Raw genomic sequence first — 144,179 nt, 5'->3', positions numbered from 1 at the left:
AGGTGTCACTGTCAAGGAACAGAATGTACTTAATGTAGTGTGTAATGAGTTAAAATAGGGGAGCCTATTTAAAACCGTGCACAAAAAGACGTAATTAAGAGTTGTGAAGGCAGCTACTTGGAAGCTAGACACAGTATTCACTGGATGCACCGCGCACCAGTTGCGTGGTCTCTAGTTGAACCTGTCTCAGTTAAAGTGGGTGTGCTTGGCACGTACCCAGATGTTCCTGCTTATCACTTCTCACTGCAGTGCACAAGAGACGTACACCTATATATAACATCTCCTATGGTACCACTGTGAGAGAAAGAGATGAGGAGGGCCCATAAGCTAAATAAGAGATGAATGGTAAGTATTTCCCTTCTAAAAACAAAAGGTATTACGTTGAAGTGCCACTTTTATTCATCAAATCATTAACACAGCAGAGAATATATTCTTCAGTTTGTTAGCTCCAGAAAGACTATTCAAAACTACAATTGTAATCAGCCAAAAATAATAACACAAGAATAGATGTTCATGACGCTCAAGTATCTAGAAGGCAAATCCTTAAATGAAAAAAGTAATCGTGCAAGAATTTACAATTTCAAAATACATTTAAATGCAATGAAAGGGTGAAATTTCATGGTCCTGGGGCACTGCACCAAGGCAGCCTAATTTGAGGGGGTGCTTCGGCAAAAGTATGACAGCATGGTCCTGTAAACGATAGGGAAAAATAGCTGTCTGATTTATATGAAAGAAGAACCCATTTCATTAAAAAAAGTCAATATATATAGCCTGGAAGTCTTAGCAAAGTCTTGGCATTTAAAGACACATTTCTGGAGCGAAGAACAAACTCATGTAATGCAAATATATTTTAAGTCAATGGAAATACTTTTAAAATGCAACATACACTTTACTGCAATGCTAGGAATGCACACGTTAAGTTTAGGAGGGACAACCATTAGTGCTTTGCAATAATGTTTTAGAATAAGAGCAATGCAGAGGAGAGAGAAAAAGACCATTTCAAATTACAATAAGAAATTAGAGCTTCAGCCAAAGATGCTTAGATAGAGGGTTGAAGGAGACCACACAGGCGTCAGTGACCCAAGGGGTCACTGCAGCGGGGTAGTCCGTCAAATGGATTAAGAGGCAGATTTTTATATTCTTTTAATGATAAACTATTGACCGCAAAATGACAACATTATCAAGTGCCTCTGACCTATAGGACATGACGCATTGTGGTCACTTCTGGGCCATATTTAAGAAAATAGAAGTGCCACCCACGCTACAAAAAAAATTCTCAAAGGTCACAGGATTCTTGACCATGAATCATAATGAAATTGAGCATCTATTGAACAGAATTTGCGTCACTTCAGGGAAAAAGGCCTATAAGCCAGGTAAGAGAGGGAGAGACGCTAAATTGCAAATCGAGAGAAGGTGACAGACATTATATCTATTAAAGTACACCGCATGTAGCTGAAAAAGGAGTAGAACAGAGGGCATCCATTACAATATGGCGAGAGAAGTCGAAAGGCGTTGGCTACTGCCAGGCCTAAGAGAGGAAACCACAATGCAATGTGATGAAGAAAAGTAGCTCCCCTTTTGGAAGCACGCAGTTTGCAAAAAAGGATACTGTTAAACTCAATGCGATAAGATGCCTCCCATTCATTGCAGAATTAAACATTCAACCAATACAATTTACACCAAATAAGTCATCAAAATTCAAAACAAATGTGAGCTGCCAAACGCAGTTCCATAAACATGTATTTGTGGCACAAAGCGAGAGACGCCAGACACAACCTCCTGTCATCAAGTACATGCTTCAAAATATAAATGTGAGGAAATAGTTAAACAATTCGGGGTATATTGTTGTGCACTACGTGGTCAGTTATCTGAAAGCGACCTGTGCTAATTAAATGTGGTGCTGCGCCACATGGGTCAGTCAGGGCCTGGGGGGGCAAGGAGTAACTATATAATACTATTTATTCACAAAAAGGCAACAACTTTGATATAAAAAACAATAACAATCCTAGTTATTATTGGTCTTACTAAATACATGAAAGGTCGGTGCGCCAGGCACAGATGCTTAAAAAAAAAAGACAACCACAATGCATGCTAAAAAAGGCCACAATAAAAAAGACATTTGACCGAAAGATATTCGCACTTCAATTATACAAAATGTGAAGCATATTATGTACACGTCTACTTATATATATAAACCCACAGCGCTATTTGCGCATTCTCCTCTTCTGGCCTAAATACGTACAGAAGGGCGTCTTAAAATAACATAGCAAAAAATAAACGTCTTTATATTTCACTTTATCATTTCAACACAGGACGAGAACAGGAAGGTGTTCTGTTCACAAACCATAATCACACAATACTCATGTTGACTGTCTTTGGAAAAAAAACATATACTGACAGTCCCTCGCAAAAGCAGAGGAAGTCTGATAACTGCTTATCATAAATCCTCATGTGCCAGTCACAAGACGTAGAGTGGCACATCTTATCTGGGACTCGGAACCGCTCCTGAGCCCGCAAAAAGCTGAGATTTGCATCATGCAAACTCCTTGTCTTCCTGCACTGGCGTAAACTCTTACATAATATCTAATAAATCATCCCAGGGAAACCACTTGTAATCCACAAATAGGAGATATCCCTCAGCTCGATAGCTATGCGAGCCGGGGTAGTCTGCCTCCTCCCTATTAGTAATGAAATAGGGGTCCCCACTGAATTAACAGAGGAGCACCAGAAATAAAAACACGTACATAATCACTGAAAGATTGTAAATTCTAAATTCAACCCTTCCTTCTCTGTCAGATGGTCCCTTTTGACCTCCTGGGACAGAGGCCCTCTCTCATGTACTATATAAAGAAAGGCACCATAACATGCTCATTACAATAATAATAAAGATGAGCACCACTGAAAGACGCCAGACGCAGTCTTTCCCTTGGCTATATTTCCCTTCTGTTTTTTTTTCTTTTTGTTTCTTTCTTCTTAAAAAAAAAAGGGAGCGGTAACAAGTTATAACATCAATGAAGCAAAGTGAGCCCTTGAAAGACGCCAGACGCAGTCTTTCCTTTGGCTCTACGAGAGGCACAACAATAGCATACGTCTATGTATAGCAAGAAAAACACATAAATCACCTAACTTCCTAACTTCACTCTCTGGCTCAGAATTCCATGTCGCACACAAGCTTCCCCAGCCTCAGAATGTCCTTTAGCGAGACCAGCCAGACAGGGAAGAAAAAACTGAAAGGGAGAAGGAACGCAGAGGTCTCACAAGGGCTCCTCTCAAAAACTGTCACCAAAAGACCCACGTCAGGCAGCACTCACTTACCTGAGTGTTGTTCTCTGAGGTTTCAGTCAGAAAGGAGTCACGAGGGGTTAGTCTGCGTCCTCTCGGTCCCAGCTGTCTCAGCTGCCTGGTCTGCTGGTACTGCCAATCCGAGTCACGGCACCAAAATGTTGGAGGGAAGATTTATTAAGGGTCAAGGGGGCAGGGGGCTGAGCACAGAGCTCTTGGAGTCTTCACAGAGTGAGCGAGGGAGTGAGCTAGGGACTAAAGGGGCACCTTAATTTGAGCCGGGGTGCCTAGGAACACTTGCTCTAAAAAATGAAGGAAACAGACATGTGAGCCATGGAATTTGAAGCAAAGAAGATTTGCAGTTTATTGAGAAGGTGCAACTTCATAAAAACTGCAAGACAAAGGCATAAAATACAAAATACAGGATTCAGATGGTCACATGGATTTAGATGGTATTTCCGTTTCTAAACTGTTGTACTGTCAGAGAGAGAGAGAGACTAGATCTAAAGAACACATTTATAAATGCACCATGAAAACAGCATAAATGAAGTAAAATATGTCTCAGCATACATTACACTTTTACCTAGGAACACTCAAGTTTACCCAAGAGTGAGCAATCCTGCAATTACAATACAAAACATTTTAAATGCAAAAGTGAAGAGAACAATAGTTAACATAGCATAACATTTCATATAGGTAAAATAGAACAAGATACTTTAAGCAAAGCAGAACAAGACACTTTAAGCAAGACAAGACAAGAGCTTCTCAGCTCTTGGGGAAAAACCTACACAGCCTGTTACCTACATACAGACAGCGAGGTAGTCCACTGAGGATTGTGTGAGCTCCCCTTTTATTTGATTTTTAGGCTATGAGAAGCGCCTACAATAACGTCATCTCATGCCACTTCTACCTCGTCACTTACGGTATGGTTCTAATATTTTACCATACATGGTGACGCCCTTTCCAGTAACTGTGGTACGTGAGCTAGGTGAAAAGGTCAGTTTCTCAGGCCAAGCGCTTGCCGTAAATTGGAAGCAGAAAAATAGGTATTGTACGGGAATTCTATATATCCATGTATAAATCTCCCGTGTTCTTTAGCTTGACACATCTGCGGTGGCCACTTCCTTAAAAGTATGTACCAGCCCAGGAAGCAGCCCACTGTATGTCGAAAGAACAGGGGGATGTTGAACTTTGCGCTAGTGCACTTGGCACACGGGTAGGGTGGGGGCTCTTAGTTTGGAGCAGGAGGCCTCACAGAAAGAGGTGCTGGATACGATTTGGATCAGACCTGCCTTCAGCCTGCTATACAGTAAAATGGCAGAACTATGGTCAATTATGCTCAGGCAGAGGCACCCCCTCACATTGTAAACCAAGCACCCTGCCCTCAGGATTGATAGGGCCTGCCTTAGGGGTGACTGTTAGGTTTATATGTGTGTGTATGGTGAGATATAGGAACCTATACCTCTGTGAGGAGTGCTAACACTACCTCACCCAGGCTGCAGTAGCAGGCCTGAGGTGTCAGATTTAGTCTGCTTCCCAAGGGTGGCATAATACATGCTTCAGCCCCTGGTAGGCCGGTAAAGTACCTATGCCCTTGGTACCTAAGGTACCATATACTAGGGGCTCATAAGGCACCGCAGTAACCAATCACTAGTGCATCTAATATGCACTCCAAGTCGTTTAGAGAGAACAGAGAGACTGGGGCCCTGATTAGCAGGGACCCAGCCAGACTATAGCCAGAAACCAGTGTTAACATCAGAAAAAAAGTGGGGGCAACATAAGTGCAGATCCTACTCTCCTACACTGTGGCTGGCAGCATCCATTTTGTGATGCAAGGGCTGGTACTGGGTGTACCGGTGCGGTCATATAGCTCCCTCTAGTAGGGTGGAATCATACCTCCCACACCAGTTACTGGTGTGGAGGTATGATTTCAAGGTGTTTGACACCAAACACAACATGTTTCCATGCTGCCGTTTTAAAGTTAGCATTTACCGCGAGGTTATAATGGTAGGCTGCATCACAAACAAACCTGGAATAGAGGTTCCGAAGGCTGCAGAGCGGCTCTGCTCCTGCAGTTGCACCCTCTTACATAAAACCCAGCACCCTGCCTTCAGGATTGATAAGGCCTGCCATAGGGATGACTGATAGGTTTATATGTGCAGTGATATGGATAGAAATAGTGAACCTATATCTAAGTAAGGGGTGCATGCACCACCTTACACAGGCTGCTGTAGCAGACCTGTTGTGTCATTTTGAATGGTCTCCCAGGGGCATAATACATGCTGCAGTCCCTGAGAGGCCTCTGGGGTACCTATGCCCTAGGTACATAGTATACCATATACTAGGGACTTATAACGGTACCCCAAAATCCAATCTGAAGTGTACCTAAAGTACATGCAATCAATTCAGAGAGAAAGCAGCTAGGCTGAGGTCCTGGATAGCATGATCCCAGCCAGACTAAGTCGAAACAGTGAAACATCAGCAAAAAATTGGGGGTAACTATAAGAAGCAGATCCTACTCTCCTACACAACCCCCCCCCCCCCACAAACATAAGGATATTAAACTAACCTTAACCAGTTGAATCTTCATGTTCTAAGTGGAAATATCTGGAGAGTGCATCTGCATTTGCTTGGTTACTCCCAGGTCTATGTTCCACTGTATAGTCCATCTACTGTAGGGAAATTGACCACCTCAAAAGTTTGGGGTTTTCACCCTTCATCTGTTTTAGCCATAAGAGGGGCTTATGGTCTGTCTGAACAATGAAGTGAGTGCCAAACAAGTATGGCCTCAGCTTCTTCAGAGCCCAAACAACAGCAAAGGCCTCCCTCTCAATAGCTGACCAACGTTTCTCTAGGGGGGTCAGCCTTCTGCTAATAAAAGCTACTGGCTGATCCTGACCCGCATCATTCAATTGTGATAACACAGCCCCTACCCCCAACTCAGATGCATCTGTTTGGACAATGAATTGTTTGGAGTAGTCAGGACTTTGCAGAATGGGAGCAGTGCACATGGCCTGCTTCAGGTCATCAAATGCCTTTTGACAGCTGACTGTCCTCTGAACTTTCTTTGGCATTTTGTTAGAAGTTAAGTCATTCAAAGGGGTCACTATGGATCCATAACCTTTGACAAATCTTCTATAGTACCCAGTCAGGCCCAAAAAGCTCTGACCTGAGTCTGGGTGGTTGGAGCAACCCAGTCCATGATGGTCTGGATTTTGCTCTGCAATGGTTGAACCTGGACACCACCCACAAGGTGGCCCAGGTACACAACCTGACTCTGCCCTATCTGGCACTTGGTGGCCTTGATAGTTAGGCCTGCTTTCTGCAGGGCCTCCAAAACATTTCTCAGGTGGACCAGGTGATCCTCCCAGGTGGAGCTAAAGACAGCAATATCATCTAGATATGCTGTACTATAGGCTTCCAGGCCTGTAAGGACTTTGTTCACCAACCTTTGAAAAGTGGCAGGTGCATTCTTCAAACCAAAGGGCATCACCACAAATTGGTAGTGCCCACTAGGGGTAGAAAATGCTGTCTTTGGCTTTGCATCATCAGCTAGTATGATCTGCCAGTAGCCAGCTGTTAGGTCAAATGTGCTCTGAAACTTGGCTGAAGCCAAAGTATCCATAAGCTCATCTGCCCTAGGGATTGGATGGGCATCAGTCCTAGTGACTGCATTGAGACCGCTGTAGTCTACACAAAGCCTCATCTCTCTCTCACCATCTTTGGTGTGAGGTTTGGGTACCAAGACAACTGGATTATACCAAGGGCTATCTGAGGGTTCAATCACACCAAAATCCAACATCTTCTGGACTTCAGTCCTGATACAGTCCCTGACGTGGTCAGGTTGCCTGTACATTTTATTTTTAACAGGTAGACTGTCCCCAGTGTCCACTTCATGAGTGCACCAGGAAGTCGGACTTCGGGTCAGTAAAAACATATGTCTAAACTGATTGAGAACTTTTCTGCAATCAGTTTGTTGCTGGACAGTGAGGCTGCCTGCCAAGGCTACATAATCTACTGAACCATCATCAGGGTTCTGTGAGAGAAGGTCAGGGAGTGGATCACTCTCTTCCTCCTGTCGCTCATCAGTAGCCATGAGCAAGCCCATGTTAGCCCTGTCAACATATGGTTTGAGCCTGTTGATTTGGAGCACCCTATGTGGGCTCCTGTGAGTTCCAAGGTCCACCAGGTAGGTAACCTCTGCCTTTTGCTCAGTTATGGTATGGGGGCCACTCCACTTGTCTTGGAGGGCTGCTGGGGCCACAGGCTCGAACACCCATACTTTCTGCCCTGGCTGGTAAACAGTCAGCACAGCCTTTTGGTCATGCCAGACCTTTTGCAATTCCTGGCTAGCCTCAAGGTTTTTATTAGCCTTCTTCATGTACTCAGCCATCCTGGAGCGGAGACCAAGTACTTAGTCCACAATATCCTGTTTAGGGGGTTTGAGAGGTAACTCCCATCCCTCCTTCACTAGACACAATGGACCCCTAACTGGATGTCCAAACAGAAGTTCAAATGGGCTGTAACCAACCCCCTTCTGTGGAACCTCTCTGTAGGCAAAGAGAAGGCAGGGCAACAGTATGTCCCATATGAGCCTAAGCTTTTCTGGGAGACCTTTAATCATGCCCTTGAGGGTTTTGTTGAACCTTTGAACTAACCCATTGCATTGTGGATGATAAGGGGTGGAGAATTTGTAATTCACTCCTCACTCCTTCCACATAGCAGTCAAGTAACTAGATATGAAGTTTGCATCTCTGTCTGATACTAGCTCCGTAGGGAAACCCACTCTGGAAAAGATTCCCAGGAGGGCTCTTGCCACCACAGGTGCTGTGGTGATTCTAAGGGGAATAGCTTCTGGATACCTACTGGCATGGTCCACCACCACCAGTATAAATCTGTGCCCAGATGCTGTTTGAGGATCCATGGGTCCAACTATATCAATCCCAACCCTCTCAAAGTGAACCCCACCACAGGTAGTGGTATCAGGGGGGCCTTTGTTATACCACCTGCCTTACCACTGGCTTGACAGGGGACACAGGAGCGATAAAACTCCTTGGTGTCTTCAGACATGTGAGGTCAATGAAAGTGAGGGATAATTCTGTCCCAAGTCTTGTTTTTGCCTAGGTGACCTGCTAAAGGGATATCATGTGCTAGTGTCAATAGGAAGCTCCTAAACTTCAGAGGTATTACCAACCTCCTGGTGGCACCAGGCTTGGGGTCTCTACTCTCTGAGTAAAGGAGTCCATCATCCCAGTAGATCCTATGGGACCCACTAGTACTCCCAGCAGTCTCAGCAGCAGTTTGTTGTCTGAGGGGTTCAAGAGAAGGGCAGCTCGGCTGCTCCTGGCTCAGATCTGCCCTGGAAGGGCCCCCTGTCCCCAAGAACTCAACCTGATCAGGTTCAAGCTCATCTGGGACAGTTCCTTCTTCAGGACTAAGATCATCTCCCTCAATTCACCGATCTGCTTTCTGAGTCAGGGGGAAGACACTGCCTTACCCCTACTGCTCCTTTTCTTGGAAGGCGCCTGGTCCATTTTTCCAGGATCAAGGGCCTGTTTTGTGTTAGACATTTTTGCCTGTGACTTGGTCATAGCAAACACATCTGCAGGGATTCCCAACATTTCTGCATGAGTCCTGAGCTCCACTTCAGCCCAAGCTGAAATTTCTAAATCATTGCCCAACAAGCATTCAACAGGGAGGTCTGCACTTACCACAACCTTCTCAGGGCCAGTTACCCCTCCCTAGGTGAAATTAACAACTGCCAAGGAATGGTCTGTCCTGACATTGCTAGCATTGGTCAGTTGGTACATCTCACGAAGTATGATTTGCTCAGGAGCCACAAGATCTTTTTTCACCATTGTGACACTTGCTCCTGTGTCCCAGAATGCCAAGGCCTCTTTTCCATGAATCAAAGGCTGCTGTCTGTATTTGCCCAGATTACTGGGACTGACAAATAGGGAGGCCATATCCATGTCTCTATCACAGATCTGCACAGCCTGAGTAGAAACTCTGACTAGGCCAGAGTCCATCTCAGATCCCAGGGTTAACCCTACTACACTCTTATTCTGAGTACCACTACTTGGAGCTGAACTAGGGGGAACAGTTGCCTTAGGGGCAATGGTGGCTGGAGTTGAGTCCTTGGACTTGGTACAATCACTTGTCCAATGGGTCTTCTGTTTACAGATTTGACACCATGGTTTCTTCTTGCCTTTTTCCTTGTTGGATTGTGACTCCCCACCAGATGCAGATTTTTGGGGCCCTTGAGAAGACTTCTGGTCTTTACCCTTCTCCCCACCCTTATCAGAGTTTTTAGAATCCTGCTTCTTGGAGTCACCACCTTGGTTCTGAACCTTCTGCCTCACCCTGGTTCTGACCCATTTGTCTGCCTTCTGTCCCAATTCTTGGGGAGAGGTCAGATCAGAGTCCACCAGGTACCGATGCAACAACTGATTTTGACAATTATTAAGGATCTGTTCCCTCATAATTATATTGTACAATCCTTTAAAATCACACACGTTACTGCCAAGTCACCAGCCTTCCAGAGCCTTAGTAGCAAAATCTACAAAGTCAACCCAGTCTTGAGTCTGTGCCTTTTGGGTGTCTCTGAACTTAATCCTGTATTGTTCAGTGGTTAAACCAAACCCATCAATCAGAGCACTCTTCAAGACTGTAAAAGTATTAGCATCCTCTTATCTAATAGTGAGGAGCTTGTCTCTACCTTTGTCTGCAAAGGAGAGCCACAACATTGCTGCCCACTGCTCCTGAGGGACCCTCTGTTCTTTACAGGCCCTCTCCAGTGCAGTTATCCATTTGTGGATGTCATCCCTACTCTGGTAGGGAGGGACAATCTTGTTCAGGTTCCTATGGTCATGAGTATGTTCTCTACCTCTAGGGACACTGTTGCTGCCACCATGGGGCACTAGCCCTAACTTTTTAGAAGCTCTATGAAGCCCCAGGGATTCCCTATCTAAGGCCAATTGCTCTCTCTTGATTCTGAGCTTTGCTCTCTCAAACTCAAGCAGTTGCCACTTCTTCTCATAAGAGGACTCCCTTCTATGAGAAGAAGTCCTATGAGAAATAGAGGTCCCTACAGAAGTACCAGAATGATTAGATTCCTGAGGAGATCTGGATCTTCTTGGTAAACTGTTAACCTTTCCAGGTGGGGTAAAGAGAGGGCCACTGAGGCCTTCTCCCTCACCTTCAGGAAAAATTGGATTGTCCAGGTTATAATCCTCTTGATCCTCCTGCTCAGCATCAGAGTCTAGGTCCTGGATGTTTTCACTTTCTGCCTTTCCTCTTCTGCTGCCTCCCACCAACCTGCCTGCCTCATCAGACCCTGGGGTCTTTCTGAGGTCATCTAAAAGCAAAGTCTGTATGAGGCATTGAGTTCTAGGGTTTTTCCCTGTCTTCAATTTTCTTGATGCACACATATTTCTCAGTTCCTGAAATGAGAGATGGTCATACTTATTCAGCAAGGAGCCACTGGCTTCTGCTCTTGAATAGATACTAGTGTTGAGTGGTGTTGCACCTACCTAACCTAGTGGGAACTACTAAACTCTCTTGAGTTGGAGAAAGGGTGTGCTAGACCCTTGGCTTACCCAACTCTAAGTTCAGTAGAACTTCCTTTATTCTAGTCTTGATTATATGTACCTATGTACCTTTAGTGGTTTTCAGTTAGTCACTCAATGAGATTATCTGGTAAAGCAATAGCAAGCTTGAATCCCAACCACTGCACACCGATGTGAGAAGTTGGTCTGGTATATGCTGTCCACTAATTAAAGTGGGCACCTTGTACCAGTCCAAACAACCCTTATTGATGATTAGGTTAACGACAACCTTTATTGAATTCTATCCTAGTGGTAGCTATGGAGAGCAGCCTTCAGGCTAAGTGTTGAAGGAATGTAAAGCAGCTTGGTTTACCAGATTATAACCTCTTGAATAACCAAATTAAAGGAGAACCACACAAGGTATATATATATATAAAATATATGTAATTATTACTAAACACTCTCTACTAACCTCTTTATGAGATTAGAGAACAAGATACACAATATTAAAGCACTAGAACGACAGTAAATAGCACAATACACAGTGGGCCACAGGAGGAGACCAAACCATATATTAAGAAAGTGGTATAACAACCACAATTTCACTAGACACAGTGCCTAGAGCACATAGAATCGCTGGGACCCCAAGGAACCACCCAAGGTAGTGACACAGGGGACCCACAGGGGACACGTGCAGTGTGAGAACACAGCCGTGAGCTCTGTACAATCCTATGGGAAAGTCGCAGTTGGAATTTTAAAGCTTAAGGACCCTTAGGAGAGGACTTGGAGCAAACCCTTTCAAACTTAGAAGGTTCTAAGGCCAGCACCCATTTGAGCACCGGAGTACTCGTGTTACCTAACCCAGGGAAGCCGGGTGTATAGGTGTCAAATGGTGTCGGGAATCTTTGTCGTTTTCAATAACGTGATGCTGCAGAGTGCTGCTGCCGTGAAGAGGAAAAGTGTCCGGTGTGATCGGAGCTGAGAAGAACCTGAAAGCAGAGGGGACAGAGTCTGGGTCACTTGCCAGTGACCAGGAGCACGATAGAAGAATGCCCACCGATGTCGGGTGTTTCAGGTGCGAAGAGGTGAAGAGGTGAAGCTTGACTCTGCAGCTACGGGGACCAGGAGATGTCGATAACAACCAAAGTCCGCAGGTGAGCTGTCCCACGAAGGATGTCGAGTGCTGGGGGGTCAGTGTCCGGATTGGAGACCAAGAAGCCTTGGCAACTGCAACCCACGCAGTCAGAGAAAAGATGCTTCGGTGTGGACCAGCAAGGTCCTGTGGACTCCTCAAGTGATGGAGAGTCAGGGCACGTCTGGAGCAACCAGGAAAGCCCACTGAAAGTTGAAGCACCCTTCTCAGGGATCCACAGGTCGACAGACCAGGGATCGCAAAGGGACCTCGAGAGGAATCACAAAATACCAGCCCACGGAACACTCGTGGAGTGTAGGCCAGTAATCTTCGGTGGAGTCACTGCTCGGGGGCTGGACTAAAAGTAGCCCAAAGCACAGTCTCAGGGATCGCCAAAAAGCATATGCTGCTGCAAATGTGCACGGTCCCCACGAGGGCTGCGGGTCTCAGGTTTGCTGAGAGGACTGGTTGGCCTCGGGGAAGTTTAGGAACCCACCTCCTGTATTGCTACATCTTCAGAGTCCGTCAGGAGCTGCATAGATGCAAACCGGTCAGATGCGTCTTTGGTGCCTGCCTTGCAGGGGAGTCGCTCCTTTACTCCAAGGGAGATTCTTCAGTCATCCAACGTAGTGTAGATAGTTGAAGTACTTGGTTTCTGTAGCAGAGTTTCATCCAGGTAAATCTAAAGTCCTGTAGTCAGGGGTTCCTACTTTATACCCAAGGAAGAGGTGGGACAAACTCTGGGGACCCACCTATGGGAGGGTCAGGACAGAGGGGTGGCTACACCCATGTCCTTTGTCCAGTTTTGCACCAGAGCAGGGGTTGATAGCCCCTGCAACCAGTTTGAGCTGGACTATGCACAGGGACACCAAATGTGCCCCCAGTGCAGACATCAAAGCACTCTGAGTGCACCCACCCAGCCCCAATACACTAAAGCCTGTCTGGGAGGTGGCCACAGCTCCCTGTGACAGGAAGCCTATTGTCCAGCCATCCGCTGCCGGAGTTTCGTCCAGCAGCAGGAGGACAGACTCGTGTCTGTGGCTGGCAGCATCCATTTTGTGATGCCAGGGCTTGTAAAGCTGGTACCGGGTGTACCAGTGCTGTCATATTTATCCCTCTAGTAGGGTGGAATCAAACCTCCCACACCAGTTACTGGTGTGGAGGTATGATTCCAAGGTGTTTGACACCAAACACGACAGGTTTCCATGCAGCCGTTTTAAAGTTAGCATTTACCGCAAGGTTATAATGCACTTAAGAGTATATGGTAGGCTGCATCACAAACAGCCCCGGACTAGAGGTTCTGAAGGCTGCAGAGGGGCTCTGCTCATGCAGTTGCACCCTCTCACATAAAACCCAGCACCCTGCCTTCAGGATTGATAAGGCCTGCCATAGGGATGACTGATAGGTTTATATGTGCAGTGATATGGATAGAAATAGTGAACCTATATCTAAGTAAGGGGTGCATGCACCACCTTACACAGGCTGCTGTAGCAGACCTGTTGTGTCATTTTGAATGGTCTCCCAAGGGTGGCATAATACATGCTGCAGCCCCTGAGAGGCCTCTGAGCTACCTATGCCATAGGTACATAGTATATCATATACTAGGGACTTATAAGGGTACCCCAGAATCCAATCTGAAGTGTACCTAAAGTACATGCAATCAATTTTGAGAGAAAGCAGCCAGGCTTGGGTCCTGGATAGCAGGATCCCAGCCAGACTAAGTCGAAAACAGTGAAACATCAGCAAAAAAGTGGGGGTAACTATAAGAAGCAGATCCTACTCTCCTACACACATGATTGCAGGCACCGCCGCACATGGCATCGGCTTCGTGGCGGGGTGAGAGGCGCCGCCCTGGCAGAGACGTTGGGCATTCCGCAAGAGAACCACGCCCAGGGCTATGTGCTTTTTATTCACACCCCTGCGCTAGCCTGGCGTACGCTGGGCAAGCCCACTATGCACACGCTTACAGGTGGGGACATAACAAGCTACTTTTCCGAGATCTTCCCTACTGGCTGGGGTGACATGGTTAAGTCCACTGTCCACAACACTACCACCACCAGCAGTATTTGTTGGCATGGATATGTCTGCGATCTGCATACTGCTGTCTGTCCAGCACATCCACGCCACAATTGGCAATGCGTGCATTCTCATTCATGGGTCACTCGCCTCCTTCACACATGCCTGGTTACCACCTACCTTCACATTCCGCTGGTGTGTGGCTGATGTGCCATGCTGTTGGTAGGTCATGTACATGGCTAGACCAGGTTGCCACAGTAAGTTGTGCTGTCGGGTCTGGTGGGTGGGCATGTTGTTTGGCATGTTGTTTGTGGGTTTGTGATGTGTGTATTGCCAGAGTTGTGGGTTGCGTGATTGGGGAGTTGAGGGGTGTGGTGTGTCCATTTGGTACTTACTAACGAGCCCTGCATTTCCGTAGGTGCCATCCTGGAAGTGCCGGTTGATGATGGACTGTCGGAAGATGTATGAGTCGTGCACACTACCTGGGTAGTTGGCGACGACAATGGTGAAGAGTCCCCGGTGGTCCACTATTGCCTGCACATTGATTGAATGCGTGTGCTTTCTGTTGCGGTAATTGTGTTGTTTGTCGGCAGGGGGTACAAGTAGGACATGTGTGCAGTTGATTGACCCCAAGACGTGTGGAAATCCAGCTATGGCATAGAATCCTTGCTTGGTCTCCAGCTGTTCCTGTGCAGTGTGGGGGAAGTATATGTACTGGGGTACCAAGCTGATGATGGCATCCAGGACAGGTATGAGGAACTTGGATAGGGCTGGCTGTGAGACTCCTCCCACAATGGCAGTTGTTGGTTGGAATGTCCCAGAGGCCAACAGGTGCAACACAGCCAGCAGCTTTGTCTGCGGAGGGATGTTGGTTCTCCGCTGTGTTGGTACTGTCAGCCTGTGGGCAATGATGTTCAGGATGCGGAGGGTGGTTGTCCTTTTGAGCCTGTAGTGGGCAATGACATTCTCTGGTGTTACGTCTGTGAGGCTGGTGCATTTCCTGACGGTCCGCTGTCTTTGCGCTGCCTCTGTGGTGATCCGAGGGGACGGGGGCGGTGGTGATCCGGGGGGGTGGCGGTCCTGGGGGTGGTGACGGTGGGTGTTGTGGCCCTGTTGGGACTCTGAGCTGCGTGATGAGTAGCTCCATGGCATATGTTGATCTTCAGGTGTGGCTCTGGGCTTGGTTACCTTTCTGTTGCCGGTTGTCGTCCGACTTTGCACCAGGTCGGAGCTGGTGTTAATTTCCTGCTACTAACGCACCTCTTTTGGGATCTTTTCGCCGTTGTGGCTGGTCAATAAGAATGTTGTGGAGTGGTGTTATTGCAGCTTTTTGCTTGGGAACGCCTACTCTGCATCTCATTAGCGATAGTTGCCAGGGTCATCTGTGGCGATGTGTTTTGAGGATGCTATCACCGGAAATGGTGATATGGGCTGTTAGCACCGGCTTGTCAATGGGGCGGTAACTTTATCGCGAATTTGGCTGTGATAAAGTGCCGTTAAGCTCCTTGAGAATATGCCCCATAGTGTCTTAATACTGTTCCACAACTCTTTATGTATTCAATTGTTGAGCGAGGTCAAAGATAATGCTGTAAGATGGCTTTTACTGAATATTACGGTTAATGATACCCAGTTTTCCTTATGTAAATTCTATGGCCCAAATGGAATAAATGTGTTATTTCGAAATCACTTTGCCATACTCTTTTCCTCATGCAGGTCAGAACATCTTATAGTGGGTGGCAATTGTAATCAATGAATAGATCCCTTTCTGGATCGTAGGTCTCAGACTAGGTTTATCCCCAATAAAATGCAAAAAACCTTTCAGAAAGCCATTTCCTCCAGAGGGTTAGTTGATGCTTGGAGAGCCTCTTATCCTGATATATTAGAATTTATTTTTTTCTCCCTTGTTTACAATTCACATTCTACTATAGATCATATTTTTTTTACTCAGACTGTCCTCCACTTTATGACACATGTTGAGATAGGTTCTATACTTATTTCCGATCATGCTCCTGTCATAGTAGATTTGGATACTCCTACTCCTACATTCCATTCTCGCAGGTGAAGATTCAATAATGCCCTTGTATTTAATAAACAATTTATGGAACAGTTTACGCATTTTTTTCATCAATTTTTTTTCAAGATTAACCTATCCTCTGAAACTAAGATTATTTTCATCTGGGATGCATTTAAAGCTACTGCTAGGGGCTTTATAATAGATTATGTCGCAAAAATGAAAGACTAAGAGCATCTCTTAAAACAAATTACATCTTTAGAACATGAATACTGTTTTTCTAATCAATCAGACACTTTGTCTAAACTTATTCAAGCTAAATTGCAATATAACAAACAATCCTGGAATAATGCTTGTGGTACCCTGTTTAAATGCAATGCTAACGTGTATGGAGGTCACAACAAAGCAGGGAAGTCATTGGTTAATTATCTTAAAATAAAGAAACAAAAATCTAAGATAGTAGCCATAAAAGACAAATTTGGGGTCAGACAAGTAAATGGTTCTAACTTATTATAATGTTTTACAGACTATTAAGATGAACTGTATACTCCAGAGTCCTCTACTATCATCGAACAATTGGATGCATTTTTCCAATCTATTCCTAAATTGCCAGACAATAAAGTGGATTTGCCCTCACTTGATAGTGCAATTTCTGAACAAGAAGTATTGACAGTGATCAATTACCTTTCAAAGGACAAAGCTCCTGGGCCTGATGGCTTTTCTGTTCAGTTTTAACCCCATTTTAGGCATCTATTAATTCCAAAGTTATTAGCCCTTATTACCTATTTTTTTAAATGAAGGACATGCACAAGCCTCATTTTCCCAGGCAATGCTTTGTTTGCTTCCAAAGAAGGGAAAATGACTTATCTCAATGCATTAGTTATAGACCTATCTCACTCATTGATACAGATTGCAAGACTTTAGCTAAAACATTGGCTTTACGTATTAGTAAAGTGATCCCTGATTTAGTGGATGTTCATGAGTCTGGGTTTGTGAAGGGACGTTATATCTTAGATAACCCCAGAACTTTCCTTAAAATCATACATTTGGCTCTTCTTTAGCGGCCCTAACTCTAGATGGTGAAAAAGCGATTGATCGGTGTTGGGATTTTATGTTTGGTGCACTAAAAGCTCATGGTTTCAGTCCCCATATTCTTTAATATATCCGTCTGTTATATTCTGAGCCTTCTACTTCCATTTGGATTAACGGCAATGGCTCCTGTTATTTCTCTCTTTTATAGAGGGACTAGACAGGGTTGACCTTTATCCACTCATTTATTTACTTTATCCTTAGAACCCATTCTGGAAAAAATTCTTAGAGCCCCTAATTTCACAGGTTTTCACTTAAAGCACATGGATATAAAACTCAAGGCTTATGCAGGTAATATTTTGTTATATGTTTCTAATCTTAACACCACTCTACCTGAGTTTTTTTCACTCTCGAGTGAATATTCTGCAGGATCCAGATACAAATTTAATATAGGAAAATCAGAGATTTTACCCCTGAATAAATATTGCCTTTCAGATATATTTGAAGATACTGGTTTCACATGGAATTCTAAGTACATTAAATCACCTGGTATTCTATACCCTAATAGTATTAAAGAAACCATTAAAATTAATCTAAATGAAATTTAAAAATGTCAAATATGGCTGAGGGTTGGTCCCTTTTATATTTATCCTGGTGGTGAAGGCAAGCCACGATAAAGATGATGATGTTACCAATAATTAACTTTTGTTGAGCCATGCTACTGATTACATCTTCACTTTCATTTTTTTAAACTATTACTTGTTCTTTGATCAGATTCCTATGGATCAAGCATAAGCTGTGAATTTCACTAGCTAGATTGCAGGAATCTAAGGATAATGGCGGGGTTAATTTCCATAATCTTAGGTTATATAACTCAGTTTTCACACTTAAGCTCATTTGGACTACCCTTTCGGCTACTCCTCGTGACTTGCCCACTGTCTGGGTCAATTAGAGCAGGCTCAGTTTACACCATTTTCATTCAGGGTACCATTTTATATGTCTCAACCCCCGAAGGCCTTTATCTCACCCATACTTACTCACTCTATCTCTATTGCTACACCTCTTATTACTAATTTTTATACACATTTAGAAAATATTGCACAAACTCCTATCTGGTACAACAAGCATATTAAATTAAAAAATAGAATTCCTTCTTGGAAAGAATGGCTACACAAAGGAATTACAACCTTAGGTTGCATATTATCTAACGGATTCCTCTTAGACTTCCATGAAATTCAGCAAAAATATGGAATTTCCTCTTATTATGCCAATCAATTTCAATTTCTTAAGATTTCTCTCCTTCAATTTCTCTCTTGATCAGCACCTTCTGTATCCCATACACACTTTTCTTCTTTCACATTGGATTTTTCCTCACGCATGAACGCATCGTGCATATATAAGATTCTGATTAGTTCTTCTACACAAGAGCAAAATCTCCAAGAACTTTCACCTCAAACTTGGAGATCTGTATGGGCTAAGATACATACTACTTCCTGTTCAGCAAGTAGAACTCAAACATTATATTATTTCTACAATTCATTGTACTTGACATGGTTTATGTTTAGGGAATTTGTTGAGCGCACGTACACCGAAAGGTCTCTTGGCGCTACTGGAGGTTGGAAGCCATCCTGAGGTCCGATCTAGCGGTTGGCTTGGGTGAACAGCCAGGTTTCCAGTTTTTTCCTGAACCCCATGTAGTCCGGCGTTAATCTAATAGCGCTCGGAAGGGAGTTCCAAAGTTTGGGGCCTAGCATGGAAAAGCATGAGCCACCCATTCTCTTGCGCTTGAATCTAGGAATGGTCAGCAGATTCATTGAAGCTGATCTTAGATTCCGATTGGGGTGGTATGGTGAGATCTTAGAGGAGATGAATTTAGGGCCCCTGCTGTGGAGTGCATTCAAAATTATGCAGCCTGTCTTGAATATAGGCCGGGAGCCAGTGCAGCTGCTTCATCAATGGCTTTGTGTGGCAGTGTCTTGGTTGCACGAATATTAATCTGGCAGCTTGGTTCTGTATCAGCTGAAGTCTGTGAGTTTGGTTAGCTGATAGGCCCAGATAGATGGCATTGGAGTAATCCAGCCTGGACATGATCATGGCTGGCATGATCACTGTACTTGCCTCCCTAGTGAAGAATCTCCAAATTTTCTTGAAATTTCTTAGCTGATAAATACATGAAGATGTTACCAGGTTAATCTTTGCGTGCATAGATAGGTTAGCGTCAATTTGGATGCCCAGGCTCTTTACAGAGGTCTTAGGCGTGGGTGGAGTGCCCATAGTAGCTGGCCAGTGGCCTGACGTCCAATGGTGGAGTCTGTTGTTGGAGATGATTATCTCTGTTTTATCAGAGTTCAACTTGAGGTGATTATGACATATCCAGTCTTTAATAAATAGCATGGTGCTATGAAAAAACACTTTAGAGTCCTCAGTCTCGTCTATTGGGAAAATCAACTGCATGTCGTCTGCGTAATTATAAACCTTAACCCTCATGCGTTGGAGGGAGTGGATCAGGGGGCTGATATAGAGGTTGAACAAATGGGGGGATAGGGACTAGCCCTGAGGTACACCGCAGGTAGTATTGACCCTGGCCGAATTAAAGGGTGTTAGCCTTACAGACTGGGTGCGATCCCCCAAAAATGAGATCATCCAGTCCAGGGCCATTCCTCTCAGGCCTGCCGCTGCCAATCTATCTGCTAATATGGTGTGATCCATAGTATCGAATGCAGCCGACGGGTCGAGCAGGACCAATGCTTGCGTGCATCCCTAGTCTGCTCCCTCCTTTAGGTCATCTACTACACTTAGGATGACTACTTCGGTTGAGTGTAGTGGCCAAACACCTGCCTGGTGGGGGTCCAGGAATTTAGGAGCTCATTATGATGGTGGAAGGACCGCCACTGCTTGGCCAGCGGTGGCGGTCCTTCTGCCATCACACATGAAATTCTCACCACCAAATTAGGATGGTGGTGGGAATCCCAATGTGTCCGCGGTGGATGGAAAGTTCGACCGCAAAGGCGGGCGGAAAAGGACCACCTTGCGTAACCAGGACACAGGGCTGCATTGTGGTGCCTTGGATTATGGAATCCCTTTCCGCCTGTCTTTTTGCGGTGGTCATCCCACCGCATAAAGACAGGCGGAGGCTGGATTCGGGGGCCCATTGCGGGCCCCCTCTGTGTGGGGGTTGCGGGGGTGCACTGGGTGGGTATCCATGGTACCCCCCAGCATTTCCATGCACCAAGTGGCAGGCACCGCGTGGTGCCTGCCACGTGGTGCAGGGAAATGCAGTGCATGCTCTTTTAACATTGGGTACGGTGCTGCAGTCAGCAGCACCGTCTGCAATGTTAAAAGCCCAGGATGCGCCCCCCAGTATGGCGGGCACATCCTAATATGTGTGGTGGGACCTCTACACGTCTGGTGGGCGGTCCCCAGCGCGCAACGATGATGGGCACCCGCCATCGTAATGAGCCCCTTAGTCTGTTCAATGTAGGCACTTAGGAGTTTCGCTACGTGTGTTTCGAGAATTTTTGCAGGGTATGGGAGGAGCAATATGGGTCTATATATTGCTCAGTTGGCTGGGATCTACTCCTGCTTTCTTTTGAAGTGGGACTATCACCACCTCTTTAATAGCCCGTGGAACCATGCCTTCCTCCAGAGATAGATTGAGCAGGGAGAGAACGGTTTCTTTGAAATGAGAAAAGATGTCTTTTTATATAGATGAGGGACAAGGGTCATTGGGTGAGCCAGATTTTACCTTATTACTTAGTTCAGCCAGTCGGTCTAGGGTTATATTCTGAAACGTAGAAAGAATTACTGGATTTGTGAGTTGCTGGTGTACTTTCCAGTCCTGTGAACTGAGGAAGATGGAGTTTTGTATTGCCTTAATTTTGTTCTTTGGATTTATTCTCTGAACTGAGAACTCTGTTCGTATAGGAGGTTTTTTTTGCCTACAAGAGAGCAGCTTTATTGTCAGTGAGAGCTTTTTCATATATCTTCCTTGCTACAGGGGAATAGCTTCTCTGCCATTTCCGTTCCTGCCTGAAAGGTTTTAAGCTTTGCTGCTTTTAGCTTGACTGTAAACCATTTAGCGGCCTCGTGCCGCCTCATGCAACTTTCTTTCCTTTGTAAGGAGGCATGAATTTCGCTTGCTCTTAATTGCCAGTTGGTGATAGCTGTCTCTAACTCGTTGACGTTATCTGCTCCAGGCGGGAGTGTGGATTTCAGGGTGTTATGGAATTCTGGCAACTTGATACGGTTCCAGTTCCTGGTCAGTATTTTTGGACCGGTCGTGGGTTTGGCTAATAATAAACCACCTAAGGTAAAGTATATTAAATGGTGGTCTGACCATCTACAATGCTTGATAGTTAAGTTGTGGATCGAGAGGTTGGTGGTCCACAACTGATCTAATGCATGTCCTTTAATATGTGTGGGCTCTGTTATGTGTCCCTCTAGGTTCAGGTTTTCCAGTAGGTCTATTAAGTCCTTAGAGTCCCCACTCCCCTTTTCTTCATTAAACCAGCAAAACCAGCAATTCAAGTCTCCCACTAGCAATGTTTTTGCATAGTCTATGGTAAGAGGGGCAAGATAGTTTGCTAATTCCTTGGTGAATTCCCCCCATGCAATGTGGGGTCTATAAATCAAAATGCACACCAGTGTAAATGTTGGGGAGATTAATTTTAATGTAAGGCTATCCACCGATGCCACTTCCAGTGGGGCAATAAGGGTAACCATGTGTGGTAAATATTTCGTTACCGGTACTATTTTTTATGCGGTAAAGTCTGTCTAAGAATAACTCAGTAAAATGAGAGGCAGAATCCGTGGTATTAGAGGGTTTAAAAAGGCTTTATTCCTATACAAAGGAACATAATTCGAATTATGGGCCTTCTATTCCATCACCACGAAAGTTCAGGAAGGAAGGAACATATATTATTGACAGATAAGCAGTTTTATAGAAAATACATTACAATGAAACAGATGCAAGAGGCGTAACAGCTGATAAGAGGTGCATACGTAGCTAATAGAGGGCGTAATTTAATAAACGTCATCATACATGATGTAATATGTGGGTGGATCCATAAGAGAATCCTGCAATGTCAGCAGAAATAGTTGGCAGAGATGCGCGCGCAGCCGCATGACGTGTGATTGACGTGCAACTAGAGGGTGAAGGGGACTTGACATTTAGCTCTACATGTGGAGACAGAAGTCTGGGGTTATGTCAACCTAATCCCAAATCATATCTAATATCCTATGTTTAAAGAACAGTGTTATCCAAAAAGAGAGGTCTCTTAGGATAGAATCTTATTCTATACTGACTATACTGACTGTTAGTGCGTGTACAAGCGTCTAAGTGTCTACACTAGATGCGAGGGAGTAGGAATATTCCATGGTAACGGGGCTATGAATTACTTGCATGAGGGCAGCAAGGCCTGGCCCTTTGCACGGTAGCTGGGGGAATGTTTACCTAAACTACTAGACAGGAATGCATCGGATGAGGAGCGAAGGAGATAATCTCGAAGGTGAAATACAGTTTTTGGCAGGCGACAGGCTGGATCAGGCTCCGTTAGCCGCGCAGGGAGTAAGACAAAGTTCATGGTCACAGATGCGGGCTCAGACTGGAGCTTTCAGAGGCAGAAGGCAGAAAAGCTTGATGACAGAATTCGGGCCTACTCGCCTGAATCTGTAGAAATGTGGAAAGTGAACCACATAAAGTCGGTGGCCTTTCATACTTAGGAAAGGAATATCTGACCCATTCATGGCGGATCTAAAAGAGGACATGTTGACGGTGGACGCACATATATTTGCGTCTTCAAAAAGTGGAATAGGAGGGAACATACATGTACTTATAGCATGTACATGGAGCCGTTGGGGTCTACGATAGGGGACATAACTGATCACAAAATTCATATTTCCTCATTCCCTCCTTGTCCCCTTCGGACCCTTAGGAGATATCGATCTTCATCAATCCATCGATCTGTTCATATAACATCATTTGTTCTTCTTTCTTCTTCCGGGATCTCGAACGAATACTTGGATGTGGGATACACGAGGTGGCACACAGACCACAAATCGCTGGCCCACATTGTAGACATAAGCAGCAACTGAATAGTATGAGAAAGCCAATACCTAGGAAGGAGAGGATTCTCCATCCCCAGGCTGACAACACGCCCCAGAACCAACCGGACCAAGTCCAGGTGCCTGGACTCTGGTGTATCTGGCTTACAATCTTATGAAGGCGGGTTATGGCTTTATATACTGACGGTGAATTTTCTGGTATGAAAATGCAACAACTTGAGCCGATGACCCTACAAGCTCCGCCCCTATCGGCCAGGATGACGTCAAGGACAAGACGATTTTGAAGCACAACAATCCGCATAGCAGACTGCTCTTCTGTTAAATTGCCTAAGGCGGAAATAGTTTCGTTCACTACTGCTTCGAGGGTTCTGGTTAATCTACATATCAGCTTACTATTAGTGACTGTACCTATATAGGGAAAGAAACCTTTATTGAAATCTGTGTATTTTTCCCATGCTGTTTCAGTGTAATCGACAATTGGGAGATCTCTCTGCTGTCTATTGTGTACTAAATGGGTATTTCTATGATAATCAGGAGGGGCTAGGAAAACAGGTGGTAGAAGGAATGCTATGTAACAGGTACCATCCCAATCTAAAGGTAGGCGTATATATGCGGTCTGGCCACATATAAAGTAGGAATGACGAGAAGCTCTAAATGTAGACTTGCCTTGATCACTGAATTTTATTACAGTGGTGCATTTACTATGGCCCATGTGTATGGAGCCATTCTTTCTTATACATAGTTCCCCTTTTACTGGGAATACTGACATGGCGGGCAAGATTGGTGTAGCTTCAGATTCAACGTTCAGGATCATGAGGTTAAGTGTAAAATTACCTAATCCATATACTTCATTTTCTAGATCAGTTCCTGTTCTTTTGGGAAGTCCCTCCTTGTTAGGGTAGCAGACTTTAAGCAAAACTAAGTTCAGGTTTCCCCATACCCAGTTGTCTTGATAAACTGCGGAATTTGAATCTAGGGAATTAATCAAACTAAACCATGCTCCACAGGAGCCATTGTGTGTAAACGGATAGGGAAAGAGGGGCAAAACTCCCTTATAGTTCTGATAGGGAGGGAGTCGGCCACATATCCAACAATTTGTGGCATTGCTGGTTTGATGGGAATGATGTAGCATACTAATGAAAGTGTTATTGCGCAGCGCAAATCTATAAGACAATTCATGTGGAGGTAATTCACTAAAAGAATGTTCTGCAGTTATATTATAAGCATGCTTAGAAATAGGGTAATACATGTGCAATAGGATGCTGACAATGATGATCAAAAGACTTAGAAAAAACAAAATTAATAATGTTACTGTACAATGACTACGAAATGATTTACAATACGCTTGCTTCTTGAGCAGCATTTGATTATTTCTTTCTCTATTCCGGTCCAGAGGATACATGTCAAAGACAAATTCAACCGATTCACCTTGGAGAGGACTTAAACAATCAAATCGTCTGACTTACTGGACCTCAATTTTAATTTATATAGTTCTGAGTTCGATTGCTCAACCAAAGGGAGCTTTGAGTCTGTCTGTGAAGGATTACAGGGTTGAGTCTCTATACTGGGTGGTAGTCCATAAAATTTCTTGATATGACTCGAGTGCAACCATCCTTTTCTTCCTTCAATTTTCACGGCTGTCCTTGTGGTGAGCAAAACTAACTTCGGTGACTTCCACCTAGGATCCAGTTGGGTCTTCCGGTCAAAGTTCCTGACCAACACCAAGTCCCCAGGAACCACGTCAGGGGGTTTCACCTCAGTATTGTCGGGAAAAGCTGCGGATACCTGTGAACGACAAGATTGTAGTGCAGACATCAAGGAAGCCAGGTAATCTGTCAGCATATTACAGTCAACGTCAGTTATTTTGCGAGGTATAGGCGTCCCCCACATATTTGGTGGTCTACCGAAGATCACCTCATACGGGGATAGCCCTGTTCGAGAATGTGCTACCATTCTCATGTAAAAGAGCGCAACTGGTAAGGCTACTATCCAATCGACTCCTTTCTCTCTACATATTTTGGACAACCTAATTTTCAGAGTTTGATTATGGCGTTCCACGAGACCTGCTGCCTCGGGATGTCGGACACAGTGAAATTTCCATTGATAACCTAATAGAAGGGAAACGTGTTTCATTAGTTCGGATGAGAACGGCTGGCCGTTATCTGAGTAGACAACACGTGGTAAACCGTACCGTGGGAAGAATTCTCGAACTAACTGTTTGGCAGTAGTCGGGGCAGTGTAATCTGAAACCGGGTATGCTTCTGTCCAACGGGAAAGAGCACAGACAACTACGAGAACATATTTGAATCCTCGACATCGTTCCATCTGGATATAATCCATCTGGAGGACTTCAAAAGCATGATCGGGAGTTTGGAATCCACCCTGTTCTACGGGGATGCTTTTACCTGGATTAAACTGACAACATATCATACAGGTACGAACTTTTTGTTTAGCTGCGGCTCGTAAATGTTTGTTGAACCAAATGTGTTGAATGCTGTCTAGCATAGCTTTTTCTCCTAGGTGCGCTGGACTGTGTATAGTGTTAATGATGACTTGGACCATTGAGTCGGGAAGAAACCATATAGATTTTTCCTTCGTCATCCATCCTTGATCTGTTTGGATCCCTCCTAATTCAGTCCATTTCTTTATTTCTTCTGGTGTAGCGTGTGTCTGTATATCAATTACATCAAGGGCGGGATCCTTCACTGTCATGCAATGTGTTGGTGTCGGAACTATTGTCTTTGTCATGTCAGTTGTGTGAGTCTGATTCTGAGCAGTCTGTTTAGCTGTTCTGTCAGCTAGGTCATTACCCTGAGAAATGATATCGATAACTTTTGTATGGGCTTTGCATTTCATAATCGATATTGCAGTAGGTAGATGAATCGCGTCTAATAGGGCTTGAATGAGGAATCCGTGTTGGATGTGGGCACCGTGAGAAGTTAAATAACCTCTCTCTCGCCACAGTACGCCGAAGTCATGGACGACTCCGAATGCATAACGTGAATCTGTGTATATGTTGACTTTTTTATTTGTGGCTTGAATACAGGCTTGTGTCAGAGCGGTGAGCTCTGCTGCTTGAGCTGACAAAGTGTTAATACAATTTGTTTCAATGACTTCAGTGTCTGTTGTGACTGCGTAGGCGGCCACTAACTCTCCTGTACTTGTTCTCATACATGACCCATCTACATACAATGTCAAGTCTGGATCTGTCAAAGGGATATCTGTCAAGTCTTGTCTGGGTTTCGTCGTGATAGTAATGACTTCGACACAATCATGTGCCAATGGATCTGTTCCGCCTACTGGTAACAGTGTGGCAGGATTTAACGTATTACAACGTCTGATTTCTATATGTGGCTGAAACAGTGTTAATTCGTAACCGGTGAGTCTCGCTATAGTCAAGTGTTGTGTTTGTGTGCGGTTCAAGAGAACCTCTACTGCGTGTGGTACTTGTACTGTCAGTTGATGTCCTAACACTATGGCATCGCTTTGTCGGATTGCTAAAGCTGTTGCTGCCACTGATTTCAGGCACGCTGGAAGTGCCTGGGCTACTGGATCTAATGTACTAGAGAAATAAGCACATGGTTTGTGCGATCCTGCTTGTTCCTGAGTGAGTACTGACAAAGCAGTACCTTCGCGTTCTGTAACGAAGAGTGTAAACTGTTTACTGTAACATGGTGTTGCTAGGACAGGTGCTTGACATAAAGCTTTCTTTAAGCTTTCAAAGGCGTGTGTATGTTCTGGAGTCCAAGGGAGGACAGTCGATGTGGCTGCCTCCTGTGTTGTCAACTGGATGAGTGGTTTTGCTAGAAATGCATATTGAGGGATCCACTGCCTACAGTATGAAGTGAGGCCTATAAAAGCTCGTACCTCCTTTTGTGTCTTGGGTGGTGGCATGTTAGCAATTAACTGGATGCGGTCGGGTGTAAGCTGCCTTCCCTCCTTGGACAGCGAGTGCCCAAGGTAAACAACTCGCTGGACACAGAATTGCAGCTTAGAAGGGGACACCTTGTGCCCCTTGTCAGCCAGAAATTTCAAAACCGTCAGTGATGCTGTTTCGCATTCAAGTTCGCTTCGGGCGGTGATCAGCAGATCATCGACATATTGAAGTAAGGCAGTGTTAACTGGCATGTGGATACTGTCAAGTTCTCGTTTCAGTGCTTGGCTATAGATGCTGGGGCTTTCTGTAAATCCTTGAGGTGCGCGTGTGAATTTAAAACTTCGTCCATTTAAACTAAATCCGAATAAATATTGACTTTCCGGATCAATTGGGACACTAAAGAAGGCATTCTTGAGATCAATTACAGTGAAGAACGTTGCTTCTGAGTCAATAGCTGTGAGTAATGAAGAGATATCTGGGACCACAGGGTATTGTGGTACAATGCATTTATTTAATTCGCGCAGATCAATAACTAATCGATATACTGGTGGAGCTTTTGGATCCGTTCTTTTAAGAATCGGAATTATCGGAGAATTACATACATTGGAGTCTGTTTCGACAACCACTCCTTGTGCAATGAGCTCGTCAATGATTTGCAGTAAAGTCACTACAGCATCTGGTGGTAACTTGTATTGTCGCATTCGTGGTAGTACTATTCCTGATTTCAGTGTAACTCGATATGGTGTAATGTTCATGCAACCAACATCAGTGGGGCCTTGAGCCCATAAATGTGTAGGTAAATTCTGCAGTCGATAATCCATGTCTCTGGATACGTAGTGACCTTTAAAGTCAAGTAAAAATAGTCGTACTCCTTCCGGAGAACAACATATTATGGCTCCTAGAGCTTTCAATGTTTTTATACCTAACAAGTTTTCTGGACATGATTTAGTAAGCAACAAATCTGTTGTACGTGTTAATGGACCTACTGTGAGTGCAAGAGGTTGTGTTACGTCATTAATTATATGTTTTCCTGAGAATCCAAGGGAAATATTTTGTGAGCCTGAGAGGGGTGCCCCTGGAACTTCACTGCGTCTTATAGTTGTTCTGCTTGCCCCTGTATCAAGTAAAAACTTTCTGTCTTCCCCTAATAGTTCACTATGTACCTAAGGTCCCTCTTGGTCTACAGGAACCTCTATAAGGGGTAAGCCAACTTCCCTCTCTAGGCTATCTCATGAGTATCGCTGATAATCGGGATAATCTGTTTGTGCATACCGATACATTTGTTGTGTTGTTGCTTGAGTTGCAGCGACAGGCTGCGCTTGTGGTGGTGCTACGGTCTGTTGTGGAGCTGCCTGTTGCGGAGCTAGTTGTTGCAGAACTAACCTAGGTTGTGCCTGCTGAGGCGTCTGTTGTTGATTCTGATCCTGTCTGGGTGGACGTGGTCTCTCATGTGTTCTACCTGTGGCTATATTATGTTTCAGGACTGGACAATCGTGTATATAATGACCTGGTTGTTTACAATAGTTGCATGTCCCTTTTGCAGGACCTGTGGAATCACCCTTTTGATGACTATCAGCTGGAACTGACTGTGCAACAAGCATTTTCATTTTCGTATCTTTCATACGTCTTTGTTCGTGTTCTTGTTCTTCTCTAATTCTATTGTGATGGTATTGTAACATCTGTAGCATCTGTGATGGGGTATTACCTTGCCAGGTACTTTCGAATTTCAATACTCTATTCTTGACTTGTAGCAGAGAATTTTCAACTAATTTTGTCACAAACAGATGTGGATATGACTCACTACTAGCTTTTATACCACTATTTATACTAAAACATTTTTCAAATCGGGAATAGAAATCACTAGTGTCTTCATCTGGTTTTTGTTTACAAGCTGAGATTGCACCCCAGTCTTCCTTTTTCGTAGTTAATAAACGTGGCAGTACCTGTATTAGTAATCCTGCTAATGCTGTAGTCTTATCCCCAAGCCCTGCTCCTGCAGCTCGGGCCTTTTCTTCGTTTTCTAATGCTGTCCAATCTATCTTTTGGTCTCCTACCTCCCATTCTTTTTCTTTGAGTTTTTCATAAACACCTGCAGGTAATAGTACTTTCAATATTTTCATAATGTCGGGGTAGGTATACTCTCCCATGAGTAACATGTCCTTTATCTCACGGTGGAAACCTGCTGGGTCCTTGTCATGGCTGGGTACTACTTTCTTCATTTCTAATAATTCCAGTTTAGTTATAGGCGTGTATACAAACACGCGTGTAAAATTATCATCGGCACCTCTAATTGGGTGTACTTCGCGTAACGGATTCTGCCTATCTATGTGATACATTTTTCTCCCCATGATGGGAACTGGAACGTGTTCTGGGCATACGAAATTTAAATATTGATTTCGAGATTCTAGAATTTCCTTAATCAAATCAGTACCTGACCCTCTCCATATATTCGTGAGCAGTTCTGTCAATATGTCAGGTAAAGGTCCTGGATCGGAGTGTTGGCTTTTATATAATATAAGGAGGTGTTGAATCATGTATATACTAGCTAAACGCTGTTCATATGGGTCTAGATTCAGAAACGTGTGTGCAAGTACATCATCATTGTATTCGCCAGGACTGTCAGCCCATTGTACTGCTGACCTGACTAATTCTTGTTCGTCCATGGAATCGAGCACGTGGTACCCCCTTCGATCTCGGAGTAATTTATCAGCGGCTTGGAATAAATGTTCAGGGGATTTTGTATTTAGCATAGGGTTTGGAAAATGTCTATTATATTCTGGACGTATTGGACGTATTGGGTCGTTAAAACCTCTGGTATTATTATGGGGTCTTCCTTTACCTACATAAGCTATCGTGTCTACTTGCTCTGATTCTTGCTCCTCCTCCTCTCTGTTTAGATCAGCGGCGTCTACCTCTAATCTTTCTTCGTGTATTCGTTCTACCTCTTTGCGGATCTTTCGGTACATAGCTATTATACATAACTGTTTATCATGTCTTCCTTCTGATATATTCCGGCCCCAAGTGACAAGTGTTTGCATTTCTTCCGGATTTACCCCAGGCCGGTCTTGATTTCTAATTACACAGTTTATGAGGAAACGTAACAGTTGTCCCTGTACCTCCGCTTTCTGGTACTCCATGGCTCTACTAATACTTTCAGGACCTCGTCCTGACTGGACAAAGTGATATATATTTTCTAAATGTGTATCCATTCCTGGTAACTTCGTTAAATATATTGCAGCTCGTCTAATACGTAATGATGACAGCAGCATTTCGTCCCGTTTACCGGGCACAGGATCATATCTACAATCTACTAGAAGTTCCTTAAGCATGTCGGGAGTGGCTAGTTTGGGCGTACGTTGGTGTGCTAATTCTCTAAGGGAAAATTTATTTCCTCTGGGTGGTGTAGAAAGAATGTCTGTCGTACCTCCTGTAGCACCGTCTGGGGTGCTGGACGTGAAAGGATTTGTTGAGGGTGAGACAGCAACCGTCGTTGCTGGAAAAGCTGTAGAAACAGATGTGCTTGTCGGAATGTGTGTCGAAGCTTGTTGTTGCGGAGTTACAGACGAATGTTCCTGGCGATGAGCATCATCGGCAAGCGGTCTATGTGGTGCGGTATTAGCATACTCGGGAGCTGCGTCATCTAAATAGCGGGAAAGGAAAACATCTTGTGCGGTTCTAGGATGCCCCTTGGGATGTGCTTTTATCGGAAACAATGGAGGTGGCAAGTCTTTTGGTATTTCCGGAGTAGCCTTAGGTAACCCTTCGGCCAGAAGTGGATACATACCATTCATAAGAGCGTTTCTTTGTCTATCTACTTGTTCTGATTTTACTCGGGTACCTTCCTCAAGTAATAGATTTTCTCGGACTTTATTTGAATTCTCCTTACTCTTATCTTCCTGTCTAAGTGCTTTTTCTGTACGTCTATAGGATTCTTTACGCCATAATTCAATGGCATCTTTCTGTGACTGTCTGGCTTTCTTTTTCCATAATTCTTCTTCTACTCTCATGATGCAATCTGCATCCCAGGTCCCCGCTGCGGGCCATCTCTGACTCTCTGGTAATTCTTTGGTGTAATCCACCCATAAATCAAGAAATAATACAGCATCTAGGCCATGCTTATGATACATAAAGTACCCTGGAGTGTCCCTCGGTGGGATGGGAACAGCTTCTTCGAGTACACCTTTTCTAGTTTTGATCTGTCTTAGTTTCGAAAAGAGCGGCATTTTTAGATCTTGTTTCTAGAACACACTTTATACGAGAAAACACAATAATGAACAGTCATTCATACCACAATATATAGAACGTATTTAAAACATTTAACGCTTAACAGTTTTTCGAACAATGATAACTAATAAGAAACTAGTTACTGACATTATACTGACACTGGATAATATTTATTTATATGCACAACATACTATATATACTGCTAAACAGTACAGATACACTGCTAAAACAGTGCAGACCGGATTTGTGTACCCAAACCCGTCTTGACCGGCACAGACTATGTGCACGTTAAATGCCTCCCCGGTAATGGTACTCACCGGGTAGCTCGGAACGGAAGGCCTCGGAACGGAACTTGAAACTGGACGGGACTGGACTCGACTCGACCGGACTCGGAACTTCGGAACCTGGCGGGTCTCTGTATACCTCGGATCTTGCTCTCTCAGCTAGGCTCTGGTCGGGATACTTCGCACCTCTCACCGCCTCGTCTGGGTGTTGATCGCAGCCTCAGTCGTCCCCGCTTGGCCGGAAGGAGACACAGGAAATCCTGCAGATACGCGTTTTTTGTTGTCCGTTCAGCTGTGGCAGGAGACCGGGCCTGCAACGCACCGCCGGCGCGTGAGATGGGAAAGTGTCCCTATTCGGGCGCCAATTTATGTGGTAAATATTTCGTTACCGGTACTATTTTTTATGCGGTAAAGTCTGTCTAAGAATAACTCAGTAAAATGAGAGGCAGAATCCGTGGTATTAGAGGGTTTAAAAAGGCTTTATTCCTATACAAAGGAACATAATTCGAATTATGGGCCTTCTATTCCATCACCACGAAAGTTCAGGAAGGAAGGAACATATATTATTGACAGATAAGCAGTTTTATAGAAAATACATTACAATGAAACAGATGCAAGAGGCGTAACAGCTGATAAGAGGTGCATACGTAGCTAATAGAGGGCGTAATTTAATAAACGTCATCATACATGATGTAATATGTGGGTGGATCCATAAGAGAATCCTGCAATGTCAGCAGAAATAGTTGGCAGAGATGCGCGCGCAGCCGCATGACGTGTGATTGACGTGCAACTAGAGGGTGAAGGGGACTTGACATTTAGCTCTACATGTGGAGACAGAAGTCTGGGGTTATGTCAACCTAATCCCAAATCATATCTAATATCCTATGTTTAAAGAACAGTGTTATCCAAAAAGAGAGGTCTCTTAGGATAGAATCTTATTCTATACTGACTATACTGACTGTTAGTGCGTGTACAAGCGTCTAAGTGTCTACACTAGATGCGAGGGAGTAGGAATATTCCATGGTAACGGGGCTATGAATTACTTGCATGAGGGCAGCAAGGCCTGGCCCTTTGCACGGTAGCTGGGGGAATGTTTACCTAAACTACTAGACAGGAATGCATCGGATGAGGAGCGAAGGAGATAATCTCGAAGGTGAAATACAGTTTTTGGCAGGCGACAGGCTGGATCAGGCTCCGTTAGCCGCGCAGGGAGTAAGACAAAGTTCATGGTCACAGATGCGGGCTCAGACTGGAGCTTTCAGAGGCAGAAGGCAGAAAAGGCTTGATGACAGAATTCGGGCCTACTCGCCTGAATCTGTAGAAATGTGGAAAGTGAACCACATAAAGTCGGTGGCCTTTCATACTTAGGAAAGGAATATCTGACCCATTCATGGCGGATCTAAAATAGGACATGTTGACGGTGGACGCACATATATTTGCGTCTTCAAAAAGTGGAATAGGAGGGAACATACATGTACTTATAGCATGTACATGGAGCCGTTGGGGTCTACGATAGGGGACATAACTGATCACAAAATTCATATTTCCTCACATGGGTCTCCATAAATTCAAGCTTTCCAATAATGCTAAATGTTGGTCAAGTCCTTATGAGGGGAGTGACCTTCTACATATATTTTTTGACTGTCCTTTGGTTAAAAAAAATTGGTTACTTATATGGGATGAAGTGAACAAAATTCTGTCTACAAACATACTATTCAATATTTCACATCTTTTTTAGGAGGTTCCTCTCCAATTTGGCATTTACGATCAAACAATCAATCAGGGAATTGTGAAGCGCGCTACTCACCCGTGAGGGTCTCAAGGCGCTGGAGGTGGGGAGGTTTTGGCAGCTCCGATCAGTCTAATAGCCAGGTCTTGAGTGTCTTTCTGAAGATGTTCAGGGAGGGGGCGCGTCTGATGTTGACCGGGAGCTCGTTCCAGGTCTTGGCCGCTATGTGGAAGAAAGTTCTTCCTCCTGTTCTGGCTTTGCGGATGCGCTGGGTTTCGGCGAGAGCGAGGTCGGCGGAGCGGAGGTTTCTCTTGGGTGCATGGAAGGAGTTTTTCTCGTTAAGGTATTGGGGTCCGGTGTTGTGGAGGCATTTGTAGGCATATGTAAGTATCTTGAAAGTGACTCTCTTCTCTACGGGGAGCCAGTGGAGGTGGGGTAGGTGTTGGGTGATGTGTTTCTGTCGGGGGTGCCGAAGACGAGTCTTGCTGCAGTGTTCTGTATGGTCTGTAGTTTGTGGATGAGAGACTTGTTGATCCCGGCGTAGAGGGCGTTTCCGTAGTCCATTCTGCTGGTTATGAATGCGTGGGTGACCATCTTCCTTGACTCGGGGGGGGGGTCCATTTGAAGGTTTTTCAGAGGATGCAAAGGCTGTTGAAGCAGCTAGAGGCGACGGCGTTGACCTCTCGGGTTATGGAGAGGGAGGAGTCGAGGACGATGCCGAGGTTTCAGGCATGGTCCGTGGGTGTCGGAGGGCTGCCGAGGGCAGTAGGCCACCAGGTGTTGTTCCATGCGGAGGGGGAGGGTCCGAGGATGAGGACTTCTGTCTTCTCCAAGTTGAGCTTCAGGCAGCTGTTGCTCATCCATAATGCAACATCCTTTATTGCTTCCTGGAAGTTGAGCCTGGTGGTGACAGGGTCCTTGGTGAGGGAGAGGCTAAGTTGGGTGTCATCGGCATAGGATACTATGCTGAGTCCGTGGTGTCTGACGATGGGGACGAGGGGGGCCATGTAGATATTGAAGAGTGTGGAGCTGAGTGACAATCCTTGGGGTACTCCGCAGTTAATATCAGTGGGTTCGGAGAGGAAGGGTGGTAGTCTGATTCTTTGGGTTCTGCTGGTGAGGAAGGAGCTGATCCATTTGAGGGCTGTTCCCTGTATGCCGACATCGTGCAGTCTGGTGGTGAGTGTGCGGTGGGAGATGGTGTCGAAGTAGGATCAGGGCCGCGGTGTGTCCTTGGTCGAGGAGGGTGCGGATGTCATCTGTGGTGGCGAGTAGGGCGGTCTCTGTGCTGTGGTTGCTTCGGAATTCGGACTGGGAGGGGTCGAGGACGGCATTTTCTTCGATGAATGTTGTTAGCTGGGCATTGACAATCTTCTCTGTGACTTTGGCCGCGAAGGGGAGGAGGGAGATGGGTTGGTAGTTCTTGAGGTCTGTAGGGTCTGCTGACGGTTTCTTGAGCAAGGGTCTGACTTCTGCCCGTTTCCAGTCGTCGGAGAAGGTGCCGGTCTTGAAGGTGGTGTTGATGGTGCGCCATAGTTCGGGAGCGATGCCGGTAGATGTGCGGTGGGCAGGGGTCCATGTGGGATCCTGAGTGGATGCCTTTCATGGTCCAGGTGATGTCCTCAGTGGTGGCTGGGGTCCAGAAGGAGATGGTGTGTCTGTTGGCGTTGCTCGGGAGGGCGGGGGCTTTGATGTCCGGTGTTTGGTCGTTGAAGTGGTCGTAGAGGCCCTTGATTTTCAGATGGAAGCAGGATCCGAGCTTGTTGCAGAGGTCCTGGGAGAGGGTGATGTCTGTGGTTTCACTGGGGGGCTTGGTGGTTTCCTGGATGATGTTGAAAAGTTCTTTTGAGTTGGTGAGGATCTTGTTTTGGATGAAGGTTCTTTTGGTGGAGCTGATGCGTTGGTGGTATTCTGTCATGGCTGTCTTGTAGATGGTGCGCTCTTCTGGGGTTTTGCTGTTTCTCCAGTTTGTCTCGAGACATCTGCAGGTGCGTCTAAATTCTTGGAGGTCGGTGGTGAACCAGGTGGCTTTTCTGGGGCGCTGTCTGTTGGTGTTGCGTAGGGGTGCGAGTTCGTCTGTCCAGTTGGAGATCCATGTGTGGAGTTCTTTGGCTGCGACATTGGCGTCGGTCGAGGAGGTGGGATCATAGCGGTTGAGGGTGGGGTTGAGCTGTTCTTCTGTGATTTTGCTCCAGTTTCTTTGTGGAGGGCGTGTTGCAGGTTTAGGGGCTGTGGGTTTCTCGACGCTGAAGTGTATGTAGTTGTGGTCTGTCCAGGGGGGCTGCATGGTGTGGCTGAAGTGAATGTTGTTGCCTCCTGCAGAGATGGGGTTGAGGGTGAGTCCTGCCTTGGGGGTGGGCATGGTGAGCTGTTTCAGGCCAATGTTGGAGAGGTTGTCCAGGAGGGTGGTGGAGTTGGGGTTGGTGGGGTTGTCAAGGTGGAAGTTCAGGTCTCCGATGAGTATGTAGTCCATGGAGATGGTGGCATGGGGTGCGATGAGGTCAGCGATGGTTGCGGCGAACGAAGTGCGAGGTCTGGGGGTCTGTAGGTGAGGGTGCCACGGAGAGTGTTTCTTGGGCTAGTCTGTAACTGAAAGTGAAGGTGCTCCGTGGTGGAGAGGGGGGGTCATTCGTGGTGGAGCTGCAGATTCGGAGGGAGCGCTTGTGTGCGATGGCGAATCCTCCTTCTGGGCGATTGGGGCAGTCTTTTCTCTGGATCTTGTATCTGTCGAGGATGGCGGTGGCGATGTCAGGTGCGGAGGTGGCATTGGTCCAGGTCTCAGTGAAGAATGCGACGTCCGGTGAGAGGGTGTCGAGGAGGTCCCAGATTTTAATGGCGTGTCTGTGCAGGGAGCGCACGCTGAAATGGATGCACCTTAGGGTTTCCGGGGTGTTGGAGTTTGGTGCGGGGGTGATGATGGTGTTGAAGGTTTTGCGGCAGTGGCTGCAGGAGTACTGCCTGTGAGTGGTGCTAGACATGGACAGTTGACAGTTGTTGTTTCTTCCGAGGTTGAGGGCGAGGAGTGTGGCTGCATCGTAGTGGTGGGTGGGTGGAGATCCAGGGTTCCTGGTGCTGGTTGCGGTCGAGTTGCGGACGGGCGCAGACAGGCTTGCCTTTGGTGCACCAGTGGCGCGCCCGCTGCGTGCGGACGCACAGCGGGCTCCATTAAATAGGGGAGGGGGACATGGGATGGAAAGCGCAGCTGGGAGTTGGGAAAGGCGGGAAGCGGCGAGCGGGAAGTAGGCGAGGTCTACAAGCGCTGAAAACAGTGCAAGTGGAGAGAGAGGCAAAAATCAAATAAGGAAATGAAACTAAAAACTGAACTAAACTAAAACAATGCCAAACCAGACACCAGGGCAGTCAAAACAGGGCAGGCACAGAGAGCGGATCGAGAGTCGTCTCGAACCCTGCTCTATTCAGTCAGCGGCGATGACGGCCAGGCAGAGCTGCGTGGAGGGATTGCAGTTCCCAGGCCAGAAGGTCAGGGCACTTGCTCGATCCTCCGCACAGCGGCCTCCATTAAATAGGGGAGGGAAAGCACAGCTGGGAGGCGGGAAAGGCAGGAAGCGGCGAGCGGGGAGTGGGCAGGGTCTACAAGTGCCGAAAACAGTGCAAGTGGATAGAGAGGCAAAAAACAAATAAGGCAATGAAACTAAAAACTGAACTAAACTAAAACAATGCCAAACCAGACACCAGGGCAGGCACAGAGAGCGGGTCGAGAGCAGTCTCGAACCCTGCTCTACTCAGTCAGCAGCGTTGACGGCCAGGCAGAGCGGTTCCCAGGCCAGAAGGTCAGGGCACTCGCAATCACACGATGTATGGTTGGGAAGTCTATTGATTTGTTATTTGCAATTTCTTTGCAAATAATCACCTCAAATTGGAAAGATACTACTAAGATTACTTTTATTGGCTGGTGGAATCTGCTCTGTCATCATCAAAGACTTGATCGAGCTAATGCCACCTCTCTACCTTTAATGATTAAAAAAAAAGATTTGCTATGGTCGCCACTTAAATCCTTTTTATCCGGAAAAGCTACTTATTCCTCATCTAATGCTACTAATTTGTTTTACCCATGAAGATTATATATGATTCTTAAGCTGTTAAAGTGATTATTACAATGCTGATAATTGTATGCTCAAGTTTCATTTTTAGTTCTTTTTCTTCTCTCTCTCTCTCTTTTTTGCCTGGTCTTTCCTCTTTTTATTTTTCTTATAAAATGTTAAAATGCGTTGGTTTTCTTTTCTTTTGTAATATCTATCTTTTAATTCAAGCATTGGGGTTTCAAGTTTATATGAGAATAGTTTAGTATTAAATTGGTTGTCACATCTTACTTATCCTAATATTGCTCTGATTATTTATAATGGATTTCATTTAATGGATTGTCTTTTGGATTCTCTTTTATAAAGCATTCTTAAATTAAAGAATTGACAATGCAGGGGTACAGAAGGTCATAGAAAAACAAAACCGTGTAAATATCTTTGGGAGATCGGAAAACACTTCGAATAAGGCTGACTTTCAGGCTTTAGCTGCATCACATGCACAGTAACTGGAGAATTATGTGGGCCGGTCTTCTGGACCAGCCGTATTCCCGGTGATGGCACACGACTGGTGTTGGTGTCGACGTTGCACGTCTGATTTATCAGTTGTACAAAAACCTATTCTATTTGATTTAATAGACAAGAAAGTTGTTCTATAATAATCTGGGCCACATAGAGGATTTACATAATACATGTCTTGCCATCTTATTTTACTAATGGTTAATGTTTACAAACCATCACATTTAAGAAGTACTTCTCTGTGCAGTTCTATAATGTGATGTATTAATGTCACAGCTTCGAAATATTAAAGAAATGTTGAATTTTTGAAGAGACGTTATCATATTTTACGTAACGTTTGTTATACGATTTACATAGCACAATTTCAGGATTCGACTTGTGCATGGGTTCTTAAGATCCGAGCGAGACACTTCGCTCTGCTCTCCCTTTTAATTTATTTGCTTGTCCACCTCTAATCGGAGCACTATCCGAGACATAGACCAGAAAGTGTTCTGGCTTGTGAAGATGTGCTATCCAAAGTGTGAAGGGGTATGTTGCTAAGGGGAGTGAGCATTTTAACTTAAATAAGTTGTGAGTGAATGTTTTTGGTGTTTGATGACAACAAAGGGCTAGTTCTGCACCGCTGGCACACAGTTTAGTATGGCACTATTATGAGTACGGCGGTCCCAAGACCACCGTACCCGCTGTGGCGGTCTGACTGCTGTATCCTTGGCAGCCAATTACGAGTGGGGTGGTCGTACTACAACAAGACAGCTGCATCCACCAGGACCTTGGATCATGCGGCGGCGGAAGTTGGGAAAGCGCCGACCTATGGTGGTGGTGCCAATGCCGGCATCTCTGTGGCGATTATGACCTGCCTTTCTGCCGACTGTTTCATGGCGAGAAGGTTGGTGTAAAGGCAGAGAAGGGGGCCCCAAATAGAGCCCCAGAGCAATTTTGTACAGTGGGGACTGTTCATGGGAGCATGTGTTGTGCCCCCCTCTTCTTGCACTGTCGTGTATGCACTGTGTGCCATACACAACATGGTGCATGGCACATACTGCACCAACGTGCAAATGGCAGTGCCACAGCGGTGGCATGTGCGGCAGGCTCTCTATGAGCTGAATCATGCCTCCGCCATTGCACCGCCGATACGGCACTGCCAGCCCGGCTGTGTTGTCATAATATGGCAGTCAGAAAGCTGCCGGCTTTGTGGCATTCTCCAGACCGCTGCAACGGCGGCCCCGCAGTCAAAATGCCAAACATGTAATCGGGCCCTATGTATTTAAGACAGGTGGTGACACACAGCCCTGGAGGGTATTATTGTCTTTTGGAAAGTGCTACTGTGAGCACAATGACATGTAACTACATGGCATATCTATTCTGTGCTGGATGTGTATCCAGATTACCAATACATCCTTCGGCGAATTGGTGTGTTATCTAAAATTTCTGGCAAAGTGAGAATAAAACCGGAGACAATCCAGTTATGGAAAGAGGCAGAGAGCCAGGGTGCAGTGTCTTCAAAAGGGAAGCAGGGAAGGAAAAGTGACGTGTTGTCTTTGTTTTCTACTGTGGTAAGCACACTCAATTAAGTCAGTCATCACCCCTTGGTGAATGAAGAATTGCAGTCCTACTTCTATGTTTGTGGAATGTCCCGGTGTTTGGTGTTCAAGAATTGTTCAATCTAACTAGTTTGAAACATGAGAGACTGCCATTCTGAGATTCTGATAATATGCATATATTGTACCTCCTTCACCATAGATCGACATTTTAATTCGCTCAGCGTGTATACCTTACGCATAGTTCTGTGACTCCGCAGAGTCCCTGCAACATGAACATAGGGCAATTAAGGCATCACATTTTGTCGTAGTGTGCTCTCACCTAATCCACTCTCTTTTGCCTCCCTTCTTTCTCCCTTGCTTTCTTGTGATGTTAGTTTTTTACTGACATCTCTCTGTATCTCCCTTATTGCAAAGCAAATCAATATAGTAAAAATAATAATCAACAGCTATGCACTTACTGGCAGTGACTATACTGTGACAGAGGCAACATTTGTTTGATGTATCATTGATTCTTTATATCATGTTATTCCATGTGTAAATTCATGTGTCAATTCTTATTGCTGGAAAACATATACTTGTCTAACGTTTTAACAGTGCAATAGCAATAAAAAACATACACTTGTCTGACGTTTTAACAATACTGACACTTCTTAGTCTGACATTTTAAAAATACAATAACAATACAAAACATATACTTAACTAATGTTTTAACAATACTAACAGATATAAATTTGGCCATACACTGACATCATTTACACATGCAGTGTCTCTTACATATATACAATGCTAAGACGAACGTTCCCAACATAGAGTTTACAAACAATGAATGGGGGTGGCTAACACTCCCTCACACAGTTGATCCTGAAGATATCAAGTGGCCCTATGAGGTCAGGGACAAATGAATGGTGGGGAGGGCAAATTGTGCTCCCCTATCGTATTTATGAGTTGGATTTTTTCTTTCTTGTTTTATTAGTATGATTTAATCTTTAAGTGAATATATATGTCTTCTGATCACTATATTATAACACGCTGACACGTTTCGACCTTCATGATGGGCCTGCTGGTTTGCTCGAAGGTCTTTCTCAGGGCTAGTTTTATGCTTTAATGAGGACACAGTATGTTTCCTTGGGGAGTTAGAATGAGCTTTTCAATCTGTTCCTCCCTTCATAAAATGCATTGGCCATTGATGGAGCGCGGGTCACCAGCTCTGGTCACTCATACACCTAAATACTCACCTGGGCCCAAACCACATTCACACAGTAAGCTAGTAAACCCTGCTGACATCTGTGTAAAATACCTGTAACTTTGTTATTAACATTTACTAAGTCTTACCAAATTGAAAATAATGTTTCCTTCCCTCAATGAATCAGGTTGCTGAGTTAGTTTATGGTAGAATGACAATTACCTCTTTACTCTGAATAACCACAGACTCAAGAAGTTTTGAAAACCTGTATCTAAATTAATTTGTGAGTCAAAATTCAATTACAGTAACCACCTTCAATTTCAAGAGGCAGAAATACTCTAATAATTTCATAGCAAACTAAATGATCAATTATGACGTTACCTGAAAGGGAAAAAAAAGGGGGGGAAAAAAGATAGCATAGGCAGAAAGGACAGATTTTCTAATTATATTTACCTATTGGTAAAGATGAACCCAACTCCATAATGGAGGGGCCAGAATAGAATCTCCAAACAGGTCACAGGTAGAAGAACATGCAGATTCAGATCTGGAAGGATATCTTCTTCTAAAGTACAACGTACCCCTCTCTGACACTACTCTCCTCGGGTGTCCCTTTTCCGCAATCCCTCTAGATGAATAGATTCATCGATCGGTATCTCAAACTCTCGGACAGAGTTTCGGTCAGCAGCAGGGTCTGAGACAGCGTCTCGGACAAGAACTGGAGCAGCAAACGCGTTGGGTCAGTGACGAGTCGGAATGACAGATCTGACAAGTCGGACCAGGTTTCTAGCTATCTTACCTCAATTATACTGTTCTTGATTCGTGTACCACCCCCCCCCAAGTATCAATTCTTATGTCTTCTCTTATTCTGATTGGTTGGGATGAGGAGGTGAGATCATCACACCACTTAGAATTTTAACATTTTCTCCATGAACCATTGTCTATGTGCCCGCCCCTTCATTTTCTTTTCCCATAGCTTTATTCCCACACGCATTTCACTTTACTCAGTAAATTAAACATTTTATTCGACATTGTTGCTTTCGCTGGGGTCATCAGTTGAATTTCCCATGCGTCTTCATTCAAGTTGAGGCAAGTTGAGTGACACAGGTGCCGTCATTGTTTTCGGCCAATCTTCATGAGCATGCACGTAGTAGGGATTTCAGTCACCCTCCGAGGCCCAAATAAGAACTACTAATAAAGTCAGAAAATGACATGTTAGAACACAGAAACAAATTATTTCACTGTATACCATTTTTCTCTACTCTATCCCCATTTACTTATTTAAATCTTTTGCATTAGTGTTTAATACAACTTACGAGGTTTAGTTTATCAGCAGCAGGTGCATTAGCATGTGAGTTCAAAGCGGCCATTTTTAGTGCCATTGTGCAGTTGCAAAAGTTTCCCACCAAAAGCGACAGAGTCATACTACGTAGATGCAGTAGACGCATGCGCAATACAAATCCCGCGTTTTGTCGGCCATTTTAGGACATTCAAGTTTCGGGTTAGTAATGCACATAGGAAAGCTTCCCCTGGATAAAGGTGTTCATGATATATTGCAGTTTTAGTATTCACAAAACAGATTGATTACATTGTTACATGTGATTTGAGTGGATTGAATCCAAGCAAGTTTCTTTCACGAATCCTTGCTCCATTAATCCCCTCTCTGATGGCATTTATTGCCATCAAAAATGTTCTATTAAAACAGATGCCAACTTTAGCACATCTTAATTTCTTCTTCAACCCTTTCCTTCGCTTTGTTTTCCTTTTTGCATTGTAATCCTCTCATTCTTTTATAAAAATCTCCTTTTAATTCTTCTAGCTGTATTTCTTCAAATTTTCTTTTCTTACCTCTTTCATGCACTTTACATTTCTTTCTTCCTTTACAACACTTGTGCCAACACATTATTGCTAAGACTAATAGGGTTATTCCCATTATGGGTAGTATTATATGACCTAGAATACCTATTCCTCAATTAGAAAACCAACTACTTATGTTGGAAAAACTATTTTCAAATTTATTCCATACATTTTCAACTTCCAGTGGTTTCAACTCTTCTTCCAATTTCGTAATATTTCTAATATATTTTCCAATTTCAACACTTTTATCTGGAATATACGTACAACCATTTTGCGTTTTCAATAATTTACAGACTCCACCCTCTTTTGCCAATAATATGTCAAGGGCAAGTCGATTTTGCATAACCATAGACTAGACCGCAACTAATTCAGTGTTGATAAGCAGAAATCCTCCAGCAGTGTCAGTAGATAACCGATCAACTACTGTAGACAACTGACAAATTTTCCGTGACATCAGAAGAACTCCCACTGAAGGGATCAATGCACTAAAAATGTTACCTACAATCTCTGAAAAACTAGCTCTTTTTGTACGTGTTAGTCTATTTGCGTCTTCATTGTTTCCAGTGAGTCTTTTTACATGATAAACCTTAGGGAATACTATTCCGAAATAGCAACTCCCATACCAATGGTCTGGAAGCCTAAAGTAGGCTTTATTGCCACACACACAATAAATTCGAGGAAATACTGGATCAGTTCCTCCTTTTAGTCCCCAGCCTCCAATTATTAAGAAATTATGTTCGCATTCACTGGAACCAATAAACACATGGTTATATTCTGTTTTAACCTATGGAGACAGATTATCCCTTTCTTTTCAAAATCTAGAGACATGGCAGCATGAGTTTTGCCACTTGTAAAATGCTCTTCTTCCTCAGCCCATTTTGGTATCTGAGGTTTAGGTTCAGAGGCTCTTCGTTGGAAATCCTGTCTTCTTTGTGCTACTAAATTCAAAAATATTTGCTCTTCTTCATGCAATTTACAGGTTAAATTGCTATTATGTGCTTCAGCTATATCTATTGCTTTCATGGTTAAAAGTCTTTTGTACTAAGAACAGGGTTCATGCTTTTTCGCATAGGAACCTCAGAAAAAATCACATCTATGTTAGAATAATAATATTGCAATTTTCCAGTCTTATAAAATAAACTTGCTAAAACACTACAGGATATACCATAGGTTAGGGGGAAATTATGATAAGTCACTCCCTCTGCTACAGATGCAGGTAATTTCATGCAAACATAACAATCACTAACTTCCATAGTTTCTACATATTGTACTAATAAGTTTGTGAAAACATTTAAATCAGTGCCATTTTTATTCACAGTGTGATGTAAATCTGACTTATCTGGTGCTTCTAATTCTACTCTATCTCCTTTGATAGTAGCTACCTTTTCATGTGTGTTAGTGGTATTCTGTACACTTTTGACCATTAAATAAGGTACGGCCACTGCTAATATCAACCATGTTATGAGTATTAGAAATATACTACATATACACATTCTGCAACATTTCTTAAAACAATTTGGTTTTTCAGCAGCTCTATTGTCAGCCATTTTCTAAGGGGATAGAAGATTTCTCTTCTTTATCTGAGTGATTCTTCTTTGGAACAGAGTTGCAGAGGGGAAATTCGTTCAAGGTGGCCTCACCTTTTCATCAATTTGCTCTGCATCAAAATGTTCAATTTCCTCTTCAATTATCTCTAAATTCTCAAAATCTTCGACAATGAACAATTACATATGTCCATTCAGGACCTTTAAATTTGTTATTTACAAATTTCGCTCTGGGGCTTCTTCGTTTTGAACCTTCAGCTGCTTGCCCAGACCAACTGGATACTTCGTCTACCTGCTCTGTTTCTTCGGGTACTGTCTTGAGGTGATATTTCAATCTTTTGATAACACCTGGCCTATTATCACCTTTTCTAATTCGTTTAGCTTGCACTGCACTTGTACCTTCTTCAGATGTTCTTTTGTTTTCGTTGATTTGTGGCACAACGTGATTATTTCTGTCCTCAGATTCTTTCTCTGTCTGATCTTGTGTAGGGCTTACCGATTCACTACTTCCTTCCTGACTGTGTTCTCTTTCACTAGTCTGATCTAGTTCTGGTTCAATTTTTAAAATTGCTTTTTCTGTATCTGCCTGAATTTCTGTAACTTCCCTTATTGGCTCTTGCTCATTTTCCTTTGAATCTTTTTCATAATTTTTCCGTTCACCTGCTTTAGATTCTCTCTGTTCTACCCCAGTTTTAATTTCTGTAAATGTGGTTTGTTCTGTTTGGGTAATTGGTACCTTCCCTACCTGGTCCTTTTCTGTTTCTTTATCACTTTCCTTTCTGTCTATCTGGTCCACACTCTTTTCCTAACTAATTTGTCTAGTTTGACTCCTGGTTCTTACAATTATCTCTGGTATGTCTACTACAGGTGTTCAATCCCATCCTGACTGGTGCTCGGTTGTTCTTCGTCAGCTACTTCAGGACCCATTACTTGAGATCTTTCAGCTAGGCAACCTTCAACCCCCTCAACTGCCTGAGTCAGTTGAGGTTCCTCCTCGTCAGGTGCTGGTACTCTTTTAGTGTGGCTTGCATGAATCCAATTAGGCAATCCTGTACATTTTACAGCTGTTGTTGTGACTAATATAACCTGATGTGGTTTCTCCCACCTTGGTGCTAGGCAAGTCTCTCGTGTGTGATTCTTCAATACAACCCAGTCACCAGGATTCAGATCATGCGCTTGAATTGGCTGCCTGACGTCTGCGTCCTCTCCAACCTGGTGAGAGATAGAACGCACTTGGTCAGCCAATTCTTTGCAGTACTCAGTTATATTCAACAACTTATGTCCTGGTATGCATGCCTGCCTCATTGCTCTTCCCATGATGATTTCATGGGGACTCAATCCAGTATTTTTGTCAGAACAAGAGGTAGGGCATCAGGCCAGTCTAGTGGAGTCGATGCACACACTTTCCCCAACCTTGTCTAAATTGTGCCATTCAATTATTCTACCACTCCAGATGCCTCTGGGCGGTATGTGCAGTTCAACTTCTGTTGAATTTTAAATGCTTCACAAATTAATCAAATTATTTCATTATTAAAATGAGACCCTCTATCTGATTCAATAGTTACTGGAAAACCGAACCGAGGAATGAGCTTTCTCAATAGGAGTCTGGATACTGTTAAACTGTCATTTCTCTTGGTGGGGTATGCCTCCACTCATTTTGAAAATAAACAAAACTTGACAAGTACATATTTTAATCCTCGACAAGCAGGTAACTGAATGAAGTCGATTTGAAGTCTTATGAATGGTCCTTCAGCCTTTCCAATTTTCCCCATGTAGACTACTGTTCTCTTGCCTGGATTCATTTGCTGACATGTCAAACACCTTTAGCAAAGTCTTTCAGCAACATTTCTAAACCTTGGGTTAAACCAATCCTGCCTGAAAAGTCTAATCATTGCATCTCGGCCTATGTCAGTGTCTCCGTGATACATTCTAGCCATAGGTACAAGCATGCTGTCTGGCATCACAGGTCTATTGTCTAAGTAGATCCACACACCATCTTCAGTCCTTTGTGTACAACCAATTTTCACCCACTCCTCCTTCTCTTTTGTTTCTGCTTCGTTTTGTAGATTTTTCACTTCTTTCCATGTTTCTACCCCTGACAATAGCATAAGTTGGCAGCTGTTTTGATAATTTTCAATTTTTCTGTTTACTCCCTTTTGGTATCTGGCACAATGTTGGGCGACCTGGTCAGCGTACCGATTGCCTGCAGTCACACGGTCATTTCCTGACTGGTGTGCGGCACACTTAACCACTGCCACTTTTTTGGGTAATTGTATTGCTTCAAGCAATTCTTTGACAAATTGTCCATCTTTAATGGGAGACCCTGAAGAAGTCAGAAAGTCTTGCTGCATCCAAAGCTGGCCAAAGTCATGCACAACCCTGTAACCATACTGACTGTCAGTGTAAATGGTTACTCTCCAATTGTTCCCCTTTTTGCAGGCTTTAATTAAAGCAATCAATTCGGCTATTTGTGCAGACCTAACTCCTGGTAAATAGGATGCTTCGAGTATTTCAGCCAATGTACACACAGCATAAGCAGCACTTAATCCTCCCTCTTCATGGCGCATACATGAATCATCTACAAAGAATTCATGCTCAGCATCTTTCAACGGCTCATCGCGTATGTCTGGACATGGTTTTGTACTAAGTTGTGTTACATCAAGACAGTCATGTTCTGGGTCATCTTTTACTTCCTCATTGTATGGATCTGGTAACAGAGTAGTTGGATTAAGTACAGTACATCGAACTATGATCACATTTTCTGCACCTAAAATGATCCTTTCATATTTCGTTAATCTGCTTGGAGTAAGGTACTGGGTACAAGTTTGTGTCAAAAGAATAACAACTGCATGGGGGACATATACCTTTACAGGGTGTCCCATCACAATTGTCTCACTTTGCTCCAGACTCACACATGTTGCTGCCACAGCTTTTAGGCATCCTGGCAAAGCGGATGCTACAGGATCTCAGGTAGCAGAAAAATATGCCACTGGGCGTCGCATCAGGCCATGAATCTGAGTTAGAACTGAGAGGGCACAATTATCTCTCTCACAACAAAATAACATGAAATCTTTTGAATAGTCGGGCATACCTAAAGAAGGGACTTCGCTTAAACAATCATGTAATTTCAGAAAAGATTTCGTACTCTCATCATCCCATTCTATCTGTTCTTTTGCTCACTTCTTCGTCACTTGTATCAAAGCTTTCACCAGCATGGCGAATCCCATAATCCACTGACTACAATACCCAACTACCCCTAGGAACATTCTTATTTCCTTCTGGGTTTGTGGCAACTTCATTAGTTTTATTCTTTCTGAGGTCACTCTCCTTTCTCCGCGTTCTATCTGGTGTCCCAGATATTTCACTTCTTTTCTGCAAAACTGTAGCTTCTCAGGGGATACTTTATGTCCACCTTTGGCTAAATGGTTCAGCAAGGCTATGGAATCTGTCACACAGTCACTTTTTGAAGCGACTAAAAGATCATCAATATTCTGTACGAGGACAGATTCTTTGGGCATTACCAAAGTCTCAAGATATTTTTTCAAAATCTGATTGAAAATCGATGGACTTTCTGTGTACCCTTGAGGGACACGATTCCAAATGTAAACATGATCCTCAAATTTAAAAGAAAAGAAAAACTGGCTATCTGGATGCAATGGGATGGAGAAAAAGCATGACATATATCAATCACCGTAAACCACCTCGCATTCCATGGTATTTGGTATAGAATCACTGCAGGGTTGGGCACCACTGGACAACAGGGCACAACAATTTTATTAATCTTTCATATATCTTGAACTACTCTATATTTGCCGTTTGGTTTCTTAATGCAAATTATAGGTGAGTTATAGGGAAAACTTAAAATCTCTTTTAATATGCCTTGTTTGATCATTCTGTTTATTTCTGCTGCAACACCAGCTTTAACTTCAGGACTCATTTTGTATTGCCGGGTGTTTGGAAAAACCGCACCTTCCTTTACAGTCACTTTTACAGGGTCTACATCTGTCATTAATCCTACTTCCAGTAAAATTCCACACATCTGGATTTACTGTCAATTTTACTTCTTCTGGCAAGTCATCCTAGGTTATTATGGAATACAATTAATTTACTTCTGCTCCCTTTTTTTTTTTTTTTGCCGAGTTTTATATAGCGCGAATTTGACCCGAATCCAATCAGGTATCAGAGTGCTTTACATAGCACCAGTTACGTTACAGGAGGACTCACATTCATTTTTTTCTTAGACACTGGAAGATTAAGTGATTTGCCCAGAATCACAGGATGTTTAGCGTCATTGCTGAGACTCGAACCCAGTTCCCCAGGTCCGAGGTCGAGCGCCCTAGCCGTTAGGCCAACTCCTCTCCCCTCTCTGCTCCTTGCTTAGCTAACATGATTTTGTATATTCCATCTTCATCTGGGGTTTGAATGGCAACACCATCCGGTGTGCAGCATATGGTGCAATTCATTTTGCACAACAAATCCCTTCCCAATAAATTTACGGGGCTGGAGTCGCACACTACAAACTTGTGCATCTCTTTGAAGTTTCCAATGCATACTTCCATTGGCTTTGTAATAGGGGTCCTAATTTGCTTATTAGAAACACCCACTACTTGGATCGCTTCTCCCGAGAGGGGTAGGTTTGGAATGTCTGCTGTTCTCACAGTAGAACGGGTAGCGCCAATGTCCAACAAAAAGGTAATGTCATTTCCCTCTACCTTCCCGTCGATATACGGACCTGACTGATCTACCAGTAAGGATGCGCCAAGTACGCAATCCTCATCCCCCCTTCTCAGGCACCGTCATTGATCTTGATCCTCAAAATAAGAATCCTGCAAAAGAAACTGTGATGTTAGGTCATTTTTCTTACCACTTCCTTTTTGCAATCCGGTGTCCGTACTGTACTTGTGTTGACTCACAAATTTTGGCATAGGGGCAGATGGCATTTGATTCTGCAGGTTTACAACCTGTTGTGGTTGACTCATTATCACCTCATTCTGCGTCTGTGGATTTAAATGTGGATTTGGGCTATTATTATTTTGTATATTGTTACACTCGTTCTTCCAATGCCCCAATTTTCCACACCCGTGACAAGGGAATTTCTTCTTTGCCTCTTCTCTACTTAATTGCCCTTTTGGTTTTCCCCCATTATTTTCGCCATTTCCTTGCCCATTTCCTGATTTCCCTGCCATGTTATTTAACTGAATTTCTTGCTGTTCTGCCAATTTAACTTGAGCCCACATTACCTTTTCTTCTAAAATCTTTCGTCTATTGTCAATTTCATCTCCACAGTACTTTGCATATTTTAAAATTTCGTCTATGGGCTTTGCTTGCCAACACAGATTATGTTGCTTAATCATTTCTGAAATGTCCTTCTTTAATCCATTGACAAATCGATACACAAAATAAGTCATATCTTTATTCTCAATGCTTTCTACCCCACTATACTGTTTGAACACCTGTAGAAGGCGCTCATAGTACGCATGGACTGATTCATCTTTTCCTTGAGTTGTTCTATCTATCTTTACCCAATCTGTCTCCTTTGGGGGAATTCTCTCTTTACAGAAAGTTATGACCTGGTTATATTTTCTCATTACTTCTTCAGACGGGGATCCCATTTTCTTGTCTCTTGGGCACTCATGCCTTGGCCAATCAACCGTAATTTTACACTCAGCCCCCAAATCAGCTGGTACCACTATGTCAAACAAACCATCCAAATCTTTCAACAGAACTTTCGAAACCTTCACAATCCTTTCGTCTTGTCTATATAATTCCACAGGCTTCTACCTCAGTTTTGGGAAATCATTTGTAATTGACAAAATATCCTGTCTAGTCCATGGGACATGTACATAACCTCCCCCTGGAACTTCTCTCATTGGGTAAACCCCTTCTGCTTTTTCTGTTTCTTTCATTAAATACTCTGATGTTACTTGAGTGGCCTGTGCTTCTTCCTTTTTCTTTGTCCACCTTGCTTTCCATCTGTCTAGGTCTCCCCATTTTTGCAATATCGTCATTAATTCCTTAACTTGCAACTTTCTCCCAGACACGTTCATATTTTCTAAATCCTTATCAGAAAATTCTGCTCTATAAGATTTTTGCAGAACCTTGGATCTTCCCACGTCGATTCCCATTTCCAAAGCCAGATTCATTAATTTTTCATGAAAGATTTTTGTATTTTGAGTTATACTTCTGAAAATGAACAACAATTCTTCCTCATTGAAGGTATTCAACCTTTCCAACCCAACATTTCCTGCTATCATCTCTTCCAATTCTACTCTTAGTTTGAAAACATCTAGTATTTTTGGTGGGGGATCGTGTTTTTCTAGCTCTCGTGTCCATCTTTCTAACTCTTCTGGTGTTATTAGTGTGGCACTCTTTGTTCCGGTGGATGTCTCAATTCGCACCTCTTTTGAACCACCTGGTGTGACTCTTCTGGGTGTGTCATTTATTTGCCCTCTTATTGGCAAGTCCATTAAGGAAATTACTGACTCACAATCACTAGCTTAGTCGTCGACTATTATTTTTATTTTTCCAGGTTCTATGACTGGTGTGGTCATGACGGGAGTTTTAGGACAGTTTGATTTATCTCCGTACAACAGGACAACAGGACCTATAGTTACAGGTATAGTTAAAGCTTCAGGATGGGTGTTTAACTGTGTTATCTTCTGTACTAATTCTTCTTTATTTTTATTTATTGCCTCTCTTTCCTTTTCTTGGAGTACCCTTTCCACTGTTCTATCAGGTACTACTTGTGGCACCAAGGGTGTCTCTAGGAGTGGAGCGCTCGGGGTAATTCTACTTGGCCCTTCCTGATATGGCAGAGGACTTTTCATTAATATCTCATCTAAATAATTTTCATCAGAGTCTCCTCCACCGTCATTAAGTGTTTTTTCTTCTCTGTACATTTACTTCCGGTCTGTTCATCAGCCATTAATACAGGATATAATCCCTCGGTTAACATGGCTTGTCTCCATCGTTTCATTTGTTTGTCTCGAGTTTGACGTGGACATTTTGGGTCGAAATCACTCAAATTCCTCTTACACCTTGGTCTATCTCGTTCAAATGCCTCAGTTTTCCATTCATCTAATGCCACATACTGAGTCAACCTAGGTCTGTGTTCTAATTCATTCATTCTTGTACGCAGATTATGTAAAATTCTCCCATTAAATGTTCCATATTCTGGGAAAGCCAAAATTCCATCATCCTTTGTATATTCGATCCAATTTTCTAACCATACACAAGTATGAAAACCTCTCTCTACCATCATGTAGGATGTGGGAGTTTTCAGAGGAGGAATGAGAATTCCTTCTCTAGTTTTAATGGGTTTATCTTTTTTGAAATAATTCTTAATTTTCTGCAAAAATGACATTTTTCTTTTCTCACCATGCATTTTCCATGATCTACCTCTTAAGTATTGCTGGTAAGCAAACCCTAAATAGTTTCTATCTGGGCGGCTCCCAGTTAATGTAGGATCGTACATACACAATCCTTTGTCTATTATTATTATTCTTGGGACTTCTATGTTTATAGTTACTCAATCTTTTCGTCCAATACTAACGCGACTCTTATTTTCGTACTCTGTGCGTTTAGCCAATGCTAGCGTGGCTTTAAGTGACGTCAGTATCACTCGTTTCTACTGACCCCTCCTTTACAAAACTTGCGTAAGTCACACACCCGCTGTCCTACCAATCCCAGCGCGGCTTTTTGTGGCGTCAGTGCAGCACCCGCAACTGACCACTCCTTTACAAGGTAATGCGTAACCTAAATTTCTCAGTATTTTGTACGTATTTTGCATAAATCGAAAACATAAAACATTCGCTACTGTGTCAGATTCTCTAAATTCCAAAGAATAGTCAGTCTTCTTTTACTGCGAGTAAAACTTTTCTGCCTACTCTTCACACACTACGTGTAAAACCTTTCCGCTTACTCTTCACTCAAGGATCAGAGAACCTGCTACTCCTTCGGTATTACCCTTTCTAGGTGATATAAGACCAAAGTTTCACCAATGACCTCTTTAGCTACCAATTACTCTCACTTACATACAGAAAATAATCCCTAAAACAGTGCTTCTAGTTTTACCTAACTTTCCGCACTTTTCTTGAATCCTGACAAGTAATCTCACTGCAGTATGGTTTCCATCTGCTATTCAATATTCCCGGGAACTTCAGACAACATGAATAACGATGACGACAACAACAAATGTTAATGCATAAATCAATAATTTCAATAACAATATTCCTTACCTAACTAAATAGAACCTAACCATGCCTCTGCTACCAAGCAAAACTGATGGAGCGCGGGTCACCAGCTCTGGTCACTCATACACCTAAATACTCACCTGGGCCAAAACCACATTCACACAGTAAGCTAGTATACCCCGCTGGCATCAATTTTGTGTAAAATACCTGTAACTTTGTTATTCACCTTTACTAAGTCTTACCAATTTGAATATAATGTTTACTTTCCTCAATGAATCAGGTTGCTGAGTTAGTTTAAGGTAGAATGACAATTACCTCTTTACTCTGAATAACCACAGACTCAAGAAGATTTGAAAACCTGTATCTAAATTAATTTGTCAGTCAAAATTCAATTACAGTAACCACCTAAAATCTCAAGAGGCAGAAATACTCTAATCATTTCATAGCAAACTAAATGATCATTGATGACGGTACCTGAAAGGGAAGAAAAAGGGGGGGAAAAAAAGATAACGAAGGCATAAAGGACAGATTTTCTAATTATATTTACCTATTGGTCAAGATGAACCCAACTCCGTAATGGGGGGGCCAGAATAGAATCTCCAAACACGTCACAGGTAGAGGAACAGGCAGATTCAGATCTGGAAGGATATCTTCTTCTAAAGTACAACGTCAGCGTTGCACCCCTCTCTGACACTACTCTCCTCGGGTGTCCCTTTTCCGCAATCCCTCTAGATAAATATATTCATCGATTGGTATTTCAAACTCTCGGACACAGTTTCTGGCAGCAGCAGGGTCTGAGACAGCGTCTCGGACAAGAACTGGAGCAGCAAACGCGTTGGGTCAGTGACGAGTCGGAATGACAGATCTGACAAGTCGGACCAGGTTTCTAGCTATCTTACCTCAATTATACTGTCCTTGATTCGTGTATCAATTCTTATGTCTTCCCTTATTCTGATTGGTTGGGATAAGGGGGTGAGTTCATCACACCACTTAGAATTTTAACATTTTCTCCATGAACCATTTTCTATGTGCCCACCCCTTAATTTTCTTTTCCCATAGCTTTATTCCCACACACATTTAACTTTACTCAGTAAATTAAACATTTTATTCAACATTGTTGCTTTCATTGGGGTCATCAATTTCCCATGCTTCTTCATTCAAGGTGTCCTTGGCTGAGTGACACGGGTGGCGTCATTGTTTTTGGCCAATCTTTATGTGCATGCGGGTAGTAGGGATTTCAGTCACCCTCCAAGGCCCAAATAAGAACTAATAATAAAGTCAGAAAAAGACAAGTTAGAACACAGAAACAAATAATTTCACTGTATACCACTTATCTCTACTCTATCCCCATTTACTTATTTAAATCTTTTGCATTAGTGTTTAATACAACTTACGAGGTTTCGTTTATCAGCAGCAGGTGCATTAGCGAGTTCGAAGCGGCCATTTTTAGTGCCATTGCTCAGCTACAAAAGTTTCCCACCAAAAGCGACAGAGTCATACTACGTAGATGCAGTAGACGCATGCGCAATGGAAACCCCGCTTTTTGTCAGCCATTTTAGGACATTCAAGTTACGGGTTAGTAATGCACATAGGAAAGCTTCCTCTGGATAAAGGTGTTCGTGATATATTGCAGTTTTAGTATTCACAAAACAGATTGATTACATTGTTACATTTTATTTGAGAGGATTGAATCCAAGCAAGTTTCTTTTACGAATCCTTGCTCCACCACCATCTGCAAGCTAAGTTTAGCTTGGTGCCTTATATTTCTGGGCCAGTTTTCTGTTTCCCTCCTTCGCTTTAGGAAGAAGCTTACATGAGGAAATTATTCCTGAATCCTTTTGTTATCTTGCATCCCGGAAACTGTGGCTTGCCCACTCCACGCAGCACTCTTCCTGGTTGCTGTATCATATGGAGTGTGAGATTCGGAGCGCTAAAGTTACACAACCACATCATACATAAATAATGATTTTGTAATTTTACTAGTCGATTGTATTTTGTGCTTGACTTTTAAGGTTACTGACTGTCTGCTCTATACCAGTACCCACAGCCAGTTTAAACTTGACCACAATTCATAAATGTGCCAGGTTCCTTATTTGCTGACGCAAGTTTACTAACATTGGTTCCACTCGTTTTGCCAACCGTCTTTTATTTTTGTGACGACCTTGCGGATGGTGATGAACAGGATCATTTTTTGCTCCCTTTATGACAATCATCCTGTTTCCCCAGCCCACTTCAATGGGACATTAAAAGAACACCCTTGGATTGGAATACAAGTGTTTTAGTAAACAAAGGCCCGGTCACCACACTCCATGATTTCCATAGACGGATAGGCAGAAAAGAGTGAGAATGACTTGCCTTTGTCCACAAAATAATGATCCCAAAATGTGCCATAGCAAGGTATTTTCCCCTGTGTGGTGTCTGGTTACTGTCATTGCGTCTTAGAAAGTCTACTATTGTTGCATAGTTGGACAGGTGATGAGCTTTGCAAACGTTTCCCAAAGCAAAAAGGTGATGGGTGGAATGCTTGAATTAATCTCGATCCACCATGCCACTCTAGGTAGAGAAGATCCATAGTGAAATGAGTACTAGTCCTGCTCAACTAGGAAAAATCCTGCCTTATCTGTCCACTTACATCCCTTCAGAGGGGAACATAAGCAACCCTAGACCAGTTCCAGCCTTTTGGGCCTTGCCCATGAGGTGCAGATTAAGTCCAGTGACAACGTGAGCAGGAGAACCCCATCTGGGACACACACTAGACCAATCACACTTAGGGTGTCTTAGTTAGAATAACATTGAAGTGGTGAGTGAATGCTTGAATTAATCTGAGCTACTGGTAATTACTGAAGAGGGTAATACAAGTAACTCCAGACCTGTTGCAGCTTTTTGTTAATGAGGTGCGGTTTGAGACTAGTGGCACTGTGAGCATAGGATCCATGTATTGGCATGCATGTGCTCCCTCTGCCACTGGACACAAGCTATACATCCCAAATGAAGCAAAAGTAGGCCTAAAACAATCTGGGGTTGTGTGTGTGCTCATTTGAATGGAACCTAGAGTAGCAGTTCAGGCAGAACTGTTCCTATCGGAATAGGACTAATTTGCATGAGACTCGTCTCCGTCTTTAGTGACACAGTGGCCAAAGGGCAACTGGCTAGAACGTGGCCAGGACGACTGCCAGTGACTGAGATTAAAACAAGCATTCCTTTCATCACTCTGTTGCTTATTAAATTACTTTGTTAGCAGACATAATTTCACTGAGATCTGAGTGGCACCAGTGCTTCCCAGGGAGAAAGGTGCCACAAAGTCACTCACTTGCATGACCATTGAATACTGTCAGGAATGTTCAAAATTGTCATAAGTGTTAGCAGTCTCCATGCATTTAAAGGGAAAGGGAATTAAAAACCAGGTCTCCTTTCTTCAAAAGAGAAAGCAAAAAACAGAAGATTTTTAATATTTATTTCAAAACCCCACACAGCAAACAAAAAGAAGAAATGACCTTAACAAAGTAGGAAAACTATACAATGCAAAGAAGATAAATCTTTCAGTTGACCTTGGTGTGAGATCTAAAGTTCTTAGTACAAGTTAAAAAAGTGTTTGTCCAGCAGTATTTCATTATAAATTTCTAGAGATCAGAAGAAAATCTTGAAGGGTTGATAGTACTTTTAGAAGCACTATCTGTGTGATGTCCTGGAGTCAAGATGATCTGCAGAACTGTGTTGTAGGTAGATGCGTGTATGAAAAATCTCAAAAAATTGAACTGTGACTGTACATTCCTCTTTCGCCTCAGGATAGACAACGACGAACGAAGAGTGTGCTCTTGCTTCTGCATTGAAATCTGCCAATAAATGGTTTATCAACAGTTATTCCTAGACACTCTTGAACTGATAAGGGAAAACCTTCCTATTTGTGGGGGAAGGGCTCTGCACAGACTTCGGCATGCCTCCTATTGAGCACTGGACCCAACCACAACAATGGTGACTTAACCACCCTTTTTATAAACAAAATATTTTTTAATTCACACAGTAAGCTAGTAAATTTAGCAATTTTTCAAAAATTCACAAACTCTGCTAAATGGTGCTTGTTTTCTGAATACAAAATGGCGGTAAAGAGATAAGAGGACATCTGTGCAGTGCATTGATTTGAGATTGTATTTAACTTTTTCCCCATGAATTTCCCACTCACTATCTCTTTGTCAAGGCCAGAGGAAGAATGAAGACATTTCGTTACCCTCTAGCGAAGGTTAATGTGACAATTGCTGATTGAGCTGGAACATCAGCCATTATATTCAAGTTTTTGTCACTGGGAGTAAGTTGTGCGTGGCCAAATTCTTTAAAATGGCAGGCCCAAATGCATTCCAGAGGCCATGTAGTGTAGGGAGAGTCAAGCCTGAGAACATTCATGTGGCAAAGGGCTAAGAAAGGGAATCAAGCCCAAGGTCTGTCCTGCTTTTGACCTTCCAGCATGGAATTGCTTCCGTGATAGGTTTCAGATTCAATGTAAATTTCAGAAGAGCCATTGTCCCTTTCTTTAGCCCTTTTAGCAGGAAAAGTTTGTGGAACGCTGTCCTGATCCACTTGAGGAATCACAGGGGCTGCAACTACCACAGATTGCGGGCTATTTGTTCCTTGTGGTTACGGATGCAACAAATTAGTCTTTATTTGTGCTGTCAACACTTTCAGAAATTATTCTGACAAAATTGACTTTATCAGCGTTTCTGTGACCTTTTTATATATGTGATAACCTATGGATGAAGGGCCTGCAGCAGTAAAATATAGGAGGGTCTAGTGGTGTGGACAGAAACGCTAGGCAAAGGCGGCACAGAAGGCCTAGAAGTCTGGGAACTCTGGCCCAGACTTGAAGCGAGGATGCAATTCTAAACATAAGGAGAAAACACAGTAATAGATACCTCCATTTCCCTACATGGAGCTGTAAATATGTCCCTGGAGATACTGAGAAGAGTGTAAACACTGGTAACGTCTGAACCTGCTTGAGAAGTGCATTCAGAGAGGGAAGAAATGGGAGAACTATGGATGATGCTGAAATAGATCCGTGCTCCTTGTCCACATCCCCTAACCATTCCTCTACTTAAGAAACTGAGACAAGGAGGTCATTCCTTCTCCTATGCAGCATCACAGATGCGGAACGCTCAATGCATCTGCGTGTGACTAATAACCATTTGGCATTCAGGAAAGTAAATTAAAAAAAATACTGTATGAATAAACTGCATTTGAAGCAGTAAATAGTATCAGGACACCTTATTAGTAATCATGGCTGATAAACCATCTTCCAGGGCATAACAAGATACCCCTGGAAGGACCAGAGTTAGCACCAGTGGAATCAAGAATGGTTTGCGTCTGATACAGCGTGGTGTTTCACTTTCTCCACTCTTGTCATGTTTTTGTGGAGATGCGCAGAAGAAGGACAGTCCAAGGTTCTGGAAACAGTTTGGGTTACCAGTTTCTTAGACACACTGCCCTCCTCTTCCTTTGGTGTAATTTATGAGCACTGATAAAGGCAACAGGCTATTTGTGATTTCAGACTCTAGATGGATACCAGCTCGGCCTTCAAAAGAAAAGAATGGATGTGGCCAACAGCTTATTAACCTCCTTTAGCATGTATTGCATTTTCCATTTTACACGTTACACGTGCTAAACTGCATATTGACCTCGATTCCATGTGATACTCTGGTCTTCCATTTTGTTATATTTCATTTCCATTTTGTGCTGCTTTGACCTGTAGCAGTAACAAACATGTTTTTCACGTAAACCAGTACGAGCTGGTGCAAGACATACCTCGTGAGGTTATTTTGTGCCTTGAGCTTGTTTTTGTGCATTCTATGCTTATCTCTAGGACATAGGGAGGATGCGCTGTGCAAGGCTCTCCAAGGCCGGAGATAGGGAAAGGAATGTCTTTTGCCTCGGCGCACCCAAGCAGAATCTGGCCAGGTCTGTATGAGTGGGTCTGACGCAGAGATGCGGCCAGCACCTATGATGGATAGATGGGCGAGAACGCCTGCTAGAGGGTTCTCGAACGTGTTGATTTAACTATAAAAAGCGGTGTCCGTGAGGTGGAGCTCAGGAACTCAGTCTTGGAGTGGACGCAATCGCGGGACGACTTTGGTGCCCGGAGAGATTACTTCCTGTGCCCCAGTCTCTACAGGGTTCCCGACTTGGTGTTTTCGGTGCTTGGCCAGGGATGTTGAAGACTCCGGTGCAGACGCATCTGGTAAGGTGCTTTGTACATTAACTGTTTATATATCTACATTCAGATCTCATATTTGTGTATATATATAGTGTGGTGTATTCATTATTTCATTTGGTGCCTAAGAACTTACTAGCTTCAGTGACTTATTGCCTTTGTCTACGATACTAATAAAGCTCATCTTACCTCCAGAGGAGTGTTGGAGTTTCTGTGTAAGTAAGTGGTGTGCGTAAGTTTAGATTACGCAAGTGGGTAAGGCAATACATTTTGGCGTAGTCGGTGGCAGGATTCGTAAAATACACGGGTAGGAACATGTTTAAAAAGACGAAAGGTGGTTTTGGTTCCTTGGCACCAAGTGAAATTCCTTTTGCCCCCATGCAAATTCCTGGATGGGAGGCGACGCTGTACTCCGCGCTGGCGCGCGAGTATTCTAAAAGCACAGGGTTAAGTGAGAGCTGGTTTGACTGTTTGGGCGAAGCAACGCCAGAAGATGTTTTAAATTGTTTACAGAAGGTCCCTGTTGAGAAAGGTAAAGAATTATATACAGTGAGCCGCCGAGGTTGGGCTTTGTTGCATGCCTACCGTCAAGTTTTTGACAAATGCTTATCTCTGCAGCAGGAACAGTTAAGTTTCGAAAAACAACTCGTTGAAGCTAAGAATATGTCTACGATGCTTTCCTGGCAGAATAAGCTCTTAAAAGACAAATTAGAAACATATCAGACTATAGCAGAACGGGCTGCAGTCGGTGTCGCTGAATACAGATACAAGAAAAGGAGGGGTAGAGTGAGTAAGCGAAAAGTCCATTTAGCGATTGCCAAAGCAGGCTTAGATTTTGATCCATCCACCTGGGACTCTAACATCTGGGAATCATCCGAGTTCTCCTCGGAAGGAGAGCAGCCTTTACAAAGAGAAAAGGAGGAGGAGGTAAATAATAGTAAGAGAGTGGAAGTGCAGCCCATCCTAAGATGGAAACTTCAATCCGGTCCACATAACCCGCAGGGAATTATGTTAAATAGTCTGGAGGATTTTACTCAGCAGGAGATCAGTGATGTTTCAGAGAGATTTAGACAGAAGCCTGGCGAGGCACTATTAACTTGGATGGTGCGCCTCTATTATCAAGGCGCTTCTGGGGTCATGTTAGACAGTGGAGATGCTGCCAAATTTTGCACTCTCAGTACTGATCCTACTGTGCAGGGACATTTTCGGAATTACAATAGTGATGACCAAATTACCCTGTTGCAGCTAGCCGCACAGGGATGTAGTCATAAGTACCCCACAGATTCAGATTGGCCTGGGAATGAAAAGCCATGGTTTACCCTATGAGATGCCTCACAGAGAATTAAGGAGGAGGGAATGAAGCTGGCAATCCTTATAGGTGAGGCGCATGATTTGATGGGTCAGAGAATGACTGTGTCTGTGCGGAACAAAATCATTTGTTTGGCACCCCTGCATACAAAGCGGTAATAATGACTCTAATAATCAATCAAACTGGTAATACCGTAGGAGAAGTGGTCGAGGCAGTCCGTGAGCTGGGAGCGCTTGGGGAATGGAACAAGCCAGACAGGGCTTCGCGCTCAGAGTCCCGCACTGATAACAACCGAGTAACCCGACGTGATATGTTTTTGGCGCTGTTAAAGGATGGGGTGTCGAGGAGTGAAATTGATGGTATCGAGACCAAAAGCATGTGGGACATGTACCGTAAGCGAGGACTGGATAAAAAGGAGGGGAGTAGGCATGTGAATAGAAAAGATAACAAGAAAGTAAGTCGCAGGGAAGCAGAGCTTGAGGAAAAGCATGGCAAGGCAGGTGTGGAGAGAGAGAGGGAATCTCATGTGAGGGTGACAAAAGAGAAAGGTTGGGACCGAGATTGCACAGATTCAGTTGGGGACCGGGAAGAGGAGGAGTTGTTCCCTAAGGATTACCCGACATTGTATTCAGATCTACGCCGGGACCTGCGCCGGGCAGATATAGAGCTGCGCAGGCGAAAGTTAGATTAGGTAATGGGCCAAGCTCCGGTGCAGGGATGGGCTCGCAAGGATAATAGACCACATGTGAGGGTTGAGATCTATTGGAAAAATAGAAACATTCAGGAGGTGCGAGCTTTAGTAGACATCGGAACGGAGGCCACATTGATACATGGCAATCCACGAAAATTTAAAGGACAGTATTTCACTATCACGGGTTTGGGTGGACAGGAGACACCAGCAGTGCAAACGGTAATTCAGATGAAAATAGGCAGACTTCCCAAGAGAGCATACACTGTCTTGATCGTGCCCATTCCAGAGTACATTATTGGTATTGACATTTTGAAAGGTATGACCCTATATTGAGATGACGGATGCTATCAGTTTGGGTCAAAGCAGTACCTCTCTGTGGCTGCTGTGAGGGTGGGGTGCTTGAAGATTCCCCCAGTGAAGGTGCCCCAAGCAACGAAAGTGGTTCACATGAAGCAGTACAGGATCCCAGGGGGACATGATGAGATTACCGCAACCATACAGGACTTGTTGGAGGCGGGGGTGGTGAGACCGGTTACCACGGCGTGGAATAACCCTGTGTGGCCCGTGCGCAAACCGGACAGAAGCTGGCGTATGACTGTTGATTACCGCGAGCTGAATAAGCACACGCCCCCATTGACAGCCGCGGTCCCCAACACCATCACTTTGATTGAGAAAATTCAGAAACACAATGGGACATGGTATGCGGCACTTGATATTGCTAATGCTTTTTTCACGATTCCAATTGCCCCCGAGTCCCAGGAGCAATTCTCCTTCTTGTGGAGTGGTAGACAATTTACATTTCAATCTTTGCCTCAAGGGTACTTACATAGCCCTACAATCTGTCACCGGTTGGTGGCAGAGCATTTGGATGAGGTGTCAGTCATTCCTGGAGTACAGCTTTGTCATTATATTGATGACGTGTTGATTCAAGGAGAGTCCCAAGAACAGGTGCAGGCTCAGCTAGACAAAATTGTAGAGCATTTGCAGAGCAAAGGGTGGGTGATTAACCCAGAGAAGGTGCAGGGACCCTCCCAGAGTGAGAAGTTTTTGGGTATTCAGTGGCATCAGGGGCATAGAGAGGTGCTGCCACAAGTAAGGCAAAAGATCAAGGAGTTTACAGTGCCGCGAAACAGGAAGGAGGCGCAGCGCTTCATTGGATTGTTTGGTTTTTGGAGACAGCACATTCCCCATTTGAGTCAGATCTTGGCCCCTCTGTACAAGGTTACACGGAAGAAGCATGAGTTTGAGTGGGGGGAGGCCCAGCAACAGGCATTTGAGTCAGCGAAGGAGGCTATACAGCGTGCCCTTGATCTATGGCCCATACGAGAGGGAAGCATTGATTTGAATGTAACAGTCCAGGATCAGTATGCGACCTGGAGCCTGTGGCAAAAACAGGGGAGACAGAAGGTGCCCAAAGGGTTTTGGACAAAGAAACTACCTGATGCTGGAGAGCGGTACACTCCTTTCGAAAAGCAGTTGTTGGCATGTTATTGGGCTCTGGTGGATACCGAGCAATTAACCCTGGGGCACAATGTATTTTTGAGACCTGAAATTCCTATCATGCAATGGGTGATGAGCTCACCCAAGACACACAGGATTGGGCATGCACAGGAGGCTAGCGTCATAAAGTGGAAATGGTACATACAAGACAGGGCACGAGTGGGTCCTAAAGGTACCGCAGTGCTGCATGAGCAAGTGACGCAAACTCCAGTAGCAGATGCAGAAATGTTGCAAGATGTACCCAAAGTGCGAGAGTCCCCAGTGAAATGGGGTGGGCCATTCTCAGAGTTGTCCGCGGAGGACAAAAAGCATGTGTGGTTTACAGATGGCTCAGCCAGATATGTGGGGCCAAGAGACATTAGAAAGCGGTGTCATACAATCCTGTGACCAAAAAGTTGCTGTCGACTACTGGAGAGGGAAGAAGTAGTCAGTTTGCATAATTGTACGCAGTTTACCAAGCTTTAAAGCAAGAGCTTCCTGGTACATGTCACATTTATACTGATTCATGGTCCACGGCCAATGGGTTAGCCACTTGGCTTCCCACATGGCATGCTCATAATTGGATGATTCACAATAGGGAGGTTTGGGGAAAGGAGTTGTGGCAGGAGATTTGGGAATTGTTGTCCCAGAGTACAGTCACAGTTTATCATGTTGATGCTCATTGCCCGACTGACTCACTAGAGCGTTGGTGCAATTCCTTTGCAGACCAAGAAGCGAAGATTCGTGAAGCTGAGGTGGCGACGCAGGATTCTGACTTGGTGGGCATGGCTAAATGGGCGCATCAGAAAAGCGGACATTTGGGCGAGCGAGCCTCTAGCAGGTGGGCAGAAAGTAGAGGGATGCATATTCCCCTAGATTTGATTAAAACTGCAATCATTCACTGTCCCGTTTGTCAGCATACCCAACACAGACTGGTTCCACAGGTAGTGAGAGACCAGCTAGGCAGAGGGAAGTTGCCAGGGCAAATATGGCAAATTGATTTCATCGGGCCAATGAGTCGAGGATGTCAGTATGCCTGCACAGTGGTAGATACCTATTCTGGCTATCTCATCGCCTTTCCATGTAAGAGAGCAACCCAGTCTAACACTCTGAAAACTTTGAATTTGTTGATTTTGTATTACGGAATTCCTTTGCAGGTCCAGAGTGACAATGGGTCACACTTTAAAGGAAAGATGGTGCAAGATTTTTGTGTGCAGCATAACATTGAATGGATCTATCACATACCCTACTACCCACAGGCAGCGGGTTTGATTGAGAGAAGGAATGGCTTGTTGAAAGAGCAGTTGAAAAAGTTGTCTGAGGGCTCGTTGAAGGGGTGGAGGGATCACTTGTCTGATGCATTGCAAATTTTGAACAACCGACCCCTTGCTAATGCAGAAAATCCTTTGATGCGCATGTTGACCCCAGCTTTGCAGATCAAGCCTCATGTGGCCACAAACACGATTCTGTACTGGGAGACAGCTCCCGGAGCTTTAGCTCCATATCGTGCCACACCAGAAGCTGCTGGTCTTGATTTACATGCCCTGAAAGTCTATCGACTGCAACCACGAGACATTACCTTGATTGAGACAGGAATTGGAGTTCAAATTCCCCCAGAGCATTTCGGACTGATCGCTCCTCGATCTGGGCTTGCCCTTAAAGGCATCCAGGTTTTGGGAGGGGTGGTCGATGCCGATTACCAGGGGGAGATCAAAGTTATTCTATTGAACAGTGGAGACAATGATCTGATTGTGCAACCCGGTGACCGAGTTGCCCAAATGGTCATCATGCCGGTTTATGGAGGAAATATCATGAAGGGGACGGCCCCAGCCCTTCTAACTGTGCGAGGAAAGGGCGGGTTCAGATCTACTGACAAGAACCCAGGGGCGAAAGTATGGGTAGAGTCCCCAAACAAACCTCCTGAACCTGCAGAATTAATCGCTAAAGGAAAGGATAATATCCTTGTCATCATGAGACCCGGACAGGAAAAGTGGGAAAATGTACCTGCTGAAAAATGTTATTTACGAGAGTGATTATACCAATTTGTTTTCTGTTTCTAGATCACAGTATGGCTTGCCGCTGCGATGCTTGCGCTGTGTGGTCTGTGTTTGGGCGTGTCCGGAGGGGTCCGGGAGGGCCCGGGGATGCCGAAGGGGATCAACCGCCCGAGTCGAATGACAGCATTGTTGCAGCAACCAGATAACATCTAGACCTACTTGGCCGAGAATGTGCTGAACACTTCCCACTTCTGTATGAGAAATCTTCAGAGTACAGCTGATATGATATCCACGTGTCTCGTTGCCGTACCTACCCCTGCACGTGTGCTTCTGCACATCTTCAACCAAACTAACTTTGATGGGGTAGTGGAGGAAACTGATGTTCAAACACATCTGAGTCTTTATGAGTACTGTCGTTTTTGCCCGGAGGTTACAGATAATCTCTGGAGGAACATGACAAGTATTGTTACCTACAACATCACTACTGGAGACGTTTGCTATCAACTAACTTGTGACCCTGCCAAAATTGGCAAGTGTGGCCAATTGAAACTAGAGAAAAGCACACAATTGACCACTGATCAACAAACATTATGTCTGTCACGACATGATAGCTTTTGCAGTAATGTTACCAATCATATGGTCTGTAATCATACAGTATTAGCCGCTAGCCATGTTAACCATGTGAAATTATCTAAGGGATGGCTTTTTTCGTGTGGCAATATTTCATACACTTACATACCAGCTAATATAACTGGAGGACCTTGTGCCTTATCACGATTAAGTCTTATGCTTTTTCCCATGCAGTCTATCACACATATTCGCTCCCCTAGAGCTGCTGTTCAATTACCTGAAGATTGTGATTCCAATATTGACTTGCTTTCTAGGGCAGAGTATACTAGTTTGGCTATTTCCATTGTAGGAGTGCCAGGACTGTCCGTTTATAATTCAAGAACTATTGCTAAGCTTGCCTGTTTAATTGCGAAGAATCTCAATCATACTTCTGCCGCTTTAGCTGATTTGCTATTAGATGTTCAAGGAACGAGAAAAGCTGTTTTGCAGAATAGGGCAGCTGTGGATTATTTGTTGTTGAAACACAACCACGGTTGCAAGGACTTTGATGGACTCTGTTGTTTCAATTTATCTGATCATTCTACATCTATCCATGCACATATTAATGCTTTAAAAGATTTAGTGAAAGGGGTTACCCAAAATGTTGATCAAGGATGGTGGGATTGGTTGTTTGGGTGGCTACCTAATTTTGGACAGCTTCGTTATATCCTGGGTGTTATCGTAGTGATTATTGGTGTTTCTATTTCATTATGCTGTTGTATTCAATGTATTCCTAATCTTCTCTCCCTTCTTCGTCCCAGATCCATAGTATTTAGACCAATGGGATATGATGGGTAAATCGAGGGTCAAGGGGTGGAATGTATTGCATTTGCCATTTTACACGTTGCACGTGCTAAACTGCATATTGACCTCGATTCCATGTGATACTCTGGTCTTCCATTTTGTTGTATTGCATTTCCATTTTGTGCTGCTTTGACCTGTAGTTACACTTCAGCAGTAACAAACATGTTTTTCACGTAAACCAGTACGAGCTAGTGCAAGACATACCTCGTGAGGTTATTTTGTGCCTTGAGCTTGTTTTTGTGCATTCTATGCTTATCTCTAGGACATAGGGAGGATGCGCTGTGCAAGGCTCTCCAAGGCCGGAGATAGGGAAAGGAATGTCTTTTGCCTCGGCGCACCCAAGCAGAATCTGGCCAGGTCTGTATGAGTGGGTCTGACGCAGAGATGCGGCCAGCACCTATGATGGATAGATAGGCGAGAACGCCTGCTAGAGGGTTCTCGAACGTGTTGATTTAACTATAAAAAGCGGTGTCCGTGAGGTGGAGCTCAGGAACTCAGTCTTGGAGTGGACGCACTCGCCGGACGACTTTGGTGCCCGGAGAGATTACTTCCTGTGCCCCAGTCTCTACAGGGTTCCCGACTTGGTGTTTTCGGTGCTTGGCCAGGGATGTTGAAGACTCCGGTGCAGACGCATCTGGTGAGGTGCTTTGTACATTAACTGTTTATATATCTACATTCCAGATCTCATATTTGTGTATATATATAGTGTGGTGTATTCATTATTTCACTTGGTGCCTAAGAACTTACTAGCTTCAGTGACTTATTGCCTTTGTCTATGATACTAATAAAGCTCATCTTACCTCCAGAGGAGTGTTGGAGTTTCTGTGTAAGTAAGTGGTGTGCGTAAGTTTAGATTACGCAAGTGGGCAAGGCAATACACAGCAGTATTCAGAAGCCTGACCAATCCTGAGTGCTCTAAGCCTATCCAGAATTGTACCAAGATTAAAGCAGTCTCCATGTTACCCACACCATCTAAACTGTGGTGAAAAGATTGATGTGCAACATTTTACACCCTGAAATGAAATCAAGAGTCTCCATCACGAACAGATCCTTCAAAGACATCAAGAGGAGATGAATCTTCAGCGACCATCACTGAACACAAGAACAGAAAGCGCAAGAATTGACTGGGCAATACACACGCCTTGGGAAGGTCTGCTGCTAGCAGAAGTAAACATGAGACATTTACACGGGGCCCATCATATTTCTAAAAGTCACAATATTCCCCTGGTGAGGCCTTTCTGGCTCTGGCTGCAACAAGGGCAAACTCCATGTTTGAACCATGTAGGAAGGAAGGAGAACAGGATGAAAGTACTATGGGTGTGTAGAGGTTTGGTGAGGCAAGTGTGGCTGGTGGAGTGGGAAGTTGCAGATGAGGAGTTCTAAGGCTGAGGAGAGAGCTGTGACAATAAGTGTATGGAGGAGTCAGTGACAATGGAGGAGTACGGAGGGTTAACCAAAAGAAGAGAGTGTGAGAGTAGAAGAGACAGGAGGGGCAGTTTAGGAGAGGGAGAGAGAGACTGGAATAGAAAAAAGGGGCAGTTCAGGAGAGCGAGTGAGGATGTTAGTAGAGCTGGCACTGTTTTTTGGGAGGGAATTACTAGCCAACGTGGTAGTATACACTGTGCACTGGATTGCTAAAGAACCCTCGTCAATGATTCAAAATTTAAATCATACAATGAATAGAATAAAACCAATATTTCAGAACAAAAGCATTATTAATTTATATCTTCTTATGCATGATTATACATCATAGTCATGTCAGAAAAATCTTGTAGTTTCACAGATATACATCATATCATTTGGAAATCATAACATGTGGTCATTGCATCATGGATAACACATGAAATAATATACAGAGTGCTTAAAAGAAAGCCCGATGCATTTCGGGACTGGGGTGTCCCTTCGTCAGGGACAACCTGTAAACAAAGACATCTATATTACAATAACAAATAGACTTGCTGACTGATTCATAAAGACAACACGTGGGTGCCATTACATAAATTCATAAGGATGCACGAGTACAAGAGAGTCCATCAGTGGTGAACTAATATATGGTATGTTGGAACATGTCCACCCGTGTGCTAATAATGATATACAGAGAAAGGCAGAACAAGGTACGTGAACGTGAGATGCATGTGACTGCAAAAGTGAATATTATCTAACAAACACACGTGGTGTGCAAGAAAACAAACAAGGTCTGAAAAACGGCAGTGCAAGCTGTGGGCGAATATGTCAAAACATACCTAGCTGAGCACAAAGTGTGCGACTTAAAGAAAGTCCAACTCCGATGCTGCAAAAATAAATAAAACGGTGTGAGAAAAGAAAAAGCTAACAGAATGAGCGAGGAAAAGCTCGTACCAACTGTGGATATCCTGCTGGTAATGAAAGAATGCATGCTCACCTAGGTGGAAACGCAGATTCCCTTCGTTGCAACGGAAGGATGGTGAAAATGAGCTAAAACGAGATAAGCAAAATAAAAGGGTAAACCATTGTTCTCTATGGATAATTAGATGGTAGTAAACACAAGAAAGGGAACGAACACTCACCCCTATCTCAAGGGCACGGGTGCCCAATGCTCAATGACGAGTTTGGATGATGCAGTTGGGTGACCAGTATCTGTAACACAGATAACCATTGTAAGGAAGAGAAAAGGTGGGGTAAAATTAAAACACGATACAGCGTGCTGGGGTAACGCTTACCTTAGAACCTGAGAAACGCGACCGAACGCTATGCCAAACTGCTTACAGCTGAGAGTTACTACATACGGAGTCAATCGCGGACTCCGTGAAAATGTGCGCAGTAGAGCTAGAAAGAGGACTGAACCGCGGAATCCGTGGGGGCCATCTTAGAAGGGAGCTTGAACAAGTAGTTAGAGGTGATGGAAAAATGGGGCTACTGCGTGCGACCGGAAATGGCACAGAAATTCTAGGAAAAGGTAAACATGCAAGTGTGCAAGACACATGCCATACTGCAAAAACTAAATACTGTGTAAAAACGTGAGCACGATATCGAATAGTGGCCAGAGAGGTGGATAAACAATGCCTGATGCTAGTAGATGATCCAAGACGCGTGGAAGTCCCAGGTGTTAGGGAAATCCCTGACCGAAGTATAAAAACACTAAAATGGTACCAAAGTTAAGGATCCTAATTCAAAGGAGTAATCTGAAAGATGTGCTGGAGATGTAAATATATCAAAGGCCAATAATACCAAGAACATAAGAGAAAGGGGAAAGAATGCATATGAAAAACGATGGGATAGAAGAATAATTACCAAATAGGAAGACAGGGGTCAAAGTGATGTGTGAAGTGCAAACTTGGTGAACAATGACAAGTATCCTCCACCACTAGCGTACATCTTGATGGACAACCAAATGCGGTTTATACACAATGTAAGAGAACAGACCTTCATAAAAAACAACTCATGTCAAGTCGGTCATTAAGACCTGTGGGAAACATCGTGTCTAATGTTTTGATCCAAAAGATTTCTCTTTGGAGCAAAATCTTAATAATGTCCATACCTGGTCTAGTATTCACTTGCTCAATGATTTGGAATCTTAATTGGGATATAGTATGTTTAGCTTCATCCCAATTGAGGTTCCGTGAATTCTGAATCTGCGTTATAAATATCATGGTCCCGTTACGATTTTGGTAACAGTGAACCGTAACTAGTGAGTTCGGCTAGTACGCGTGTTTTCGTCACATTACACCAATGGATTCACTGCGTATTTAGGGATTTCGTTCCGAACCCTGGGTTCCATTTTGCGCATGGTAGCCATTTTGTGGTTGCCCTCACATAGGCCGATGACTGTGGTCAAACGAGTCTTTTGGACAGGCGCACCTTAGCTCGAGTTTGTGCTGACTCCTACATGACTTGAGTGAACTGACCTCGTTGCCTGAGGCCGACCCTGCCAAACCAGTTCCTGCCCGCTAGCTGATCTTTATTAAGGGTCAGCGCACGGGACCTCGTAAAGTTTTATTGCACACAAACATGCCTCATCCTACTTCTATCTGTTTTCTGTTTCTTCTTTTATGGTCTATTTACGATATGGGTTGTGGTCTTTTTATTATGGGTTTGTCCGGCTTGTCTAAAGAAGAATGTTGGGATTGTTCGATGATTGATCATGGGCCGGACAACTGAAAAGTGGGTTTTACCGTCATGCGATACTTCTGGTGTGCTTACATGTGATTGGACAATTTGTAAAATAATGGGTGGTTGTCTGGAATGTGATGTTTTTTGCATAAAAAGGGACGACTTGCTTTGTAAAATTGAGCAGTCTCCTGAGAACTCATACCGTGATGACTTCTAGGACTTCTGTTACTGGCTGCAGCCAATAAATTCGATCTCTGACGCCACCAAGAAGTATCCTGTGTCTCTGTATTCTAAGACAGGTGAAGCCGAAGACTTTGGGCGTGCCCCTGGCGCCGCTGGGTTGTAAATACCCGGTTCTTCAGTTGGCGCCCAACGCAGGGCGACATCAAGCGGTACCGGTCCAAGCCCGAGGATCGTGAGGAACTTCGTGAGGAAACTCTGGAGGAGGGCCCCCACTTCAGCGACCCCTGCATGTCAAAAACGTGGACCGAAGGTCTTTTCCACGAGGTTTCCCCCTTCTGACGGCTACGTAAGGACCGCTGCCCTGACTGTCGCCCTGTCTTGGACCACCCCCTTTTGTGAAACTTTGTAAGGCGAGACGATCGACGGATCTTCTGGGTGGCGTGGCAGACAACTTGGTTAAGTATAAGTGGGTCGCCCCCACTAATTTGTTTGATTCTTAGTTTTACTTGGTCCTTAGTTTGATCGGTTCTTGGTTTTGCTTGGTTCTTAGTTTGGTTCTTAGTTTGTTTGGTCCTTAGTTTTGATTTGAAAATTGCAATTTCCAAAGCCGAGGGTCTCGTATATTTACGAGTGTATCGGTAGAGATAGCCCCTTGAAGTTTGAAGCTCGATTAGTGAGCGAAGATGCCTAATCGTAGCAAATTTGGTACTTGGTTTTGTTGTGGTTGTAACAGGAAGTTCCGATTGGAGGACTCGCGTCTGATACCTCCAGTTGGAACTCCGACTTATGAGCTCTATTCTAAACACGGCATGGGCCCCAATACGTTCAATGAAGTATGGGTCCGCTACACTAGGAAAGATGGTGTCTTACGATGGCCCCAACATGGTAGTTTCGATACAGAGATTTTAGATAATTTGGAAGCGAAATTATTTAGGAAGAAAGCCCGGCCGGCAATGTTCGACTCCTTCCGCCTTTGGCGCAAAGAAGCCAAACAACGAGAGATAAAACAAGCTAAAAGAGATAAGAGAGAAAAGGGTGTATCGATAATGCAAGCTGCTAGGCAGTTTAAAGAAGATGAAGAAGATAAAGCGATTGAGGTGTTAAATAGGCAACATCATATGGCTATTGATAAATGTTATCCAGTTTTGTCACCCCCTCCTGTGAATCCTGTTAAGGATCCCGAAAAGTATCCATTAATGTCTTATTTGTTAAAATCACCTCCCCCTTACGTGCAAGGTGCTACTGCACCGATGTTACCCCTTATTGTACAACAGGTTGCTGGTCAGCCTTTAGTTCCTCCGCAACCCCCTGTTCCTGTTCCACAGTTGGTTCAAGTTCCTCCGGCACCCCCTCTTCCTGGGTTGCCTACTTTGCCTTTGCCTACTTTACCTTTGCCTGCCTTGACTCAGACTGCTTTGCCCCTTGCTCCTGTCCCTTCGACTTCCTCCACTTGTGCTTCGTTTTCTTTGCCATCACAAGGTACCTTTTCTCCTGTTCTTATGACTGCTTCCCCTTCTGTTCGTCGGCGAGTAGCTGACACTGTTACTAATTTCTTAACTCCTCTATTTGGGTCGCTAGTCACGACCCCCGTTTCTGATGACAGACAGAGACGTAGTCAGCTCCCTGGTTCTGTGGAGCGTGGAGTGTTGGATTCGTTGGCTCGTAGGTGGGTTACAAACGTTTCTAGGTATGATCCGGGAGTGGTTTTAAATACGTTCCTACAATGGAAAGAGCCGACGCAGCGGTATGTTTTTGATATGATGTGTACTTTGCTTCGGGAACAATGGGAAGATGGTGAATTGGAGTTGGCTCCTGTTGGATTGCTTGATATTCAGAGTGAGTTTGCTAAAGGGACGATAGTGGGAGCTGGTGTCGAAGATGCGGTAGTGACACTTCTTACATATAGGTCTGCACTTCCTCCCCAGCCAGTGTTTGAGCATGATCCCTCAGTTAGGAAGAAGGTACAACAATATCCAATGAGAGAGGTTCCTCCAGTTTGGAGAGAGGGAGACGCAAACGCTAATCCACCTATTTTGTCTCATTTCCAACGAGTTTGGATACATGTCCCTTGGAAGAGAGCTGAGGTTTTGGCTCTTAAGCAAACCTTACCCGACCCCCATAAGAATCCCGCGGGGTATTATAAGGAGTTGTCCCAGACAGTCGATGCATGCATTAAGAATCTAGCGGATGTGGATATGTTATTGGGTAATGTAGTTCCTCAACCGTTGTGGCCGAAGATTCGCCATGAAGATCATACGGTAGAATTAGGTGACACATGGGTGAATATTGCGGCTGCAGATGCTAGACAGGTAGGAGGAGCTAAACCTGAGCCCCTAATTGCGGATTTACCCGGTAGAATTATTAATATGATGAAAACGATGATGCCAGCGTTACGAGTGAATTGGGACAAGTTGACAGCATGTAAGCAGAAGAAGGACGAAAGTGTGTCTGATTTCTTCACTAGGTTTGAAGAGACTTTTATAGATCATAGCGGTCAAGATATGAGTACGGAAGGTGGCCAGAGACTGTTTTTAGATAAGTTTGTCTTTAATTTACTTCCCGAACTGTGTAATAAGTTGAAAGATTCTGAGAGTTCTTGGGCTGTCTCTTCGTCGGCCCAGATATTGGCGACTGCACAGTACTACGAGAATAGGGATAAGGATGAGAAAGATAGATTAGAGAAAAAGACAAAAGACTTAAAAACAAAGGTTCTTCTGCAGCAGGCATATCCGCCTCGCTCGAATCAGCAAGAATCACAGCAACGTCTACAGTTTCAGCAACATCCATCGTTTCAGAGACCGTCACAGAAACCTGAGTATTTTCCTCCAAGACCGCCTTTGGGTCTCAATCAGTGCGCGTATTGTAGAGAGGAAGGTCATTATAAGAATGAGTGCCCTGTTTTACGACAACGTGCGAGCGGTATGTTGGCTCCTAGAGGTCGTGGTGGTTTCCAGCAAGTGTCTAGGGGTAGAGGACGTGGCGCGTTTCCTCAGAACGAACGTTCTTTTCCCCCACAGACGTCTATGAATTATTTTGATCAGCAGAACGTACACACTGGCAGATCTCCGCAATATTATGTTGACGATTACTATGTTGAGAGTGAGAGTACTGGCTATAATGATTGCTAGGACAGCCAAGGACAAAGAGAGGGAGTAGTGTCAGTTCCAGTAGACCAGGATGGACCTTATGTTATAGTGGTTACATCGGGTGTGGTAGAGCCTTTTCTTTTGGATACTGGTGCAGCGAAGAGTTCTATCATGCACTCTAAACTCCCTGGCGCCCCTTTGTCTGGCTTAACGAATGTTTCAGTGGCATTTTCTGGCACCCCAGTTCGTAATCCAGTTTCTAGTCCCTTGTCTCTTTCTATTGGGCCTTGTGAATTGGAAGCACCCCTTATTTTAACGACAGGTTGTGGTGAGAATTTGTTGGGTCTGGATTTGTTAAAGAGACAGCATGCGACATTGTATTGTTCTCCTTCGGGAGTACACCTTACATTGGGTAAGAGAGTGATCTCTCCGATGTATCTGTCTAAAGATCAGCTTCCACTGGAATTGCGTTGTCTCCCTGATACTCTTTGGGCTACTGGTCCTAATGATGTGGGTCTTTTGGGGATTCCACCATATGTTGTGATGCTCAAATCGAATGTTAGATTGCCACGTATTCCCCAATATCGGATTTCGAGTGATGGTGAAAGAGCGCTTTTAGCGATTATCTATGATTTAATTGAGAAAGGTGTGATCGAAGAGACGAGAGGTAACGTGTGTAACAGTCCTGTTCTGCCTGTCTTGAAGCGTACTGATTCTTCTCAGCAGCCTGAGTATCGGTTTGTGATTGACCTTCGAGAGGTTAATAAGATTGTTGTGCCCCAGTTTCCTGTCGTTCCGGACATTACTGCTTTGTTGACTTTGATTCCTGCTTCAGCTGCTGGTTCTCCGTCATAGACTTGAAGAACGCTTTCTTTAGTATTCCAATAGCCGAAGAAAGTAGAGATATTTTTGGCTTCTCTTTAGGAGGACAAAGCTTCCGGTTTAAGCGAGCTCCTCAAGGCTATTGCAAAAGTCCGTCCATCTATAGTCAGGCTTTGAAAACTCAGCTTGATACTTTTGTGTTGCCTGCGGGTGCTGCTCTTATTCAGTATGTTGACGATCTGTTAGTGGCTGCTGATGATAAGGAAACTTGTAAAGAAACTACTCTTTCGTTGTTGCAACATTTGTCTGATTTGCATCATAAAGTGTCACCTTCAAAGTTGCAGTACTGTCGCCAAGAAGTGACCTACTTAGGTCATCTCTTGTCGAAGGAGGGAAGAAGGTTGACCCCAGAACGAATTCAAGCGATTGCTCAAATGACTGTGCCTAGTACGCAGAGAGAGGTACACGCTTTCTTGGGTATCACGTCGTACTGTAGACAGTGGATTCCGAATTTTTCTTTGTTGGCAAAACCTTTGTTGGCTTTGACTTGTAAGGATACACCGAATCCTCTTCCCTGGTCTGACGATTGTCATAAAAGCTTTTCTGAATTGCGTGACGCGTTGTGTTCTGCTCCGGTGTTGGGTACTCCTGACTACAGTAAGCCTTTTACACTCTACGTTCATGAGAGAGAGGGTTGTGCATTGTCAGTTTTGACGCAACAGTTTGGTGAGAAACAGCGTCCATGTGCGTATTTCTCGTCGACTTTGGATCCGGTAGCTAGAGCGTTGCCGAGTTGCTTGAGAGCTACAGCAGCAGCGGCTGTTTCCATCCGACAGTCTGCTGGGTTGGTGATGGATAATACGTTGGTTGTGATGGTTCCACATGCAGTGGATACTTTATTGAACAGAACAAAGACTCAGCATCTTACTAGTGCAAGGTTGTCGGGTTATGAGTTGACGCTTTTGGCCAGTCACGTGCACATTAAACGGTGTAACGTATTAAATCCAGCGACATTGTTGCCGATTTCTGTGGATACGGATGGTCAAGAACAGCATGATTGCTTTCTTAGGACAGAAGAAGAAACGAAGGGTAGAGTTGATCTAAAAGATACTCCTCTTTCAAATCCAGATAGTACGCTATGGGTTGATGGGTCATGCTACAAGCTCCCGAATGGTGATACGACTGCGGCATATGCCGTGATGACATTGTGAACGATTGTTGAAACTGCACGAGTGAGCTATAATTCGGCACAAGCAGCGGAATTGATCGCATTAACGAGAGCGTGTGTTTTGTCTGAAGGAAAGATAGTGAATATATATACCGATAGTCAGTATGCGTTTGGTGTGGCACACAGTTTTGGACGCTTGTGGAAAGAGAGAGGATTTCTTACGTCACATGGGACGAAAATCCAACATGGACAGTTGGTGAATGAGCTTCTTGAGTCACTTACTTTACCGAAACAAGTTGCGATCGTGAAGTGTAGTGCTCACTGGAAGGTTACGGATGATGTTGGTCATGGTAACGCGTTTGCAGACGAAGTTGCGAAAGAAACAGCAAAAAATGTGATGGGTCGAATGTATGTTGCAGGCCCTGCGAGATGGATTGGTGCGGCTGGAATGTGTGAGGATACGATTGAGAATGTGAAATCGATTCAGGCCGAAGCTACGGAGAGTGAAAAAAGCATGTGGAGAGAAACTACGGGTAGATTGGATTCGACTGGTTGTTGGGTTGAGTTGTCGGAACACCAAAGATGGATGTTACCCGATGCGTATGTGCTTGCGGTGGTTACGATGGCACATGGAATGTCTCACATCAGTGCGAAAGGGATTTGTAAGTTGTTGGCTCCAGTGTCGGAGAATGGAGGAATTCCCAAGTGTGCGGAGAATGTGGTCAAGAATTGCATGGTGTCTGATGTATAATCCTGGTAAGGGAACTCCAACTCCAGCTGGCCACTTCGCGCCTCCGACGTATCTGTTGGAGGTTTTGCAATTGGATTTTATCCACATGGAAAGATGCAACAATTTGAAATACGTCCTTGTAGTTGTTTGTGCCTTTTCTACATGGGTAGAGGCAAACCCCCTAAAGGATAATACTGCCTTGTCCACAGCTAAAGTCTTGCTCAAAGAATATTTCCCTAGGTTCGGGTTGCCACGGATGGTGTGGAGTGATAACGGAAGTGAGTTTGTGGGCAGGGTCATGAAGAGAGTGTGTGAGGGTTTGGGCATAAAGCAGAAATTCCACGCTGCGAATCATCCCCAATCAGCTGGTTTAGTAGAATGCTATAATGGCACTCTGAAGCTGAAGTTAGCCAAGATTCAGGCGAGTTCTGGTCTCCAATGGCCCGATGCCTTGCCATTGGCACTTTTGTCAACTAGAACTACAGTGCATTCCCGAATTGGACTTAGTCCATATGAAATTGTTTTTGGTCGACCGGCAAATGTGTGGGGAGTGCCGAGACCAACGAAATTTATTGACATCGATTATCCTGTGTTGGTGGACTATTTGTATGACCTGACGGCTAAATTGCGTGTCTTGCATCAACAGGTTCATGGTAGCTTGCCACCAGCATCTGTGGACCCAGGTCATACTATCAATCCTGGTGATTGGATCCTGGTAAAGAATTTCCAGAGGACTAAGAACGATCAGCCCCGTTGGATCCACGGCGTACACTGTAAGAGGGTACATTTACCTCTGCCGTACGACCAGTGGATCCGCGAAGGCATCGCAGACACCGAAATTGAGAGATTGCCGAAATTCACACCGTTTAGCGACGCTGAGTTGGTATGGACAAGGTCTGAGAAAGGAGATGACGATGTCGCAAGCAGCTGTGCCTTCACCTTTAAGATTGGACACCACTGAACCTGAACTGTTGTTTCGAAGTCAGACAGAGCCTGGTAAAAGTTGTTATAACCTGCGGTCTAGAGACAATGGACTAATAAAGAACAAATAATTCCTTCCGTTTTGAGAACAGCACTCTCTCATCCAAGAAACTGTTTTGATCTATTTTTTTTCTTTTTTTCAAACCACCATCTGGGTTCAGCTGTAAGGTCGCGGTGTAAAGACTTGGGATTGCAGCCGTGTAGACACAAGGTCAATGGTTCTGGTTGGTCCTAGGGCGTTCCCTGGACTGACAGACGCACTCCTTAGCAGAAGAAAACCAACCGCCGCGAACAGCACGGTGAGAGGATGGAGTTTTTTTTTTAGCGATCGAGAGAGCTGTTGAGAAAACGAACTTTAAGATGAAACTATGCAGGATAATGCATCTCAAATGTTTACCGATTACATGTATTCTGATGTTTCTTAGCATGACGTTAGCTTTGGTGGGTTGGATTGTTTTTTCTACCCAATTGACTTCTGCACCCACTTCCCAACCTACGTCTTTTCCTATTACTACTTCTTTGCATTCTTTTCATATCTTACCCGAACACGAGCAGATTAGAAGGTCAGAATTTGTAAATAACTAATTTGTACAGTATGAGAATAAGAAAGTCCTTTGTAATTAACAAGTTTCTTCAAAGGTCACTTTTTATGAACATTTTTAATTTTCATTTAAATAGAACTTCCAAAACACACAAACAATCCATTAATGTGATTTAGTGAACAGTCCAGCCGACGCGTTTCGTCCTGCTCTTGACGCCCATATGTGAGTCATTTCTGGCCTATTTGGCATATATTTATCATAATGTTAGCATTTGTCCTCAACTCCTTTTCTGTTTAATATTCTATATGCATGACTGATTCTAGTCATTCCTCTTTCCCTCTTCCCCCCCCCCCCCTTCACCCCTTTTTCTCTCATCTATATACATTTTTTTTCTCTCATCTATTTTTTCTCTCATCTATTTTTCCGGTAGAGCTGATAAATTCACACACCGGATTCTTATTTATTCTTCAAAAGGATTGAAATAACTCATAAGGACTCTGCCATTTATGAACTACGTCATTACTCTATGGTAGGTGAGGTTTTCTCTCCCGTTGTTCTTTTTCTTGTTCTTTTTGTCTTACCTCATTCTTTTTGTGTGCATCTCTGGTTACTATATCTCTCGCTTTTTAATTATCTGAATTTAAAATGTGTTTCATTGGGTTGACCCTGCAAACTTGTTTGGACAACCATTAAATCCAACACGCTGCTCGGGGTACCTCAAGTGAATGCTCAATGTTGCAATAAAATAAAATGATCAATATGATTGAATATATACCCCATATCTGGAATTATTTTCCATATACTTTAGAAAAATGTCGTTCTGTCTTGTTGATGTTCTTAGGGTGTTTATATTTATGTATTAGTGTTTTTATAAATGTATATGTATTGGTGTATATATGTTATTTATATGTATATATCTCTCTGTTCATTGTTTGACAGCCCTGAAGAAGTCCTGTTTCAGGACGAAACGCGTCGGCTGGACTGTTCACTAAATCACATTAATGGATTGTTTGTGTGTTTTGGAATTTCTATTTAAATGAAAATTAAAAATGTTCATAAAAAGTGACCTTTGAAGAAACTTGTTAATTACAAAGGACTTTCTTATTCTCATATTGTTTATGTGGTGCACCTTTGGTTCATTATTATATACTCTGATTCCCACGGGAATAGGCATTGTTACAGTGGGTGCCACAGAGTGTGCACACGTTTTTCCCTAATATATAGGGCTCTGATAGGGAGAGTAATAGAAGGTTAGGTGCTGGTCAAGTGAAGGTTCCACTGTGAGTGTTTGTCTTCCAACTAATTTGTACAGCTTCTGCATCAACATCAGCTGGTAGTGAACATCACTAATTGTTGGGTGTGTGATCTTATGCCACATACTACGGATAGAGGTATTCCCTATCTGGTTCTGCCGTTTAGTCAGAATAGGTCTTTATGTGCTTTCCAGGCGATGTTCATTTATGCTTTCGAAGTCTATCCCCTGCGTTCCATAAGAGATAACTCGAGTAATAAAGCCTTGGTGAAGGGAATTGCGAATACGAGTAGGGATATCAATACGTATAGGACTATTCCCAAGGACGAGTTACTAGCTTATGTTGGCTGGAACGCGACTGGATACAGTGTTAGCCTGAGTGAAAAGCAGAGACGAAAGAGGTCACCTCCGATTTGGATCGTACCTCACCGAGGTCATTTTTGTCTGCAAGGTATTGGCAGGAATCCGAAAGCTCAGTTAGGGAAGAGTGTTTGTGCTCAGACGTATGTTTTTACGTCTCAGTCTTCCCCACCGTTTTTGGCAGCCAAGGGTACGTATTTTGTTTGTTACAACAGAGCATATACATGGTTGCCCCCTGATTTTTCGGGAACGTGTTATGTTGGATATTTGTTGCCTCCTACGTATACTGCTGCCGCAGATTACCACAAGACGAGAGTTGTTAGGGGTGTCTTCGATCAGGAAGATACCGCTGGACAAGAAGTGGGAGACTTCTTTAAGGGTTTCCTACCGTTTTGGGGACCTATGGTTAACAGTAGGAGCTTGCGGCAATTGACGAGAGTGGTTGAATCCACCATAAACGAAACTGTCGGTGCCCTTAGTAATTTGACAGCTGAGCTTCAAGCGGATCGCCTTATGACATTGCAGAATCGTATGGTTTTAGATGTCATACTTGCAGATCGAGGTGGAGTATGTAAAGTGATCCAATCGAGTTGCTGCGTTTTCATTCCAGATAATGCTCCGACAGTATACGAGGCCATCTCCAGGCTACATAAGATCTCCGAGTCAATACATACGGACGGAGGAGATTGGTCGTTAACTGGATGGTTTTGGGGACTGTTATCCGCTTGGGGATGGAGGATTCTGACGATCATTGGTGTGGCTTTAGCGATTCTTTTCTCGTGTTGTCTCTGTGTACAGTGTGGTCCTGCCATATGCGGCCTTTGTGCTACTACATGCATTAGGAGACCGCCTGTCTTGAGAAAGGTACAGAGAGATATGATGATGCTTCAACAGCACCTTGATGATTTGATGAATATCGACATCGATTCAGATGCAGACTGAGATTGCCTATGTAAGGGCAAAAGGAGGGTCTGAGGTTCCGTGAATTCTGAATCTGCGTTATAAATATCATGGTTCCGTTACGATTTTGGTAACAGCGAACTGTAACTAGTGAGTTCGGCTAGTACGCGTGCTTTCCTCACATTACATCAATGGATTCACTGCGTATTTAGGGATTTCGTTCCGAACCCTGGGTTCCATTTTGCGCATGGTAGCCATTTTGTGGTTGCCCTCACATAGGCCGATGACTGTGGTCAAACGAGTCTTTTGGACAGGCGCACCTTAGCTCGAGTTTGTGCTGACTCCTACATGACTTGAGTGAACTGACCTCGTTGCCTGAGGCCGACCCTGCCAAACCAGTTCCTGCCCGCTAGCTGATCTTGATTAAGGGTCAGCGCACGGGACCTCGTAAAGTTTTATTGCACACAAACATGCCTCATCCTACTTCTATCTGTTTTCTGTTTCTTCTTTTATGGTCTATTTACGATATGGGTTGTGGTCTTTTTATTATGGGTTTGTCCAGCTTGTCTAAAGAAGAATGTTGGGATTGTTCGATGATTGATCATGGGCCGGACAACTGAAAAGTAGGTTTTACAGTCATGCGATACTGGTGTGGTTACATGTGATTGGACAATTTGTAAAATAATGGGTGGTTGTCTGGAATGTGATGTTTTTTGCATAAAAAGGGACGACTTGCTTTGTAAAATTGAGCAGTCTCCTGAGAACTCATACCGTGATGACTTCTAGGACTTCTGTTACTGGCTGCAGCCAATAAATTCGATCTCTGACGCCACCAAGAAGTATCCTGTGTCTCTGTATTCTAAGACAGGTGAACCCGCAGACTATGGGCGTGCCCCTGGCGCCGCTGGGTTCTAAATACCCGGGTCTTCACAATGAGTGGCTATGCTTGATGTGGTACATTTTGTTCTAATTTTGCTTTTATGTTCCGTGATGTGGACTTTGAGTTTACGCTCGGTTTTGCCCACGTAGGCTTTCCCACAGGGGCATTTAAGGCAATAGACTACATTAGAGCTGTTGCAATCACTCATGTGTTTGAGCCTAATCTTTTTGCCTGACAGGGGATGAGTTAGTGTGTTACCGACGATGACATTGTTACAATGGACGCAACTGTTGCATTTTTTAGTGCCACTTAGTTCATCTAGGTTCTGAGTTATTTGTGGAGAGGCTAACAGGGTGCGTAAATTCTTTCCTTTTGTATACGCGAACAGTGGATTTGCTTGAAATAAACCATTGAATTCAGCTTCGCTCTGCAATAATTCCCACCGATTGATGATGATCTTTTTTACAGTCTGTGACACAGTAGAGTATTTAGACACGTATACCATTTTTGTTTCACCCTGTGAGTTTTGCTTTTGTAGTAATTCATTGCGTTGTTTGGTGAGTGCCTTATTCAAACAATCCTGTAGGGTAGCATCCGGGTAACCGCATGCTTGAAAACCTTGTGTGTATTCTTCAAGTTTACTTGCGCTCACATCAGGATCTGAACAAATTCTCCGTATCCTTATAAATTGAGAGTATGGCAAATTTGTAATCAAACTCTTGGGGTGGAAACTGGAGTAAGCCAAAGTGCTATTCCGGTCTGTAGGTTTGTTGTGGACCGCTGTGTCAAATTGATTGAAGGGTGATTTACGGATCTGGACATCCAAAAAATGAATGGTTTCTTTTTGTATATTGTAGGTCAGGCGGATGTGTGAATTTGTTTGATTCAAGGTGTTAATCATTGCTATTAGTGACTGCTCTGTATCATTCCAAAGTAAAAAGATGTCGTCGATGTACCGACAATATAAAGGGATTTTTTGCCACCAAGTAGAATGAGACATGATGTTATCATATTCATATTGAGACATGTAGATATTGGCCTACGAAGGGGCCCCCGAAAAACCCATGGAGGTACCCGTCAGTTGTATGTAAAAGTGTTGTTGCCATTCAAAGTAACTGTTATGGAGACAAAATTTGAGCAGTTGTAGAATGAAGACTTTTTCCATGAGTATGTGTTCTGACAGAAGAAGCGCCCATTCAACAGCTTCCAATCCTGCTGTGTGAGGTATGGATGTGTACAGGGCAGTCACATCAATAGCACATAATAGAATTGTAGAGTGTGAATCAATCTCTAATTCAGAGAGTTTTTCCAAAAAATGGGTGGTGTCTTTAAGGTACGTACTCCAATTCTGGACGAAGTTTTGTAAATAGAAATCCAAAAATTTCCCAACTAGGTCAAAGATGGAGCCACATCCCGAGACGATGGGCCGAAATGGTGGATCTTGGGCATCTTTGTGCATTTTCGGGATCATGTATAGTTTAGGCTTTCACGGATTTTTGGTGGTGAGGAATGACTTGATTTGATCGTTAGTCCAGTTGTTTTCAAATGCTTCGGTCAATAGTTTATTGAGCATATCCTGAAGTTGCATCGATGGGTCATATGTCAGTTTCATGTATGTATTGGTATCTTCAACATGTGCATAAACCTTGGACTGATAACACTGTGTGTCCATGACCACGATTACTCCACCTTTATCCGCAGGTTGTATGGTAATGGTAGAATCATTAGCTAATGATTTGATGATGTTCCACTCATGTTTTGTGAGGTTGTCATGTTTTTTAGTATAGAACGGTAAATTTTGAATATCCTTGTTAACCAGAGCTTCAAACATGTCTAACATCTTGTGTGACACCGGAGGTATGAATGTGCTTTTGGGTTTAAAAATTGTCGTAGTTGAATCCTGGATTTGTTGATCACGAGGTATTACATTGGTGAAAAAATGCCTTAGCCTGAGCAATCTCATGAACTGTTTTTTGGGAACCATAGTTTAATCTTCGGGGTTTTGACCCAGAACAAGAGGGAGCAAAGCAGCAAATGGGAAAATGAAGAGGAGAGAAAAACAGAAAAATAGTGGCAACGGGGAAAAGCAAGGATGACAAAGAACCTACAAGAGTGCGATATGGGGGCTGGGATAGTATATTGGCCGATGAAACAGACATGAAGTTAAATAAAGGCTAGAAAGCCTTGGTATTTGGCAACCCTGTCCTTGGGCAGCGGTGCCAGCGGGCTTCTTACAAAAATATGGGCCCTGGCACTTTTTCTTTTACTAACTAAGCACCGGACAGTAGGGCTAGTTAAGATAATAGAGTGAAAAAGAAAATGTGACAGCCAAGTAGTTATTGATAGTTGGAGTCGGGGAGAAGGAGAGGAATTCAGAGAGAGGGAAAGGAAGAAAGAGAGCCATACGAAAGCAGAGGAGAGGAGACCGTGAGCGAGACACAGATGTAGACAGATATAGCGTATGGAAGCAATATAGTTAAAGAAAGAAAGATACAGTCAGAGAGGAAATGGTCAGGAGCATCCCAACACTGAGGCACATGATTAGAGAAATAGCAGCAAAAATGGAGACAGACTAGTTGAAGTAAATGGGTATAGATTGGGAGTTTAAGGAAGGAGGGAAAAAGAGAGTGAGTGACTGATGTGAGTGACCTACGGCAGGTCTTTATTGGCTGTTTTATTAGATGCAATGATAGCTCAAGTGTCCTTTCTGAGTGATTTGAATCCCACCAGACCACATAACCTACTACCTCCAGGTCGCTTTACAGTTGAACTCAGGACACATTCTTTCAACCCTCTTTGAAGGACGAGATGGGATGAAATATGTGCAAGTACCTGTGTAAGTGATTTGTTTTATGAAAAATCCTCCTTTCTTATTTTTCTCCTCTTCCTGTAAGAGTTGTTAAGTTCCCTGAGTGCTGGAGTCACTGTTTTATGTATTTGGTTTGTTCCTACACCCACATGCCCAGCCCACCACTCATCTGAATGGACAGTGTCTTCTATTACCAGCAAGTTCTCCATGGATCTTGGTGCAATACCTCGCCTCCAGAGTTTGTCCATGCCCTCAGAAATGTGCCCACCCTCTCGTGTCTCCCACCGAGTAGACTCCCATCAGTCCATCACTAGCGTCTCTTCCCCAGAGTGTTGGTCGCCTCGTTGCTTTGCCGCTTGCCATACCGTAGGCCGAATGAGTTCCAGTTGTATGTGGATAGGTCTTTCTCCCGCTCCACCAGGAGTGCCCCTTCTAAAGCTGGAATCACCCGACTGCCTATGGGGTGAGCATCTGGCCATAGAGGTGCTTCGGGCTCTTTACGCTTCCAAAGGAGGGACAGGACAGGCCTCCTCGCCAGGCTGGTTTGTTGCCCGGGGTAGGGCTTGGCACGTTCCCACTTAGCATTTGCAGTGCCCGGCAGCTGCCAGATCCATTCACCTAAAAGAAAAAAGTTACAGGCAGTGAGACTAGGGGCACAGATTTAATTTTTTGACATGGACACTGACTTCACTTGAGGATTCTGTGACATCATACATTCTGCCTACATCATCAGAAGATGAGGGCTGTCCATAGCCTGAACCAGTCTTGATGAGCAAGCCTTCAGATCTGTACTTGAAGAGACCTTTTTAAGTCTAAGTAATAGCACTGCAAAAGAGACAGAAGTCAAGCTGCACCTCAAGGATTTTCTATGTATACAATGGGTCAATAGATCACAAACCACATAATCACAGATTCAGTAATTGTACAGCCCTTAAAAACCTCACGGTGCTGTGGCAGGAGTGTGCCTGAAGGCACTGGGTCCCCACTTAACTGGACAACATCTGAAAGCTCGGTAAAGCAAGAGCTTAAAACACAAGCAACCAATCCCACTCAGGGAATGAGAGTAATGGCCTGGTTAGCTTCTCTGCTGCTGGTAGAGACCCCTCAAGGGAAATAATTGTCCTTCTAGGTGTTTTTAATCATCATATAGGGGTGTTACTGAAGTTAAATAAGAGAGGTATTTGCCCCCCAAACCGGACCACACATTTGTACTTTTCAATTTCTTCTATTAGACATGTCAGCTTCTTGATTTTTCTGCTAGCTCAGTACCTCCATACATGTTTGGTTATGGTTGAAATTATTAGTGTGGTCGTTAATAAATGTATTAATCTGTACTGGAAACTAATGTGATAAACATTTCTTGATGTATAACAGGTTTCTCTTCACCAGGCAGTCAACAATAACTGGTGAATTTCAGTGGTTTGGTTAGTTTAAAATGGTATGTTTTAACTGACTTTCTCTATATTTGAAAAAGAGGGGACCCCTACATAACCAATAGGGAATGTTAATAGGTTTAGGAAAAAATTATAGCAACCTTGAAAGAAGAGTGCCACTCATTACCAGGTGTATATCTATATAGAATGACTAATATCAATTCATAAGTGCAGCTCCAACAAACTGAAAAATTTTAAATCATTTATTGAATATTTTCATAAAATATAATCAATGATAAAGTGTCTATATACAACAATATTATTTTCAAATTAGATCATTAATTCCAACTGATTGAGGATATGATACAACACATATATACACACACACACCGTCCTGATGAAGGCATCTTTGCCGAAACGCGCGTAGTCTCCATCCACCGCTTTGCTTTCATCAATTTTGATTTGAATTTAGTATCATTTTCCTTATGTGTGTATATATGTGTTGTATCATATCCTCAATCAGTTGGAATTAATGATATAATTTGAAAATAATATTGTTGTATATAGACACTTTATCATTGATTATATTAAGTTTTAACGTTCTCTTTTTCTGTGGGCGGGGGCGGCAGATCTTTTGGCCACCTAGAGCTCCAGTCAGGCGTTTCTGTATTACCAAAGAAAACAACTTCAGTTTTGTCAGGATTGCACTTCAGCTGATTGATCTTAAGCAAGTTGAAAACCTTTGTGAGGCAAGACCTAATCATTGCCCCATCAAAGTCGGTTCCTTTTTCACACATAAAAATCAGCTGAGTGCCATCAGCATAGGAAACAATTGTGGTGCCCTCCTCCACTACCAGAAATGCAAGGGGGGATAGATATATTTTAAAAAAGGGTAGGGCTGAGAATGGAGCCCTGAGGGACACCTACATATGGCCGGAACTGGGGATGAGAAAGGGGGGAGCCAGATTTCCTGAGATCTATTTGCCAAGAAGGATGACATCCATGTTAAGGCGGTCCCCCCCCAGGCCGATGTTAGCAAGACTCTTCAGGAGCCTCTCATGTGGGACCGTAACGAAGGCCGCCGACAGATCGAGCAGTATCAGAACAGCCTTGCCTCCCTGGTCCAGCTTACCCTTGAGAAATTCAGTCACTTCCAGCAGAACCGACTCCATACTGTAGTTAGTCATAAAACCGGATTGGGACTCATGAAGGAGCTTCCCATCCTCAATGTGTTTTTGGAGGGCCTTGTTCACATGATTCTCTAATACTTTGGAGAGGGCCGGAAGAAGGAAGATTGGCCTGTAGTTGGCAGGGTCCATCGGTTTGGCGTTAGCCTTTTTTATCAGTGAAAGAATCTTAGCATTCTTCCATCATTTCGGCATGTTGCCCAAGGAGAGGGAAGCATTAAAGAGCTGGTTTACCGTGGGGTTTATGGTGGGAGCTAATAGGTTCAGGATATTTGCTGGACATGGGTCGGTAGAAGGATCAGTGAATCTTCAAGCTGAAATTTAGGGAAAGCTAGTAAAGATGGAGGATCCAAGTGGTGAAATATTCTATTAGAACCAAGGTAGACTGGCCGGTTCTTCCTCTGAGATGTTAGTGAAGGCTTGTTGGATCACGGAGATCTTTTTGTGGAAGAATTGAGCTATTAGCTTAGACCATTCTTCAGTGCATGGCCTTTCCTTTGTGCTGGCTTTCGAGGCGGTTAAGGATTTAACTATGCTAAAGATTTTCTTACTCTTATTTTGGGCACTTTCTATCTTGGTTTGAAAGAAGTTTTTCTTGGCTGCCTTCACGAGAATGTAATGAGCTTTTAAATTGTCTTTTTCCACCTTCCTGTCATCAGGTAGATATGATTTACGCCCTTTCCGTTCCGTTTTTCTACAATTTCTTTTGCTGGATCTGAGGGAATCGTTAAACCATGGAGCTGGTGGGGCCGAACTCTTTGAGGAGCGGGAAACAACCGATACGGTTGCATCAATGTTGGTACGGAGCCATGAATCTATTGAGAGGGCGTCCGAGTCGGGGCAGCCAGACAGCTCCGGTGAGGAATGACCGAGGGCGTCTGCTAACATCGGGATGGATATTTTATGGAACATCCTATAATTAGGGACCCTTTGCCCTGCATTAGCCCGATGGGCTGTGGCAGAGTTGGGAATGACACATTTTAATAGGAGGTGGTTAGACCAGATAATGGGAAGAGGTAGGCTTACTGATATGTCAAAGTTATGAAAGATTTGGTCTAGGGTATGGCCCTTCTCAAGGGTGGTAGAAGAAATAGATGGAAACATGTTACAGGCCTGCAGCGTCTCCAACTAGGAAATTGTTTGAGGGTCTTTTCCATTGTCCAAATGTATATTGAAATTTCCCAGAATAAGGCGGTTGTTGCGTTTTAAGGCCAGGGAGGTGGTGACTGTATTAGGCGTAGTAATAAAATTTCCAATTGCACTGGGAGGTCGGTAAATCTGAAAACCAGCTATGCTATGATGGGGGGGATACGGTACAGCGGAAGCCTAAGGACTCTGAGCCCTCGATGTTTTCCATCGGGATGGGATAGCAGTCTAGTTTTTTATTGAAATTTTGGCGACACTGCCCCTCTTCCCACTTGGTTGGTCCCTCCTAAGGATTTTATAACCCGTAGGGATGGCCGAGGTGATAGAACGGTTGGAGGATTCAGACAGCCAGGGCTTGGTGAGAAATAAAAGATCAGGCTGTTCGTCTAAAAGTAGGCCATTAATGTGTGGTTTGTGCTTTTGCATAGAGCGACAATTTAAATGGGTGGCCTTTAAGTCCTCTATTTTCTTATTTTTTTACACTTATTGTTGCGTGGGAGGATCTTTGGTGTGAGATTCCTGGGCTGGAGGAGACACCAGTTGCACTTATTACATCGAAAGTCTACCTCTAAGCCCGGATCAGCCGCTGTACACTGACATAATGGTAGCCGCCTAAGGCTAAGCAGTTTTTCCCTATTGTAATACAGTGGAAGAAACTCACCGGAGGGGAACTAGGCAGCATGACCAGCGCCGGATGCTTCCTTTTGCATCGGGAATATATAGGCTAATGCCTCTGATGCAAACTGGATCGCTAACGCAGCTGAGAAAGTGGAAACTGCGTGGGCGGAAGTGAGGAGCCCATTAGTAGCCCTAGCCCTCCGCACAATCGGCGTATCAGCCACGGTGGACCAGGACTGGAGGAAAAGCGAGATGCGAATCGAAGCAGCTAAGGAGGTGCAGGCAAGCAGAATCAAGTAAAGTGCAAGTGCGCGTAGGTAGGAGAAATTGTTAAAAAGCACAGAGTAATTCAGCCACACATATACAATTTAAAAAGTATTAAAAACCTAGTAGCAGGGCAGGAAACACTAAATCCTACCGCTATCAGCTGAGCGCATCTATTTATATGGGGAATATATAGGCTAATGCCTATGATGCAAACTGGATCGCTAACGCAGCCGAGGAAGCGGAAACTGCGTGAGAAACAGGGGTTCAAATTGGATCATAAATTCAAAGCTGTTCTGAACAGGGGCCCCCAAATATGTTTGGCCCAGGGCCCCCAAAATCATTAAGATGTCCCTGGGTCAAACCTGCCACAATCTAACTGGAGAGGAAAGCTCTGTATTCACCATTATGTGAAGATTGTGGTCTAGTAAGCACAAAGATCTGCATGTTATTTCTAATTAAAGTTAAAATATTCTGAATATGGGCTTTTGATAACCAGTGATAAATTGTGAACCCTGGTGTATTGGATATAATCAAGAGTGTTAAATACCGCACATTCCTCCATGGCATTTGTAATCAGGCACTTCTGATTGTGCCCTTGATAGTACTGTCTATCATGGTTTACGATTGTTTGCATAATTATGGCTGCTGGGGACAACTGTTTCATTACAAAATGTATGCATTGATTTGCCAGGGATAGTTGATTATTCTTGGTCTCCTGTGGCTGATGTGACGTTTCATTTGCTGCCATGTGTTCATACTCCTGCTTCTGCACAACTGCATAGTTATACCCCTACAAAAGCATGCCAAACCTTCAGTTCAATTAGGCATCTGTCCATCGGGTTTGCCAAAGATAGTCCGTAGTTCCTGGAGGAGACCCAATAATGTGGTTTTCTTCCATAGAACAACAAATGATAGTGTTTACAAGCCCACGCCATAGCCAGACTTTCTTTCTCCGGTTATGACTAATAAGCAGCCAAATGGAAGTACCCTGCAGACGTCTGAGGAAGCAGGTGCATATTCATCACCAAGGTTATTATTTTGTTGAACTCATTATCCTTTAGTCTATAAGGCTGGTTTAGTATGGATCGGAATGCACTTTTATTTATTTGTTTTGATTGTGATTCATTAGCCCTTTTTATGGATATGTTCTACAAAGCACCCACTATGTGTTCAGGAATAATTTCTGATAGAGTGATTGTATAAAGAGAAGATGATGGTCAAGTGATGCAATGTGGTCCAAGATAGTAGATGAAATACATTTACATGTCCATGGAAAATGTGTTATAAAGATTTGCCACTTGCCTCTACAAAACTGTACATATTTCTGTTCTAGTGGAATGTGGGTTCAAAGACGTGGTTGGGTGAGGTGTGCGGTACAGGCACATAGCTATCACTAGTGCAGAAGGTGCAGTGGCACCAGGGCTAGGGAATTTTAAGGGCCCAATGCATCCACATTACAGCTGTATTTTACTGTCGAGCTAGCGGACGGTCCCATTTACCTTGCTTGCTGCAGGGTTCATGGCACAATTGCTACCTACTGGTGCGGGAACAGTAGCAGGCAGTCTGAGAGCAGAGGGAGTTACAGGGAATAAATCTCTATGGACAAAGGCTTTAAAAACAAGAATGAGGATTGAACTATACTCCATTTTGTGCATTTGGGATCAGCTTTTAGATAAGTGGTCCAAGCAGATAGAAGGATCTAAACATTGAGGGGTACATAGAATTTTAGTTATGGTTAGAATGTGAAGAATGGTTGGATGGAAGGGTTGGATTGGAGATGTGCCATGACAACCTACATGAAGTAGAGAGGCGCTTTACCATGCTGGCTTTGAACTCTAGGATGAGCAACATGTATTCTCTCCCGCGTTTTGCAGAAAGCCACCCTCGATGGTGCCAGTGACATAAACCAGTTAATTGTATGGATGTGGGTTTTGTATAGCTTTAACGAAGCCAAAAGGCAGGGGAGCACTGTATGTGGTCAAAGGCAGAGATATAGTCATGAGTGATCAAAGGAGTTGCTGGGTTCTGAGAAAACGAGTGTACTGTTACTATGCCAAGATGTTGTGTTCTTTAAAGAGATATGTTTTCAGCTCTTTCCTAAATTGGAGCTGGGTTAGGAAAGCGCTGATGGATATGGGGATTGCCAGTCAAGCTCCTGGGTGGATAGATGGAGATGATTTAATTAATCAATTAATAATTAATTTGCACTTCTTTGCCTCCAGATTCATGCCTTTCGGTGTTCCCAGAGTCACCAGCGAGCATGGCCTGTTTGAAAGTTAGGACGAGAACCATTCTAATGCTCTGGGCCTGATGACTAGAGAGGTGAGTCACTAGCATGGGGTCTGGTTCAATGTGTCAAAGGATGGAGGGAAGTGTAAAGGAAAATTATAATTGATTGCATTTTGTACGAGGCGAGGTAAGGGTGAGCTTGGTGAAGACCAGTCACTGAAGAGAGTGGAGAAGTTCAGCTGAAATGCTGGGTTGTATGTAGATCGAGGGGGTCAAATGTCAGGGCTTTCCACAAGGCTGGGGCTGAAGGAGATTTAAAGCTTGCGCAATAGACTTTCTAGTGAAGCAAGTGACTAAAGTTATATTGTAAAGTGATATTTCGTCTCAACAGTAATATTCAGTGAACTGAGACTTTGGTGATAGAGCCACGCTCTATAAAGATGCAGGGCACATAAATAAAGAGGGAGTAGGCAAAGATCAAGTTCCTAGATGAAGTGCTGAATGTTCTAAATATTGAGGGATAAAGTGCTCAGGCAGTGTCAGTGACAGGCTCTGATTGATATAACAGGATCAGTTCCATGCTAGACGCCATTTCTAAGGAGTTGACCTAGGAGATGGGAGTGGCCGTGGGATGTAGGGTCTGGAGAGTGCATTGAGACGAGGCTGCTCATTCCAGTGTAGATTTTTAAACAGAAGAAGGATGCTATTGGAAGAGGAGGATTGTGGTGCGGCTTGCAACTAAGAACAAACATTGGCATAGCCAATAGGTATCGCTTTTGGGACCATTCAAGTGTTTAGCTAGAGCTATTGGCTATGCCAATGTGTTAAAGTTATGTTGTAGAAAAGTATGGCTGCTGTCTAGCATATTGAAAAATTTTAATAAATAAAACCAATAAAAATGTGTTGGTTCCTCTGCTCCACTTCGTAAATGGAGACCCTGACATTGTCCTTCTGGCTTCTGCTTATGTTACAGTACACTGGTGTACATTAGTGTAAAAGTTGGTGGTGCAACAGCAAAATGAATTTTTGTCTGTTGAAGCGCACCATTACATTGGATTGTGGCTGTTCTTGCCCTACTCATCCAATTCTGCAGCCAGTGCACATATTTTTAGTCGCCCTCATTGTTTGTTTATTTGATTGATGTATTTTGTTGTTAGAGTTTATTTATGTTTTAAACAGAGTGTGTTGGCAAATTGTTTTACTATTTTTTTTATGTGTGCTTGGATTTTCACGTTTAAATTATGTATTGTGTACTTTGTATTTTTTTTTTAATCTGGTTCCATAGCACAGGCATCAATGCAGGCGCACCACTTTCAGAGAGGTCGAAAGGTCACCACATGGTTACCAGGCCATAAACTGGCCTTTTATGGCCAAGCAATGGGAAAGGAGGGAGGGAGCAGGACGTGGTTAGTCACGGGGGGGAGGGGTTTCAGGAGCATTGGTTCGTTTAAAACTGCAACTACAGTAGGGGTGAGTTACTTACAGTTGTAAATGACGTTCTCTTCGGGAACCATACAGGAGGCTCAGCATTACCAAACGTTCAGGTGCAGTCTCCACTTCCCTCGCAGAAACAAATCCAGCACAGGTAGAAACTCGCACATGGAGCCCTGCAACCGGCCGCTCGAAAGAAAAGTACATTGCGCGCAGGTGGGCAAATGTTTCAGCCATAGAATAGGCATGAGCAATGCAAATGCACACACACGGTAAATGCAAAATGCAGCACCAGCAGCAGGGGTGTCAGTGTGACTAGGGATGTGAGCTACAGATTTCACCACAATCGCGCTGTGACATTTTGTTAAAACACATATGAGAAGAAGGACATGAGGGGGATTGTTGGGGGCACACAATGTACTCAAAACAGAGTGTGTTTTTGTCAGTATGAGCATGTAAAAGTTCCAGGTGAAATCCGACAGACACTGCCCCGATACCTGACTGAAAGCACTTGTACCTAATTATTTGCCACAGAATAAATGTTTTAGTGGGGGTGTAACATCACAAACACCCACTCGAGCTACGGCCCTGGCCCCCAGCACGTGTAGACGGACCGTTGTACATTCTGAGATGTCCTAATATATTGCGGTCCCATCGAGAATATAGAGAAGAGTAGGAACTAAAACAAAGACACTTGCTTCAGTTTCTGACTCGCTTCATACATTCGTAGAAGCTGCTTACAGTTAAAGTACCGCTGAACGCCGCGGCCGTGCCCTTTCATCACCTTCACTTTCGGTTCGAAGGGCTGCAGTGCACTCGCCCAGGCTTGTCCCCATGTCTCCGTGGAGACGTTCAGTCAGCTGGGTGGCTGGTACTTGGGCAAACACTGCAGATTTCACTCAAGGGAGGTGTCGGCAGGACCCGGAAATAAGGATGCCGCAGGCCCCTTTGCCCGCGGCTCATCACACGTTCAGTTCCGCAGCAGGCCCTACCCAGCCGCCAAGTCTTCTCATTCAGGCTTGCAGAGGAAACAGGGTCTGGGGGCCTGGACCACTTAATGGTCGGTACTGTGAGAAGAGCCCAGGGTGCACTCCCACCAACTTAGAATCCAAAAGCCGGCAGCACTGCAGGTCGTGTAAGCCGCCCTGGGAAAGACCTGATTACACAATCCACCGGTGCCGAGATGCAGTGCGGGGCACAGGAATGCATCTGTCGCCCTGCGCGCCCCTGCACCCATGGGAAAGACAAGAAGACCGCGAGTGGTGCGCGCGCATTGCAAGGAATGCAGATACCACCCTGCGCTCCGATGCTCGCTCCTGCAAGCGAGACGCTGTTGGAGTGACCAGTAAACAAAGAGGTGGGACATGCACCCACCTTTGGCCATTTGCGTGCATTCATTATTGAAAGTCACATGCAAAGGCCAATGGAATGTGTGAGAGGAGTCCGACCCACATGCAGAAGTATCTCGGAAGCCTGGAGTGATTCCAAGAGGCCCTCTCCTAGAGCAGCGCATGTGCGCTGCGCTAGGCTCGACCTAAAAAAGAATGGTAGAGCACAGTTTTTGAATGTGAAGTTTGAGAAAGAAAAGGGTAGTGAGCTATTGTGTAGACTTTGGTTAGTGCACTATGTGCCACCAAATGGCTTTTGGAAAAAATGTTTGAGCTGATCATTCTCCAAAACACAAGGCCTTGAATAGACTCTAGTGGATGCAAGACATCTGCAACCTTTCTGCCATATTTAGAGGTGATTTAGAGGCTGCTCTGTGCACTGTAAATATGGCCAATGAAAGATTCAACCCTTTTTGGCTGATATGTTGGCACTCCAAACGCAAAATAAGGCCCTCAGACTTTTCTAATAAAACACTTTGAAAATCAGTGATAAAAGCAGTAATGTATCACACGTTCTTCATGTATTTCAAGCTGGTGATGGCACTTGTTGAGGTCCATCTTCAAAGGTATATTGGCCCCATAGAAGTGACCGATTATGCCATTTATGTATGACCAATTTCATATATAACTAGATTGGCAGGCGACATGTCCACACATATGTAGACATTGCCTTTTGTGCCCTTTGTTGGCATAACTCCTGCCTGTTGACTCTTAATGATGTCAGTTTTTAGGAGTTTCAGCACTTCCTGCTGCATCACTTTCTGGAAACGGAAGGTAACTTTACAGTAATTTTGAATTACAAGCTTATCTGAAACGTCAGTGTGTGGCTTTTAACTGAAATCCCTATATTTTTCTAGTGTTACAAACAATTTTGGAATGTCAGAAATGAGCTGTAGATTGTCATCATAACGAGAGTAGCTTAATTTTTTAAAATTTGACTTGTATTATTGAAGCTTGGCAGGCCACCTTCTGGGGTGCACCTGTCTGTGATCCAAATGCGCGCCTTCATTGCCTTTTTCTTTAACATCAGCATAGTACAAACGTAGGGAGTTTTCATCTTTTGGCAAACTTTGCGCAACTCCATAGATTTGCTTGCAGTAGACTGCAGTGATTTGTCTTTTGTTTTGTTGTATATAGTGACACAATGAAACTTCTCTGATGCAGACACTGTCTAACATGGACGTCGTTGTTCTTTTTCGTTTTTACGGAGGCCTTGAAAAATTCCCATCAGTGTTTCTGACTGACCCTCTGGATGACTTCCATTCAGCCGAGCTTCCCTACTTCAATAAACAGCATATTTTGTCCTTGTCTGTCCTTGTGTGCTGTTACAATGGTTAGTCCTTGTCCGTTTCTCCTGTTGCTGTGGCCTTTCAAACCTGTCAACCTTATAATCAATGCCTTTCCTGCACTTTCAGCATTCTTAACCTGTTGCTAGGCCTTTACTAGCATGTGTATATGGCCGCCCACATCAGTTACGTGTTTTCTGTTTTCTCCCATTTAGATATCTTCTTTCGCTGTCAGTCCAAATATGAGGTATCTTTTCGATCTGATCAGGTCTTCTTAAATCTTCTTTGCTTATGTAATTTCATGTTTTATGGTTATGCAACCAAACCATCGGTTCCCTTTTTCCAGCTATGCAATGTCTGGCCTAGGTTTCCAGCTGATCATTGATTTTGGCCATCTCTTACATTTTTTTAAATGTCATATTTTTCCTCCAAGTCCTCGTCCACAAGGATCCTGCCTGACAACCTTCTGCTATTCTCAGCCATAGGGTTTTCTTATACAAGAATTACAGAACGGAACCATTTTAAGTCCAGCCTGGAAAAAGTCTCTCGCCACCCTCATCTAGTGGGAGAAAAAAAAAAAAAAAGTAAATACCTGTATGTAGCATTCATTAATCTAAAGACTGCTATCGATCTTGTCCCAAGATGGATATTGTGGCATGTATTATTAGAAATGGGGCTGCAGCCGGAGATTTTATCTCTAGTTGTTCACTTGCACGATGCTAATTACGCCAAAGTCCGCTGGGGTGACCAAGACCAGCTTACAGACCCAATTAGTGTTAGCAGGGGAGTGCACCAAGGATGTATTCTGGCTACCACACTTATCTCCCTCTACATCCGTGGTACTTATAGTACGGCCCGCGGGCCGACAGCAGCCCGGCAGGCCTTCCTTGGCGGCCTGCGGACCTGGTAGTTAATGTACCCATGGCCACCCCAGAGAGAGAGAGAGAGAGAGAGAGTGAGTGGAGAGAGAGAGAGAGTGGGGAGAGTCAGTGGAGAGAGAGTGGATAGAGAATGGAAAGAGAGTAGAGAGAGAATGACTGACTGACAGACTTAGATACTGACTGACAGAGAGATAGAGAGAGAGAGAGACTGAGTGACACAGAGAGAGAGAAACTGACTGACTGAGGGAGACAGACTGACTGATTGAGAGAGACTGACTCACAGAGAGAGAGAGAGACTGACTGAGAGAGAGAGACTGACGGAGAGAAAGAGACTGACAGACTGACAGAGAGAGACTGACTGACAGAGAGAGACTGACAGAGAGACTGAATGACTGAGCAAGCGAGAGAGACTGACAGAGAGACTGAATGACTGAGCAAGCGAGAGAGACTGACTGACAGAGAGAGACTGACTGACTGAGAGAGAGAGACTGACAGACGGACTGACAGGGAGAGAGAGACTGGCTGATTGAGAGAGAGACAGAGAGAGAGAGAAGACAGAGAGACTGACTAAGAGCGACTGACTGACAGAGAGAGAGCGAGAGACTCACAGAGAGAGACTGACTGACTGAGAGAGACTGACTGACAGAGAGAGAGAGACTGACTTACTCAGAGAGAGAGAATCTGACAGAGAGAGAGAGAGAGAGAGACTAATGGAGAGAGAGACTGTGATGAAATTGGAGTCAAAGTGCGTACGAAGCTAAGCAATGCCTCTTAAGATTGCTATTGTCTGCTAATAAAATGTTATCAGAATCAGAATACGCTTTATTCGATTTAAGAAGTGTTAAACCATTAAAGCACAATACATTTAAAAACATGAATTACATCAAAGTAATTTAAGTAAAAAAGAAAAATCGCAAACAGTTTAAAAGAGAAAGGTGCCATCCATTGTATTATCAAAATGTGTTCTTTGTAGTTACATCAGCTTTTGAAATACAGCATTGTGGCATTGTCTAATGTTTTGAAACAGGTTTGATTTTTTTAACTCTAGCCCTGCCCCCACCACTGACCCCGCCCCCCACTGACCCCACCCTTACCGGTACAGACCTCGGCCACAACCACACTGTAATTTTGGCCCCCGACAGAAAGTTTGTGAGAACCCATGCTCTACATGAAAATGTTGTACAGGATTTATTGCAGGTACCAGCTGATGCACCCATGCTGAGGGGATAAAAAATAGTGATGCTTCTGTTTGCGGAAGACACACTGCTAGTGTCCAAAACTCCAAGGGGGCTCCAGCTACTCCTCAATCATTTTAATGATTTTTGTGGTGTGCGAGGGCTAGAGATCTATACATCTAAAACTAAATTGTTGATGATCAACCCCCACAAATCATATAGAGGAAGACCAACTCTGGGAGGCATCTCTCTCTCTCTCTCACTTGTTCTCTTTTCTCTTCGACTATTTGCGTATAACGTTATCTGAAGATATGACTTGGAAGCCCCACGTGGCTAAGCTGACCCTGAAGCACATGCAAATATCTGGGGCCTCAAGTAAAGGACACAGCACTTCCTTTAGTAAAGCAGTGGCAGCAGCTCTGCAGATCTATGAGTCTAAAGCTGTAAGCTCAGTCCTATAAGGGGCTAAATTGTGGGGCTTTGACAAGATAGATGGCCTTTCCAGATCTGAAAATAAGTTCCTGAGGAGCTTAGTACTGTTACCTCAGAGTACACCTCTTCTCTCTCTGAGGCTAGACTTGGGTAAGAAATCCATTGTTGATACAGCTAAGCTGCGACTGTTGCTTTTCTGGCAAAGAGTCAGGGCCACCCCTGAACTGTGCTCATGTGCCTCTGCTCTTGAGGAAGTCAGATCTCTATTTAAATTCCATAAAATAAGCTGGCTAAGAAATGTGAAACGCTCATTGGCAGACATAGGGCTAGAGGGCTTTAAGGAAAATAAGGACTCGACATTGCTCCCTACCAAAGATCTTATTAAAGTGCATTATTGGGATTGGGTAGTCCAGTCTGAAAATATCAATCCATCGTGGGGTCGGCTAACCTTGGAGTCTTTGGTCTTTAAGTCAGTTTGCTCCTTGGAAAGCTATCTAGATATCATCCAGGTACCGAACGACAGGAAATTATATATGAATTCCCACAAGCTCCTGGCACAGCCACCAGCGTGATCACAGTTTTACCCTATTTGCACCACTACAATTGAATCTCCTGCTCATGTATTATTTGCTTGCCCAGCATATTTACACACCCGAGAGCCAAGTGTCATACGCCAGGATGCTAGCTGCTAGGGAGACGTAACCACGGAGAAGCTCTGTGAATTCTAAGATCTGACCCAAGGCCCCTGCTTGCTTGTTCTGTTGCTAAGTTTTTGGGTCACATGTGGGGTATCAGAAGGAAACTGGTGAAGTTGAGATAATGATGATCTTAGCTGTTTTTATTTGTTTAACTTATGTGTTTCCAAGATTTTAACTGTGGACGAACCCAAGGATTGTAGCAATTGTGTAATAGGAGATCACTGACAACATCGCAAACCCTGTTAGTATTTTATGGCTTTCGGAGGTTCTTGTTGCCACTGCCCTATCTGGCCTTCAGAGATATCTGTTCACTGTGCTAACTGTAAATCTGCTCCACTTACCTTGGCTTAATGTTATTGTTTTGACATTTATTGTATTTATATTTGAGTTGCATTGCATTCTGCACTTTTATGGTTGGACGACTGAAATAAAGTTTTTGATTGATTGGTAAATACATGCATTTATGTATACATACAAAGAGGGGCTCACTGCCAGCCCTCGTCATCCACTGGTCTGTTAAATTGTCCTTCCCGCTTTGCTACAGCCCACCACTGAAAACAGCATGGGACAATGGGTCAGCCCACTTCAGACACAGGGTCTCTTGTACTGTGACAGCTTTCTCTCTCATCACATGGGAACACCCATCTAAAAAACTACTACATTTCAGTTCGGGGGCTTTCGAGCCAATCTCACCTTACATTTTATTTTTACTAATTCTTTTTTTAACTTTTCATTTAATTGTAATAGCATATTCTCCCAAAGAAACCAACAACAAATATAACATTGCACACTTGCCAAAGCTAGCCCTATTTGCATTGCAAATGCTTGGTTTCAGTCTTGATCTCACAGACTATGAGTAAGTCTAACCTTAGCCCGTCACGGTGGTTTCTTACTGAGCATAAGAACGTAGATATGTATCCATATGATTCGAGTTCATGTTCTCAGATGTCCCCAAATGATGCTTGTATGCACCCTTAAAATATAAACTCAAACTCGGTAAGGAGCCTCAGACTTGGAGGCCAATGAACTCATAACTGTCTGTGGACTGAGGCCTGGATGAACTAAAATCACATCATATTTCTCATACTTGGCTTTCTACCTTCACCATGGGTGTGCCATGAACATTTCTTCTCTGTCTGCGTTATCTGAAGGTTGGACCTGGTTCACCTACCTCCAGAGGTCACCGGCTCCCTTCAGTAGTCCACCACAGGGTATGCGTCCTTCTCCAAGATGCAGCCCCTTTTCTTCTTGGTATCTTTTGTAATATGGCCACCGAGTGCCTCGCAGTTATAGATTCGTTTTCTTTGATATTGAAAGCAGAGCTTAATTTGAGGCAGTGGTTGTCAGTGGGGGGCACTGCCACTTATTTTTGGGACTGGCACTTATTTGTCCACATCAAATATTTACCAAGAGGAAGTAAATGAAAATAAAACCACAAATCAGAAAGACAAAGGAAAAGAAAGACGGAAATCTGCCACAAAGAGAGAATGCAGGAAACTGCAGGAGTGAGACAAAGGGGCAGGGAGTGCCTGGTAGTGGATTGAAGCATACATACCAACATTGTACATTTGAAAAGTGGGAGATTTGGGGGGTAAAAATCGGGGGAATGTATTTTTTTCATTGGCATATATTGAAGCAGAGGCAATTTCAGGTGGGAGACAGCTCAAATAAAGACATTTTTGGCTTCAAACGTCGGTAGTGTCCTGCCTGAATCGGATCTATTGTGGCATGTATGTTAAAGAGGTGGTTTCAAGACTATTCACCCTTGGTATTCAGGTCGTTGACATATAATTGTACCGACAGCCTGATTCTGAGTAGAGCTTCGGACACCGGCACTCTTTCTTTTAAACATTAAATACTGATTGTAAGATGGACGACTCATGGACACAGTCTCTCCCCTTTTTATGTGTCTCACACACCTTCCCAAATAGCAAGAGCCTGACCATTGAGTACTTTCACAAGAGTTACCTTACCCACTATGCAGTGCTTTAAATGGGCAGGTACTCTCCGGTACTGAGTACCTGCAGTTCTTTAATTTGAAAGAGAGAGTACCTGCACTTCTCAGTGCTGCTGCAATACACATGTAATGGGAGAGTACCGGCACTTTTCAGGAGCAAGCAGGTACTCTAAAGAGTGAGTACCTGCACTTCTATGTTTCCATATAAAGCACTGCCACTATGTCTAAAATGAGATCCAGAACTGGTGCGGGAGTGCAGCTGCATTGAATGGACTTGCACTCTTTGAGATTACTCAAAGCCCTTTCTCTTGCAAGTCTATGTTGGCCTGCACTCTTCCGAGATTGCTAGGAATCCTGAGAGGGCACTTGACCCTCTGAGCCCTAGAGATGGAGAGATCATCCATCTGACTACATGAAAAGTGTGACAGGTACAGGTAACAAGCACTATCCCAGAGCTCTTACAAACATGTAGGCCTCTGTTCACATACACACATCCCCCGTAATGTTACACAGTGGTGATAGCGCATTCAGCCTTTCGCTGTGCGGGTAGTTTTCACTTGACAGACAGGCACAAACAAGATTCAGAAGTCCAAGGCTAGCCTAGGGCAGGCCGAAGCGGAGCACAGCTTCAGAGTAAAGTGTTCTGCAACAGTAGGTAGTTCATGTTCACAATGCATCAAACCTCTGGGTACCTGTGAGCTTTGGTCTGTTGCAAGCAGACAGGTTGTCGAGAGACTCCCCCAAGGTTGGTCTCAGGAGTAGGACCAGCAGGAGGAACAAGGCGGCGTGCATGGTGGGGGGGGGGAGTCTCAAAGCGGTCTGTCCTGGAATCTAGAAGGAAGAAGAAAAGGAGAACACTGAAGAGAAGCGAGAATTAGAATAACCTTTCAGGCTTTTTTGTCCAGACGCTTGAGCATGCAGTGCTGGGCAGCACCTGTGTCCGACTCTGTCACTGCGCCAATCCCCCAAGGGCCCTAAACACTGGTGCCTGCACAGTGGCAAAGCAAGGGTGCCACTGGCCCTAATGCAAGCACGAAAAAAGAACCCTCTGAACCCTGATAGAGCAGTAAAACATCATCACAGTCTGGATGCAGAGGGGCCATCACACCATTGTGGCTCGGTGCCACTGCACCGACTGCATCGTTGATAGCTACACCCTGTGCTTGCAATTGGTGGTTGGAGTACTCCTTTGTGTCCATGGATCTATAGTGGTAGCAGTGTTAGAGTCACCCAAGAATAGCTCTTGCACTGTGAGGTGGTTTTCATTCAGATACTGTATGATACATTTACCCACAAACAATGATGGTCACCGCGCAGTCGGTGGAAGTCTGTTTTAGAAAGTGATACCTATTTTTTATGCAGATGTGACATCCCAGGAGCATCATACTGCCTAGAAATCTAAAGTGGGCATGATTTTTTGACCTTAGGGCAATACCTTAAAGATTTACCAGGCATGGCCATCTTTAAAGTCCCCTTTAGCCGGGCGTCAGCCTGACAGCAATTGCAATGTAACCCATTCATTCAGTCAATTGATACAACGATGCAATAGGCGTCCGTCCCGTCTGACACCATAGTGAGATATGGTTTGTGTCAAGGGAGTTCATGGGACTATAGCTTCTACCACTGACCTTGGCGAGCAGTGCTTAGGTCCCCAAACCGAGACAGTCAAAGGAGATAGAGGAATGAAGGCGCTCCCACAAGGTCTATTGTAAATGGAGTGCTCAGGGCCTCATAAGATCATGGTGATGTTAACGGGCTACCAGGAAGTGTCCAGGACCTCTATCTTCAAAGGGGATGGTCGTGGTTATGGTTTGCTGAGTCACTAGAGAACTGGATATTAATGGGCCTGTGCTTCAAAACGGTCTGGTTTTAGCCAAAATAATTAGTTGATCGATGAATCTAGGAATCATGGTTGGAATTGATTAATAGAATCATACCGGCCATTGTGGACACCAGACAATCCATCAGTTGGCTAGAGAAATGTGTAGCGAGGTGGGACCCGGGGTGACGGGGCCTGCACAGTGCTGTAATAAGGGCACACCACACAGTGTGTTCTACGCTGGCGGGAAGACCCCGAGCGGTCTCTCACCATTTATTATATCTCTTCGGGTCGAGCCTGCCCAGAGGAGTGCATGCATGATACATTGTCGGGGAGAACTCGGGTGGCTCTCTACATCCCTCCTTTTCTTTAGTGATTGTCCACCATAGTCCACATGCTTAGGAGGATGTGTACATGAAGTCCTTCAGCTTCTGGCTGGCTGCAGGGTTTGGCCGGAGACCATACCTCTGGCTCCAGGAGTTGGAACTGGCCACTGCATCTGCCTGGGTGCTGGGGGGGGGGGGGGGGGGGGAAGTTTAAGTCACAATGACTTGGCTGGGTTTCTGAGCGGCAGTCACAGTTTCTCCACTTCCTGCCTACGGGTGTCTTGGTGGGGAGGTCACAGACCCTGACGAGCTGACGGGCGCGTGACACGGAGCCTCACCCAGATCTTCCGTCTCCCCTGAGCCGGTGTCCGGCCCGCAGGCCCTCTTGAAACAAGATACATTCCGGGTGACCACTTGCTGTCCTCTTTGCACTGTGACCATGGTTCCTTGCACCTTGACCACAGTTCATTCTTCCGGTTCATACGGTGTTCTGAATTTCCAGCCAGAGTGTCCGTCTTTAATCATGACACTGTCTCCTACTTTCAGCTGTGGTTCTTTTGCTCCTCTGGTGGCACTGGCCTTCTGGTTGGTCACACACCACCTAGCCTGTGTGGCTACGTTGTCTCTTTCCGGAGGTTTCCATGCTGAATCAGTTGGAATGCTGTCCTGCGGGGCTCTTTTGAAAAGCAGGTGGGTGGAGCACACCTGGTGGTGCAGTGGGATGTTTGCCGGTATGCATTTAGAAATTGGTTGAGTGCTGACTAAACATCTTCCCCCTGATCCACTGTGATCCGCAGATCACGGTTGAGGGTTCGCATAAACGTTCCACCTCCCCGTTGGCTTGAGGCCACAGAGGGGTGATCTTCCTGTGGCGAATCGCTTTGTTCTCCAGGTACTCTTGGCACTCGTGGCCTTGGAACGGGGGTCCGTTGTCTGAGTGGATTTCATCCGGCAGGCTTAGAAGGGCGAAGGTCTTGTCCAGGATTTTCCTGACGTGCGTGAAAGCCGTTGATGCTACCACCTCTACCACTGGGAACTTTGAGGATGAGTCAACGATCACCAGCGTGTGGCGCCAGTCGGGGAAACTCCAGAATTCGATGCTGACCTTGGACCATGGAAGATCGCTTGGCTCTTCTGTGATGACGGGCGCTGGTGTCGGGTCACTGCCCGTGATGGTACATGAGTGACATTGTCGCACCATGTCCTGTACTCGGGTATCCATCGCCGGGAACCAGACTTTGTTTCGTAGCCGAGCTTTGGTTTTCGCCATCCCTTGATGCCCCACATGTGCCAGCTGGATGATGCGGTCCTGCAGTGCCTTGGGGATCACAATGACATGCCCTCTCAGGACAACTCCCTGTTCTCCTTCGCTCACCTCATGTCGGATCTGCCAGAGCTGTTGCCGAGCATGGCTATCTTCTGCCCGGAGCGACTGGGCCCCATCAAGGAAGTAGGTCCACCCGTTGTTCAGTAGGGCGTTTTTCACCCTGGCTAGCGTCCCATCCTCGGCCTTTGCTTGGCCAATCTCCTCCAACGTCATGGCTTTTGGGCATGCCTCGTACGAGACCATCTTCACGAACCTCCGAGTATGCTACGTCCATAGGCAGGGCTCGAGCAACCGACGGCTCGGTGTGCCGTGAGATGTAGTCTGCTGGGTTATGAGCCCCTGGACGAAATACGACCTTGAAGTTGTACGTCTGCAACTGAACGGTCTACCTTTCAATTCTGGGAGGCGCTAGATGACACTGCAAAGAGTGGGAGCAGCAGCTTGTGGTCCGTCACTACCTGGAACTCCTATCCATACAGATAGAGGTGAAAATGCTGACACGCCCATTTTATTGCCAGGGCTTCCCTCTCGATCTGGGGGTATCTTGTCTCGGTGTTTGATAGTGCCCGGCTGGCGTAGGCGAATGGTTTCCATGTTTCTCGGTCATGGTCCTGTAGGAGTACTGCTCCTAGGCCTACTGGGCTGGCATCTACCACCAACTCTGTGCGTCGCCCCTGGTGAAAGTAGGCCATTACTGTCTTGTCCATGAGGGCTGTTTTGATGGTATTGAATGCTGTGTTGACAGCTACGGTCCATTCCCACTGACGGTCACTGTGGGTAAGGGCGCGGAGTGGCTCTGACAGAGAGGCCAGGTTCGGAATGAACCTGCCACAGTAGGTGGCCATGTCCAGGAAACTGCGGACTTCTGTGGGGACTTCGGGGTGCTCGCTGTCCGGATGGCCATTGCTTTCTTGGGGTCCACCCTCAACCCGTCTCTGGTAAAGATGTATCCAAATAAGTCGACTGACTCCTGGTAAAAGGAACCCTTGGCCCTGTGGAGGGTCAATCCGCAGTCTTCCATCCACTGGAGGGTGGCTCGGAGGTGGGTGTGGTGCTCTAAGGTGTTCGAGAACACCAGGATGTCGTTGCTCAGATTGATGACGCCCTGCAGGCCGGACAGTGCTTCCTGGATGGCATTCTGGAAGAACTTGGCTGCAGATGACACCCCGAAGCTCAGTCTCTTGTACCTCCTGAGGCCGACTTGGGAAGAGAACGTGGTGATGTACCTGATCTCGGCTCAAGTTACAGTTGGTGGTACCCCGCGTTCAGGTCCAGCTTGGAGAACCATTTGGCTCCGTTTATATACGCCACGATGTCATCCATGGTGGGGGTAAGATGACGTTCCCTTTTGACTGCTACATTCGGGAGCCTCATGTCCACACAAAGCCGTATGGCAACCGGCTGTTTTGGCTTGGGGGCCACAACCAAATGGGCACACCCTCGGGGTGGGGCCTGACACCTTCTCAATGACATTGAGGTCCTCGAGTTTCTTCAGTTCCACCTCTACTTGCGGCCGGAGGTTGAACGGCACTCTCCGGTGTCTCAGGGCCGTAGGCCTCACAGTGGGGTCAATGTGGAGCTTGAACTGCTTCCCAAGCCCTGTGAACAGTGCCGGGAATTCGAGCAAGATGGCGTCAGCGTGGGAGTCGTGGATCTGACAAGCGAAGAAGACCAAACCGAGGTCTTCTGCGGTGTGGCAACTGAGAAGGCTGCCTTTCCTCTCTTCTGTTCTGTGGAATCAGGCCCTTGTGACGTGTTTGTCGCTGGTGACTTCAGCCTCGATGACCCCTCTGACAGGCAGAGGGTGCGCACCTCCATAGGTGTAGATCCGGGCCTTGGTAGGTGCAAGAGGGGGTCGTGGGGACAGCGGTCGTACTGCTTAGAGTCCATGACATTGGCCGATGCGCCCGTATCGATGAGCGCCCATATCGATGAGCGCCTGAACAGCAGACCCTCCTACACGGACATAACACATCGGCGGCGGCATTCGGTGTTTGTCCGACCTGCTGACGAAGGATATGACAAACACCTCATCGTCATCTTCTTTGAGCGCGAGGCAGCGCCCCTGCGTTGAGTCGTCATCCTGCGACTGTGCATCGTCGAGCGACACCTGGCGTAGATGTTGCGTCATTCCTCGAGGCCTGGTGTTGGTCTGTCGAGACCGGCTGCTTCTATACACCTTGGCGAAATGATTCACCTTTCCGCAGCGAGAGCACGTCTTCCCTTTTGCTCCGCACACTGCTGTTGACGGGTGTTTCACGCCACAGTTGCTGCACGCCCCACTCGTAGACGGCCGCGGTGCAGGGTGAGCTGTACTTGGGCGCCGTTGTATGGCCTCGACGCTTTCTTCCTTGATGGGCGCGTACTTCAGTGTCTGTGGTGCTGCGGCGGTTCTATGCAGGGCATCTTCCGTTTCGCCCTCCCGTGCATCGGAGAGTTCGTGGGACCTGGCCTGGATGAGGATCTCGTCAAGAGAGATCCCCGGTTGCCGAAGAATCAGCTTCCTTAGCAGTGTTGAGCGGCATCCCTGGATGACCTGGCCGCGTAGTTATTCCCTTTGGTCCATGAAGGCACACGTGCCTGCCAGCCTGTGCAGCCACGCCTAAAACATGTTCACAGACTCTGTGTCTGACTGTGACGCTTGTCTGAACTTAAAACGCTCAAAGTCAGGGTCAAAGTGCCTGTTGAGCACAGCGACCGCAGCTTCATAGTCATCATCATTCCCTGTGTTGGGCAATTTTTCAAACAGATCGTAGATCTCAGTGTCGCCGTAGTATATGAGCAGCGACCATTTCACGGCGCCGTCTGTCTCCCTGGTACCCCTAACATAGTGGTTCAAACGTCCGATCCAGGCTTTTCATCGTGGGACTGCCATGGCCGGGTCAGCGGTCTCGCTGAAAGGCGGCAGTGGTGAAATGACTGCGTGGCTGTGACCCAGTGGTGGGCCGTCATCACCTCTGCATGGTCCGCTTGCTCCGGCCTGCTTGCCATCTGCACCTGCTGTGGACGGCGTGCTCATGGCGTCGGCACGCTTGGGCGCAGTTTCGGCGGCACGGTGCCTCCACTCGGGGCCCTGGACACACTTGGTGTGAGGTGGGGTGTAGCCACGTGACTTGCAGGCTTGAGGAAGCACGATGCACTGGGCCTTCTTTTCTGGGTGAGGTGGCACTGTAGCCCGGTAGGCCATGTGGCAGAAGGGGGTGTCTCAGTGCGCGGTCTTACCTGGGGCCTGCTGGGCCTGGATGGCTCCCTGGCGGCACAGATTGAAAGACGCCGGCCACGTGGGGCGACCTCCTCTGAATTAATAGGCACCCGAGGCCTGCTGCACTGCAGGCGCCACTACGGCGGTTCCCTCAGGGATAGGACGACTCACCAGAGTGTGCGTGATGCGTCTCTACTCGGGCGGGCACCACCGACTTGAGCACGCTCTCCGTCGTCTTTGGGAAGTGTGCCGGCAGGGTGCCGGACGTGCTGGAATGGCGCCACTCACGGCAGGGTGAGGAGTCACGTGCTGGATTGCAGTGTTGTGCGGCCAATGTTCAATGTGGCCGGGCCAGGGCAAACACCAGGCGTGCCGGCGGCGAGGTGAGGCACAGCGGGGTGGCAGCGCAGGGCACAGGAAACACAGCCCATGCCGCTGACTGCAGGCATGTGAGGGGGCAGTATTCCACCGTCTCTTGGATGAAGAAGTGTCACGGGTGGGCTCTGCACACTTAGCATCTGGCACAGCGTTGCACCGGAGTTCGACCGACCTTGTCGCCAATGTAGTGTGGCGGGGCCCGGGGTGACGGGGGCCTGCGCAGCGCTGGAATAAGGGCACACCACACAGTCTGTTCTACGCTGGCTGGAAGACCCTGAGCAGTCTCTCACCATTTATTATATCTCCTCGGGTCCAGCCCGCCCCAAGGAGTGCATGTCGGGGAGAGCCAAGGTGGCTCTCTACAATAAGGAGGCTTTCTTTTTTAACTAAGACAGCACTTGGGGGCTGTAAAAGTAGGTTAGTTCTGTTGTATTGTGTATTTATCATGTTGGTGTGTGTCCTCTCTCTGTCCAGGCAACCAGGGACTCTGTTATACAAAGTGGTCTGCAGGCACGACTAGATGTGTGCTCGCTTTCTGCTCTCCCCTGGGCCTTTTGGTATTAAGAGAAGGGGCTGCAGATGCGTGTTCAGCGCCTTCAGTAATACATATCCTCCCTTTGCTACATGTGTGCCAGCCAGATCACCAGAAGATGTTCCCTCTTTTGCATGAGGACTAGCCCAATTCAAATGAGGAAACACTTTGCCTCTATGATCGCGCCGCATTACAGGCATGGGAGGAGAGGCATAGGAGCTGTCTACAGGTGCACTGCTTGTGTGCCAAAATGAGCACAAATAATCAGTGTGTCTCCTGAGAGTGACCCTTGAGTGGGGGACATTGAACCCCATAGAGCCCCCAGACATCCCTCCACACGTGGGAGCAGTCACTCACTGCATCTGCCTGCAGGGTGAACTCTCTGCCCTTTTAATAGCAGGCCGCATTGACAAATGCACTCTGCAAGAGAGAATGGCTGTTTTAAACAGGCGTGAGTTCACAGCTGTACTGGGGGCAGCGCATTCACTGTAACAAGGTGCACTGCCGGGTCTGAATCGGCACACCAATTTAAAGACATGCTGTGGTGCAGGCAGGTACAAGGCTCCGACATATAGTGCAGACCCAGGGTGATAGAACAATTCAAGGATGCACATGAACATAATAAATATCAAGTTAAACCTGTTTGCACATTCAATATCACATGTTCTTTATTCTATTGTTGTGTGATACTTGGATCAACAAATGCTAAATCAGTTGGAAGCTTGCGAGGAAGTCATCGGGTGCTCAGATCAGGTAAGAAGCTGCTATAAGAGCCCTGTTCAGGGCTGGACTGGCCGTAGTGGGCATTGGGTGTTTCCCTGGGAGGCTGGAAGGGTGGGGGCTAGTTTTGTTACGAGGGGTAGGTTTTGCAGCAGTCCTGCAATATTGGCCCCCAAAAAATAAAAACATCAGTGCTTCACACTTGCACCCCTGCCCCCAGAACCCTGGGGGGCTGGTCCGATAAAATTGCCAGGGCTGCTTTGGGGTCCCAGTCTGGCCCTGGCCCTGTTGTACCAGAGTGGAAGAGCAGCAGAGGAGAGTACTGACACCAACACTGACTGGGCACTTCATCCCACCAGGGAGGCTGTCCGCATCCCATTATTTCAGTAATTGATGAGCTGTGAAAGAAATGCTTGTCTGTTGTTGGCAGGGAGGAGCACCAGCACAGGAAGGGTCTTGCACAATGCACCTTTAGGGACATGATCACCTTTAGAGACCACCATATGACACTTTGGTGAATCACTTAATCTCCCCGTGCCCTTGTGTAATGTAACCGGTGCTCATGTAAAGCTGTCTAACGTAACTGGTGCTCATGTAAAGCTGTCTAACGTAACTGGTGCTCATGTAAACCCGTCTACACACCCCCTCAAACCCTCCCTCCCCCTGAGCTAACATCCAAACAAGGTTTTATTTTTATCACATACTTGTCAACAGCTTTTACATCAATTCTAAATCCTCCCAATCTTGGTCAAAAGGGGGAACCTGAGGAATAAGTTCAAAAGGTGATTGGACAAAAGCACACAATTTAGCCAAAATAGGATGCTGGAATTAAAAAAACATTTCTCCTATTTCCAGAATTTCTAACTGGCACACTGTACCATAAATGGTATGGCAAAGATTCTAATGAAAAGACCAAGTGATTACCTTCCGAGGGAAATGTCCCTGTATTATGGGGCCTGCCCAGATTTACAATTCATTGTTGTAGGAAAGTAGGGTCTGCTTTCATGGTTACCCCCACTTTTGGCTGATGTTATGCTGTTTTCTGACAAGTCTGCTAATTAGGACCCCAGTCACTGTGATCTCTCCCTAAATTTGGCAATGGTAAGTACTTTGGTACCTCCACAATTGGCTGCTGGTGTCCCTTTGTAAGTCCCTAGTATATGGTACTAAGGTGCCCAGGGCATAGGTAGACCAGGGGTTTCCCATGGGCTACAGCATGTATTATGCCAGCCATGGGAGACCACTCAAACTGTGACAACAGGCCTGCCTTTGCCGCCTGTGTGAGTGGGTGCTTGCACCCTTCAGCAGATATAAATTTCCTTATATCTGAGGTCACTACATGTAAAACCTATAAGTCACCCCTTTGGCAGGCTCTTCAGTCCTGAGGGTCAGGTGCTTGGTTACAAGTGGGAGGGTGCCCCTGCATGAGCAGGGCTCCCCTACACACCCCAGATTTGATTCTCCAGGCTTTGTAAGCGTGGTCAGCCATCTAATACATATAGCGAACCGCAAATCGATTACGAGATGTCTAACTATATATTGGCTGCACCAGAACTGCTCATGTTTGGTATCACACATGTTGGAATCCTACCCCAACACTGATTCCCATGTTGGATGTAGGATCCATATACTGGGGGGCTACCCTAGGGTACCCCCTGTATTCCCAGTACCAGCCTTTCAGGGACAAGCTAGTGCTGCTGCCGACCACAGACACGTTTCTGCCCTCCTGCTGCTGAGCTGAGCTCAAGCAGGGGAAGGCAGAACAATAAGTTACCTGCCATAGGAAGGTGTGACCACCTCCTAGACAGGACTTAGTCTATTGGGCTGTGGTGGGGGAGCTTGCCAGTGCCACCAGACTGCTTTGAAGGACATATTTGGTGCCCTCCTTGCATACTCCAGTTTGAGCCAGTTCAGAGAGCGCTTGGCTCCTGCTCTGGCGCAAAACTGGACAAAAGACATGGGAGTATTCTCTCCTCTGTACAGCCGCTCCTCTGGGAGGGATCTTTGAAATGTCCCAACCCTTTCCCAAGGGTACTTAAGGGCTTACCTGTGGGTGGCTCTTCATATTCATCGTAGGACAAGATTCACACTCGAAGCTACTTCAACTTCGACCATCTGGGCAATTTGGACTGCGCTGGACTTCGCCTGCAACCGAGACTGCACCAAGGAAGACTCCTGCTGCTCCTGGTCTCGCTGTTCTGCCAGTCTTCTTCGTCGTTTGTACCTTTGCTTCATCCAGGTTCCTCTCCAGGCCTGTTGGCATCAAGGATACCCAAGGTAATCTTCCTCAGAGTGAAGGAGTCACTCCCTTGCATCTGCAGGCACCGCACTGAAGCTGACCGGTCTGCTGCTCCTGACGTCCCACAGTCTCTGAAAGGCTCCGCAATACAGGTGGTGGTTCTGCAACTCCTGTGGGACCTGCCCTGCCCAATCAGCAAGTTTGAGGCCAGTATCCCTCATCAAAACAGCTGGAACAGACCCCCTTTGCACCGCTTCGACTTGCCATTGCCTATGCATATTGATTCTGTCCTCCAGAGATCTTCAGGCTACAAGAAGCTCCATCCTCCAGCATCTCTTCCTACCAAGGTCTTCATCCTCATCACATCCTCTGCACTGTGGGCCTGCATCTTTGGTGAGCTCCTCTTGCGACTCCTGTGCCTTCGGCCTGTGGGTCCTCTTGAGGGTCTTCTTTGACTTTAGTGGGCTACTTGCTTGGTTGTTTGGGGCCTGCTTTGACTCTCCTGCACTAGGTGAGTCCCTTGGACCCTGCTGGTCTCAGAGCTGCACCTTTTTCGTTTACCATGTCTGTTGCTGCTGCCAAGGCTTGTTGGTGCTCCCACCGGACACCAGCCCCCTGGTTCTTGACTTCCGACGTGGGACAGCTTGTGAAGAGCTCCTGGTCTTCCACAGCATTGCCCGGTCCTCACAGCTGCAGCGACATGGTCACTGTCATCACTCCTGCATCTTCCATCATCTGTGGTCATTGATCTTCCGTGCCTCCTGGTCACTCCAGAGTGGCATAGACTCTGTCCCCTCTGCCTGCTGGTTCTTTTCTTGAAGAATCCATTCTTGGATTCTACCGGAATCTTTCACCTTCTTCGCCAGCAGCATCTTTTCTGAAGTCCTGCATTGTGGTATACGGCGGTTTCCAACGTCATTTCGCACCTATGTGCCTGGTTTCTCTTGTGTAGGTATTCTGGTTCCTGGGGTATCCATGGGTGGGGTGACTCTCCAACCTTCTGTCTTCCCCGAGGTTTCTTCAGGGTCCACTAGCAAGGGTACTTCTTCTTAAAAACTGCAATTGCGACTTTCCCATTGACAGGCATTGAGTACACGGCTATATTTCCACTCTGCACTCAGCCTCCGTGGGGTTCCTGGGTACTTAACTCGGGTGGTTCCTTGTGTCCCCAGCTCTTCTGATTCTTCTTGTCAAAGTCCTAACTTCGGTCACAATTTGCATTCCACTTCTTTAGTATATGGTTTGGTCTTCCCCTGAAGACCACTGTGTATTTGTGCTTACTTACTGGTTTACATTTGAAGTATTGGGAGTGTGTTGATATCTCCTGGTAGGAGATATACCAATGTGTTAGTAAAGGTGTATAATAAATATGCCTATTTTTATAACTACACCGTGTGGTTCTTTTTCGTTCAACCTACACTATATGATTAGTTCTGGTAAAACAAGCTGCTGAACACTCCTGGACTAAGCCTGGAGGCTGCTCTCCAAAACTACCAATTAGAGAGCTTTCTATGGTTGTCTAAGACCACTAAAATTACCATAATGGTTGTCTGGATTAGTTCAAGGTGCTTCACTTAAATAAGTGTGCATCATATATTAGCCAGCCTCCAACAGTTGTTTAGTTCGATCATGTTTAGGTAAAGTCTAGTGGTGATGCTTGCTCACCACAGTGAATTGGCCACCTAGTTAAGGTCCTGAGGTTTTTTTTTAGTTTATAAAACCCGCTGCCTATTTACAAGCACTCCTTTGATATTTTTAAAGAATGGATGAAAGGCAGAAGTAGATTGTGAGACCTTTTGTTTAGGTCCTAAAGCAGTAGGTGGTTATTGGACAGAGGGATACTACTGTTTGCCATTGGTGTTTTTGGTTTTAGGACTATTTCATTCCAGTTATTCATGTCGTAATGTTTTCTCTTCTTAAGTGAGTTTGGCGAGCAGTCAAGGCTTATTCTAGGAGGTGGTAAATTGGTTTAATTGGCTTAATTTACAAATGTGGGCCACTTTTTTTTTTGATACCCAGTTCATAAATGTGTGCTACTTTTATTTTAGTGTCTGAACCTATTTTCTGGCACAGTCTTAACTTGAACTGAACTGTTGCTCCTTTTAATCTTTTGTGAAAGTGAGGCTCTCTGTAGGCTGAGAGGTGCTTAAGTGGGGGGACTGGCCATAGCTGTCCACATGCATTTGTGGGACCAGGGCTGAGGGTAGAGTGTCTGTTTTACAGACTGCATTACAGAGCATGGCTTAGACAAACATATTATGACAAGTGAGAAGTACTCTTGAAGAGAGGGAGACAAAAGTTTCACCCCTATGTGTGAGATCACCTGCGCCCACATGTGCTGTGCGGCTGAATGTGAATTTCAGGGCCACAAGCTAAATTATGCCAAAACCACTCCCAAAGTGGAGCTGTTTGCACTGCTATCTCCCTTGACTTTGCAAGGTACAAATGGGGTGCTTTCCCCTCGTGCCGCATGCACTTAACAACGGTCATAGATTTAAGCCCCTCATGTTTGGCAAGCAAGAGAGATTATGGACAGAAGAGGTAGGAAAAAATAAACTAGGCATGCTGCAATTGAGTAGATACTGTCACCATTCTAGTCCCCTGGGCATCAACAGGAGGGTTCATTGGGAAACAGAGGTTTCACATGGTTACCTTTAAATAAAAAGTCCAAAACTGCACCTTGGTCCAAACATGTGAAAAGGACAAATATTCCATTATACATGTGCTTTCAGAATGTCAATTGATTTTCTTTTAATCGTTCAGAATTTTAAAACTAATTTACATTTGCTTTCTAAAAGCATGTTATAACACCCATTTGCACCTAATGATAACTAAATAATTGCCAGCATTCAATACTTGTTTATTCTGAGCACAGCTACTAACATCATCACTTTTAATATAGCCTTAGAGCCCTCCGTAGCGGGTTCTACCGGCCATTAAAGTCCCGCTCCAACAAGGGAGCGGGCCCTAAATGGCCGGTAGAGTCCACAAAGGGGGGCTCTAAGGCTATTAGAACATTCCGCCACTAGAGGGTAGAATGTTCTAATCTGTATTAAAACATTGGGAATGTTGGGAGCTCCATTGAAAACAATGGAGTGCTCCAGGCTTCTAATGGGCGGTAGAAACCCGGAGCTCCAACATTCTAATATTTTTTCACAGCTGTTGCTGTGAACTAAAGGCCGAATGGAGTTGAGGGGATTCAAACCTCTTGGGCTCCGTGAGGCCTTTGTTTTAAAAATTAGAACATTCTGCCCTCTAAGGGCAGAACGTTCGAATAGCCTTAGATACTCCGTAGCGCATTCTACTGCCCATTCAAGGCCCACTATCTTGTTAAAGGCCCGAGCCGCCGGAGTTAGCCTTCAATGGTCGGTAGAGCACGCTACGGCGAGCTCTAAGGCTATAAAAATAAGACCTCATGGAGCCCGAGGGGAGTAGAATCCCTCAGGCTCCGTGAGGCCTTTTGTTCACAGCAACAGCTGTGAACAAGCTTTACAATGTTGGAGCTCCGGGCTTCTACTGGCCAATAGAAGGCTGGAGCACTCCATTGTTTTCAATAAGCTCCCAACATTTCAATGTTCTAATTCTCATTAGAGGATGGAGGAGGGACAAATGAGGGAGGAGAGGCATGACGAGTAAGGGATGGAGAGTTATGGATAAGGTATAATGGATAAGGATTGAGGCAGGAGAGATAAAGGCTCAGAAATTATTAATGTGGAATGATGGGTGAAGAACGATGGATGAGAAATACTGAAGGATGTCTGAGGAATGACAGATGGGGGCTCAAAAATGATGGATGCGGAGTGATTGGTGAGGAATAATGGATGAAAAATAATTAATGCTGTCTGAGGGATGAGGGATGATATTTGAGGAGTTTTGGAAGGATGACGATGGTGATAGTTGAGGGAATAGGATGATCGATGAGTAATTATAAATGATAGATGAGGAATGATGGATGCAGCATGATGGGTGGACCGCTGGATGATGGATGAGAAATATTGAATGATGTCCAAGGAATGAGGGATGATGTCTGAGGGATGTTGGAAGAATGAGGATGGAATAATGATGGTAGCTGAGGGAAGATGGAGGATCTATGAGTAATTAGAAATGATGGATGATAGAGGAGGAATGGTGGATGATGGATAAAGGAGGAGGACGTCATAAAATGGATGCTGTATATGAATGCACCACCTGATGGCAAACACAGAGGCATTTGAATAAGGCAAGGAAGCAGGCAAGCAAGGAAGTAAAATGAGGCCAGCAGCAGTAATATGAACCAATTGCAATTGGTATTGCAGGTTGAAGCAAAGAAAGACATATCAAGTTCTAGCACACCAGATGCAATCTGCGATCGAAGTAGGCGAAGTCTGTGGGGCACAACATGCCCCTACTTCTCTATTTCAACTAAAACAGTTTCCCTACTTTTAGTTAAAAGACAACAGTCCGGCACAATTCATTCTGACAGCTGAGGCGCCTCATCCTTAATGTGCTGTGAAGCTAAGCGAGGGACAGACAGCTTAAAAAATTAACACGCCTTTTTGCCAGGGTGCCCACTGCCTGTATGAAATGTAATATTGTGTGATTCATCATTAAAACTAAATGGGTCTAAGACTGAAGTGATGCTCCTGGGAAAACAATGGGCGACCATTCCCCCAACAGTCTGGCCTGACGTGTTCGGAGAAATCCCCTCCCCGAAGCGTGAAATCAAGACCCTTGGAGTATGGCTCGAACCTGAGCTCACCATGAAGACGCAAGCGGCCAAAACTGCGGGCACCTGTTTTGGGCTCATGCGCACTATCCATAAGATTCTCCCCTTACTACCACCTGCTTCCAGGAAACTCCTTATCCAGGGACTAGTATTGTCCCGTCTGGATTATAGCAATATGGTCTACCTGGGAGCCCCAGAGGCCACCTTGACGAGACTGCAGCGGACACAGAACGCTGCGGCACGTCTGCTCATGAACCTTCCCTCGAGAGTGTCAGCAAAACCAGCCCTCAAGGCCCTGCACTGGCTCCCTGTGCGCCAAAGGGTGGAATTCAAAGCCATGTGCACGACACACAAACTGATCAACGGATCTGGCCTTGCGATCCTCAGCAGCTTGGTCACCCCCTACAAAGCATCCAGATCCCTCCGTTCGGAGAATGAGCACTTAGCCAACATCCCCAAATTCAAAAGGACACGCACAGGAGGACGACGATTCTCGGTTCAAGCGGCCACGGGATGGAACTCCCTCCCACGCACCCTCAGACTGGAATCCAGTTACCTGGTTTTTCGCAAAAAACTGAAAACGCACCTATTCCCAAAATAAATGTCCCTCCTCCCTTCCCTTCCCTCAATGGATAACAACCTTCTTACAGCGCGGGGATGCCCTTGGGTCACCAGGCGCTATACAAATCGCTAAATAAAAATAAATAAATTAGTTAACCTACAAATGTAAAGGCTATGTGTAAGGCAATGCTGGCTTTAGTTCATGCAGTCCATTGGTGTAGCTTAGTGAGTGATATTTGAGGGGTGTGAATTTCAAACTTTACAACTAAAAAAGCAGTGGGCCACACCATTAGTGTGTGACATGGCCAAGGTTCTGGATGGACTGTTCACATGAGGAGCAGAGTCAGTACGGATTTGCATTAAGTAGGCCACTGGGGCTGATTTACAATTCGACACACAGTGTATTCTGTCGCAACAGTGCGAGAATGCCCTGTCTACCAAACTGCCCCCCTGATTTCGAGTCAAACAAACCACAAGCTTTACTCCAACTGAGAATTTCTCCAAAGTAACTAAGACCGAAAGCAAACCTCCCTTGACCCTCACATGGGTCTTACCTCAGAAGGAGGGTAAAGAAAGAATGGATATAGACACTGAGTTACCTTTAATGTCGCGAGAGTTCAAATACCTGAGAGAGGCCAAAGATGGAATTGACATGCAGTTTGGGCTCCCCTCTATACTGGTCTTTTTCATCAAGACGGGCCTGACATGTGAGTCATTCTGCCCCAGCCCTACAGGCCTTTCGGAGATCAGTCTACAGTATTATGAAATCTGTAGCGGCCTTTCGAAGGTGTTGAAATAAAAAGGCGAAAGATGAAACACAGGCCTCTCTACGTCAGACCTCGGGATGAAAGGAGAAGCTGGTGATGGAGAAAATCAATGGCCAGCCGCCTACAAAGGCATGAGAGGGGCTCTTCGTGGAGGGTGGTGAGAGAACACGTCAACAGGAGGCAGTGTGAGCTCCCCAAGGAGAAGCAGATGGGTTGGCTTGAGAGGGATCACGCGAATGAGAGGTAGGATTGAGGGCAGAGATAGCGAGGGAGAAGCAACAGTAACACCAGCGAGAAAACGGGAGTGACTAAAGGAGACTGGCAGAGCGACAGGAAGTAAATAACAACGAGAGGGACTAACCGAGACACACGGAAAGTAACAGCGAGTGGACTAGAAGGTATTGCGAGGCAGTAATAGAGACGGGTAGTCACAAGAGCATAGAACGGGCGTTAAGGAGGGGATAGAAGAGACAGATAGGAAATAATGGAGGTAGTAAAAAACAAAGCAGCATAGAGAGGAACTAAGGGAGATAGGGGAGGCTGCCAGAGGGGAAGGGGGCTGACAGACAGGGCGAGACAGTCAGAGTGAAAGAGTAACAGAGAGATTAAAGAGTAATTCCAGGAGGACCTGGCGTGTATCATTCACAAGGGCGTGCAGAGGACCGCCAGAGTAAACCTGCTCTCAGTAAAGTTCCAAATAAGGTGCAAAGGGCTCCCGCCTAGGCCCTGTAAAGTGTAACCAAGGTACCCACACCTTAGGTCAGCCCATAGCACAGCTAAGGTGAATTTATGTCACTGGAAGATAGGGAAAGGCCAAAGCATATCTCTCCAGGTTAGCAGTGCACAGATTTCTATTGTGCTCTTAACCTGCACGGGAGGGTACCACAGTATTGTGCCCTAAATGTCGCTTGACAAAAAAAACTTATGGGGCAAATGTAAGAACGCATTTTCTAGTGGTAGACCTTGCGATTCAGTAAATGGAAGAGTTTTCAACATGAAAATAGGTTTTTAGAATGTATTAAACCTAAGAGATTCTGTGATATAACACAATCTCTAAATGGGTGTAGGAAAGCGTTAGGAATCACTATTTGGAAAGGGCATCCCTTCCAAATAGGAATTCCTTATGCAATGCATTAGTGTTTTGTGACTAAAATCCGGTTGCAAAAACATTAGTATTTTAACTACTACTGAAAAGTAATTGTAACCTATTCAAAAACAAGAAGGTTCCCCTTTGTGAATGGTCAAAATCCATTTTTTGGGAGAAGGCAGTGGTCCATGTAACCACTTCCTACTCTTAAAAAATTGTTTTTAAAACTTTCTTTTTTTAAACGCATTCCTTCAAAGCAAACTGGGTGCATTAATTAACAAGATTGTTTAATTTAAAATCAATCACAGACATGGTGGCCTGCAAACCCCAGCCGGTAACCATCCCTGTGATGGCAGCAAATCGTAATGTGTCATAATTTGCGACATGACTTAATATTCATGAGACTCGCAGTGATTCGGTATTTTGTGAACAGACCTATTAGTACCTAGCTCGCTTCACAAATACCACAGAATTTGCAAAACGTCAGTGCACAAATTGCGAGAAAAAAAATTGGAAATCCTATCTTAGTACATCTAGCCTATAGTTTCTTAAACATTTACAAAATTATCACCCCACTGGAGATAATAAAAAAAGAAATCTACTCCCAATGCAGCAATATTTTTGTAAACATAATTTAGGTCAAGATATTCATGTCAGGCGATGTTTTCAAATATGCAGACATACAACCCTATGCATCTTAGTGCCCGTCAGGCTTGAGAGCTGGTCACCATTACGGTATTCCACGTATGAGGAGGGGTACCAGGAATAGCCTTTATTGCCTGCTCTCTTATAAAGAGAAAACCCCTTTCCAAGAGAGCATCTACCCCGGAGCTCTCAGTAGTATTTTGAGGTCATATAGCTCAGTTCTGCACCCACAATAAAAAGTGTCCACCTTTTATTCCAAAACAAAGAGTAAAAAAGGCAAGGGCCTGCCATATAGTAAGACTTTACAGAAGAACATGTTTTATCCTGAAAATAAGCAACTTCACTCCCTCCCTGAAAAGTCTGAAGGTTCTCAGACTGTTAACCTAAATTCAGGGTGGAGGTGGTAAATGTTTCAGCACCTCTAAAGATGGAAACAGGGCTTTAGGTGGGACAGGTGCCTTTGGGTCTCAGACCCTGTAGTAATTAACAAGCATTGGCAAAGTCAATAGGTCTCCCCTATGCAAGAGCTATTGCCTTTGGCATTGTGTTTTAGCCATTATGTACACCACTGTTTAGCATGGCTAAAAGTTAATGACCTGGAGTGAGGTGAGGTAGATTGGAGTGGGGGTAGATTGGGGAAGAGTAGAATGGGTTGATTGGGGTAGAGTGGAGTGGGGTGGGGTAGATTGGGCTAGAGAGGGGTAGAATGGAGTGGGGTATATTGGGTGGAGTGGGGTAGATTGGAGTGGAATGGGGTAGATTGGAGTGGAATATGGTAGATTGGAGTGGAGTAGGTGGGGTAGATTAGAGTGGGATAGAGAGGAGTAGGGTAGATCAGCCTATATATATTCCATATAGGGGGAGATTGAAGTGGAGTGGGGTGGATTGGGATAGACTGGAGACGAGTAGACTGGAGTTAATTCGGTAAAATTTGAGTGGGGAAGCTTGGAGTGGGCTGGGGTGGGTTATAATAGGGTAGATTGGAGTGGAGTAAATTGGAGTGGTGCAGATTGGGTTAAATTGGAGTGGGGTATCTTGTTGAGGGGTAGATTGAATTGGGGTAGATTGGGTTAAAGTGGAGTAGATTGGGGCGGTTTGGTTAGATTGGAGAGGGGTAGATCAGGGTAGAGTGCAGTAAGATATATTGGGGTAGATTGGAGTGGAGTAGATTGTGAAAGAGTGGGGTGGATTGGAGTGGGGTAGGATGGGATGGGATGGGGTAGATTGGAGTGGAGTAGATTGGGGTAGATTAGAGTGGGCTAGATTGGAGTGAGATAGGGAGGATTAGGGTAGATCAGCACAGAGAGGAGTTGAATATATGGGGGAGATTGAAGTGGTGTGGGGTAGAGTGGGATGGATTGGGATAGACTGGTGTGGAGTAGACTTGAGTTGATTCAGGTAGACTGGAGTGGAGCTGGGTAGATTGGGGAAGTGGGGTAGCTTGGAGTGGTGTGGGGTAGCTTGGAGTGGTGTGGGGTAGCTTGGAGTGGGCTGGGTGGGTTAGAGTAGGGTAGATAGGAGTGGAGCATATTGGGTTATATTGGAGTGGGGTATCTTATCATGCGGTAGATTGAATTGGAGTCGATTGGGGTGAAGTGGAGTAGATTGGGGTGGAGTGGTTAGATTGGATTGGAGAGGGGTAGTTTGGAGTGGGGTAGATCAGGGTAGAGTAGAGTGGAGTGAGATATATTGGGGTAGATCGGAGTGGAGTAGATTGGGGAAGCGAGGAGTGCAGAGGAGTAGATTGGAGTGGGCTAGATTAGGGTGGATTATGGTAGGACAGACTGGATTGCAGTGGGGTAGAGTGGATTGAAGTAGAGTAGATTGGAGTGAGATAGAGAGGAATAAGATAGATAGGAGTTGGGCAATTTGGAGTGGAGTTGGATAGAGTAATGTGGGGTAGATTGGAGTGGAGCTGGATAGAGGAGCATGGGGCAGGTTGGGATGGGATAGAGTAGATGTGATGGGTCGGGGTAGATTGGAGTGGAGCAGACTGGGGTAGATTGGAGTGGGGCAGACTGGATGGGATAGATTGTAGTAGTGTAGCATGGGGTGGGGTGGGATGGATTGGAGTGGGACAGACTGGGTGGGTAGAGGGGGTAGGGTAAACTGTAGTGGGAAGGAGTGGAGTGGGGTTAAGTGGGGTAGAGTAGCGTAGATTAGAGTAGAGTTGCTAGGGGTGTATTGGGATGGGGTAGATTGGGGAGGGGTCGTTTGGAGAGGAGTTGATTGGAGTAGGGTAGATTGGGATGGGGTAGATTGTGGTAGATTGGAGTGGGGTAAATTGTGGTGGAGTGAGGGTGGCTTAGAGTGGAGAGGACTTGGATAGATTGCAGTGGAGGTTGGAGTAGAGTGAGATAAATTGGAATGGATTAGGGTACATTGGGCTGGGGTAGATTAGAGCAGAGTGGAGTGAACTGGAGTCGGGTAGATTGGGGTGGATTGAACTTGGGTACATTGGAACAGGGTGGATTAGGATGGATTGGAGTGGAATAGGGTAGACTGGGGTTGTTTGGAGCAGAGTGGTAGATTTGAGTGGATTGGTATGGAGTGGGGTAGACTGAGTGGGGCTGATTGGGTTAGACTGAGTGGAATAAGGTAGATTGGAGTGGAGTTGAGTGGAGTGGGGTAGATTGGAGTGAGGTAGATTGGGGTAAAGTAGAGTGGGGTAGATTCGAGTGCAATAGATCATATTAGATTGTATTGGGATAGATTGGAGTGGAGCGGGTGGATTGGGTTAGGGTAGTATAAATTAAAGTGGGGTAGATTGAAGTGGGATAGATTGGAGTGGTTTAGATTGGGGTGGAGTGGTTTGGGTAAATTGGGATGTGTAGATAGGGGTGCGGTAGATTGGAGTGGGGTAAATTGAATGGAGTGGAATAGACTGGAGTGGGGTAGATTGGAGTTGAGTAGATTAGGGTGGATTGAAGCGAAGTGGGGTAGATTGGATTGGAGTGGTGTGGAGTGAGGTTGAGTGTAGTGGGGTAAGTGGTGTGGAGTGTACGGGTGTAGAGTGTAGTGGCATGTTGTGTCATGGAGTGAGTGGCATAGATTTGAGTTGCGGGGCGTGTTCTAGTGTGTATTAGAGTGGAGAGGCATAGAGTGGGGTGGCATGTCATAGGGTGTAACGGAGTGGCGGGGCATACTGTGGAAAGGCATAGAGTAAATTGGAGTGGCGTAGTGTGGAGTATGCATGGTGTGGTACCCCACTGCCATTACAGACAACACATTTTCAAATGAAATGACAATTACATTTGGACCGATATACAGTTTTACTGCACACAAACAATAATGTGTTCAAATATCACCTAGTGTATTGATGTTTTGATCATATTCAAATATTTGTTTCCACCACACTTCAGAATTACAAAAAAGAAAGTGGTTCATTTGTACTGATTCTGATATATTCTGAAACATCAGCAAACTTAATTTGTGTTGTGTAGTAGGAAAAAAAACATCCTACACCCTCTCCTCTTATATGGATACTCAGCAGGATTGTCACGTAAATTCTCACACTTTGAAGTGCACACCAAGCTCTCCTACAAGAGAGAGCTTGACATTTGACCTCCATCTTTGAATGCACGGCAAATGTGACAATATAAGAACAAGATCTAAAGGTCTGTTTACAGAAAGCAGGTTTGTGGAAGAATACAGTAAACAAGTTTTGGGCAAAGGGAGGGACGAATTCAAGCAGAACAGCCTAAAGCAAATAAAGCAAGCAATTAGAAAGCCAGAAAATGTGGGTTACAAATCACAAAGTCATTAATAAGTAATGGGCGTAATCTATTCCTAGGCCAGCTTTCTGATCCCCAAGATGTCTTCAGCAAACCAGATAGTTGTGCTGTCTGGTAGGCTGCGACCTAAAAACGGACATTGAAAAAAGTCCCTATCGAGCCCTAGATTCATGTCTTCAACTTTAATGGCAAAAGCACTGGTCGATTTCTTAACAATAAATGTGAAAAAAAGTTAAAGTAATCAATGTCAGTAATATACTTCCTGTTTTTTATTTCAAATTTTACATAATCTTCCCAAAGAGTTTTAGCAATTCCAGGATGTCGTGCTTCTGTATTTTTTTGTGTGTAGCATGTTACTCCTGGAGTGTGCTTACTTTGTACTGAATCACCTCTGTCTATAAGGGGCCTATAAGGGGTCACTGTCTATAAGGGGTCACAATTGAGAGCTCTGAATTTGAGGTTGAAGGCAGTGCAAGTTTCTCACAGTACTTGTCAGTGGGTTAAAAAGTTGCTCAGAATATATGGTCATACAATCCTTGGCCTCTCTGCAGAGTGCACAGAACAGAGGCACCTAATCACAATCCTTGGCCTCTCTGCAGAGCGCACAGAGCAGAGGCACCTAATCCAGAAGCAACTGTGATTCTGTGCAAATGTGTGTGAAGAAGATACACAGTTGTCAAAATATGGACAAGTCAAACGTAAAAGAAAATACAGTGATTACAGGTGAGTGGATGTGTTGTGTGCTTGAGGGTGGCTAAGTGAAAGAGATGCAAGGAAGTGTGTTCTGGAGAGAGTGAAAAGACGATGCTCAAGAGGAAAGAGATGAGGTGTGAGATATGCAGATGGATGAGATGTAGGGAAAAAAAGGATGTAGTTGTCTAACATAGAGTGAACATAACAGGAGTGATTGGGATACCCTGAAGACCACTACACCTCCACAGGCCTCAGTAATGTTTAATTCACAATCTCATTGAAAAAGCCAGTAGTCCTTGATGGTCCTTGGTGTATGTCAGTTTTAGGGGTGGGCAAAATATGCATAATTCAGTATAGCGTAATCAAGTGGAATTATGTAAGAACAGAAATGCCCCCTTGTATCCAAAAAGGACGCGAGGATGCATTTTGCACTAAGAAATAGCGTTAAATGCACCAGAACACAAATTGCAAGCACGAGCAGCCGCTCACACTCACTGTATGTGCTCTTGGAGTAGGACTTCTTCCCACTTTACTACAGGCATTTAGCGCTTTTATTTAGTGCAAAATGACTTGAGGATGCATTTTGCACCAAGAAAAAGTGCTAAATACAGCAGAACACGAATAGTGAGTGGCCGTTCGATAAATGTATTCTCACTGTAAGGTTTCTTCCCTAAATTACTCTTAATTACACGAGTATGAGTAATCACGTAATGGTAATCCCACTTCAAAGAGAAACGCGGAATTACCGAAATTACTGCAAATAAATAATATCCCTCTGTACCTATATTTCTTTACATATGGCTTGTAATAAGCTCAGACATGGGGCACAAGAAGGCACTCAACTGCACACAAAACTGATTTTTTCTATTTTTCTCATTTTTGGTTTTATTTATATCATTTTTGAATCATTCTTCTGACATGTTTCTTTTTTACACATTATTTCATATTTAGCATTTATCGATGATTGCATAAGACATCATAAAAAGTAAGGCAAAAGTACAAAAATATACAAATCTTATTATTACAAAGGCAGAATATATACAGCACACCTCTTCTCATACCACATAAACATCCCTTACACTCAATACACACATACTAAACACCCCAAACCCAGACTGCATACACAGATGAAACCATCGGGGTGAGAGACTCAACCCTCAAATGCTGTGCTGTGTACTGGGGCGTTACACACAAAGCTGTTTAACACACGTTTCGATGGCCTATTTTCCTTTTCTTGCCATCTTCTTCAGGACCATTTACTTTGAAGATTTGAAATGGGCAGGATGAAAGGGAGGAAGAAAATATTTTTTTGTTTCTTATGCTTAATATATATCGGCGACTACTTCTCCTACAATTGTTGGTGTATCACCACCATCAAGTATCAGGTGCACTTTGTCCACTCAATATTACTGGGATAATTCTACACCGCACAGCATTTGAGGGTTGAGTCTCTCACCCCGATGGTTTCATCTGTGTATGCAGTCTGGGTTTGGAGTGTTTAGTATGTGTGTATTGGGTGTAAGGGATGTTTATGTGGTATGAGAAGAGGTGTGCATGAATAAGGGGGATGGTGAGCTTGTATTATCTCATTTGCTGTGAATATTATGTTGTTGCACTCTATTGACATAATTTCTGAGCAATATTGCTGTACATATTCTGCCTTTGTAATAATAAGATTTGTATAGTTTTGTACTTTTGCTTTACTTTTTATGATGTCTTATGCAATCATCTATAAATGCTAAATATGAAATAATGTGTAAAAAAGAAACATATCAGAAGAATGATTAAAAAATGATATAAATAAAAACAAAAATGAGAAAAAAAATCAGTTTTGTGTGCAGTTGAGTGCCTTCTTGTGCCTCATGTCTGAGCTTATTACAAGCCATATGTAAAGAAATGCAGGTACAGAGGGATATTATTTATTTGCTGTTGTTTTTTCTCCCCCTTTTCCCTGACCTTTGAATCAGTTGTTCCTTAGGGGGTTGCCTTTATTCCCTCAGCATTACCGAAATTACTGAAATTACTCCGGCGTAATCGAAATTCTGCCCAGGCCTAGTCAGTTTATATATGTGGACGCAATAATAGTAAACTCAGAGTAGAACCAAAGTACGGGTGGAGTGGCACACTTTGGGGATCAGAGAAATGCAGTTTGTGTGTTTAAGCCATGCTCTTAATTAAAAAAGGCCACGCCCTTTTTCAAACCCACACCCCCTCCCAACCACATTTTTTCATCCCACTTAAAGCGCTGGTTGGAGCCCAAACCCCATCCAGGCGGCGGATCCCCCCTCCCTGCTTTCCCCCCCTCTTACCCTCCTGCTATGCTCTGCTACCTCAAATCACCATTGACAACTTCTGTTGGGTGCCTGAAAAGGTCGCAGTTTATTCATATCACAAAAACAACTTTATACAATCGTAACGCATTGTTCATGGTCATGTACATATTGCATGGTTATTCTTGCCCCAGTTCTATCAATCAACTGGGAGGGGAGGGAACCCTTTCTGCGTTTCCTGCTTCCGGGTTTAGGCTTCAGCTTGCTACCGATTGGGCGGGTCTCCGTTTGGACCTGTCCGGGCCGCAAGTGCCGTCCCGCTCGCCCTGTGACCTTACATGGGCCCTCCCTTCTCCCAGAGGCCCCTGCCGGCTGGCATCCCAAGGGCCTTTCTTGTGTATCTACTTTCACTTCTTGTGACTGGGTCCTTTGTTTTTGTCTCCTTCTGAGCCCCTGCCGTGAGGCATCCCAAGGGTCATGGGGAGAGTATTGTCTCTAATCCTTGTTGGCGGCGTGCCGCCCTTTTGGCTCCCTCAGTGCCCCTGCCGTGCGGCATCCCCAAGGCATTGCGAGAGCCTCTCATCTATCTTCTACTGGGTTCTCCCCTTTCTTTTGTTAATTTAGTCTGTCTAGCTCCCCCGCTACCCTCCACCTTGCAGCTGCGACGCCCGACTCTTAGGTGTGGGTGGGTGGGTTTCTTCTTTGTTCGCCCTTGGCCCGGGGGGGGGATTTGTGAACACCTATCCCGGTGACCCCCCTTTTATTCCCCCCCCTGGCCCTCGAACACGACCCCTGATTGGGGAGGGCTCGCTCACGCCTTCGGGGCCAATCCTGGCACCCGTCGGCCTAGCCCTTATTCAAATCCCTGAGGGGGTTGGCCGGGGGAGGGGCGCCGCCCCCGGACGGCGTTTTGCCCGGGCCCCTATCGGGTCCGGCTTTGCCTACCCGGCCCGGGTTCTAACGCGTCCATGTTTAGAGAGGGGCCGGAAGCTTCTTTCACTCCTTATCACGCTCCGAATCTTCCCGTGCCAGATCACCTGCTTTGCACACGAATGCACGAGGACTACTCAAAAATCGGATTATACAATTCCCTGAACAGCCACGGAGTAGGTTGGCAAGACTGGGTGCAAAAAACTCGTTTGAGACCTCGCGAACACAGTTAATAAACACACTATAATGCACCCTTCGGATGTGTACTTCAACGCCCCTGTTATTTTCATCGGCAACATATTTTCAATGTGTAATTATGAACTGAGGACTATCAGAGTCAACTTTGAGAAAGAAGAAGTTTGACAGGGTTTTAAAAGAAATAACACGATTTGGGCAAAGGGCAATTAAACCACCAAACTGTGGCCTGGTGCTGAACTTGGCAGCACTCGTCCCAATATTCTGGAAGTACTCGAATGAGCTGCACGTTACCTGTGTGCTGCAGGAGCCCTGAAGTGCATCGCAGCAGCAAGAGAGACTGTATCAACCTCAATGACTACTAAACAATGAAAATACAAAACACACTTACTTTCTGTCCGTGGTTGTGCGCAGGCGCACAAAGGATGCCGTGGCTCTTCCACCAGTGGAACGGCACAGGTCCCAGGTGTCTGCCTTCAGCGGTGAAACTCTTCCTTCCAGACGAGCTGCCGGCCTTTATATCCGAGGGCACCTCTCCACCCCATTGGTGGAGAGGAATATCAGCAGCGAAGGTCTACCTCTGGCCAGGCGCGCAACACCCATTGGACTCACAGGGCTTCAGCCAGCCCCCCCCCCCCCCCCCCCCGTCGTGTGTGGCAGCCCGGGATGAGACAGCTTCCCAGCGCACACACAGCCGCACCCGAGCACTTCACAGGTCTTTAAAAGACCGTTTGCATGTTAATGAGGCCTCGCTGTTGTTTCACCCCTTCTAAGAGCCCCTGCAGCTCCACTCTGCCGATTGCTTAAAGTTCAGCCCCCCCCCCCCCGAAATTTTTGCTCAGACTCCCCCCGAAATTTGGCTCTAGTTGCGCCTCTGACTCTGCCTATGGCTTAAAAGATTCAGCCCCCCCCCCCGAAATTTTTTCTTCGCGCCCCCCCCCCCCCCCAGAAATTTGGCTCTAGTTGCGCCTCTGCCTCTGGCTGTCCGTCACCCTCAACCCTTGGGTAGGCTGAGCAGCCTCCATCCCCCGCCTGCCCCTACACATAGCCGGCACGTACGCGCTTTCTTTTCATCCTGCGTGTCAGAAGGTGCTTGCACGCGGAGGGGAAAGCAGCCTGCTTGTGTCTGGCACAGACAGCCGCTGCACCTCTGTGGAGTCCAGCTGTTCAAGGGGCTTTCCTCGCTTGATTGTCAATTCGCCAAAATGACAGCCAGAAGTGACAGCACTTTTCACCTCAATTGCATCACAGTAAGCGACATAATATGACCTTCGACTCTGAATCCCATGAAATGCCACCAGACATAGTATACCTCACACAGGAATAGTATAGCGGAATCACAGGGAGATGCAGAAAAGAGATTAAAAAAAAAAAACAGTAGTGGTTAGGCACACTAGTACTAATTCATAGGGACTTAAAATTGCATGTAAACTATGTTGTTGGCTTGAATTACTACTCTTTGTTGTACTTTTAAACATCATTGCTTGTAATGAGCTATCAATTGTGGAATACAGTAGTGATGGTTCTGCTCAGAAACATATTTTTCCACATATTTTCACCAACGGACTGTGACAACATAAAAAAAATAAGTGTATTTTTTGCTTACATTTATTTTGTATTATAAAGAGTGTGCATTCTACTTACAGTGTAATCTCACAGTGCGATCTGCAAAAAGTAAACAGTTTTCATCAGAACACTGTTCATCTTCTGTGCTTTGTACTGCTTTTGCCATCTCTGCTGCAGAGGACGCAAAAACAGCACGAGGGCTCACAAGAGGCAAGCCAGGGGTCACAGCTGCCGCATAATCGGTGCTCAGTGATCTCCTCAGGTCACTTGGACACGATGCCACTGCATCTGTTGCACCATTGATGCTATGCCCCTACCCACGTTAGTGCTAGACAGCAGGCTGCACTGTGCCTGCTAAGGCAGCTAGGCTGACATCACCAAACATTCAGCATTCCAATCATCAGCAACAGTGGTCGAAGTGGGGGCAAAAATAGGGGAACTGTGGGCGGAGAATCAGAGGGCGGGAATAACCTGAGGATTGGATCAGTGGGCGGAGTTAGAGGTGTGGCCAGGATGCGCAAAACATCCCAATCTTTAGTATTTGTTTGGCATTTCACTGACCAGTTACAGCTTATAATGTTATGTAATTCAACCAATGGATACACATGATTATTTAACGATTTATATGAGTTATTAACATTAAAATAAATTCACAAAGTGAGATATGTTTCTAATCACAGAATGTCCCAAAAATGCTTAAAAGTGGAAGCACACGCCATTTGTTTCCGAGCCATGGATTTTCTGTCGTCAGCAATATACACAGAGACAATCAATTTTACGTGTATAAATTACTGTATGGGAAATGTTACATAAGACAAAGGACTACAAGGTCTAGGAGTCACATGACAACCATATTAGTAGGCAGTATAGTTTAATAGTGATTGATCTGGAGAAACACAAACTCAAAATTTAAAACTTAATACCATGATTGGGGCTCACTTTAATAATCATTATTGATTTCTATCCAAATGAACACTTTTTGCAACATTAGGATAATCAAAGGCTTAGGGCAAAAAAAAACCCATAAAGCTCTAGTTTATACCCTGCAGTTTGTATGCAGCTCTAAGATGAAAGTTAATAGCTCACTGTTCTTTGTTAGGGTTTTAACTTATAAACTGCAAGTAGCAAAAGGATCTTACTGACAAAAGCAGTACCCTACTGACCTATTTACAACATGTGCACTTTGAGATGGGCATTATACATGTTCTTAGCAGCAGGCACATTAACCCTCTGTGCTATCTATGCTGAGGAATTGCCTAGTACTTCCAAACCTCATCATATTTGGGGCCCGCTCACTGCATACCTGTTGACTATCACTGATGTCTGATTGCTCATGTCATTAATGTACTGTAATCCTCTACTGCCACATTTTATACCTGATTGATTACTATCAAGTGTTTGTCTGTCTACGATTGTCATCTAATTCATTGTCGATATCTCCTGCCACCCGAGTGTACAAACTGTTAATGTGTCATCAATTGCTACAGCATAACCATCTGTATGTGTTCTTTTTGAATCTGAAATTGAAATAAATTAATTTAAAAAAACAACTAAAAAAACCTCTGCGCTATTTTTCCATGAGTCAAAACTTCCACTAGACAAAACTCCGCTCTCGCTCTAGGAAGACTTTTATTCACTGGAGTTATCATGACATTTTTATTATTGCCGAAAATTGCTGTAGGCCAGGAAGGAGGCAGCAAGTGCTTTTAAAACCATAATTTACAACGCCCTCCCCTCAAAGTCAGCGCCCGTTGCAGTCACACCGGTCGCACCGCCCTAGAGCCGGCTCTTCTCAGGGGTCCTGTGACCTCAGTGACAGAGTCACTGTTGCTCTAGGGTCTGCTACTTCGTAGGCCTGCCCACAAGACTGGAGGTGAACTTCAGTATGGATTGTGGTGGGCAAGCCTTCAAGGTGAACCCACACTTGCCACTGCGAGGGTCCACCAGCTGGTGTTAAGACACCAGGGTTTTTCCGGTTTTGCAGGGCCTTCTCAGGTCTAGCATGGGAATGTGCTCCCTCAGGAGAGTGGTCTGGGGGACTGCTCATGAAGGCTGAACCTGGTTCCCCAGTTCTAACTTCGGCAGCTCTGCCCCCAGTGCTACATCCGCTCCCTCACTGAACACCATACTGCCCCACTGTGAGAAATTCACACTGCCTTCAACTACAATCCAATTTGACCTGCTATAAACAACTGGATGCGACTCAATTCAATTTACGCACTAGGCAAGAGCAATATGCTGCCTAGAGGAAAAAGTAACAACATCCTGGAAAAAGCGAACACTCATAGGGAATGAAAGATTAAATAAAGCATGCGAAATGTAAGCAGGAACAACATGATGAACTTAACGCTTTTACAATCACTATTCAGATATCAGGGAGTGCTTCTGCCTGAAAACTACAGGGCCCAGAAAGGACCCATTTCAATGTCCACTGCTTATATGCTTACAAAACGTAAGCAGTATGGTTTAAAAAGACAACATTCGTGAACACAACGCCGCTGTACACTTTTTGTTTTCCAATCCACCCATCAACCAGGTATTGCAGTACCTCCAGGTTTGGCCAACTTCCCCACCGGGGAAAACAGCTCTTCACTGGCAAACTCAGTAAAGTGACGCTAATGTTTTTGGGGTTTGAATAAAACCGATCTGGCCACTTTAAGAACACTCCGTCGTGCTTTATTTAGTTACTGATTTTTCATTTTTTGAACCTTTTATTTCCGTGGCTGCACTTTGGAATAGAAAAATGTAAAAACGGCATTTCCAGCAAAAGTGTTTTTCTTTTTTGCATCCATTTCACAGGCGAACAAATGAGCGACAGGAAGAAAGAGAGGGTGAGAAAAAACCATTTCTTGAGTCACGGTTTTCGGTAAGTGAGGAGGAGCTAGACAGACAGGGAATAAGAGCAAGAAAGAGAGGGGGGGGGGAGGAGCCTAGCGCGCAACCAAGATGGCCGCGTAGGTGCGAGGCTCCCGAGGACCTCCGCGACCTCCTGCATAAATCCTGACAGAATCCTGTCCCAGATGAGGGGACTGTATTTGTGAGCCCGAGCAGAGGTGACGCCCGTTTTCCGTTTTTAAATCGGACCTCGGACACCGTCAGGAGCATCGATTGCGGTTTGCGGCCTTCTCCACACCGGCCCCCCGTACTGGAGTTGTGGGGCGATCCGGACACAAAGTGAACAACAGCGGCGGGCAAGGCTGGGTGACTCGCGTACCCCGCACTTTCACTTTCGCTTTTCCGCCCTCCTTGCTGCCAGGCGAGGTTGGGTTGCGGGGCGGTGTGCGGTGGTGTGGTCTCGCTGGGGTGCCCTGCCGGTCCGCCAGCTGCGGTCCGTCCTGCGGAGCGGTGGTCGCTCCCCCCTGGACCCCTTGAACTGGATTGTCGGCCCCCCGTTTCTTGAGGAGATTGACTCGTCTTGGGGATTGAAACCATGTCCACAAAACAAGATGGCGATCGGGCTAAGATAAAATCGACCCGCCGTGGCGCGGCCCAGCAATCCAACAGTATGGACCGCTACACCCTCCAGAAGGGATCCCCAGAGGCGCCGCGTAGGTCCCCCACGGGCCCGACTGATGCCTCCGCTCTGCCCACGGACCTGACCCTCCGAGACGTCATGGGTGCCATCGCCGAGATGAAGGCCTCTGTGGACCAGCGCTTCGACACTCTGGCGCAGAAGATTGACTCGGTCCTCGTGGATGTGGGCCTCGTGAGGGCTGATTTGTCTAAAACCAACGACCGGGTCGACTCTTTGGCCCACTCTACCACGGGCCTCACAACGGACGTAGCGGCCCTCCAACAGGAGGTGCGCAGGCTTGGCCAGGCGAGCGCCCTGATGAATCGTCGGCTGGAGGATTCCGAGGGTCGGGCCCGGAGGAACAACGTCCGCATTATCGGGGTGCCGGAGGGACGCGAGGCGGAGGCAGCGGATCTATTTGTTGAGGACCTGGTTCTCACCCATCTCCAGCCTCGGGGGCTGAGTAAATTCTTTGCGGTGGAGCGTGCCCACAGGGTCCCCGGGGGTAGGCCTAAGGTTGGAGCCCCTCCGAGGCCTCTCATCGCCCGGATCTTCAATTTTCGGGACAGAGACGCTATCCTACAGACTTCCAGGCTACAAGGGCCGGTCAAACTTGACAATATGGACATCAATTTCTATCCTGACTTCACTCCGGCAGTCCAAAAGCAGAGACTGAGCTTTCTCGGTGTTAAACGTCGCTTAAGGGACCTGAATCTCAAATATGCGATGCTTTTTCCAGCTAAGCTGAGAGTGGAGGTGGATGGCCACACGCACTTTTTTGATCGACCCGATGTGGCCGGGGACTGGCTAGACACTTTGCCCGGAGATCGGGACCGGGGGGGTGGGGGGGGTGCGGTTGGTGGGGAGGGCCCGCCGGATCAGGACTGAGGGACTAATGGTGGGCCTTGCTCTGGACTGCGTTGTTGTCACTATTGACTGTTAGGGTAAGTTCCCCTCCTGTGGAGGTCGTGTGGGGTCTCTTGGGGGATCTCCCTCCTCCTCTGGGGGACTAGTTAGTTTTCTTATCTATGGGGCGACAGGCACACTGCACTTTGGGGGGGCTGTTTGGGCTCATGCAGGGGTGCAGGGTGGGGGGAGTTCTGTTGGGTTGGGTGGGTTGGGGTGGGGTGTGGTTCGTTTCTACCGCAAGGCAAACCCGTTATTGTACTGTTGTTTTTGAGATGCTCTGGGGGGGACAAATGATGGCTTCGTTATGTGATGGGGGGTAGGGATTTGACTTTGTTGTCCTGGAATGTTAACGGACTGGGTGATAGGATCAAGCGGGGTGTGGTCCTGCAGTATTTGAAACGGATTTCGCCTGATGTGGTCTTTCTGCAGGAGACACACCTTCTTGGTAACTCCTTTTGTGCCATGAATCGCCGTGGCTTTCGCTTGGTGGCCCACTCGGGCTTCACATCAGGCTCGAGGGGGGTGGGCATCATGATCAAGACCTCGCTCCCGCTAGAAATAGACGAGGTGCGCCATGATGAGAGGGGACGCTACACTGTCTTGGTGGGGAGGATGGAGGGCAGGGTAGTTGTCTTTGTCTCTGTGTACGTCCCACCGGGGCTACAGTCCACCACCTTTGCAGATCTGGGACGCCTCCTTCTTGACCTCCCGGGGGGGCTTCTGGTGGTTGGGGGGGATTTCAATGCGGTGGCCTCTGGGACTATGGATCGTCATCCCCCTAGGGACCTCCCCCGGGCACAGGCGTGGTTAGCGGGCCTTTTGGACACACTGGGATTGGTGGACTGCTGGCGTTTAAAGCATCCCACCCAGCTGCAGTACACCTTCCATTCGGGTGCCCATGGTAGCCTCTCGCGGCTTGATTATGTCCTTGTCCCTGCGGCCTATGCTGGGAGGGTGGGAGAGGTGCGCCATCTGGCGCGGGGTATTTCAGATCATTCCCCGCTCCTGTTGCACTTGGGTGTCTTCCCGAGGAGAGAGGGCAGGGTAGCCCCAATCAATGCTTGGTACTTGCGTGACCCCACTATTCGCGCTGACCTGATTAAATCATTGCAACGGTATTTTGAGGAGAATGTGGGGTCCGTTCCGTCGGCTATCTCCCTGTGGGAAGCCTTTAAAACAGTTCTCAGAGGGGAGGCCCTCTCCTTTATCTCCCATGCCCGCAGACGCGCACAGGAGGAGGTGACCCGGGTGGAGGCCGAAATTACTGAATTGGAGGGGGATCTGGGGAGTGGGGTGACTGACGCGGCGCTGCATGTTCTACACCTTAAACAGGCGGCCTATAGGGCCCTCGTCACGGAGGCGGCCAGGGGCCTTAGCAGAGAGCAACAGGGGCGACTGTATGATGTGGGTGATAAGGCTGGCAAACTGATTGCGTGGTTGGATAAGAAGGAGAGAGCTAGTCGTGTGGTCCCGCTGATTGAGAGGATGGATGGTGTACGAATTACTGAGCCGGAAGGCATTGTTTCTTGCTTCGCGGATTATTTCCGCGAGGTATATTCTCCGGTCTCTCCCTGCTCGGAGGAGGACTCCCATGCCCTGCTGCGGGACATCGCGCTGCCCTCGCTTTCAGTTGGGGACAGGGATTCGTTGGATGCCGCTCCCACCTCGGATGAAATCGCCCTCGCCATACGCTCGGTCGCCTCGGGCAAGGCCATGGGCCCGAATGGCCTTCCTATCGAATTGTATAAGCTGCGACCGGATGTACTGGCACCTCACCTCCGTGCGATGTTCCTTGCGGCCCACTCGCGGGGCTCCCTCCCGCCGGACCAACGTCTAGCTACCATCGTGGTTATCCACAAGGAGGGGAGACCGCGAGACCGTGTTACATCCTATCGGCCGATCTCGCTCTTGAATGCGGAGCCTAAAATCCTCGCCAAGGTGCTTGCCAACCGGCTGGTCGGCGTGGTGGGCGATCTGGTCCACCAAGACCAGTCCGGCTTCATTCCCCATCGCAACACGGCTCTTAACTTGCGGCGCTTGCACGGGGTGCTCGCGCGTGTTCCATTCGTGCGGGAGCCGGCCATCTTGGCGTCCTTGGACGCCACCATGGCGTTCGACACGCTCGAGTGGCCGTACATCTGGGCGATGTTGGCGAAATTTGGATTTGGCCCGGGATTCATCAGCTGGGTCAAATTGTTGTACTCCGACCCATTGGCGCAGGTGGTGGTGAATGGTCGAGTCTCGGCCCCATTCGTGCTGGGACGGGGCACGCGACAGGGTTGCCCCCTGTCGCCGCTCCTGTTTGCACTGGCCTTGGAACCCCTGGCGGAGTGGCTGCGGTGGCACCCTTCTATCCGTGGTCTCCGTTGGACCCCTGAGTATGAGGACCGCGTGTCCCTCTACGCCGACGACATCCTGTTGTACTTAGCCTCCCCGCGTAAATCACTGATTGTCCTGGTCGATGTTCTGCGCTCCTTCGGCCGTAACTCAGGTCTTGTCATCAACTGGGCTAAATCCTGTATCTATGTTCTTTCCGGGGAGGCTCCTGTTCTCCCGCGGGGCTGCTCGATCCAGATTGCCTCGCAGGGGTTTCGTTACCTGGGCGTCTATATTACGCTGGACCCGGTGGCCCGCTATGAGCGGAATTTGCTTCCCCCCCTCCAGCGCCTGAAGGAGGACGTCACGCGCTGGCGGCGCTTGCCGCTTTCACCGCTCGGCCGGGCGGCATTGTTCAAGATGATGTCCTTGCCGCGCTTTTTGTATGCTCTCCAGAACTTGATGGATCTGGTCCCGGCGCGTTACTTCCGTGAGGTGGAGAGTTTGCAGCGCCGCCTGTTCTGGGACGGGAGGCCGCGTATAGCCCTGGCAAAGTTGATGCTCCCGTGGTATGACGGAGGGATTGCCCTCCCGGATATTAAGCGGTATTACTGGGCCTCCCAATTAGCTGCAATTAATCATGGCCTTTACGGGCCCGCCTTAAACCCGGCATTTGAAATGGACAAGATGCTCCTGCCCGGTGGCGATTATAATCGAGCGCTCTACACTAGCGTGCCCGATTCCCGCCTTACGGGACCCACGCGTGTCATGGTGCGAGTATGGCACGCGGCCAATGCAGCTATGGGATGGAAGGACCGTTTGACCCGGGCGTCACCGTTGTATGCGTCTGAGAGGTTGGGCTCCCTATGGACCTCGAAGGGCTTCGATAGGTGGGACACGATAGGCATTAGTACAGTGGGGGACCTCTGGACGAGGGGAGGATTCAAAACATTTGAGACACTGCAGGCGGAGTTTCAGCTGCAGGGCAGTGAATACTTTCGATACCTGCAGGTCCGTCACGCTCTGGGTTCAGTCTTCCCAGACGTGGCCGCCATCCCGGAGTCCTCCCCATTGGAGGATAGAGTGCTAGATGGCCACGTTCCGGACAGCACGATCTCCCTCATCTACAAGAAGTTGATTAATGACCGCTCGGGCTTACTGACTGGGCTCCGCGAGGCTTGGGTTGCCGATGGGTTGGAGCTGGACGACGAGGACTGGATTTCCGCGGTGGCCTCCCCGAAGGAGGTGGCGATCCCGGCTCGCCTTCGCTTCGTCCAGCTTAAGATACTTCACCGGGTGTACATGACGGGGCCAGGGCTTCTGCGTATGGGCTATGCCGAGGATGGACTGTGTAGGCGTGGGTGCGGTGCATTGGCGACTTTTTTACATATTCTGTGGGAATGTCCGAGGGTGGAGCGATTCTGGCGTGGTGTGCATGGGGTCCTGCGAGCGGTTACGCATGTCGTGCTGGTGCCTGAAGCAAGGAGATGCCTGCTGAATGTGTGGGAACCAACCGACTACTCGGTTCCACAGACGCGATGGGTGACGCTGGGTTATATGATCGCTAAACGTGACATCGCTCAACTGTGGGGATCCCAGAGGCCCCCGGCAGTGTCGGCCTGGAAAGAACACATGGATTGGTGCATGTTCCGAGAGAAGGTTGTGTATGTGGCGCGGGGTAAGCCTGGGGCGTGGCTGAAGGTGTGGGGCCCCTGGAACGCCTACCGCGGGGGTATTTGCGAGCCGCCATTGTTGCCTCCCGCTTCACCAGCTCCGTCCCCCTAGATGACCCCCTCCCCCAAGCCCGGGCACAGTGTTTTCCCAGTCCCGGACCTATTTCCCTTCCCCTCCTTCGATTTTAGTATATGGTTGGGGTCCCCCCATTTGAGGAGCATATGTTGTCACTCTTGCTCTCGGGTTGCCTTGCGGGTGTGGTTTTATGTTGTTAGTGTTGTATAAAACGAAACCGTATTGTGGGATCAGAGTCATGTGGCCCACGTTGTTGATACATCCTGCTTTAGCGTCTCTGTAACGCCAAGTGCCTTATTGTATATATGTCACTAATTGCTGTCACTTTAGCGGCCGGCCGGAAGGTTGTAGGCCCATACCTGTATATATTCGAGATTGTAATAAACGGTTTCAAAAAAAAAAAAAAAAAAAAAAAAAAAAAAAAAGAGAGGGGGGGCAGCTGCCAGCGGCTGAGCAGAAGCGGACACCTTCCTTGTCTTGTCTGGGCAGGAAGCAAGAGACGGAGACCTTCTCCTTCTCTGCTCCCCGTCCGTCCCCGACAGCCACAAATGCCGAGCCCTCTCTGCAGGCCTTGGATAGTTCTTACGTCCAGGGACGCATGTTCAAAATAAAAAAGTGGGGGAACGGAATCTATAGAATTAAAGAAGTCGGGGCATGCCGTGCGCTGCCGTTCCCGCCCACTTCGACCACTGATCACCAAGCACTCCAGCCCTCATCCTGGCTGAGCAGTAGGGAAGACATAGCTAAGGAAAAGGAATGGTAACACTTAAGTTATAACACAGACCTGCCTGCATACAGCACGTTAACCTGTGCAAAGTCCGATCAGGGGCGTAAAACAGTCCCCCACAGCGCCCGCGGTGCTGGGGGGCCCGAGCTGCAGGGGGCCCCCTCAGCACAGTACTGAGGCCCGAGAGCTCCGGATGAAATCTGGAGCGGGAGGGGCCCTCTGTGTACCTTGCAGGGGGGCCCCTTCAACTTTCGTTAGGCCCTGGCAAGAGAGTGGGCGACCCATGGGCCAAGCACTGCAGAAAGCTCTTCTTACAGGATAAGAATATAAGAGAGTTTATTGAGAAGAGAAAGAATAGATCTGTACATTTTAGTGGTAAAAGAGAGGAAATCATGAGCTCTAAATGGGAAATAAATCTAAGCTTCAGGAAGTGGAGGAAGAAGGAGAGGATTCATTGATGAGAACAATCCATGCCGATTACTAGCCTGGTTGGAAATGAGTGACTGAAAAACGGGCTTTTAGCAGCGTTTCATTTAGTAGCAAAGCATCTTCCCTAAGTTAAGAACCTGGGAAGGTAGCAGTGTGGGTGGTGCTCGCACCGAAGACTCCCAAGAAGAGCCCTCAAGAATGATGTAGAGAGAAGTGGAGCTGGGAGGGGAGAAGTATCCAACAGTAAAGGAGCAGAGGCCTTAGAGAAAGAAGCAAAATGCAAGTGAAAGGAACTGATCGAAGGAGCCCTGAGGTTCACAACATGAGAAGGAATAAATGTTCAGTCCCTCCTGAGGTCAAAAGTAAAGATTAATAGGATTGCAGGACTGGCCCAGATTCCACTTGATACAAAGCTGAGGCCAGAAAGTCGAGGGGCACTTTCAGGACCTGACGGAAGCAGGGGGACTTTCAGGACCTGGCAGGAGCAGGCAGGGGTAGACAGGAGCAGGCAGGGGCTGTCAGGAGAAGGCAAGGGCAGACAGGAGCAGGCAGGAGCAAGCAGGGGAAGACAGGAACAGGCAGGGCTTGACAGGAGCTGGCAGGAGCAGACAAAAGCAGGCAGGGGCCGACAAGAGCAGGCAGGGGCAGACAGGAGCAGGCAGGGTCTGACAGGAGCAGGCAGGGGCAGACAGGAGCAGGCATGGTGTTACAAGGTCAGACATGGACAGGCAGACAGAGGCAGGGACAAACGGGAGCGGGCAGGACCTGACAGGAGGATGCAGGGGCAGACATGAGCAGGCAGGGCCTTTACAGGAGCAGGCAGGGGCAAGCAGGTCTGACAGAAGCAGGCAGGGTAGACAGAAGCAAGCAGGGGCAGACAGGAGCAGGCAGGGCCTTTACAGGAGCAGGCAGGGGCAAGCAGGTTCTGACAGGAGCAGGCAGGGGCAGACAGTAGCAGGCAGGGCCAAACAAGAGCAGGCAGGGGCAGACAGGAGCGGGCAGGCAGGGGGAGACAGGAGCAGGCGGCACAGGCAGGTTCTGACAGGAGCAGGCGGGGCAGGCAGGGTCTAACAGGAGCAGGCGGGGCAGGCAGGAGCAGACAGGAGCAGACAGGAGCAGTCAGGATCAGGCAGGGGCAGGCAGGACCAGACAGGAGCAGTCAGGATCCGACAGGAGCAGGCAGAGGCAGGCAGGCGCAGCTTGTTCCACACAGGAGACAGTTATCCAGCCAATGGCTTCACAAAGGCTGCAGGGCTGAGATCTGGGTGCCGCCGTCTGCCTCCAGTGATAGATCTAACTTCTGGGCCATGCTTTGCAGGGGGCTGTGGAGCTTTCCAGGAACTCTCAAATATTTCCAGCAAAACTGCAAATCCAGTTGAGAAAGGTATAAATATTGTTTTCTCCCACAAATGTTTGAAGATCTTGGAAAAGTAGTGTTTCAATTAACTGACCCAGAATGGTGAGAGAGATTGGACTGAAGTTATTAATATCCCGAGGGTGCAGCAAACCTTTTTCAGGAGGGGTTTCACAATGGCATTTTTCCAGGCAGTGAGGAAGGTGATGTGTCCTAAAGGAAGACTCAACAATTCCAACAAGGGAGTCTTGAGAAGCAGAAACAGAGCTCCTTTAGCTTCTCCGGGCAGAATCTGAAGGGGGCTCTGTGGGCGCAGCCTGCAAGGGCGGCATCAAGGTTGGTTGCATCAACAGGTGCAAAGGAGGTACAGGTGGTAAGATCTTAAAGAAAGGTTGTTGGGTGTAGGTATTATTTCAATGTGAATGTTTTCACGTTTGTTTAATCGTGACATTGCCATATCAGAAGTGGTTTGTAAAGACCAGGGGCATATTTGTGAGAACCTTGTGGCAGTGGCGTAACAAGGCCCCAGCTGCCTCTGCAGTGCAGAGGGCCCCCGAGCTCCAAGGATCCCCTTCAGGTCAGTGACCCGGCCTGAAAGCTCCTGAGTGAGTCCGGTGGGGGGCTCCTCCATGTACTTTGCAGGGGGGCCCCCTCATGTTTTGTTACGCCACTGAGTCTGATCGGAGCAAAAACAACAGCACATTCAAGAAGAGTGTCCATTTTGTACGAAATAACGGATGTACTTTCTTTTGGAATACCTTGCCCATGTCTGGAGACCTCATCCGTGCTACTGCTTCAAGTTCTGGTGGCATCATCTCAAGACATCATAGGAATAATTACGCCCAGTTGTTCAAAACTCATGTTTGTATACTGCACTTGGTTCTGGAGGCCTCATCTGGAATATCGAGCCCTTTCCAAAGGCCTCACCAATAATTTTTTGGCTAGTTTTAGGGAGTTTGGTGTCTAGTTCTAAGATCGCATCCTATGTATATTGTGCCCAGTTCTGAACACCAACCTAGAATTATATTGGCAGAGAAAGAAAAAGATGATCCTAAAAGTATAGGAGGGCTGGTGTCATTACCCCTCTATCACTCTATGACTACTATACCCTGGTGACTGCCTATGTAAAAAACATGAGGGTTTGCTCTTATTGAGACCTCATATTGAATGCCCAAACTGATGCTGTACCATAATGGTGCTCCTGGCACAAGCGGCTGGGCATTCCTGACATAACCGTGGCTATCTGTGGCACAGTGGTGCCCATCCATGACATATTATGAGGACTTGTAGTATAATTCTGTTTGGCCCATGGTTTAATTGTGGCCATTCTTGACATATTGTGGATGTTCTTGACAAAATTATGGCGCTTCATGACATAACGTTGGCCCCTGCACAATGGTATTAATACTAGATATATTGTGTGCAATTTTCCTTAAGTGTGACTATTCCTGGCATAATGGTAATAGTAATTCCTACTCGTGTGATGACCAATGAGCATGAAAAGCAGAATCTACTCATATGAGGCAGTAGTGGAAGTGAGTGGTTCTATGATGAAAGATCAACAACAAAAATATTGTGGTACAAAAATATAATTGTCAAAATATCGACTTTACAAAGTACTAGATTATCGACTATACGCAACATTGCATCGGTACATATTTCATTGTAATTAACATTAGTGTAAAGTTAAATTCATGTTTAAAAAAATATAATACATAAACAAAAAACAAAATTGTATTACCTTTTAAAAAAGAATTCCTAAAATACATGTAACTTTAAAAGAAGTGTCACAATTGACATAACAATTCTTATGTTAAATGATAAAGTAAGGTACATTTTTAACAGAAATAAATAGAAGTTATATTAGTGTTTATTAAAAACACAATATAACCTTTTAAAATGAGTATTTTTTTACAACACTTCAAATATTTTATATTGAATAAACCATTAAAATACATTTTATAAATCTGTAACAAAAAACTAGTATTTTTCGAATACTAAATCACATTACAAACAAATAGTAAATATTTTAAAACACAAAACAAAATAAAAATCCCTTAAATAAATTATTTGAAAAATATATACTTTGAAATGAAATGTCAACATATTGTATAAAAATCCATATTGAAATAAAAACGTAACCTAACCACCAACTAAAAACATAAGTAATCAAATTCAAATGCAGTTCACATACACTACTCAGACTAGAACGCTACAACAATTGGGGAAATACATACATTGTGGCTGTTCGATATACTATTCTAACTTTAGTCTAACAAAAGGAGAAAATGCATATACTGGGGAAGATTTACTATTCAAACTCCATTTTAATAAATGTTGGGGAAAGTGCATCCATTGGAGGAAAAGATTTACTATTCTAACTGCAGCCTAAGAAACACTGGAGAAAGTGTATACATAGGGGGCTGTCAGATTTACTATTCTAACTTCAGTCCAAACAAGAACTGGCGAAAGTGCATACTTGAGGGTGGAGAAAACTGGCTCCCATTTACTATTCTTAATCAAGTCTAATGAAAAAACACCGGGGAAAGTCGTATTTTAGGGGAGTGGTGGAGGGTAGGCGATACTTGCTAACAAATGTGAATACTTTGAACAAGAGGATTAGAGACTCCTCGTACCTTCTTACTTCATTGCTTATATGCATAGAGACAGAGGGCCTTGTAGTGCCCTCTTACTGGATATGCAGTATTATATTCCTATATTTATGGTGATAAAATCCTGTCATCCTTTAAATTTGCTGGTGATATTAGTGGGAGGCTGGTGGTGACAAGCGGTATGGGAGCTAGCTCGTAACTAACAGGTATTAGAACCTGTCATACTGGTTTGGTTTCTGGGTCGTTGTTTTCCTGAGTTAGTTTACCTTTACCACCTTTTCCTTCTCTGTACCACAACATATATATTGGACTGTTAGGCTCCGTACTAATGTCTACACATTTCAGGGATGCTGCCACCACTGGTTTACATTCAAGGCCTGCCTTCCAATTCTATTGTCTGTTGCTCATTATTTCTTATCGTTTTGGTTGTGAATGGTACAATGCCAGCAGTCTTAATGATCATGCCTCAAAATGTCAATGGTATGTCACATTTTAGCAAATGTAAGAAAGTTTATCATTCTTTGATTACCAAACAATGGATATTGCACTCATTATGGAGACTTATTGGTCTCAAGAAGAGTCTCAAGCGGTTAAGAGAGAGTGGTTGGGGACAGTTGTGAGTAGTAGAAGAATAGTAGACTCTCAAGAACACCTTCCATTCCAGAACATGCACTAAGAAATGAAGTGTAGCGAGTCTTATCAATAAGGGACTCCCTCACAGAGTTCTTTAGACGTGAGTAGATGAAGAATTCATTAGAAGTGAGTAGAGGAAGAGGGTCGATGGGTTTTTGCCATGTTGAAAATAACAGACAGGACTCTGGTTGTTGGTTCAATATATGATCCTAACGTCAAAAGACAACACTTTTGGTCCCAACTTGACAGATTGAATTTAGATGGATGTCATTCCTAATGGGCGGGGACTGGAATATGGCTCTGGGCTCTTCCTTTACTGAATATATTTGGGCATGCAGAAGTTCAGAACCATAAGGACATACATATGGAGTAGCCACAAATATTGCTGAAAGCGAGCAAGCTATGGGCGCATACTATTTCAAGGGTGCTCTGGCTGCCGGATAATGTTGTCATATAGCCTAGCATTTCATTAATCACAATCGCTACATTTCATACAAGCTCTAGATGAGGCAAGGCCCTGGGAGGAATTAGAATGTTCTCTCATGAAATGTCCAAATATACTATTACCAGTTTATATTACCACCATCGCCCAGTAATACTAATGGGTAAGCTAATGATTTGGTCCACACTGGTGGTAAGGAGAATGGCCAATAGGTTGATTGGTGTTCACCCCTTTTAATGTCCAACAGAATAAACTTATATGTTTTAGTGTTGGTGTACATGGTGCTAAAGGATTGTTTTCATGACATGGTGTAAGTGAGATTGTGTGTGGTATGAATAAAGTGGGTTTTTATAGGGTTATGGCAGGACGCAATACAATGAAATAGGGATAAACGTCAGATTGTTTTTTGCATTAGATGATAAATAGTTTTTGAAATTAATTGAAGTGTAGTTAAAATAATTTATAATTTGCATATTTTGCAAATGGTGACTTGTCTTAATAAATGAAAATATGTCTATTTATTGAAGAGGTTGTTTGTTTATTAATGATTTAGATACTAATGTGCTTTTGAGGAGGATGGGTGTATTGGTTCATTCTTACAGCTTACTGTAAGGAATTTGTGACTTTATGTTATGAAATAATTAATGCTTCTTGTGCCTGATGTTGCTCTGGATATGTCTAACTTTCTATGGACCTAACTTGTATTTCATTGCAACTAATAAACAAATATTGTAAACAAAACGTAAACAAAAAGAATGCCATTCCAAAAATTATTTCAGAAAAAGGATCAATGCAAGTAGTGATTGTCAATTGCACAATACAAGAGGTAAAAAGAATAATTAACATTAACAGATGGAGCCAAATAGAAACCCATGTATATAATGCAGTATGTTTTCTCCCTGGAGTAAAGCAAAAGATGAGGCAGACCTTACTGCTGCATCAAGTGGAATACCATTATGAGGAACAGGTTGGTGACATAGCATGCATTACAACGGCACGTAATTGACCTTGCACAGAAGCGTCATATAGGGATAACCACAACCAAAAATTGTTAAGTGTGGTTTCCAGGATTTGACAGTCAAGTTCAGAAAATTGTATAATCCTGTCATTTACTTCAATGCAGAGCTAGAACCCATTTCCAGGAAGAACTTAAGGTGTATGAAATTCCAGGTTAAGTGCTGACAGTGATAGCTCTTTGGACCAATATTTTCTGACAAGTACATATTTGTAGTTGTGAATGAATATTCCGAACTTCCATTGGCAAACCAGGATTTCTTGGCTCCTACATCTGTGATACTTACTGTTTTGGATGATATTTTTTCTGCAAGGAGAGCCCAAACCCTTCTAAAGACAGATAAGATAAGATGCCTTTCAACGAGGAAGAATTCAGAAGGATCCTAAATTACATGGAAGTAATTCAATGGGAAATACCGCAGTTATGTTTTTTCTTACCTTATTCTCAAGGAAGGCAGTGTCACAAGGTTCAAGAACCATGATTGTTGGATGCTGGAACCCTGTGAGAACAATTGCCTGGGAGAAGCAGAGGAGCAAGAAGCTTTTACAGGAGCTCTTGCTCCAAGTGCTCAGACCTGGAAAAAAAACTCGGTAAAACATATAAGTGGACTTCTTTATTAAAATGTGGTGATGAGCATCTGGAACACAGTAGAATTTACACAGCATTTTGGTTACTTCAACTGTCTAGGAACTTTCCTAGTTAAAAATTCAAGTTCACAGTAAAACTCCTGGGAAGCATTTCCATCAAGGTTATGCGACCTTCCTTTGATGCACTGGTAAAGTAATATGTGTTTTGTAAATTCTCTACTTATCATTGTTGAGTGGTAAGTGTTTCACTTTTGCATCCTTTGAACTGGTAATCGTCAGCGACACATGGAGCTCTGCATTCTTCAAGTGCAACTCTGGCCGTGATCTCCAGTGTCATCCTGTGGCAAGTAGCAACTCGCCGAATGCAACATAGAGCTGTGTGTTTCACACGTACAGCTCAGTCTGCTTCTTTCAGTGTCATTGCATCATCACTAGCTGTGAAACACTGTAACAAATGATGGAAGTACCTGCTAGGGTCACGTAACGTGCTGCAATTTTTTAATATTATGACGTGCTGATAATGATTGCACGAAAGTAGACAACTTCAACTTACTTTAAAGGAATAATTTCTCTTAAGGAAATTTCTTCACAACTGTTTTTTTTTAACAAGGAGGAAGATGTGACTCTTAATGCAGAAATCCTTTGGGAACGATTTCTGTAGAAATAGTGTATTTGGTCTAAGAGTCACTTTGTTGATACCTTTATCATCTTTATTTAAACTTATTGTCACGGCATATTCGTTTTGATACCTAGAACACTGTACTCTTGGATCAACATTGTCATACAATTTTGCCTATCTCAGGGATGAAGTTTGGACAGTGAACGACTTCATAGGGTGAAGAAGGGGCATTGAACTAATTCACTGCATTATTATGAGCATCAACGTTTGCCAACATTGTACATTATCTACTCTGCAAGCATTCTGGCCGCAGGTGGTAGCCCATGTGTGAAGTGGGCATAATGGAAATCATATTTCCTCAGGTATTTGGCAACAATTGATGAAGGAAATATGTCTGCAGAACAAAGAAAATTAATATTTTTACACTCTGTTAGGCCAGAAGCATTAGAAGTATATGGACATATGTCTAAAGATTCAGGAGAAGGCAATATAAATGTATTTGATAAAACAATTGCTGATTTTAATAATTACTTTGCCCTTAATGTCTGTATAGGTATT

At 45.2% G+C, this 144,179-nt stretch overlaps 2 protein-coding genes across 2 annotated transcripts; one reads left to right on the top strand and one right to left on the bottom strand.

Moving 5' to 3' along the window:
• The first annotated feature begins 63,813 nt into the window (after window positions 1-63,813).
• LOC146871290 (syncytin-A-like) lies at window positions 63,814-65,259 on the top strand. Its single transcript, XM_085599743.1, has one exon. The coding sequence runs from the start codon at window positions 63,992-63,994 to the stop codon at window positions 65,141-65,143; it is 1,152 nt and encodes a 383-aa protein (XP_085455869.1). The 5' UTR covers window positions 63,814-63,991; the 3' UTR covers window positions 65,144-65,259.
• A 17,560-nt stretch (window positions 65,260-82,819) lies between these two features.
• On the bottom strand, window positions 82,820-125,623 carry KISS1 (KiSS-1 metastasis suppressor). Its single transcript, XM_085599742.1, has 3 exons — window positions 125,541-125,623; window positions 99,712-99,850; window positions 82,820-83,569 (listed from the first exon to the last, which is right to left on the bottom strand). The coding sequence occupies exons 2-3, from the start codon at window positions 99,809-99,811 to the stop codon at window positions 83,262-83,264; spliced, it is 408 nt and encodes a 135-aa protein (XP_085455868.1). The 5' UTR covers window positions 99,812-99,850; window positions 125,541-125,623; the 3' UTR covers window positions 82,820-83,261.
• Window positions 125,624-144,179: the final 18,556 nt, after the last annotated feature.

The sequence above is a fragment of the Triturus cristatus genome, chromosome 1_1 (assembly GCF_964204655.1).
Source record: "Triturus cristatus chromosome 1_1, aTriCri1.1, whole genome shotgun sequence".
NCBI classification, from domain to species: domain Eukaryota; kingdom Metazoa; phylum Chordata; class Amphibia; order Caudata; family Salamandridae; genus Triturus; species Triturus cristatus.
This window is presented reverse-complemented; position numbering and strand designations above follow the sequence as displayed.

Bases quoted from the DNA above. Each gene is read 5' to 3' on its own strand.
- LOC146871290 (XM_085599743.1), top strand. From the start codon at position 63,992: ATGAGAAATCTTCAGAGTACAGCTGATATGATATCCACGTGTCTCGTT.
- KISS1 (XM_085599742.1), bottom strand. From the start codon at position 99,811: ATGCACGCCGCCTTGTTCCTCCTGCTGGTCCTACTCCTGAGACCAACC. The intron at 83,570-99,711 runs GTACCCAGAGGT...TTTTTCTTTTAG, and splicing joins CAACAGACCAAAGCTCACAG to GTGAATGGATCTGGCAGCTG.